This window comes from Budorcas taxicolor, chromosome 6 (assembly GCF_023091745.1).
Source record: "Budorcas taxicolor isolate Tak-1 chromosome 6, Takin1.1, whole genome shotgun sequence".
In the NCBI taxonomy this organism is placed as follows: domain Eukaryota; kingdom Metazoa; phylum Chordata; class Mammalia; order Artiodactyla; family Bovidae; genus Budorcas; species Budorcas taxicolor.
The window spans coordinates 88,509,510-88,627,974 of NC_068915.1; the positions used below are offsets into that span (position 1 = coordinate 88,509,510).

Here is a 118,465-nt window from a genome sequence, read left to right on the forward strand (position 1 = left end):
TAATGTCTCTGCTTTTTAATATGCTGTCTAGGTTGGTCATAACTTTTCTTCCAAGGAAGAGGCATCTTTTAAGTTCATGGCTGCTGCTAAGTCACATGACTGAAGTGACTTTGGAGCCCCCCACAATAAATTCCCCCACTGTTTCCCCATCTATTGGCCATGAAGTGATGGGCAGGATGCCATGATCTTAGTTTTCTGAATGTTGAGCTTTAAGCCAACTTTTTCACTCTCCTCTTTCACTTTCATCAAGAGGCTCTTTAGTTCCTTTTCACCTTCTGCCATAAGGGTGGTGCCATCTGCATATCTGAAGTTATTGATATTTCTCCCGGCAATCTTGATTCCAGCTTGTGCTTCATCCAGTCCAGTATTTCTCATGATGTACTTTTCATATAAGTTAAATAAGCAGAGTGATAACATACAGCCTTGAGGTACTCCTATTTGGAACCAGTCTGTTGTTCCATGTTCAGTTCTAACTGTTGCTTCTTGAGCTGCATACAGATTTCTCAGATGGCAGGTCAGGTGGTCTGGTATTCCCATCTCTTTCAGAATTTTCCACAGTTTGTTGTGATTTACACAGTCGAAGGCTTTGGTATAGTCAATAAACCAGAAGTAGATGTTTTTTCTGGAACTCTCTTGTTTTTTTGATGATCCGACAGATAGATGTTGGGAATTTGATCTCTGGTTCCTCTGCGTTTTCTAAATCCAGCTTGCACATTTGGCAGTTCATGTACTATTGAAGCCTTTCTTGGAGAATTTTGAGCATTACACTTTGCTAGTGTGTGAGATGAGTGCAACTGTGTGGTAGTTTGAACATTCTTTGGCATTGCCTTTCTTTGGGATTGGAATGAAAACTGACTTTTTCCAGTCCTGTGGCCACTGCTGAATCTTCCAAATTTGCTGGCATATTGAGTGCAGCACTTTCACAGCATCATCTTTCAGGATTTGAAATAGCTCAAATGAAATTCCATCACCTCCACTAGCTTTGTTCATGGTGATGCTTCCTAAGGCCCACTTGACTTTGCATTCTAGGATGTCTGGCTCTACATGAGTGATCACACTATCGTGATTATCTGGGTCGTGAAGATCTTTTTTGTATAGTTTTTCTTTGTATTCTTGCCACCTCTTCTTAATATCTTCTGCTTCTGTTAGGTCCATACTATTTCTGTCCTTTATTGTGTCCATCTTTGCATGAAAAGTTCCCTTGGGGTCTGTAATTTTCTTGAAGAGATCTCTAGTCTTTCCCATTCTGTTGTTTTCCTCTTTTTTTTTTTTTTTTTACACTGATCACTGAGGAAGGCTTTCTTATCTCTCCTTGCTGTTCTTTGGAACTCTGCATTCAAATGGGTTTATCTTTCATTTTCTCCTTTGCCTTTTACTAGAAAAGTACTAAAATCCTTCATGGTAATGACTGTTCCTTGTGGCTAGCATAAAACTTCATCAGAGTAGCAGAAACTTTCTGGAAAAATATGTGTTGATTCCATAGATTCCCCTTTCACCTTAATCACATGTATATGACCTCCCCTCCTTCCTCTTTGGAGCAGTTTCTCAGAGGTATCTGAAATGCTTTCTCCTGGGCTGCAATCCTGAGTTTATGCCCCCCAAAACTTAACTCACAACTCTCACATTGTGCATTTTTTTAAGTCAACAGTATAAATCAGATATCTTGTTTTTAATTGAAGAGATCTTTCGTGCATTGCAACAATGACTGCTCTTTCAATGAGACCATATAAACCAGAATTGGTTGAGATTGAATTTCATGGAAACTCATTTAATAGATGCTTAATGTGCAAGCACATTAACTCAGTAAGTACCTCCTAAAGCTCATTTAGGTTCTTCTTTCCTAGTTTTATTGTGATTGGTTCTCAGTTTTCTTTTAAAGTTCCTAAAAAGACAAGCTTGCCTTTCTACCTTACAATGCATAACCAAACCACAATTGTTATTGTTATTTCCCAGTTTCAGTCTTTCACCTGCTCCAAAATACGGAATAAATTATGTGGTTTTTTTTGTTGTTGTTGTAGTTTTGTTTTCTTTGGTTAAATGTTCCTTAAAAATATTTTATTTGACATATGTATCTTTTGGATATTTTGATAGTAATTGATAAATCTTTCTGTTCTTTAACTGATTATCTACTTAAGGTATTTTAAATGAGGACTAGGATAATGAAAAACTGCTGACCCCAACTAAGAAGAATTAGGTTTTATGTCCTGCTACTTACTACTTACCCAAATTTTAACCTTGGATGTGTTTGTCCTTTTCTCTGGACTATTTTCATTGTCTCCCAGAGCCATTGAACTAATTATGTTTAACATTACATAAGAAATTATGTTGCATTGATATACAGCATTATTACAACTATAACAAAGTCCTGGAATAAAAGACCAGGGCCTGCTCAATTAAATTATGTGGATCATATTTCAAACAAAAATACATGCTTAGTCTAAGAAGTTTTTTTTTTTAATTTGTGAGTAAATGGCAAGACTTAAAGTGTAGTATATAAAATTAAATCATATTCAGTTATGTTTCCAACTAAAGGTAATATTGAATGCAATTAATAGCAAATATCACTGTAATGTTGGGTGGAACTTCAGGGTTATCATAATTTTTTTTTCCCAAGGATAGGCTACTTTTGACCACTGTTAAATTTGCAGCATCAGCAGTTTCAAGTCACATATCCTTCCAAAGCTCCTACAACACACATCTAGTCAGTCCTGTCCCTTGACCTTAGTTAATGTGTAGGGAACCTGGAAAAGTTCTGCAAGTCTGAAATAACCAGTGTAAAGAGCACTGATTCTGAAGCCAAACAGCATGGGTTTGCATCCTGATTCCACTATTTACTAGCTATGTAAGCTGAACTGCTTAACCTGATGCTTCACGCTCCTTATCTGTTAACTGGACGTAATAATGATACCTGTCTTGCTTGTGAGGATTAAAAGTGTGCTTATGGGTAAAGTGATTAGAGCAAGGTTCATCATAAATGCTATTTAATGTTTGAGGGAGTAAACATTTATTTCCTCTGGCTGATGCTATATCCCCTTACTCTTAGGGATTTAGTTTGTAGACATGGAGCAAAAAATCTGCACTTTATAGTGGCTTCAGAGGAATCCAAATTGGAGAAAAAACTTTATGAATCATCCGGCCCTGTCCTTTCATTTTATAGAAGAGAAACTTGAGAGACTCAACGAAGTTGAATTGCTGTTCCAGTTCAGTTCAGTTCAGTCATTCAGTCGTGTCCGACTCTTTACAGCCCCATGGACTGCAGCTTGCCAGGCCTCCCTGTCTGTTAACAACTCCCAGAGTTTACTCACACTCATCTCCACTGAGCCGATGATGCCATCCAACTATCTCATCCTCTGTCGTCCCCTTCTCCTCCCGCCTTCAATCTTTCCCAGCATCAAGGTCTTTTCTAGTGAGTCAGTTCTTCACATCAGGTGGCCAAAGTATTGCCATTTCAGCTTCAACTTCAGTCCTTCCCATGAATATTCAGGACTGATTTCCTTTAGGATGGACTGGTTGGATCTCCTTGCAGTCCAAGGGACTCTCAAGAGTCTTCTCCAACACCACAGTTCAAAAACATATATTCTTCAGCGCTCAGTTTTCTTTATAGTCCAACTCTCACATCCATTCATGACTACTGGAAAAACCATAGCCTTGACTGAGTGGACCTTTGTTGAAAAGTAATGTCTCTGCTTTTTTATATGCTGTCTAGATTGGTCATAACTTCTCTTCCAAGGAGGAGACATCTTTTAATTTCATGGCTGCAGTCACCATCTGCAGTGACTTTGGAGAACCCCAAAATAAAGTTTCTCACTGTTTCCACTGTTTCCCCATCTATTTCCCATGAAGTGATGGGACAGGATGCCATGATCTTAGTTTTCTGAATGTTGAGCTTTAAGCCAGCTTTTTCACTCTCCTCTTTCACTTTCATCAAGAGGCTTTTAAGCTCCTCTTCACTTTCTGCCATAAGGGTGGTGTCATCTGCATATCTGAGGTCATTGATATTTCTCCCGCTAATCTGGATTCCAGCTTGTGCTTCATCCAGCCCAGCTTTTCTCATGATGTACTCTGCATATAAGTTAAATAAGCAGGGTGACAATATACAGCCTTGACATACTCCTTTCCCTATTTGGAACCAGTCTGTTGTTCCATGTTCCGTTCTAACTGTTGCTTCCTGACCTGCATACAGATTTCTCAAGAGGCAGGTCAGGTGGTCTGATATTCCTGTCTCTTTAAGAATTTTCCACAGCTTGTCCAACATCACTTAAAAAAACTTCTATTAGGCAGGTAAGCCCATTACAGCTTTTTACTGATGGATATGCCCTAATTCAGTAATGCTGAAGAAACTGAAGTTGAATGGTTCTATGAAGGCCTATAAGACCTTTTAGAACTAACACCACAAAAAGATGACCTTTTCATTATAGGAGGACTGGAATGCAAAAGTAGGAAATCAAGAAACACCTGGAGTAACAGGCAAATTTGGCCTTCGAATACGGAATGAAGCAGGGCAAAGGCTAATAGAGTTTTGCCAAGAGAACACACTGGTCATAGCAAACACCCTCTTCCAACAACACAAGAGAAGACTCTACACATGGACATCACCAGATGGTCAACATCAAAATCAGATTGATTATATTCTTTGCAGCCAAAGATGGAGAAGCTCTATACAGTCAGCAAAAACAAGACCAGGAGCTGACTGTGGCTCAGATCATGAACTCCTTATTGCCAAATTCAGACTTAAATTGAAGAAAGTAGGGAAAACCACTAGAGCATTCAGTATGACCTAAATCAAATCCCTTATGATTATACAGTGGAAGTGAGAAATAGATTTAAGGGACTAGATCTGATAGATAGAGTGCCTGATGAACTATGGAGGGAGGTTCATGACATTGTACATAAGACAGGGATCAAGATCATCCCCATGGAAAAGATATGAAAAAAAAAAAGCAAAATGGCTGTCTGGGGAGGCCTTACAAATAGCTGTGAAAAGAAGAAAAGCGAATAGCAAAGGAGAAAAGGAAGGATATAAGCATCTGACTGCAGAGTTCCAAAGAATAGCAAGAAGAAATAAGAAAGCCTTTCTCAGCGATCAATGAAAAGAAATAGAGGAAAACAACAGAATGGGAAAGACTAGAGACCTCTTCAAGAAAATTACAGATACCAAGGGAATATTTTCATGCAAAGATGGGCTCGATAAAGGACAGAAATGGTACGGACTTAACAGAAACAGAAGATATTAAGAAGAGGTGGCAAGAATACACAGAAGAAATGTAAAAAAAAGATCTTCAAACCAAGATAATCACAATGGTGTGATCACTCACCTAGAGCCAGACATCCTGGAATGCAAAGTCAAGTGGGCCTTAGAAAGCATCACTACAAACAAAGCTAGTGGAGGTGATGGAATTCCAGTTGAGCTACTTCAAATCCTGAAAGATGATGCTGTGAAAGTGCTGCACTCAATATGCCAGCAAATTTGGAAAACTCAGCAGTGGCCACAGGACTGGAAAAGGTCAGTTTTCATTCCAATCCCAAAGAAAGGCAATGCCAAAGAATGTTCAAACTACTGCACAATTGCACTCATCTCACACGCTAGTAAAGTAATACTCAAAATTCTCCAGGCCAGGCTTCAGCAGTACGTGAACTGTGAACTTCCAGTTGTTCAAGCTGATTTTAGAAAAGTGAGAGGAACCAGAGATCAAATTGCCAACATCCACTGGATCATCGAAAAAGCAAGAGAGTTCCAGAAAAACATCTATTTCTGCTTTATTGACAATGCCAAAGCCTTTGACTGTGTGGATCACAATAAACTGTGGAAAATTCTGAAAGAGATGGGAATACCAGACCACCTGACCTGCCTCTTGAGAAACCTATGTGCAGGTCAGGAAGCAACAGTTAGAACTGGACATGGAAAAACAGACTGGCTCCAAATAGGAAAAGGAGTACATCAAGGCTGTATATTGTCACCCTGCTTATTTAACTTCTATGCAGAGTACATCATGAGAAACGCTGGGCTGGAGGAACCACAGCTGGAATCAAGATTGCCGGGAGAAATATCAATAACCTCAGATATGCAGATGACACCACCTTTATGGGAGAAAGTGAAGAGGAACTAAAAAGCCTCTGATGAAAGTGAAAGAGGAGAGTGAAACAGTTGGCTTAAAGCTCAACATTCAGAAAGCGAAGATCATGGCATCTGGTTCCATCACTTCATGGCAAATAGATGGGGAGACAGTGGAAACAGTGTCAGATTTGATTTTTTTGGCTCCAAAATCACTGCAGATGATGAATGCAGCCATGAAATTAAAAGACACTTACTCCTTGGAAGGAAAGTTATGACCAACCTAGATAGCATATTAAAAAGTAGACATTACTTTGTCAACAACGGTCTGTCTAGTCAAGGCTATGGTTTTTCCAGTGGTCATGTATGGATGTGAGAGTTGGACTGTGAAGAAAGTTGAATGCCAAAGAATTGATGCTTTTGAACTGTGGTGTTGGAGAAGACTCTTGAGAGTCCCTTGGACAGCAAGGAGATCCAACCAGTCAATTCTAAAGGATATCAGTCCTGGGTGTTCTTTGGAAAGACTGATGCTAAAGCTGAAACTCCAATACTTTTGCCACCTCATGTGAAGATTTGACTCATTGGAAAAGACTCTGATGCTGGGAGGGGTTGGGGGCAGGAGGAGAAGGGGACGACAGAGGATGAGATGGCTGGATGGCATCCCTGACTCGATGGACATGAGTTTGAATAAACTCCGGGAATTGGTGATTGACAGGGCGGCCTGACGTGCCGCGATTCATGGGGTCGTAAAGAGTCTGACATGACTGAGCAACTGAACTGAACTTAACTGAACTGAATTACAAAGACCCACCAAGTAGAAGTGAGATTTAAGAACTTGAATTTATCCAAGGCTACAAATGGAATAAGAAAACTTAAGTAGAGCTTGAGTACCCTGACTTGCATTTATTGTCTTTCTCTGATTCAAGATGCTCTAATTTTGTGTATTTAGATTTTTATGTATGTGGAAAACTTTATTAATGTGCATGATCAAAATTTCAGATTTCAAAGCCTCTAGCTTTTTGAGGTTCCCAGGCCTACTCTGACTTTTGCTTTCCTATCCTTCATGTGGATTTTCTGAGCCCCCAAATGAGAATTCTTGTTAACAGGGAGAACAGCATGAAGCTACAGATGCTTAAGATAGGTTCAACTAAATGAAATATTTCTACTCTCTTTGACAAGAAAGGAAGATTGGTGGATTATGGAAAACAGCAAATAATGAGGATAAAGCAGTAGCAGTCCATGGTATTCTATAACAAAAATATATGCTATCATTGCCTTAATTTGTATAAAAAAGAGTATTCTCACTCTACTGGATAAAACACTAGAAAAATTAATTTTATTGCAATGTTATTCTAACTGTGTAAATTAACTAAATTCTATTTAATTCAATTTACCATGCAAAATCTTGTTTGCCACACTGGAGGAAGCACACAGAGAGAGACAGGCAGTAACAGATGTATTGCATTTAGGGAAAGCTATTACTCGTAAGGAGTGTTTCTATACACGGATTTTTTTCCCTGACATTTTTAAAAAATTTATTTTCTGACATGTACACACTGATATATTTATGTATTTATTTGTTTTTGGATGTGCTGGGTCTTCGTTGCTCCATGTGAGCTATCTCTAGTTGCAGAGAGTGGGGGCTACTTTCTAGTTGTGATGCACAGGCTTCTAATTGCGGTGGCTTCTCCTGTGGAGCACAGGCTCTAGGCGCGTGAGCTTCAGTAGTTGCAACATGCAGGCTTAGTAGTTGCGACTTGCTGTCTCTAGGGCATGCTTTCTTCAGTAGTTGCAGCACAGGGCCTCATGAGTTGTGGCTCGTGGGCCCAAGAGCGTGCAGGCTCAGTAGATGTGGTACATGGAATTTGTTGCTCCACAGCATGTGGAATCCTCCCAGACTAGGAATCGAACCCATGTCCCCTGCATTGACAAGGGGATTCTTATCTTCTGTGTCACCAGGGAAGTCCTTTTCTCCCTGAGATTTTCATTTATGTTAGTTCTTTGTTGGAGCCGATTGAGTCACTCGTTGACCTTCAGATAATGAGTTTACTGTTATGTTGACTTAAAAAATAGTGCACAACTTAAAAGTTGAGAGTTATGTTTTATTCAGGGGACAAATCTGATAACTCAAGTCTGAGACACAGCATTTCAGGTAACTCTGAGAGACTGCTCCAAAGCAGCAAGGGAGGAGCGAGGATATATAGGAGTTTGTGCAACAAAGACCAGGTAGATGGAACATCAAAAAATTACAGTTTATAAAAGAAACCCTGACATACCAAGTTGAAAAATCTAGTGCTTTTCTATGTATAAGAAGATGCATGAGTCTGGGCTTACCATGATCATTCCTTTGATAATGTGCCTCAGCTGTCTGGGCCAGCATCCTGAGCCTCCTCAGGCACACTGTTGCTGGTGGCTACAGCAGTTGACTGCTAGATGGGCTTGGTAGTGAACAGCCCTTTTGTCTCTTCCCTGAGTTCCCTCAGGGCTCACCATCTGGAGGCTGTAATATTAAAGACCTGATGGCTGCAACATCTTTTGCTTACTGATACAGCAGGCGCTATTTTAGTTCTTAGTTTTGTTATGTTCCTAAATGCAATCAGTTCAGTTCAGTCACTCAGTCGTGTCCAACTTTTTGTGACCCATGAATTGCAGCATGCCAGGCCTCCCTGTCCATCACCAACTCCTGGAGTTCACTCAAACTCATGTCCATTGAGTCGGTGATGCCATCCAACCATCTCATCCTCTATCATCCCCTTCTCCTCCTGCCCTCAATCCCTCCCAGCATCAGAGTCTTTTCCAGTGAGTCAACTCTTTGCATGAGGTGGCCAAAGTATTGGAGTTTCACCTTTAGCATCAGTCCTTCCAAAGAACACCCAGGACTGATATCCTTTAGAATGGACTGGTTGGATTTCCTTGAAGTCCAAGGGACTCTCAAGAGTCTTCTCCAACACCACAGTTCAAAGGCATCAATTCTTTGGCACTCAGCTTTCTTCACAGTCCAACTCTCACATCCATACATGACCACAGGAAAAACCATAGCCTTGACTAGACGGACCTTTGTTGGCAATGTAATGTCTCTGCTTTTGAATATGCTATCTAGTTTGGTCATAACTTTTCTTCCAAGGAGCAGGTGTCTTTTAATTTCATGGCTGCAGTCACCATCTGCAGTGATTTTGGAGCCCCCCAAAATAAAGTCTGACACTCTTTCCACTGTTTCCCCATCTATTTGCCATGAAGTGATGGGACCAGATGCCATGATCTTCACTTTCTGAATGTTGAGCTTTAAGCCAACTTTTTCTTTTTCATTCTCCTCTTTCACTTTCGTCAAGAGGCTCTTTAGTTCCTCTTCACTTTCTGCCTTAAGGGTTGTGTCATCTGCATATCTGAGGTTATTGATATTTCTCCTGGCAATCTTGATTCCAGCTGTGGTTCCTCCAGCCCAGCGTTTCTCATGATGTACTCTGCATATAAGTTAAATAAGCAGGGTGACAATATAACAGCCTTGACATACTCCTTTTCCTCTTTGGAACCAGTCTGTTGTTCCATGTCCAGTTCTAACTGTTGCTTCCTGACCTGCATATAGGTTTCTCGGGAGGCAGGTCAGGTGGTCTGGTATTCCCATCTCTTTCAGATTTTCCACAGTTTATTGTGATCCACACAGCCAAAGGCTTTGGCATAGTCAATAAAGCAGAAATAGATGTTTTTTCTGGAACTCTCTTGCTTTTTCGATGATCCAGCAGATCATCTGGTTTGATCATCTTTGATCTCTGGTTCCTCTGACTTTTCTAAAACCAGATTGAACATCTGGAAGTTCATGGTTCATGTACAGCTGAAGCCTGGCTTGCAGAATTTTGAGCATTACTTTACTAGTGTGTGAGATGAGTGCAATTGTGTGGTAATTTGAGCATTCTTTGGCATTGCCTTTCTTTGGGATTGGAATGAAAGCTGACCTTTCCAGTCCTGTGGCCACTGCTGAGTTTTCCAGATTTGCTGGCATATTGAGTGCAGCACTTTCACAGCATCATCTTTCAGGATTTGAAATAGCTCAACTGGAATTCCATCACCTCCACTAGCTTTGTTTGTAGTGATGCTTTCTAAGGCCCACTGACTTCACATGGCAAGTTGTCTGGCTCTAGGTGAGTGATCACACCGTTGTGATTATCTTGGTCTTGAAGATCTTTTTTGTACATTTCTTCTGTGTACTCTTGCCACCTCTTCTTAATATCTTCTGCTTCTGTTAGGTCCATACCATTTCTGTCCTTTGTCGAGCCCATCTTTGTGTGAAATATTCCCTTGGTGTCTCTAATTTTCTTGAAGAGATCGCTAGTCTTTCCCATTCTGTTGTTTTCCTCTATTTCTTTGCATTGATCGCTGAGGCAGGCTTTCTTATCTCTCCTTGCTATTCTTTGTTTTTGTTTTTACTTTACAATACTGTATTGATTTTGCCATACATTAACATTCAGATGCTGATATCTTTCCTTTTCTCCTTGGCTTTTCACCTCTGTTCTTTTCACAGCTATTTGTAAGGCCTCCCCAGACAGCCATTTTGCTTTTTTTTTCATTTCTTTTCCATGGTGATGGTCTTGATCCCTGTCTCCTGTACAGTGTCATGAACCTCATTCCATAGGTCATCAGGCACTCTATCTATCAGATCTAGTTCCTTAAATCTATTTCTCACTTCCACTGTATAATCATAAGGGATTTGATTTAGGTCATACCTGAATGCTCTAGTGGTTTTCCCTACTTTCTTCAGTTTAATTCTGACTTTGGCAATAAGGAGTTCATGATCTGAGCCACAGTCAGCTCCTGGTCTTGTTTTTGCTGACTGTATAGAGCTTCTCCATCCTTGGCTGCAAAGAATATAATCAATCTGATTTTGATGTTGACCATCTGGTGATGTCCATGTATAGAGTCTTCTCTTGTGTTGTTGGAAGAGGGTGTTTGCTATGACCAGTGTGTTCTCTTGGCAAAACTCTATTAGCCTTTGCCCTGCTTCATTCCGTATTCGAAGGCCAAATTTGCCTGTTACTCCAGGTGTTTCTTGATTTCCTACTTTTGCATTCCAGTCCTCCTATAATGAAAAGGACATCTCTTTTGGGTGTTAGTTCTAAAAAGTCTTGTAGGTCTTCACAGAACCATTCAACTTCAGCTTCTTCAGCATTACTGGTTGGGGCATAGACTTGGATAACTGTGATATTGAATGGTTTGCCTTGGAAACAAACAGATCATTCTGTCGTTTTTGAGATTGCATCCAAGTACTGCATTTCAGGCTCTTCTGTTGACCATGATGGCTACTCCATTTCTTCTAAGGGATACCTGCCCGCAGTAGTAGATATAATGGTCATCTGAGTTAAATTCATCAGTTCCAGTCCATTTTAGTTTGCTGATTCCTAGAATGTTGATGTTCACTCTTGCCATCTCTTGTTTGACCACTTCCAATTTGCCTTGATTCATGGACCCAACATTCCAGGTTCCTATGCAATATTGCTCTTTACAGTATCAGACCTTGCTTCTATCACCAGTCACATCCACAACTGGGTACTGTTTTTGCTTTGCCTCCATCCCTTCATTCTTTCTAGAGTTGTTTCTCCACTGATCTCTGGTAGCATATTGGGCACCTACTGACCTGGGGAGTTCCTCTTTCAGTATCCTATCATTTTGCCTTTTCATACTGTTCATGGGGTTCTCAAGGCAAGAATACTGAAGTGTTTGCCATTCCCTTCTCCAGTGGACCACATTCTGTCAGACCTCTCCACCATTCAATGTGCAAGGTCAGGAGGGGTGGTGGCGAGGAGATACCCCTTGTCCAAGGTAAGGAGCAGCCAATGCACTTTGCTGGAGCAGCCGTGAAGAGATACCCCATGTCCAAGGTAAGAGAAACCCAAGTAAGATGGTAGGTGTTGCAAGAGGGCATCAAAGGGCAGATACACTGAAACCATAATCACAGAAAATAGTCAATCTAATCACACTAGGACCACAGCCTTGTCTAACTCAATGAAACGAAGCCATTCTCTACAGTAGGGCTTTTAAAATTTTGTATATAGTAGTTTGTATCTGCTAATCCCAAACTCCTAATTTATCCCCTTTCCCCTTCCCCTTTGGTAACCATAAGTTTATTTTCTATGTCTGTGAGTCTGTTTCTATTTTGTTTGTATAGTCGCTTGTATCACAGTTTATTTATTATTTATAAGATTTATGTATTTGACTGCATCAGCTCTCGGCTATGGTGCTCTAGCTTCTTTCTAGCTGTGGCAGGAGGGCTTAGTTGCTCCTTGGCATGTGGGATCTTAGTTCTCTCACCAGGGATCAAACCCATGTCCCTTGCATTGGAAGGTGGATTCTTAGCCACTGGATGACAGGGAAGTCCCTGTATCATATTTTAGATTCCACGTGTAAGTCCTTTCATATGTTATTTGCTGGGGACTGTATTTTTAATATTTGTCTCCCTGTCTGTCTCCTCTCCCCAGCCTAATAAATTATTTCTTGTCTCATCTCTTGTCCTTTGCTCTTCCTCAAGCACTTCTCCCAAACATTTTGTTTACTTCAGGAATAGTGTCAACTCCCTTAAGAGCTTAAGTTTTAGAAGCCACACAAATATTAAAGAGAACTCTTTGTCCATCATTTTATAGCCCTCCTTCAAAGCATTTAGCACAGAATACCTTAACTACTTTTGACAAAAATCAACATTTTATGTAGAAAGGAGAAGTTACTAGATCAAATGTTTTCCCATCACGTAGGTACAGATATTTTATTTTATGGAGTCAGACCATCTTCAGTTAGTGAGTATTTGGTAAATAACCAGTGACAGTAGTGTCAACAACTGCCCCCCCCCTCCCGCCCTGCAAATTTTGGGAATTTTCCTATATAATAAGGGCATCCTGAGGAATTTATTTTTGGTCAGATTAAAACAAAAGGTAAGAATCCTTAGAGAAATGATCTCTCCTGTGATGTTTTGGAGAATGATAAAGTAAGACTATTCAATAATGAGACAATTCATTAAAAAAATTTTAATGAATCTTAAATTCATTAAAATTTTCCTCTGCTGAACACCAGAGGACAGTTAAGAATAAGAGGTAGTATTTATCTTGCATTTGTAGCTGTAAAACTGAGACAGAAATGTAATTCACTTCAAGGTCATAGCCTGTTAGTGGCAGAGTTTGAAACTGACTCTTAACTCCTATTTTAACACTCGTATCAGGGTCCTGCTCAGTGCCTGGCACTATTCTAGGCATGTAACATGTATATCTAAGATGAAATAAAATTAAACATTTCTAGTAGTTTTTAAAACTTTTTCCCCTTAGGGATCCCAGATTAATCTTGGCTTCTTTTAACTATATTAAGACTTTGAAACAGGGAGAATGTAAAAGTTATTTACAAAGATTGGTAGGTTAACCTAGCAAACGTTTCCTGGAGTCATCTGGGCACATATCAGTAATAAAAAATAAGCTATATGTGAGTTGCTGTGTGCATTTTTTTATCTCTCTACACCTAAAGCATATCCTGTTTGCTAAACATCTTGGACTCTTCATTCCCATTTGTTTGCTCTTTTCTTTTTTTCTTTGGACACCACAATTTCCACATATACATGTACTTGTGTGTTTATAACATACAATAGCAATAATAAAAGATATAGTAATAATAGTCACCATTTATTGAATTCTTATGGCTTCTCAGGTGGTGCTAGTGGTAAAGAACCCGCCTGCCAATGCAGTTAGACATAAGAGATGTGGGTTTGATCCTTGGGTGGGGAAGATCCCCTGGAGGAGGGCACAGCAACCCACTCCAGTACTCTTGCCTGGAGAATACGATGGACAGAAGAGTCTAGAGGGCTAAGGTCCATAGGATCACAAAGAGTCAGACATGACCGAAGCAACTTAGCATGAGTTCTTGCTGTGTGCCTGGTACTTTCTAGGCACATTTCATGTATTAAATCACTGAATCCTTTAAAACAAACTCATGTCCCCAATTTATAGTTGAGGAAATGGAAGCATAAAGAAGTAACCTGTCCGATGGCAAAAACTAGTAAATGGTGGAGGGAAGATCACAACGAGACAGTCTGTGCACTGAGCTGCTTCTCTATGAACATGAGAGTGTTGTTATAAGAGCTGTGGGTTCTTCTTATGTTGTACATTATGAGGTTTTCTGGTGGGCTGCCGTCTTTGGGGTCGCACAGAGTCGGACATGACTGAAGCGACTCAGCAGCAGCAGCAGCAGCAGCAGAGGGAAAAAGAACTTCTACAAACAGAGTCTAATGTCCCCAGAATCATTTCGCTAATTTGTGTGTAGGATGGTACCCATTTCCCTGGCATAGGAAATGCCACCCCTCTCCAGTATTCTTGTCTGGAACGGAGGAACCTGAAGGGCCACTGTCCATGGACTTGCAAAAGAGTCCGACATGACTGAGCACGCTCACATGCATGACACCCACAGCCATACTTTTAAGACTTTTCATACTGGAAGAGGTAAAGTGATGTCAGGTATAGAAAACTGATACTAGAATCTCTAGTTTTACTTCACCAGGTTGTCCCTTACAAATGCCTCTTCATTGATGTGTTAAGGGGACTCAGCAGAACATGTGAGACATAACAAATAGTTTAAAATATCTCCCCAAATTAGGTCACTGTCATATTTTAAGTTAGTGCTTGTTTGATTGTACTTACCATTGGAGCTCTTCACAATTGTTCATTGTCGCCACATTATAGAATGATGGGACATTTATTAAATATCTACCAGGTAAGGTCTCCCTGATTGATAACACAAATGCTGGACTCAGCATTTCTCCTTCTCCCCATAGCTAGGCTACTTCCTGGAGGTCACTTCTTTGTGTGGACTTTCTGTAATTCATTTGCCCAGAGTATACTTTTCAATGGACATAGTTCACTCTTTGATCAGAGTTTTAAAGTATTTGCTGTCTGCCTGGGTTTTGCAAATTATCTGTGGTAAAGGATTAAAGTGTAAACATCAGGTTACTGGCCTTCAACGTTATGTGGCCTGATGTTATAGTTTAAAAAAAAAATCTTTAAATGATTTCATTCTTTAGTATATTGAAAGATTTCTACAGAATGCTTTGTGGTATGCAAAAGAAATTAACTATGATCAGAGGTGATTCTAAAGTTTAAAGGATGAGAAATTTCTACATATTAAAATGTGAAACCAAACTTTGAATGAACAGAAGTGCTTTTTGCCTGTATCTTTATTTAGCCCTCATTGCTAAATGTCTTGTGTCATAGATTTTTTGGCTTTTCTCTGCTTTTTAACTTATAAAATCCTTGGGAGAAATTTCTGTGCATAGTCATATTTTTGAGCATATCATAAAGGACCCAAATTGATTATAATACAACATATATTCTCAAGAAAGATTTTGAATTAACTATTCGTCCAAATTAAATGCAATTATAAATCTATCTCATTATTTGCACAAGAATATTTAAAGTGTAGGGTCAAGATATATAGGTATGGTTGCCAAGATAGGTATTGTATCATTAAATCAGAGAGTGTATGTGACTAACCAATGAGTTATTCATAAAGATAACCAAGCAATATTACACAAAAATACCATTTGCAACTTAGTGGGACTGCAAATAAGTAAAAGTAGAAATTTATTATCTTTTTTATCAAGGTAAATCTGGTTTTGATTGTCACATATATGTGTATGTGCGTGCTCAGTCATGTCCTACTCTTTGCAACCCAATGGACTTATAGCTCGCCAGGCTCTTCTGTCCATAGGATTCTCCAGGCAAGAATGCTGGAGTGGGTTGCCATGCCTTCCATCGGGGGATCTTTCAACCCAGGGATCAAACCCAAGTCTCTTATGTCTCCTGCATTGGCAGGCAGGTTCTTTACCGCTAGTACCACTTGGGAAGCAGGATGAGCTGGTTACCTGGCCTTTATACTCTTTTTTGTAAAACAAAAGACATGGAACCAATTATCTATAAAGACTTTTCTAGTCCTAAGATTTTGCTTTTGTCCCTCAAAACTGTATGATCAGAATAATGAGGATAGGAAAATGTCCAGATGGAACCCATATTCTAAGACCTAGATTAAGTCATACCTCTGATCACCCTGCTCTGAGGAGCTCCCTGTGGCCTTTTCTGTCTGGATAACTTCAGAGTCTCTAAAGGCCTGTTTGCAGTTAGCCCTATGCTGTTTTGCCTTCTTAGTTAAAGTGCTCTTGCATGTGTGTCTATAGGTTCAATTTCATTTGAACACACTCAAAAGTAAGAGCCTGTGCTAGTTCCAGCCTGCTTTTCCTAAAACTCATTAAGTGTCAATATGTGCCAGGCACTGTTTACTCTTGACATGCATTAACTAATTTAATGCTCATAATGATCCCATGAATTAACATTATCCCCAGTTTGGAGGAGAGAAAATCGAAGTAGAGAAAGCAGAAGTAACTTGCCTAATTCCATATAACCAACTGTGGGACTGACATTTAAACCAAGTCTGTGCTCAACACATAATACTGACCCATATAGTACCTAACAGAGACTCTAGAAATATGTGGGAAATATAAGAGACATCAGATATTCATTTGCATGAGCTGAATGAATAAATAACAAAGGGGAAAATGTACAGTAGTAGTTCTATGTTGTGGTTATATGATCTCACCCAGAAATTTCCCAAATAATTATTACTGAGAGGATGCACATTACCATGAATACCTTGTTTTTTCTCTGGTTGCCATCTTGGATTTCCCTGGTGGCTCAGACGGTAGAGCGTCTGCCTATAGTGGAGGAGACCCAGGTTCTATCCCTGGGTCAGGAAGATCCCCTGGAGAAGGAAGTGGCAACCCAGTCCAGCACTCTTGCCTGGAAAATCCCATGTATGGAGGAGCATGGTAGGCTACAGCCCATGTGGTTGCAAGGAGTTGGACATGACTGAGAAACTTCACTTTCAAGAGTTGAAGTGCAAATATCAATTATATCACCTTCACATGGCTTGTATTTGTATTTATCATTCCAGTCCACTCTGCTTCTGCTTAACCCAGAAGCTTTATATCTGAGCATCCATTTGTCTTAAAACAAATTCCACAGATGTCTTATCTAACCCACTGAGCTTGAAAGGCAATTGTTAGTAAAACAAAATTGAAAATAACCTCAAACCTAATCTTCCTAGGATGAGCAGGACTTTGCGTGGCTTAGAAGGACTTTTGGCTTTTAGAATTATGGAAGAGTATCCTTTCTATAGGTCTTCGAGAAGTGGAAGAGCAGTGATTGAAAAGAATATGAGTTAAAATAATTTAAGATAAAGATTTGTGTGCTTGCTTTTGAAATAGCAAAATAAAATAAAATAGTAGATTCCAGCTTTAATTTATTGCTGGATCATCTGCAATTTGAAATATTTATGGATACTTTAGTGTTTGATTCCCAACGTGGTTGCCAGTTCCGTTTTCCTCCTTATCTCGCACTGTTACCTCTACCAGTTCTCCATCTTGCTGCTGCAGCTCAAACCGAAGGAAAAATATTTCTGCTCCCAATGCCAGTGTATGTGGCTTTGCAAGTATAGTGAAAGTATTGAAAGACTATCAGTGGAGGACAACTGCCCTATTTTTTTGAATGACCTTACCAATTGACTCTACATATCTTTGTTCATAATCTTTGCTCTGTTGCTCAGTAACTGTTGACCTTGGGCTAGTTACGTAACCTCAGTTACTTTACCTCAGTTTCTTCAGTTGTAAAATAAAGATAATAACAGTGTTGCCCTTGTAAGGTTCTCCTGAGGAGCAAATGAGCTAATCTGAGCACTGCTAAGAACAGAGGTTAGCACACTGTAGGCACTTTATAAATGTTTGTTAAATAAACTGCTGCATTTTTCTCCTGACACACCCAGCAGTGCTTCAGTATAGTTGAACTAGCTCTAACCTAATGTAAAGGCACTTGATATCTTAATATTTGAAGTTTCATCATGAGTGAATGCAAAATTTCTATTATTATTATTTGCAGTATTGACAATAAGTGAAGTGAAGTTGCTCAGTTGTGTCTGACCCTTTGCGACCCCATGGACTCTAGCCCACCAGGCTCCACCATCCATGAAATTTTCCAGGCAGGAGTACTGGAGTGGGTTGCCATTTCCTTCTCCAGGGGTTCTTTCTGACCCAGGAATTGAACCCGGGTTTCCCGCATTGCAGGCAGACGCATTTACCATCCGAGCCACCAGGGAAGCACAATAAATCTCTGGACTTTCATGATGCTTTTATGGATATCAAATGGTTTATAAACTCTAGACTAGAAACTTTGTCTGTTTACTTATTTGTTCACCCACAAGCATTGCGAATGAATATTCATAAATACTACATGGAAGAATGTATGCAATTATTTGTATGTCTCTTAATTTGCTAGAGATGGATATTTAATAACATTTCCTATTTCCCACAATACAATCATTTCATACATTTTAAAAATTAAATTTAATTAATAGGTTTAACAGTTCTCTACTAGGTGTCCTTTGATGGGCGGGGCTGTGTTCTCTCCCTGTTGTTCTGGTGAATTGACTTATTAGAAAAGACCCTGATGCTGGGAAAGATTGAAGTTGGGAGGAGAAGGGGACGACAGAGGATGAGGCAGTTGGATGGCATCACTGACTTGGTGGACATGAGTGTGGGCAAGCTCTGGTAGTTGGGTGATGGACAGGGAGGCCTGCTGTACTGCAGTCCATGGGGCTGCAAAGAGTCGGACACAACTGAGCAACTGAACTGAACTGAACTGGGTGTCTAGTACTAGACCGAGATTTTGTGGAGAATGCAGTGTGCTTAGTCACTCAGTCGTGTCCGACTCTTTGCACCCCAATGGTCTGTAGCTCACCAGGCTGCTCTGTCCATGGGGATTCTCCAGGCAAGGATACTAGAGTGAGTTGCCATGCCCTCCTCCAGGGGATCTTCCCAACCCAGGGATCGAACCCAGGTCTCCTGCATTGCAGGCAGATTCTTTACCAACTAAGCCACCAGAGAACAAATCTTTACTCTTACAAAAAGTGAAAATTTAATCAAACCATAAAATTCAAGAGGTAGATTAAGAACTAATAAAAGTAGCAGAAATGATTAGAAGACAGTGATAAGACTATAAGACTGGGGGAGAGAAAGTTCTGAGGTATGCTCTGAAGAGGAAATAGAAATAGAAAGCAGAAGAAAGTCATCATGGTGGGAGACTGCCTAATAAACAGAGACCTTGGTCTGGACATGAACTTGGTAGGCTGGATAAGACGAAGATGACCTTGCAGCCCCTTGCACAGTCTTCTCACACATTACAGTGTTAAATACTTTATAGGATTGTGAAAAATGTTACACCGAATATTCCTGACTCAGTAAGGGAACTCATATGTGAAAGAAAAGTAAAAGATTATGCTACAGAGACCATTCTTTCATTTATTTGTCTGTTCATTTACTCACCCATTCAACAAATATTATTGCATATCTGTTACATGCCAATCATGTGTTATTCCCTGAGGATATTGAAGGAATGGAGAAAGATAAAGCCTCTGCTTTCATGGATGTTATAAACTAGTGAATCAAGTTTCTGAACATTTTGCATACCAAGGTAAGGAGCCTGGAATTTATTAAAATGTATCAGGGAAACATTAAAAAATTTCAAGGAAAAAATGTCTTAGGATTAATTAGAAGATATAAATATGAGATATGAACATTAATTAAGAGTTTATTGTGATAACTCAGGCATTATTTGGTAAGAGCCTGAACCAGAGTTATGTCAGTATTTTGGAGTTAAGGATAAATGTGAGATTTAAAGAATGAATCAAAATTATTTAGAAACAGATTAGATACTTGAGGTTAAGGAGAAAGAGATATTAAAATTACTATGAGCTTATAAAAATGAGTGACATGGAGAATTAAGGAATAATATGTCAAATGGATAAATTTGGAAAAAAATTAAATGAGGGTTGTGGTGGGAAGATGACAAATCGATTTTGAACATACATACTGAGCTTATGTAAGGGGCGGAATAGATCTTCAAATGTTTTAACAGTGACCATAGTAAGAAATACATTTTACACAATGAACTAATATATACATATATAGCAAACATTCCACAAAATGATATTTTCCTTACAATATGTAATGCACTCTGATCAGTTCTACTCATTTCATTTTTCTAAAAATTACTGGTCACTACATGAAGTTTATTTTGTGACCCTTTATGAAAAACTGTTTTAAAGATGGTTGAAAATCAGGATCTTGTTGTAGTTGGTGCATTATAGAGATTTTTGGCAATAAGGAGCAAGCTAATACTGATTTTGGATTGTGCCATCAGGTGTTAGGAAATAAAATTCAAGTTCACAGGGTACAGAAATTCTTCCTAGATGACCATGTTTACAGACAGACTCCAACAAGTTAGTTAGACATACCCCAGGATCTGGATAGCAAAGAATGTTAAAAATAGCATGCAATCTAATCATGTTTTTTTGATATAAAATTGTATTTTAGTTTAAAAAGAAGTAAAGTCACTCAGTTGTGTCTGACTCTTTGTGACCCCATGGACTGTAGTCTACCAGGCTCCATCCATGGGATTCTCCAGGCAAGAATACTGGAGTGGGTTAGCCATTCCCTTCTCCAGGGGATCTTCCCGACCCAGGGATCAAACCTGGGTCTCCTGCATTGCAGGCAGACGCTTTACCATCCGAGCCACAGGGAAGCCCTTAAAGAAAAAGAAAGATATCTGTATTAATGTCTGACTACACCAGATTTTTCCTAGAGAGTAAAGGAATGTTACTCATACCTTCTCTCCTCATGCTTGCAGACACATCACATATTTGATATTTCCCAGGAATATGCTCACAATTTTAAGGTAAAGTCAAAATGAACCAAAGAAGCAACCTCTGAATAGACCAATTTAGGTTATTATAACCATCAGTTTAATTTGGTTAATGAAGAAGCAATAGTACCAGAGTCGTAAGTGGCCTTGAACAAATCTCTCTACAGATGGCCTTGTGTCACAGGGTGGTTGAGTCACTGGAAAGATTTTCATATTTGAACTTTTCTAGCACCCTGTTTGTTTACTCCCCTAAACTGCATGCGAAAGTTTATGAATGGGAATGAGTGGTGACTTGGGGCTTGGATTTGGATAGGGAGTGCAAAGAAGTGTCAGTCATACAGCAACAGGCTAAGAATTGAGCAACACTCCAGGCAATGAATGTGGCTACGGGGTCAATGAGATATATCATTGGACTATTTATTGATAACTATATCTCCACATGCCTAATGGCAAGAGTGTCAGCTTTTTCAGTTGGCCAGAATTGAAGTCTACTGCTAATATGTTCACTTTCATTTTATCCCTCCAACTAAACTGACTCCCAGATTACATTCCAATGAGAAACAAAAAAATGTGAGGACATACAGTATCAATATCATGTTGCTCATGACCTCTTACCACCTGAGGGCACTTGATTCTCCGTCAGTCAAATTAAACTGACAGGGAGTGAAAGTTTTGAATTGCTTCCATACCCTAGGCATGCACTGAATCTGGTGTTAGGTATAGTGAACATAATACATGGGGTATGCCTTGAAGGACCTTATTATACTGGACATGTAGGATACAAATTGCAGCATTTTAATTGTAAGGAAACATTGATCTAACAGGAGATCAGCCTGGGGTTTCTTTGGAAGGAATGATGCTAAAGCTGAAACTCCAGTACTTTGGCCACCTCATGCAAAGAGTTGACTCATTGGAAAAGACTCTGATGCTGGGAGGGATTGGGGGCAGGAGGAGAAGGGGACGACAGAGGATAAGATGGCTGGATGGCATCACTGACTCGATGGACGAGAGTCTGAGTGAACTCCGGAAGTTGGTGATGGACAGGGAGGCCTGGCGTGCTGCGATTCATGGGGTCGCAAAGAGTCGGACATGACGGAGCGACTGAACTAAATTGAACTGAATGACCAAAAAAGAAAAAAAAAGGAGAGAGAGAGCAAAATAAATTTCTGAACAACAAAATAGAGATTTCAAAGTTCATGCACCAAAGTTCAGGTCTTACAGGCTATTTACAAGAGTCAGTTAGCCTCTGTCCTAGTGGGATAGCACCTGCAGGGTGAGAGTTGAGAACTATGGAACCACTGCCTCAGGTTCTCCATTTGGTTACCTGTCTGAGATTCCACTCAGAAATTCACAGACAGAACAACAGTCATCTAAAATGCCTCTGTTTCTCAGAAGGTTATGTAGAGTTTTGTGGAGAAAATAAAGTGCTGAGGGTTTTAGGACCATGTGTGTGTTAGTCACTCAGTTCTGTCTGACACCTTGCAACCCCATGGATCACATCCTCCCAGGCTCCTCAGTCCATGGAATTTCCCAGGCAAGAATACTGGAATGGGTTGCCATTTCCTTCTCCAAGGGATCTTCCCAACCTAGGGATCAAACCTGGGTCTCCTACATTGCAGGCAGATTCTTTACCATCTGAGCCACCAGGGAAGCCATGGGGTTGAGGTAAAGAGAGACTGAGATTTTACAGAGTTAAGTTTAACACTCACCTGAACTTTCCCACAAGTTCACAAATGACAGTTTCAGAGTGGGGTGCCCATTAGAGAGGAGGCACACAAAGAGAAGGTGAGATGCCACTGGGGGTTGATGAGCCTAACAGAATCGTAACATGGAAGTGCCTCTAAGACACTCATTTGAGGTATGCAGAAGACAGTGCAAAGAAATAGAGAAAAACAATAGAAAGGGAAAGACTAGAGATCTCTTCAAGAAAATCAGAGATACCAAGGGAATATTTCATGCAAAGATGGGCACAATAAAGACAGAAATGGTATAGACCTAACAGAAGCAGAAGATATTAAGAAGAAGTGGCGAATACACAGAAAAACTATGTGAACAAGATCTTCATGACCCAAATAACCATGATGGAGTGATCACGCACCTAGAGCCAGACATCCTGGAATGTGAAGTCAAGTGGGCCTTAGGAAGAATCACTACGAACAAAGGTAGTGGAAGTGATGGGATTCCAGTTGAGCTATTTCAAATCCTAAAAGATGATGCTGTGAAAGTGCTGCAGTCAATATGCCAGCAAATCTGGAAAACTCAGCAGTGGCCACAGGACTGGAAAAGGTCAGTTTTCATTCCAATCCCAAAGAAAGGCAATGCCAAAGAATGCTCAAACGACTGCACAATTGCACTCATTTCACATGCTAGTAAAGTAATGCTCAAAACTCTCCAAGACAGGCTTCAAAAGTATGTGAACCGTGAACTTTCAGATATTCAAGCTGGTTTTAGAAAAGGCAGAGGAACCAGAGATCAAATTGGCAATATCCACTATATCATCGAAAAAGCAAAAAAGAGTTCCAGAAAAACATCTACTTCTGCTTATTGACTATCCCAAAGCCTTTGACTGTGTGGATCACAACAAACTGTGGAAAATTCTGAAAGAGATGGGAATACCAGACCACCAGACCTGTCTCTTGAGAAATCTGTATGCAGGTCAGGAAGCAACAGTTAGAACTGGACATGGAACAACAGACTGGTTCCAAATAGAGAAAGGAGTATGTCAAGGCAGTATATTGTCACTGTGCTTATTTAACTTCTATGCAGAGTACGTCATAAGAAATGCGGGACTGGATGAAGAACAAGCTGGAATCAAGATTGCCAGGAGAAATATCAGTAACCTCAGATATGCAGATGACACCACCCTTATGGCAGAAAGTGAAGAATAACTAAAGAGCCTCTTGATGAAAGTGAAAGAGAAGAGTGAAAAAGTTTGCTTAAAGCTCAACATTCAGAAAACGAAGATCATGGCATCTGGTCCCATCACTTCATGGCAAATAGATGGGGAAACAGTGGAAACAGTGAGAGACTATTTTGGGGGGCTTCAAAGTCACTGCTGATGGTGACTGCAGCCATAAAATTAAAAGATGCTTGCTCCTTGGAAGAGAAGTTATGACCAACCTAGACAGCATACTAAAAAGTAGAGACATTACTTTGTCAACAAATGTCCATCTAGTCAAGGCTATGGTTTTTCCAGTGGTCATATATGGATGTGAGAGTTGGACTATAAAGAAAGCTGAGCACTGAAGAATTGATGCTTTTGAACTGTGGTGTTGGAGAAGACTCTTGAGAGTCCCTTGGACTGCAAGGAGATCCAACCAGTCCACTCTGAAGGAGATCAGTCCTGGATATTCATTGGAAGGACTGATACTGATGCTGAAACTCCAATCCTTTGGCCACCTGATGTGAAGAACTGACTCATTTGAAAAGACTCTCATGCCGGGAAAGACTGAAATGGGAGGAGAAGGGGAGGACAGAGGATGAGATGGTGGGATGTCATCACCAATTTAATGGAGATGAGTTTGAGTAAACTCCGGAAGTTGGTGATGGACAAGGAGGCCTGGCATGCTGCAGTCCATGGAGTCTCAAAGAGTCGGACATGACTGAGCAACTGAACTGAACTGAACTGAGGACAGTGTAATGGGAGAGAGGATTTATCATGAGCTTTCATGAGAGAATGAAGAGGGAGTGAATGCCAGCAATAGGCTTTTCTTCCTTTTCAATTTAGCCCCAGGTAATAAGTCTCTGTTCAGTGCATGCCCTCATTTTTCACGAGTACTTCAATGTTCTCAATTTACCTCAAATATTCAATTACAAGCCTTTAGTTTTCACTAATCCTTTCCTTATAGAGAAAAGCCACAGTCAGTGGAACCCTGGTCACTGGTTCTAAATGCTCATCAGTGAAACTTTTCTTTGACCCTTAACCCTCTTCCATTGCTCCCCTTCACATCCAACTTTCTTGGAAGAGTTATGTATACTATATTATTTATTCCTCTCCTTCTATGTACTTTTCCAGCCACTACAGTCTGATTTTTGGTCTCCTCATTCCAACAGACAGCTGTATTAAGAACATTAGTAAAGCCCTTGCAATAGGTATAATTTCAATTTTTGTCTACCATCCCTATCAGTAACATTTGGGACTCTACCTTTTCCAACATAAACATTCTCTTCCCTTACATTCCCTGGTATAACAGTGCCGTGACTTGTTTCCTCTTCTCTGGCCACCTGTTATTTGAGCGCTGCTCTTTCCAGTCCATAATGTGCCCCTCCTTGTCTTATGTTACTCTCTTAACAGACTATCTCAATCTTGCACTGCTTTGTGACTCAGAAACAGTATTCCAAGCTCAGGCCCTGCCTCTGACCTCTAAACTCTGTCTCACTTGACATCTCCTTTTTATAGTGTTCCTTTAATTTTTAAAATCTATTTAGGTATAGTTGATTTAAAATATTATACAAATTTCAGATGTACAGCATATTGATTTGCAATTAAAAAATTGTTCTCAATTTATAGTTACTAAAGAAACTGGATTATTATCATCACGCTGTACAATACACTCTTATAGCTTATTTACTTGATACATAGTAGTTTCTACCTTAATCCCCTGTACCTATTTTGTCCCTCCTCTCTTTCTTCCTCCCACTGGTAACCACTAGTTTGTTCTCTATATCTGTCAGTCTGTTTCTTTTTTTGTTATATTCACTGTTTTAATTTTTTTAGATTCCACATATAAGTGGTAGCATACAGTGTTTGTTTTTCTCTTCTGCCTTATTTCACTAAGCATATAGCCCTCCAGGTCCAGCGATGTTCTTGAAAATGGCAAAATCTCACTCTTCTTTATGAATGAGTAGTATTTCATTGTGTATTATATACCATATCTTCATCCATTCATCTGTTGATGGAAACTTAGGTTACTACCATATCTTGGCAATTGTAAATAATGTTACTATAAGCATTGGGATGCATGTATCTTTTCACATTATTGTTTTTTGGATACACCCCCAAGGGTGGAATTGCTGGATTATGTAATACTTCTACAGTTTTTTGAAGACTTTCACACTGTTACTCACAGTGGTTGCATTAACACTGCGGCCAACAATGTACAAGTATTCCCTTTTCTCATTGTCAGCATTTGTTTTCTTTGTGATATTCTTATGAACAGTCTTTTCTCCACTGTATATTCTCGACTCCTTTGTCATAGATTAATTGACCATGAGTATGTGGGTTTATTACTGGGCTCTGTACTCAATTTCACTGACCTGTGTGTCTGTTTTTTGTGCCAGTACCATGCTGTTTTGATTACTCTAGCTTTGTAGTATAGTCTGAAGTCATGGAGTGTGATTCCTCCAGCTTTTCTCATCTTTCTCAAGATTGTTTTGGCTATTTAGGGTCTTTTGTGGTCCCATACAAATTATAAAATTATTTGTTTTAGTTTTTTGAAAAATGCCATGGGTATTTTGATAATAATTGCATTTATACTGTAGATTTCCTGGAGTAGTGTGATAATTTCAATAATAACTGATTCTTCTAATCCATGAACACAGTATATCTTTCCATCTGTTTATGTCATCATCAATGTCTTGTAGTTTTCTGGGCACAGGTCCCTTCTTAGGTTTATTCATAGGTATTTTATTCTTTCTGATGCAATTGTAAATGTGATTGTTTCTTTAATTTCTCTTTCTGATAGTTCATTGTTATATAGAAATGCAACAAATTTATGTATATTAGTCTTGTATCCTGCAACTTTATCAAATTCATTCTTGAGCTCTGGTAGTTTTTTGGTAGTATTCTAGGGATTTTCTAAGTTTAGTATCATATTGTTTGCAAACTGTAACAGTGTTACATCTTCTTTTCCAATTTGGATTCCTTATATTTATTTTTTTGTCTTTGACATCTCTGCTTAGATATCTCAAAGATATCTGAAACCAAACATGTCCAAATCATATTAATGATATTCCCACATAGCTCTGGTCTTTGTCCAATGCTCCTTAGACCTGTGAGTCATGCCACAATCATTGAATTATATAAGACAGAAATCTATAAGTTATCATGACACCTCTACTTTTCTCACTACCCATTTTCAATCCATCCAGTCCTGCTAATTTTATCTCTTTGGAGTTTTGTGCTGGAGAGAACTAGCCCCTATCCTGTTCTGTGAAGGGGCCTTACTTATCGACATGCGGACATGGCATTCATTATATCCCAGCTTTGTCCATACCACTTCAAAAAATTGCCTCTTGGCCACTTCTCAGGCCTTGGATTAAATACATCAGTGATATGGTCTGTCTGTGGGAAGATGTACTCATGTAAGAGGCTCTCTGGTTCTCAAAGAGGTTCAGAACTGTTTGGACAAGGAGTTTTAGGGTCGGGTGCCTGAATCATGGTCTAGAAAAAGAGGAAGACATAGCTGAGGCAGACTATAGCTGGAGGAAGCAAGAGGAGGCCTTCTAAAGCATGGATTTTAGAGAAGAGGATCACTTGCTTGGGCCAAGACCAGTACTGCTGCTAAATATCTCTTCAATCTGCCCGTCTCTCTCCATTTCTATACCATTGATATAGGTCAAGATCTCACCATCTGGTGCTGGGACTATTGCATTAGTTCCAAGACTAGTCTTTCTAAAAATACTCTTGCCTTCTCTAATCTCTTCCCTAGACTTCAACCAGGGTAATTTCCTGAAGCATAAATCAGATTTTATCATTGGGCTAATAAAATCATTCAACGTCTCATTGCTTTTAGAATGAAAACCAAAAATACTACTGTAGATAAGATGACATAGAAACCATCTACTTATATATCTTTCTCACATTGTGTTCTTCCTTAACTCTTTATCTATCATTTCTCAGTTTCTTTCATGCCCTTTCTTTCCTCAAGCATTTGCACATTCTGTACCCTGTGCCTAGATGGTTATTTTCTTTCATCTTTCTTTATGCTCATTTAAAAAATTCTCAGTTTAAAAGTCACATCCCTGGAGCTCCCTCTCAGACTTCCAGACTCACAATATTATTAAATAACTATGACTTGGATCAAGAACTCTGTTTTACCATTAAATATTTAGAAGGTCTTCTAATTTTGTCAATCATCTTAGATGAACTATTTCCCCATAGAAGTTTTGTAGCTTTCTACAAGGATAGTACATTTCTCTGGGGCTTACAGTACGTTTCTCTTGGGTCACTATTAAAGTGACCAATCTCATACTTAGCTTTGCCTGTAATCCAAATAATTGCAAGTTCTGCTTTTCTTTTCTGACTGCCAGCCTGCTTTTCCACTTTTACAGGGAATTTCATTATCTTCTCAACTGAATCCTCTTTGCTTTCTGTGTTTTGTATTTTATGAAGCATTTAGAAATTACACATATTTATGCCTTCTTTCCTTCCTTCAATCCTATGCCTACTCAATCCATTTCTTCAGGCAAATTTCCTTCATAAGCAAACATGAACAGAGAGAATGCAAACTTGAAGCTTTACAGTCTGTTCAGTTGCATAGTTACCTGAAAAGTCTAGAGTCCACACATCTTATTTACGGACAAGATTGCCCTGGGATTTAGAGCTTCTCTGATACTTCTTTATCAGCTCAAGAGTACTTTCTGTTCTACATGCACAGTACTTTACAATGTTGAATTGTAATTATCATTCATGTATCTATTTTTCCCTATTAAACGGTGGCTTTTAAGATCTAGGGAGGTCTTCAAGAACTTAAAAAGTCAGGCACTATATCTTTATTAATCTTTTGTATCCTAGTAACCTAGGAAATGCTTGACATTTAGTAAGCACTCAGTACATTCTGAGCATAAATGAAAGACTAGGTGGTGCTGCTTAAAATAATAAGTAATAAAATAAGTCCAAAACATTGTTATCAGAATTGTGCCCTGTCAGCAAGAACGTTGGTGTTCCTAAGTAAATAATGGGTTTGTTGATGCTAGGACAATGTTTGCTGTTAGATACCATGATTTTCAATGTGTATTTTTTTTTCCCAATCTTCTATGTAATAACAAAGAGAAATTTGAACTCATCAATAACAGTATTTGCCTTTAAGACAGTAAATGCTGAGACACCAATTTATGTAATTTTAATCAATGAATGAATATCTAATATATAATTACAATCAAAATAGTAATTTTATATATTTCATATAATAAACTATTGGTGTTAAATATACCAAATATCTCACAACTGTAAATGAAGAGCATTTTGCAAAGGAAGTGCCATTGTCAACATCATATGTTACTGAAATTACTTCTTTATGCCATTTGAATGAATATTTTTATTGAAATATATTATTATCAAATAACTATTTTTACAAACAAAAACTCCAAACCTATAAATATTATTCTAACAAAAGAGTTTTATTCAATTCAGTATCTACATAATGAAAACCCAATTTTGAACAATTCAGTGCTTGTATGTGCAATAATTGTATTTAAAAGCATTTAAAATATTTACATTAGTTTATTAAAATTAAGCTAGAGAAGAATTTCTATTTAAAAAGAGAAAATTAGGCCAATTATTTATGTGATATATTTCTTAATAGTTATAATTTTTTAAGTCAAATTATTTATTTCTTGATGTTAACCCATACACAGATGGTTAAAAAGCTGACAACAATTTCAAGATTGAAATTTCATGGCTCAGTTGGGTGGCGTACCAGAGAAGTTTCAGCTAAAGTCCACCCCTGCAATATTTCAAAACATCTGCTAAATTTTAAGCTTTGGAAGACATCAAGGCGAAAAGAAATTTTATCCTCTAATGAAAACTTCCTATATTAATCCATTGACATTTTAATTTAGGAATATTTTAGCTACACAACCTTTGTGGTTTTATAGGAAGTTTAAAATAGTTCCATTTTATAACTTTAATCTCCTTTTTAAATATTGTCTCTTGAATAACTTTAGAAAAAATTATAAAATATGAAGAGAGTAAGCACTATTAAACCCTCAGCAGTGTATTAATTTCTGTTTGATTTCAATCTGTAGCTACTTATGGTGACAGAGGAGTTATTAGCATTAACCTCAATTTCTATGTCTATAGACTATTTGTTGCTATATGAAGAATGGATAAACATGGATTTCAGGCATTAGCTATATTTTTCTTGGTTTGGAAAAATGATGAAAAGATATGGGAACATGTCATTTTATAATTTAGACAAGCTAAATGATCTTTTCATTTCTTAAAAATGTTAACCTGAACTGATCTCACGTGGCCTCAGCTTGCAGTGGCTTGAAGCAGGATTTTGGTTCCTCAGCCAGAGACTGAAGTCAGGCTGTGGCAGCGAGAGTGCTGAATCCTAGCCACTCGACCACCAGGGCCAGTGGCCAGTGACAAGACCTGACCTGTCGGCTTTGTAGAATTGAATTCCTACAAAGAGATGGAATGTAGTGAAACAAGTGAAGTGTTTATTCAGAGGGAACTGTACATATGAATAGACTCATATGAGTGGACTTGGAGAGTGTCGTGCCCTTGGGAGTTTGAATCACTTATCTGGGGCGTTTCTTCTGGCTTCCTTTGGGCCAATCGTCTTGCTTTGCTTGGTTCTGAGTCTGTATCTGGTGTATCTTCGGGTCCTTTCATGTGTGTACTGCATCTCTTCGCCAAGATGGATTCTAGCAAAGCGGCCTATGGGTAGGTTGACATCACTTACTATGAAGTGATGGCCGCTCCATTTTGACCTCTGAGGAGCCTTTCTGTGCATCTGTAGTTGGGAAGATTTCCTTGACCTTGAGAAGGAGAAATATGTGGTCTCATCTGGACAGGGTTCAGCTCCTCTCTTGCTCCTGCTATTATCTTCATTTCAGAGTATCTGTTCACAGGCAGCAAACTTCAGACGCTCAGCCTGGAGCCATCTAGAGAACTAGAAAGAAAGGAATGTCTGAGGAGCCATTGGGCAGCTTAGCAATGGACCAGTTCTCAGCTTTGTCTCTCAGTTCCCTAACTTGTTATAGTCATTCTGTCAGGCCCTTTTCTCAGGCTATGACTGTTTCTTTCTTTTTTTTAATGTTTATTTATTCATTTATTTTTTGGCTGTGCTTGGTCTTCATTGCTGCGCAGGCTTTTCTCTATTGGTGGTGAGTGGGGGCTCCTCTCTAGTTGTGGTGTGCAGGCTTCTCATTGTGGTGGCTTCTCTTGTTGGGCAGCCTGGGCTGTAGAGTGCACAGGCTTCAGTAGTTGTTGGCTCATGGGCCATAGAGCTCAGTCTCATTAGCTGTGGTGCACAGGCTTAGTTGCTCTGTGGTGTGTGGGATCTCCCCGGGTCAGGAATCCTACCCATGTCTCCTGCGTTGGCAGGCAGATTCTTTACCACTGAGCCACCAGGGAAGCCCCACTATGACTCTTTCACTGACTATATGGAATAACAGAATGTTCAAGGTAGAAGGGTCCTTAACAATGAGTTAATCCAACTTGACCCATATGGCATTAAGATATAAACAGATTTGTGTGTTCAAGCTTGGAGCTAGAAATTGACACTAACATGAATTAAGCTGCATCGATAGTAAAGAGTTGAGGAATTTGAAGTAAATGATTAGGCAATCTGAAAGAAGGTATAGTGAATTCTAGAGGCCCAAAGTAACATGAGGATAGGGAGACAAGGGACCCTCCTGCCATGGGAGATTTGGAGAGGGAGAGTCTTGGGAGCTGGGACAAGCCAGCAATGGTGATCTAGTGTGGGTTCTATAATGTTAACTTTTTTTTCTCTGTGCCCTACAAAATTTTCAGCAAAGAATTTTCTTACTAATCAAGTGTTTATGGAGGGACATGAGGGGACAATTGATATTTGGATTATATTACCATTTTTTGTTTGTATTCGAAATGCCTATATAAGTTCATGCAATCTGGACAATTTGTTTTCTTACTTTTTAATGGGAAATGTATCTTCACAAGTGAATAAGTTAAATTGCTTACCATGTTTCAGTTAGTTAGTTTGATGCTTAATGGTCTTTCACTCTTCTACCCTTCTGTATTCTTTGGAAAGCAGTCCAGGGACTTCACGATGTAGGTAGGATCTACCCCACCTATCCATACATACAGACATCCAAGTCCACAGTATAGTAGGAAGCATACTAAGAAAAGATTTTCCTATTCTTAAATTTCTCTTCAAATAGATCCAAATTTCCCTTGCTTTGGAACGACTTTGAGTTAAGTGTTTCTAGAAAGTCTCTATTTAAAAACCGAGGCTATTATCAGATATTATTGTTGCGTTTTTATACACGTGTTTCACTTTTTTCCTAAGAGAAGGCAACCAAGAGGTAGTAATCTATCACAAAAGGAGACGGCATGAGCTGGACCCAGAAAATGAACAGATGGAAGGAAACCTGATTTGGATGACTTTGGTGAGAAGCTTCAGGAATCCCGAGGTAAGTAGGAGGGTGTAAGCTTAAGGTTATGGTTAGCATGTCAAATAAGTGGGGGACTGGTCTCAAGAGAGATTTCATTTGTTTCAAAGCTGCTTTTTCTGTCGTGTTGAAGTGAATGCAAAAACAAATGACAAAAGGGGAAAAGGCTTAGGTTTAATTTCCAGTTACATTTCAAATGAAGTATTTTTTCTCTTCTAAATGATCAGTACATTATTAGTATTTCCATATGAAGTAATCTTTCTTTTTAAAATAATTTAATTAATTTATTTTTGGCTGTGCTGGGTCTTCCTTGCTGCACAGGCTTTTCTCTAGGTGTGGAGAGTCGGGGCTCCTCTCTAGTTGCAGTAGCTTCTCATTGCAGTGGCTTCTCTTGTTGTGGAGCATAGACTCTAAAGGGCTCGGGCTTCAGTGGTTGCGGCATGTGGCTCCAGGGCCTTGTTGCTTTTGTGCAGGCTTTGTCTAGTTGCGGTGAGCAGGGGCTATTCTTCATTGCTGTGTGTGGGTTTCTTATTGTGGTGGCTTCTCTTGTTGGAGAGCCTGTGGGCTCAGTAGTTGCCGTGCATGGGCTTAGTTGCTCGGCTGTATATGGGATCTTCCTGGACCAGGCGTCAAACCTGTATTGGCAGGTGGATTCTTATCCTTTGTACTAGCAGGGAACTCTAGAAGTAATCTTGACCACTCTCTCTTTAAACTTCTTCCATAAAAATGGGAAAGCATTGAAAAATTATTGAAGCTAGTTTCCTATTCACTTAGAAACTAGATTCTTTAAGCCATATTTATAACTCTTGGTTTAAATATTTGCATTTACTCCCATGCCAGATTCCTTTGATGATTAACTAAATATGAGTTTATAAGCTTCAAAGAAGAGAATTTTTAGAAATAACTAGCAAATATGTAGTTTTATTCTTCTCAGTTTAGAATGTACCTCAGAATTAATCAAAGAAAACTATAGGTATCCTTATTTTGGGAACTGTTGCTTATTAATTAAGATTGATTAAGATAAATTTGAAGCAGATAATGTTGTAAATTAAATACTTAAATTTCTCATTAATCTGCTAATTGTTCAAAAGGATACACACATGGAAAATGCATTATTATACTATAAGGAAAGATCTGGGTGTTTTCAGTTTTTATTTGAAAACTATGAGATTTTCATTAAATATAAGAATATCAATTTTAACTTTCGAGAATCGTAATGAATTTAATTTTTTTGTTTTTTATGTTACCATTATATTTCAATATAGCATTACAGTGCAAAGTAGGTAGAGAAACTAATATTCTTTTCATTTTTTAAACAAAAAATATGCACAAAGTATATGTGTGAATGACAAGGGCCTGATTTGGGGAATTAGTAACACAATTATGTCCAATGATAAGGACTGTGTATTTGATCAAGTCTTCCCAGAAGATGCATTTTAAGGAAAAGGCCAGGGTTTAATACTGACTTCAAATAAAAGATGCCATAATTTGCCCCAAAAGGCATTATAATTTTATTTAGAAAATTATCATAGTTTCCTTTTTTCTTTTACAATATACATTTTCAGACTTTAAAGAAATGTTTTTCTCCAGTGGAAATAATTCCACAGGCAGATATTAATTTATTTCTGTTCAGCTATGGCCAGAAAGGCATGTTTGGCTCCATTCTTCAGAACTCCCTTTAGCTATTAAAACAAACTTTTATCAGCTCTAGCTAGCCAGCTATCACCTATATGTGTATTATACATCTCTGTCATGTATCTAAATATCTATCACTTGTTTTTCTATTATCTCTTCTTCTGTGCTTGATTACTTAATCAGTATCCTGAAACTAAAATAAGATCATAGAAAGTGTATTTCTTGTATCATATGACTGAATAGGAAAAATAACCCTTCTCTTAAGTACCTACTAGTCTCCGTGCTTGTATGTGCAATAGGGCAACATGACTGACAGTTTTGATTGACTCAGTTACTTAATTAAGTGAAATATCTGGATTGATAATAATTGGAGCTACAGAAAGTAGTATCAGAGAAAGTAAAGTTTCCTACTGATTGAAATCCATAGTTCTTCATCTTTAGAGCAAAAGGGCAGAGAAAATAATTTTTCAGAGGTAGAGATCAAATCTTGGGTGGGAAGAATAAGCAAGGAACTTTGAAAAAACATTTTTGAAAAATTATCTTTGCTTTGCTTTGTTTTTAGACCCCAAATTTAATTTATTCTGAAATCTAAAATAACATTAAAGAAAAGCATGTGACTTTTTATTAAGAGAGAGGGAGGAAAAAAAGTGTGAAATAAGGATGGAAAGGATACGATGCCTGGTGAAGGAGATCTAGGATTCTTATAACCACTAAAGATGTAATCAGGCTCAGCTTGTCTTGTGTATATTGTGATGGCTCCAGCCGTTGTGTCCATTTTCTTCCCCATGCCTGTTTAATAGAAAACTTCATGGGCAAGACCCACATTTCCTCTAAATACTTTGCTCCAGGGACTGAATCACATGTGGGCCAGAGCTGAGATGAAAATGTGTATCCATTTTAGTTGTTATTGTTGCTATGACTTTTCCTTAATTTGCAACCAAAACATCAGCTTTTTCAGACAGAACAGTTTCAGAAAAATGAAAAGACATTGAATCACTCAAGTGTGTGTATGTGTACGTCTTTCATTATTTATCAGTTAAAGCATACTTTGAATTAGTAATAATACAATTAAGAGCTTAACTTTTTAAAATTTATTTTTTAATTGAGGCATAATAATTGCTTTACAGAATTTTGTTGTTTTCTGTTAAACATCAACATGAACCAGCCATAGGTGGCTCAGAGATTAACTCTTTTAATATATCTTATTTCCAAGCTAAGTTATTAGTTTGGTCAAATTTTTGAAAATATTGGAAACTAAAATGTTCAAATAGTAAATCACAGATAGAGAACACAGTAATGGTACAAATCGTTTAAACTCTTATGTAAAATTTGATAAGGTGTTTTACACAACTATTGAATTGGCAAGGTCTTGTGGAAAAACCAGTTCCAGATGGCAAACATACACAAGGGATTCAGTCAAACAATTTTTTGGCAAGAATGCTATGAATTTTGTAATCACTTATGAACCAATGAAATACAGAGATGAGTCTAGTTAATAATCTACAATTATTGGCTAAAGAAGTATATTAGCGCTGATTTCCCTCTATTCATACTATCTTTTCTATCAACCCCACAAAACTTTGGCACAATGAAGTGGGTGACTTTTATTTCCCTTCTCCTTCTCTTCAGCTCTGCTTATTCCAGGGGTGTGTTTCGTCGAGATACACGTAAGAATTCTAGTTTTCAATTGTTCAACTTTTCTTTCCTAGACAAGAATGTTTCAGTAAACCTTGAATCATTAATGAAGAAAGTTTTCTTTTAGCATTTATTTTTAGACTGTGACTATATTTTGTATTTGTGAACCCTTAGGAAGATACCTTATTAATATATTTCTAACATCCTAGGTGAAAAAAAATAGTGAGAATTGTTTAGTAACTGTAATTTCCTATTGGACATGAAGGAGTTTCTGCAGAGTGACTTAAACTTCACAAAATATAGTTGAAGGTAGAATATAAAAATCCAAGTTTCTAAAGGCCTGTTCGCTGTACTTTAATTTATATAAAAAATACAAAATTTGTGATTTTAATTTTATAAATAGAACTTGTATTTATATTTTCCATTTCAGACTATCCTCTCAGTTAATAGACACTGCAAGAGCATTAGATATTACCCAAGTTTGACTATAAAGCTATAAATATGTAGTGACTTCAATGATTTTTCAAGTAGTATCATTGTGATTAAATAACTTCTGCTTAAATGCAGAAGAAACATTTCATCATCATCTTAAGATTTTCTATAGGGAATCAGAGCTCAATATCTTGGAGCAAATGAAAACCCAAGTCAAATGGAGAGAAACATAAAAAATAATATCGTAACCAGTTGTTTCTTCAGAATTTAAAGCAAATCTTTTTTTTCCCCCCATTTTCCCCTCCAGACAAGAGTGAGATTGCTCATCGGTTTAATGATTTGGGAGAAGAAAATTTTCAAGGCCTGTAAGTTGAAATATTGAAGAATCAAATTTAATGTTTCTAATAGTGTTGGTTGTAATTTTGAAGTCCTTGTAGTCCTGTCATCAAAGATTGTAGAACAGTACTCTCCAATAGGATTTTCTGCATCAATGGCAATATTCTGTATCAGTGTTGACCAATATAGTTGCCATTGGCCACTGTGGCTATTGAGGACTTTAAATATGGCAATTGCAACTGAGGATCGAAAAATTTAAACAGTATTTAACTTTTTAGAATATATATTGACATTTGTGGCTAATGAAAACTGTTTGGACAGTGTAGATCTGGAACTCATATAAGCTACATGGTAGAAAACATTTTACTATATGACTCCTTTCACAACTCATTTATTAAATTCTTTACCCAGCAAATATTTCTTAGGTTTTTTGAGACAATTTGAATATTTTCTAATCTAGTAAAAGGTGAGGAAATAGCTTGTTTTTCAAAGTCTGTCTCATCCTATTGCTTGATTAAATAAGATATTTGTGTATGTATGTATGATTTTTGTTTTAAATAGTTGAAGGACCTGTGTAAAGCCCTGGTTAACAATAGGTCTATTTAGAATACATTTTGCTTGCTTGCTCACATAGATGATGCGATAGTATGCATATATTGACTGCACACACATATATTTAAACATGGTGGAAATATACATCCTGTTTGCTTAGAAAGCCACATACACGTGGTTAGGCCTCAGAACACAGCTGACGTCAATAGGATCTCTGAATAATCGTGAGAAAGGTGTGTAAAATATAGAACCTATACAGACACTATTTGTTTCCTAACATAGCAACCTAGAGCATATTAAAATTTTATTATACTACATTTTTCTGTGTTCTTTATTTCAGGGTACTGATTGCGTTTTCTCAGTATCTCCAGCAGTGTCCATTTGATGAACATGTAAAATTAGTGAAGGAACTAACTGAGTTTGCAAAAACATGTGTTGCTGATGAGTCACATGCTGGTTGTGATAAGTCACTTGTAAGTATATTCTGATTTTGAATAATATTTCTGTAACATAATCTTGAATGATTAAAAATATCTCCTTTTAGTTTTCTCAATTATTATCAAAGACTATATTTGTAAGCAACACTCAAAAGTGGATATAGCATTTCTTTGATGATAGAGATGTTCTAGTGTACTCACAGTTTTAAAAAACATTGCTTTACTGAAACCACACACAAAGGTCATAGTGTTTTTGGAAATTTTTTATTTTTAGAAGTTTCTTTTTTTTTAATTTAAAGTTAAATTTCTTTTCATAGACACTAATAATGATAGGATAGTTTTTACCTTGTTATCTAGGTAAAAACAGCAGTATGGCTATGTATTCCTTGTTTTAGGGATATTCATATTTTTACATACAATAAAAAATCAGCACTTTTAACTTGTGATATTTTCAGATAGATTTTTAATACAAAGATAGGTCTATATTTCTCTTACCACTTTATATATACATTTCTTGGGACAAGGCAATTTTTCTTTTATCACAGAAGGCTTCCTCTTGTTTTTCTCTATATGTACTTCTGCCTCAAGGCAGAATCAGTTCTTTAACTACCCACAATAATGTTACTCTAAATATGAATTTTAAAAAATATATTTTAAAATAAATTAATAAATTTTGTCTTGAGCCTATTTCCCCTGAAGTTATAATTACTTTCATAATCAAAATTAATTGATACAGAAAGGCTTCATTTAATGGACTGTGCATTGAGGCAAATATTTCTAGAACAAAAAAATTATATTCTAATGCAGTAACAATTAATATATAGTAGATTGTGTTACTCCTCAGTTTTGAATGGTTTCTACTAAAAATTTGGATCTCTCGACAAGGAGCAGATCAAATGAGAAACTATCTGAACTCTGTCCTCCCTAATGTGAATTCATTGCTACTAAGAGGATAATTTCCCTTGAGTTTTTACTTTAATGATTTCTCTCCTGGCTTTTAACCTCAGGTGGAAACAGGAGTTCTGTTCATTCCTTAAATGAACATTCCTTAAAGACATTCTTTAAAGGCATCCCTTAAAGTCATTCTTTTTGCCCTTCTATTTTATCCACTATAGCATGACACTTAATTCTTATGGTAATCACCCATAGATGGTCAAATCAAGGGAAACTCTCTAAATCTGAGAAAAAAGTGGATTTTTATATGACATGCTAACCAAGGTTTACCAAGATATTAATTTCTTGTACCATTCTTTGGGTATAAGGAAAATAAAATGCTGCTCAGCAATTTGAAGCCTGCTCTCTTCCATGTAGCACACTCTCTTTGGAGATGAATTGTGTAAAGTTGCAACCCTTCGCGAAACCTATGGTGACATGGCCGACTGCTGTGAGAAACAAGAGCCTGAAAGAAATGAATGCTTCCTGAAACACAAAGATGATAGCCCAGACCTCCCTAAACTGAAACCAGAGCCCGATACTTTGTGTGCCGAGTTTAAGGCAGATGAAAAGAAGTTTTGGGGAAAGTAAGTAATCAGATTTTTAAGCTTCAAAATTAAACATTATGAAATAAGTCAAGATTCACTATAACAATTACTATTATGAAAATTATTATCAACATTAAGACTTGAAGTTTTTGTTCTAATGACAACTTTCAAAGAAATAGAGTATTTATTATGTTATTTACATAGTAAATAAGTAATTTATGTAGTAAATAACATACTACAACATTCTACATGATGAAAAGGTTGATCAGAGATCTTTTGCAGAACAGGATATGATCTATATGAAAATAATTGAAGTTGACATATATTAGAGGTTAAAGTGTCTGCCTGCAATGCGGGAGACCTGGGTTCGATCCCTGGGTCGGGAAGATCCCCTGGAGAAGGAAATGGCAACCCACTCCAGTATTCTTGCCTAGAGAATCCCATGGGCGGAGGAGCCTGGTGGGTTTTCTACAGTCCACAGGGTCGCAAAGAGTCAGACACGACTGAGCGACTTCACTCACTCACTCACTCTAAGATATACGTATATATTTAGCATTCTCGGAATTTATTTCAAATTAGTCAATAACATATCACTGAAATTAAACTATTTTATGCGTGTGTGTATATTTATATGTATATATATATGTATGAGTTTAACCTTTTCACTGACTTAAAGAATGACAAAGGCAAGTTCATCATTTGCAAATTGAGCTTAATTGGTTAATTAGAAGTCTGAATTTTGAAGGCTCTGGGGAGAAGGTAGATTACAAATGTTCTTGCCATGCATTTGTTCCTGCTATAGAAAAGTGACTGTTTTTTTGTTTAAAAATTTAGATACCTATACGAAGTTGCCAGAAGACATCCCTACTTTTATGCACCAGAACTCCTTTACTATGCTAATAAATATAATGGAGTTTTTCAAGAATGCTGCCAAGCTGAAGATAAAGGTGCCTGCCTACTACCAAAGGTATTCTTCAGAAAGAATAGAAGAACCAATTCATAATCGAACCTCAGTTTCGGGACATCTTATGGCTAAATTTAGGAAACTGAAGCCTCCAGCAGAAACTTCTTTACATGGTTTAAACTCCTCCCTCTTTCCCCCAGTCAAGGAATTTTTCACCTTTTTTGAAAGGCTATATCTTTTTCACTAAGGGCTATGTCTTTTCACCTTTTTTGAAGAGCTATGTCTTCCACTTTCCTTCTTCTAATAAGAATTGCAAAGTGGATCTGGTAGAGGAAACTGTTGTGTATGTGTCTGAATATCCTGTCTCTCTCTATAGTGCTAGTTGCTATAGTGAAATGCAGAAACTCATTTTTCAAATTGCACAGTAAGAGGACACCATTTTTGTTTCTCTTTTCATGAGGTTTTTTGTTTTAATTTTTACTGGGGAGGGGAGAATTCAAAGTGGGGGAGAATTTAACTGCATCTAGAAGCCTACGTTTATTGATTTATCCCGTAAATGTTTACACTGCATTCTCTTTTCTAGGGAGTTTATTGATGTTATGGGAGTTGTGGAGGAAGGATTAAAATGCATTACGTGCAAAATTAAGAAGTCAGCAAAGTTCTATTCCTTTGGACATCAGTGTACACTGTTCTACTTCTCCTTTTCATTCCCTTTTCCCTGGCAATACCTCCACACTGGTTCTTAACCACCTGGAGGTTCCACTATGACCAGACTGACTTTTCTTCTTTCTATAGAACAAAATAATTATTTGCCAATAATAAATACTTGGGAATTGAGGTTTAAATTTTCTCTTTAAGGTTTAATTTGGCATAGTCTCATATTTATCATTATGTATTAGATTAATCCTGGAGGAGGAAATAACAACCTATTCCAGTATTCTTGCCTGGAGAATCCCATGAACAGGAGAACCTGGCAGGCTACAGTCCATGGGGTCGCAAAGAGTCAGACATGACTTAGCAACTACGTAGTAGGTTAATCAATTCAATTGTAATCCTGGTCTATTGGGGTTTGCTCAAAAGGTTAAATCTTGCTACTGTCAGAGATAATTTTGACTTACGTAAACCCTATTTCCGGAGAAGGCAATGGCACCCCACTCCAGTACTCTTGTCTGGAAAATCCCATGGACAGAGGAGCCTGGTGGGCTGCAGTCCATGGGGTCGCTGAGTGGGACATGACTGAGCGACTTCACTTACACTTTTCACTTTCATGCATTGAAGGAGGAAATGGCAACCCACTCCATTGTTCTTGCCTGGAGAATCCCAGGGACGGGGGAAGCCTGATGGGCTGCTGTCTATGGGGTCACACAGAGCTGGACACGACTGAAGCGACTTAGCAGGAGCAGCAGCAGCAGTCTCATCTGAGCTCAAGAAGGGGTGGTCTGTACATTAATTTTCTTTTCTAATGTTCCTCAAATTATTTCTTTTTGCAGATTGAAACTATGAGAGAAAAAGTACTGGCTTCATCTGCCAGACAGAGACTCAGGTGTGCCAGTATTCAAAAATTCGGAGAAAGAGCTTTAAAAGCATGGTATGTTAAATTTAGTTTGCATCTTTTTCATGATGTCAATGATGGTTCAGTTGACAAAATTGTACATCATATGTCATTTTACACAGTGCTTTCACATACATCTTTTTGGTTGTCTAAAAGGTAGAAATTTGATAGACATGAAAACCAGAGCATCAAAGACAATTTGTCATTATTTTTAACCTTTTTATCCCTAAGTAGTCAGAGAATTTAGAAGACAGCTTTTTTGTTCTTCCAGGACAGGTGTTTAAACTCCCATGTATTTTTAATGATTGTGATCTTAGTATAATAATCCACTGTTTTTATAGATCTAAAGTCAGGGTCTTTTATCTAATTTTGTCTCTCCTCCATCCCTCCAACCAATTATCTGAAGGTGTCTGCTTGTCTTTTTATGTTCTGATAACTAATTTCAGTCATCAAAGTTTCTTCTTATTTTCTGGTAGCACCAGTTCTGCTCTTAATCTCTTGTTTTTGCCTGGGCTTCGGTTTTGATATTAACAGCTAGCTCTAGAAGCATCCTTCAGTATTTGGACCAAGGAATCCATTTTGCAACCCCCTGCCATCCTCACCACCAATCCCTTACTTCGTAGTCAATAATAAATCAACATTGGGCAGAAAATAAATTGAAAACAGACATTTTGGAAGTTGTCAAGAAACTGTCGCTTGAACTATCTTCCCTGTCATCCCTACCATCAACAAAATCACTAAACAAAACAACCCTAACATGAAATGATACATAGTTAAACAGGGTATGATTAGTTTTGGGGAAGTGTCTTTTATCTGATTTCAATGACTGTGAAATGATTTGAGAAAGCTTGTGGATGTTAGGTTTTACATCTCATCAGTGAGTATAGAGATTATGCTGAATCAATTTCTTGGTAAAAGTATGCTGAATCAAAACTCTCTAATTTTTGTATAAGTTAACAAAATTTGTTTTCTCAGAGGCTTTTAGAAGTCAGGAAGAATGTACTTTGGTTAATAATTTTAAAAAGGGGTAACTGGAATTTGTATGGCATTTCCCAGTTCATAAAATGCTTTCATATAGATTATCTCATTTAATCCTCACAACAATGCTTTGACTTAGCGTGTTGTTGTGACTCAGTGGGGCCTGAAGCTCATAGAGGCTAAGTAACTGGCCTAGGGTCACGTGATTATTAAGCTATAAAGCCAGCTCTGGAAGTCATTCCTGGGCTCTAAACCTGGGGCCTCTCAGCATGTTACCTTTTTTAGAATCCCTCTTTAATTTCTGTTTCTATGAATTGCTGGACTTCTAACCTCCATATGTGCTGCCCTAAGGAAACATTTTGCTCTAACATTTGGTTCAGAATTAGCATTAAAATAAGAGCTAATATATCTTACAAATTATTTCTGTACATTATGTGAGCCTAAATTTTGTAGTTATGTGTAGTATTTTCGTAATGCTTTCACATAAAACATTGTCTGTTAATAATATTTTGATGGGAGAATTTTCTTTTTAGGTCAGTAGCTCGCCTGAGCCAGAAATTTCCCAAGGCTGACTTTACAGAGGTTACCAAGATAGTGACAGATCTCACTAAGGTCCACAAGGAGTGCTGCCATGGTGACCTACTTGAATGTGCAGACGACAGGGTAAAGAAACCTCAGTATGCTTTATGGTAACATACTGGCTTAAGTTGGTAGAATCAGCTTGTGTAGCATCAGAACCACTGAGAGTGGTTTGCGATTGTTTTCTCTGCTGGGTCTACTCAATCCGTTCCCTGTTTCCCTTCCTTCTGCCCTCCCTCCCTCTCTCCCTCTTTCTTTCTTTCTCTCTGATATCCTATTCACTAAATGATCTAATAAACTCATTTATACTTTGTAATCCCTTTCTTTCAAATTTGGAGATCAAATTCTTAAAGCGGAAGTAGGACAGTCACAAAGGTAGATTTCTAAGATTTCTTGAGGAGGTGGGGGGAGTTGGAGAAAGGCTGGAACCTGAAGAGAGCTTTGGAAATTATGTAATTTTCCCTTCTATGTTCTCTCTAAATTAACACCCTATGTTAAAAATACAAATATTTGGAATGATATCTTTTTTTTTTTTTTTCTCAAACTGACAAAATACAAGAATCCTAACCTCTCAGGACACTTTCTGAAAACTTTAAGGCAGATATTTTACATCTGTAAGTGGGGTCTGTGACCATGATCTTGACTAACGTTTCAAAAATCTTTAGCACTTTATTTGGTTATTTGGTTTCAAGATGCCTGCACTTAATTTGGGGGGGATATATAGAAAAAACACTAATGAGTTTTAATTTAAAAACGTAAGTGTTGTTTTAAAAGTAGGTATAAAGTTGATAAATAACTAACATGAGCCTAGTTTCTTTCCAATCATGTTTTAGTAGTTCCATCTGTGCCTCTAGGCTTAGCAGCACGGGTTGAAAATGTTCATAGCAGGCATATTGGTACAAGTATGGTCTTAGAACACAATGAATGTGTTCTGTCGACATAGTAAACGTCTGGGGAGGAAGCACAGGAATGTCAGTTTACAGTGAACACTTTTCACCTACTTGCTTGTAGGCAGATCTTGCCAAGTACATATGTGATCATCAAGATGCACTCTCCAGTAAACTGAAGGAATGCTGTGATAAGCCTGTGTTGGAAAAATCCCACTGCATTGCTGAGGTAGATGAAGATGCCGTGCCTGAAAACCTGCCCCCATTAACTGCTGACTTTGCTGAAGATAAGGAGGTTTGCAAAAACTATCAGGAAGCAAAAGATGTCTTCCTGGGCTCGTAAGTGGATAAAAAATGATCCTTTCATACTTTTATATGATCTCAGAATTTAGGAAATTATTCTAGGCTTTCCTTTGGAATTGCTACAATTTTTCACGTTGCCTGCAATGTTTCTTTATTCTTTCCTCTTCCGGCCGTTAAACATTTTTGGAAAAATTGCTTTTAAAAAATTGTCGTAAAATAATACATGCTTACGTCAGATGCTCTAGAGTATAATGTAATAATAAAAATTTATTTTTACTCCCATTCCTGACTCCTTAGGAATATTTCTGGAAATATATGTAGAAATATTTTGTTTACATGTAAATTATATATATTATTCATTGATGCATTCATTCAAAGTGTACTTCTAGAACTTATATTTGTGTGAATATATGTAATACATCTTTATGCCTCTCTATCTGTCTATCTGTCTATCTATCTGATGCCAGCAAAGAACTATGAAGTATGGAATCTGTTACCAGGTGCTTTAAAATGAAAATGAGTCAGATTTGGTTGAAAAGACTGGAGTCCAGTAGCATGCAAGGCAGCATACAATTAAATAACAAAATCAATGATTATATAAAATCAGTAAGCGTGGTGATAAACTTTAATTTTTTATTGCTCAATTATAGTATCCTGTGCACTAATTTTTTTATAAAATTACATACCCATAAAGAATTTATTCAGAGAAGAAAAAAATTAAGAATATGTCTCTAGTTATCTATCAGAACATTTTTGAAGTGTAATCCAAATTAGACAAGATGTACCTAATAGTAACAAGTGCCATTCATTAAACAATATGTGCCCGTGTGTTTTGCATAGATTACATCATGCATTTCTCACAGTTCACCTTCTGAGACATACTATTATCATCCCCATTCCACAGAGGAGGAAACCAAGGCTCAGTAATTATAATAAGTCACCTAAGGAGATATAATAAAACACGTGGTAGAGTCAGGGTTTGATAGCTTTAACTCTGAACCTTCAAGCCCTTAGTCCTTGACTGCACAGGGTTTAGTCCGATTCAAACCTTTAGGATATGATTTACATTTATGGTTAATTATGTGGTTTTTCTTGCTCATTTGTCTAACAAGATCTATTTTATTATCATCTTAATTAGGTTTTTGTATGAATATTCAAGAAGGCATCCTGAGTATGCTGTCTCAGTGCTATTGAGACTTGCCAAGGAATATGAAGCCACACTGGAGGACTGCTGTGCCAAAGACGATCCACATGCATGCTATGCCACAGTGGTGAGTTTCTGGAAGGAAAATATGGAGCTCTTTGATTGATGATTCCAATAACAGGAAAGAAAAGTGATGCCAGATTATTATATCGTGCAATATAGATTTCTTCTTAAGATGATTTCAGTTCTGTGCCTGTGAACATTATAGGAATAATAACCTTCGATAAAAAGAAAGGTCAAAGAAAGCACTCTCTTAATTTTACATAATCTTGACCATGCATTTTTTTCCTTTTTAGACTCCTGAGAACAAAATAAGGTAAATGTAAATGTTAATTAAAAGAAATTTAACTTAGATATAAAGAAGGTTAATCTGTTTTCAAGTTTTATTAAGTGATCAAGAATTAGTATTTTAGAGAAGATGGTAAAATCTATTGATGTAGAATATTTTCAAATCTCTTTTGAAACAGTTCAGGAATGGTTTTGAAAGAAATGAAATAAGGAGAAGAAATCTGCTTCAAGAATTTTTAGCATATTTAGCTATGCTAAAATTTTAGCATATTGGAAAAGACCATGATGCTGGGAAAGATTGAGGGCAGAGGGGGAAGGGGGCGACAGAAGATGAGATGGTTGGATGGCATCACTGACTCAGTAGACTGAGTAGTAGTCTGAACAAACTCTAGGAGATAGTGAAGGACAGGGAAGCCTGGTGTGCTGCAGTCCATGGGATCACAAAGAGTCAGACATGACTGAGCGAGTAAACAACAGCAACAGCAAATATTTAGCAAATACCTCATGTTTGAGATATTTAGCACACTTAGTACATAGAGTGGTTTTCAAACTTAAGAATCAGAGGAAAGTCATTTTTTCCTCTATCAAGAAACTAGTTATATATATGCCAAGTGCCACACAAGAACTGATGACCAAGACAAAATCTGTTATCTTAGAGAGCTCGGGATCCAGCTGCAGAGATGGCTTAATAATGATGACTATTTATAATTATAATATAATATTATAATTATAACATATTTAAAATTACATGGTGGTTTGATGCTTTAGTCACTAAGTCATGTCCGACTCTTGCAACCCCACGGACTGTAGCTTACCAGGTTCCCCTGTCCATGTGATTTCCCAGGCAAGAATACTGGAGCGAGTTGACCCAGGGATCAAACCCAGGTCTCCTGCACTGCAGGCAAATTCTTTATTGACTGAGCCACCAGGGAAGCCCATAGCCACCGTTTATTAGGTTTTTACTGTATCCCAGGCTCTGGTTTAAGTTCATGAGCTCAGGAGGTTTACAGAGTAATTCTCTGAGGTGAGTATCATTTTCATCTCCATTTTAGAAGTGAGGGTTCTAGAGCTTTGAGATGGGAAGTAAAGTTGCACAACTAGAAAATGAGTCAAATGACCTGGCTTAAACACCAGGAGTTGCATTCCAGAGTCTGAATGTTCTTAATCACTTATACAGTCTTACCAAATAAACAGTTTGGACATATAATAGGTTTGGCATCAAAAAGCTATTTATATGACTTTGGGCAGAGAAGACGAAGGATCTCATTCTACCTAGAAGGGTGAAAAGCAACCTGCGTCTGGTCCTCATACAGAATGTTGTAAGCACAATTCTTTTCTTTTTCAGTTTGACAAACTTAAGCATCTTGTGGATGAGCCTCAGAATTTAATCAAAAAAAACTGTGAGCTATTTGAAAAACATGGAGAGTATGGATTCCAAAATGCGTAAGTATATTTGCTTATTGGCTAATTTTTCTTGTTCATTTAGCAAATATTTAAGATGATATTCATAGACCACCTATCATAGAACTTTAAATTTTGAAAGTAAAGTCTTATTTCTGATCACTGTCCATCAAGAAAGACAAGAGAAAATGAGATAAAATAGTTGATGGGGTGAAGAGCTTATATTTGAGGGCAGTTTAAAAATTTGGGCTCAAATCTGGGAGGAAAAATATCAAATATTGGGTTATAGGAACTGAGGATGCTGTTTGACAGTTAAGAAATAGTTTATGAGTGAACGAAATAAAAGCAATGCTTTACAGAGCAGAAAATCAGTCTTCAGTGTCTGTAGCTCAATAAGGTGATAGACTAATGTTCTGATTAAATAGAGCCTTATTTGTGGAAGTTAAGACAGGAAGGGGCACTAAATATCATTTAGTTGATGTTTATTTTTCAGCTTACACCTGTTACCACTTTTTAAACTATAGGTGCTTGGAATAACAACATTGAACAAGACATAGTCTCTTCCCTTGAGTAGATTATTGTTATACATTGATTTTCAATAGTGATTAGCATTCTTAGTAAATGATTATTACATGCTAGATACCATGTCAGGCTGATAGCAACTTTGTTTCTTTTTGTTTAGTCCTTGCACCATCCCTTTCGAGTTAGGTGTATTTCCTTCTGGTTTATAGGTGAGACAATTCATCCATATCTTTCAAATTTAGGATAGTGCTGATGTGTATTAAGCTCTCAGTAGGTTTTATTGAAAGAAAGATGCAATTAGAAGTATTTTAATGTCACTGAATTATAATAAAGTAAGCCACTTTCCTAAGATTATATAGCACAGGTGGGATCCAAAGCTAGGTTACTTAGTTGCTCAGGACAAGGTCTTCACCCACATTATTCTGCCCATGTGAAGATGAAGACAATTTATGAATGGAATAGGTCTTCCCTGGAAACCATCTTGGTGGATTTTGGCTAAGTGGTCTCTGTTCGACCTGATGTGTTAGAAAAAGAGTTTCTTGTCTGACTGAAAACACATGGATTATGTTGTTACAGGCTCATAGTTCGTTACACCAGGAAAGCACCCCAAGTGTCAACTCCAACTCTGGTGGAGATTTCAAGAAGCCTAGGAAAAGTGGGCACTAAGTGTTGTACAAAGCCTGAATCAGAAAGAATGCCCTGTACCGAAGACTATGTGAGTCTTTTAGAACAGAGCTGTCAATAAGGACGAATTTTTGCCTTTGGATGTTGATGAAACTTTCAGAAGCAAGTGAAAGTGCTTGCTTTCACTTGTGTGTGTGTGTGTGTGTATTGTCTATATGGTAGTGGCAACCAGGATATGCTTCCTATATTATCTTGACCATCAGAGGATTTAGATAAGATTCCAAAAGTGATAAATTGTTTTGAAAAAATTTCATGAATTTTTACTGTTCCATCCTTGAATTTTCTAAATTTTTACTTTTTGGGGGTTTTTCTCTTTAATGTATCAGTATAAGACTATTTCTTCCCTACTCCAACATATATCTCAGGACTCCTCTCAAATTATGTAATCAATTATTTTCTCAAATATATTATTCCTAAAATGTAGACATATTTAATCGAGAAGATTTTTCAAAGTCTCTTTTTACCTGTAGTTCTAAAGTAAATTGTTGCCTCAAATCAACCTTGGATTCAATGCTGTGAGTTAAAAGATAGAGTTTGTTTTGGTCCAGTGGAAGGTGGGAGTTCCTGGAAAACTTTTCATTATGCTTTCTTTGAGCTTCTGTGTTCCCGCCTGTTTTTAGCTGAGCTTGATCCTGAACCGGTTGTGCGTGTTGCATGAGAAGACACCAGTGAGTGAAAAAGTCACCAAGTGCTGCACGGAGTCATTGGTGAACAGACGGCCATGTTTCTCTGATCTGACACTTGACGAAACATATGTACCCAAACCCTTTGATGAGAAATTTTTCACCTTCCATGCAGATATATGCACACTTCCTGATACTGAGAAACAAATCAAGAAACAAACGTGAGGAATATTTCACTACTTTGTGTTGGTAGTCTTGATAGTGAGAACTGTAAATGAGCAGCTTTCTCTGAAATAGTGATTATATACCTGAAGTACAGAAGTATTGGCCATGTTAAGCAGATAAAAATGTCAAGCATAAAATGGATAGCCTTTTGTTTTCTTAGCAAAAGAAAAAAAAACCTCATCATCTTGCCTATAAACCATTCAGAATAATCTTCTGGATAAAAGCTGCAGCAGAATTATATCTTAGGCTAGCTCAGTAGAATAGGCTGAACAATTAACTGATGCATTTTTGTAGATAGCAAATTAGTAGAAATCATACGAGAATTTAATTCTGAGCATGAATAGTTACTTTCAGTTTGTTCTGTGTCGACCTACCGATAAGGCAGCCCCTTAAGATCTAACTTTTGAGAATGGAACTTGGATTAAAAACATCTGGCATTTCAAGTTCAGAGGCTTGGTTCCCTTGATTCCTTATTGCTGTCACAAGGGGTTATAATTGCAAGAAATTTAGCAACATGAAGTTGTTATTACCTCTGGTGGCTTCTGATCATGGAGCTAGATTTTAAAGTGATATTGTAAAACCTACTGTGCCCATATGACTCTTTCTCTAGCCCTATTGTCTGCAGATGTCAAAGAAAGAGAACCACCAGCTCCCTTGAGTTGGATAGTTTTATTTCCTATGGCCTCTATATTGTTAGTGCTTCCCTGGTGGTTCAGAAGTTAAAAACTCTGCCTGCAATACAGGAGACCTGGGTTCAATCCCTGGGTCAGGATAGTTATTAACTTTGAATGGGGCGGATTACAAAATACCAAGAGAAAGATTCTCAGATTATAAACTTTTTAAATGGAGTCCAGGATAAGTAGATTTTTAAGAATTATTTTTAGCTCTTAAATTTATACAATTCAATATGCCATAACTCTCCAAATCAGATAATGTATGAATGCAATGACATCATCCCTTCCAGTGATTTACTGAAGAACCATTGGTTGAGATATACTGACACTACAAATGTTAAGCAATTTACATTGATTACTTAATTTGATCCTTCTACCAACCCTGTGAAGGTGGATTTTATTCTCATTATGCAAGTGAGAATATTGAAGCTTATAATGGCAAGCCTGGACCTCAAATCCAGAGCTGTCTGGCTCTAAAACTTAGAATATTAAGCAGCACTGCTACCATTCTTACCATGTCCATTTTTCTTTAGTGAGTGCATTTCTTTCTGTTTTTTGTTGTTTTTATTCAAATGCAGTGCACTTGTTGAGCTGTTGAAACACAAGCCCAAGGCAACAGATGAACAACTGAAAACCGTTATGGAGAATTTTGTGGCTTTTGTAGACAAGTGCTGCGCAGCTGATGACAAAGAAGGCTGCTTTGTTCTGGAGGTACTGGAGTTGTTTGTCTTCATTTTAATATGTCTAATTTCCTTTGCTGTTGCATTTGGTCAAGCTAGGGGTTAGTGGTTTAAGTACCTGAAAGAAATTATGTATGTGTGGAACAGAAATCTTATTCTTCATACAATTGTCTTACCAAATGACTGAAATACTCTTTTTTAAAAAAATCTCTTGCTGCACTGCAGTTGTGTTTTAATATTTGTTCTGTTTCCAAAGTTGTATGTTTATAAATTTAGACAGAAATATTTCTAAAGCCTGAAATCTTTTGGCAGAGACATCCTCAAACCAAAACTTAATTTAGTTTAACATTTTCTTGAAAATGGTAATTTGTGATTTGGTTGAATATTAATAGTGATTTTATAGGTTACAGGGGAAATTTCTGTTTAAATGTGTGAATCATTTAATATTTCCCCCTAGGATTTGACAGTATTTTATTCCTTTGGGGGCATATTAAGGGGCCTCCTTCTAGAGAGTATAGTTCAGTTCAGTTCAGTTCAGTTCAGTTCAGTCGCTCAGTCATGTCTGACTCTCTGAGAGAGAGTCTAGTACTGAACTGTTATTAAAGGATGTGATATATGAAAAATTACTTTGTAATCACCAATGGCTGTATAAATGTTACTTTTTAAAAATCCTAACAGTGGTGCTAATATTTCCCCCATATCTGTCATTTCTTTGTATTTAGGGTCCAAAACTTGTTGCTTCAACTCAAGCAGCCTTAGCCTAAACACGACACAACCACAAGCATCTCAGGTAACTCTACTTTTCTGTGCTTCATCACTCAGTTGTGTCCGACTCTTTGCGACCCCATGGACTGCAGCCCACAGGGCTTCTCTGTCCATGGGGATTCTCCAGGCCAGAATACTGCAGTGGGTTGCCATGCCCTCCTCCAGGAACTATACTTTAGATTTTTTTTTTTAAGTAATTATATAGGACTTCCCTGGTGGCTCAGGGGCAAAGAATTTGCCTGCCAATGCAGAAAACGTGGATTCAATCTCTGATCCAGGAAAATCCCATATGCTGCGGAAACTAAGCCCGTGCACCACAACTATTGAGCCTGTGCTCCAAAGCCTGGAAGCCACAACTACTGAGCCCACGTGCCACAACTACGGAAGCCTGGGCACCCCAGAGCCTGTGCTCTGCAGCAAGAGAAGCGCTGCAACGAGAAGCCTGCACACTGCAACTAGACAGCAGCCCCTACTCCCTGCTAGAGTAAAGCCTGAGCAGCAAAGACCTAGCACAGCCAAAAATAAATACTAGAATTGTTTTAAAAAGTAATTATAATGCATGCATGCATGCTAAGTCACTTTAGTTGTGTCCGACTCTTTGCGACCCTATGGACTGTAGCCCACCAGACTCCTCTGCCCAAGGGATTCTCCAGCCAAGAATACTGGAGTGGGTTGCCGTTTCCTCCTCCAGGGGACTCTTCCCAACCCAGGGATTGCGTCTGCGTCTCTTTATGTCTTCTGTATTGGCAGGCGGGTTCTTTACCACTAGCACTACGTGGGAAGCCCCTAGTTATTAAAATAGCAAAGATCAACTGCTTAATGCCAGTCACTACTCTAAACTCATTTTATATATATATATATATATATATATATATATATATATATATATATATATATATACTTCTTTAATTCTCAAAACAGTTGCCTGAGTCAAAAACCATTGTTATTCCTATTTTGCAGATGAGAAAAGGGAAGTATAGATCAAGGGATAGGTTAAGTAATTTACCCCAAAACCATCCAGTCAGTGATAAGTGGAGCCAAAATTAAAAATTCTCAGCAGAGCTTGAGAATTAACTCCTATCTTGTTCTGCCCTAATGTGACATGGAAGACAGACTCAGTGTACTAAGTACTGGCTCAGCAATGGGATCCTGTAGGTAATAGCCTGAATTGTATGAAAGTGCATTTTCATACGTACAAAAACAGTTGAATATCAATGATTTCACATGGTTCAACCAAATAGCTCAAAAACAAATTCATTTCATTGGTGAGTATGAGGTCTACCTTGTGTGAACTTCTACTACAAGTAAATAATTCGCTACTAAGTTTCCAATGTGTGGAGATGCTAAGTCTTAAGAGGATTTCTCTTATGACAAAAAGGCTCACTTTAAAATTGAGATGTTTGAACATAAATAAATGTGTTTAACCCATTTTAGTATCGTATTGTGGGGGAAGTTAAAAAATAAAATGAACTTCATTTTTGAAACAAGTTGCCCACCTGTTCTTTAGCATGAATTATTTTTATATTTTTCAAACTGACTGTGATGTTTATTCCACTATTAGATTTTTACTTGCTCTTTGCCTATATGGTAATACCTATATTTTGTGCATTCAGGGCAGGAAACAGCTTCATATCTTTGCAAATGGGGGCATTTCAAAATGTGATTTGTTTCAGTCTGAAATGGCAAGATTTTCTTCCTAGAGGTCTAACTTTGAGAAGACAGCTTTTTGTTTGTAATTAACTTAGGTAAGAAGTAGGTGTCAGGTGTTCCCTGGTGATGCAATAGTTATGATTCCACACTTCCACGGCAGGAGACACAGGTTCAATCCCTGGTTAGGGAACTAAGATCACTCAAGCTGTGCTGCATGGTGTGGACAAAAAAGAGTAGTTGTTAAGTGAATGACTCTGAGAATTAATGATGAAAAGCTGGTGTTATAGTGTTCAACCCTGATTGACATCATGACGAAGAGAGGACTTTACGAACCTTATTGCCCTGTCCTTTCCCCTTGCCCGGCAGAAGAATTCAACTGCCATGAGTCTAGGACAGGCTTGAATTGTTTTCATTGATGGAAATAGAAAGACAATCTAAGCAATCTGGCATTTATTTGACTATATTTGAAAAAGCACATGCCATTTTATAAACAGTAATTATATTTATCTTTTGTTTTTCAGCCTACCCTGAGAGTAAGACGAAAAAAGAGAAATGAAAACTCAGAGCTTATTCATCTGTTCTTCTTTTCTGTTGGTGTTAAACCTACACCCTCTCTAAAGAACATAAATTTCTTTAAATATTTTGCTTCTTTTGTTTGTGCTACAATTAATAAAAAATGAAAAGACTTTAATATAACCGTCCATGAGTGTTGTTTTTCAAAGATGTGTTGCCATCCTGAAAATTGCGTTAGGTGCTGTAAAAGTCCCACTGTTCTCTTTCCCCATTTCAATGGAGGACTTCTAGTTCCTTATGGGTTAATTATATAAAAGAAGCATTAATACTGTTCTGAGTTGTGAATTCTAAGCATTCAAAGTAATATTTTAACATTATGATAATTCTGGATAAAAGAATAGGAACTGTGGTATAGGTAAGGCATATACTGCTACTGCTGCTGCTAAGTCACTTCAGTCATGTCCGACTCTGTGCGACCGCATAGACGGCAGCCCACCAGGCTTCCCCATCCCTGGGATTCTCCGGGCAAGAACACTGGAGTGGGTTGCCATTTCCTTCTCCAGTGCATGACAGTGAAATGTGAAAGTGAAGTCGCTCAGTCGTGTCCGACTCTTAGAGACCCCATGGACTGCAGCCCACCAGGCTCCTCCATCCGTGCGATTTTCCAGGCAAGAGTACTGGAGTGGGGTGCCATTGCCTTCTCTGAAGGCATATAAAGCATGGCTTTTGCCCATATACTACTGCTACTGCTGCTGCTAAGTCGCTTCCGTCGTGTCCAACTCTGTGTGACCCCATAGACGGCAGCCAACCAGACTCACCAATCCCTGGGATTCTCTAAGCAAGAATACTGGAGTGGGTTGCCATTTCCTTCTCCAATGCATCAGTTCAGTTCAGTTCGGTTGCTCAGTCATGTCCAACTCTTTGCGACCCCATGAATCACAGCACGCCAGGCCTCCCTGTCCATCACCATCTCCCTGAGTTCACTCAGACTCACGTCCATCGAGTCCGTGATGCCATCCAGCCATCTCATCCTCGGTCGTCCCCTTCTCCTCCTGCCCCCAATCCCTCCCAGCATCAGAGTCTTTTCTGATGAGTCAACTCTTCACATGAGGTGGCCAAAATATTGGAGCTTCAGCTTTAGCATCATTCCTTCCAAAGAAATCCCAGGGTTGATCTCCTTCAGAATGGACTGGTTGGATCTCCTTGCAATCCAAAGGACTCTCAAGAGTCTTCTCCAACATCACACTTCAAAAGCATCAATTCTTCGGCGCTCAGCCTTCTTCACGGTCCAACTCTTACATCCATACATGACCACAGGAAAAACCATAGCCTTGACTAGATGGACATTAGTCGGCAAAGTAACGTGTCTGCTTTTGAATATGCTATCTAGGTAAATGTGGAGACCAAGATGATAGAGATGATTGCAAGGATACAATAAGTCCTCTTGTATCTGCAGGGTATAGATCCCATGACTCCCAGTGGATGACTGAACTGCAGATACATCTTATATATACTAACATATCTTATATATACTAGTTTTTTTCTCATACTTACATACCTATAATACCTATAATAAAGCTTAATTTATAAAGTAGGCACAGTAGGGAATTAACAATAATAAGAAAAATTATTGCAATATACTGTAATGTGGTCTCACCCCCTCAAAATACTTTGTTGTACTACTTTTATGCCTTTTCCATCTGTGGCCAGAACTTTTGCAATTTGAGATGTGACAGCAAAACCAGCATGAATTTCTTTTTCCTTCACAATTTCACAGATGAAAGATATATCCTTAACGAATATCTCAACACTCTCAGCATATGATTGTTTTTCTTACCATCTTGAGAACTTTTACCTTTTCACTTTCAGGAATCATTTTATGGCTTTTCTTTGACAGATCCCAGTTGTCAGCATCACTACTCTTGCACTGTGGGGTGATAGTTAAGTAAAATAAGAGTGACTTGAAAACAAGTACTGTGATCCCAGGAAAGTTGACCTGATAACTGAGAGGGTTACTAAGTGGGATATGACCAGTGGGATACGCTGGACAAGGAGATGATTCATGTCTGGGGCAGGATGGCATGAGATCTCATCAGGGTACTGGGAACAGTATACAATTTAAAACATATTCATTATTTATTTCTGGAATTTTCCATTTAATATTTTTGGACCATAGTTGATCTGAAACCTCGGAAAGTGAAGCCATGGATGAGGCACTAGGGTAATTAACTGAATTAGAAAAGAAAAAACCTGATCCTGAAGAAATTTAATGACAGTTTAGGAAGACAATACAAGAAGTGTGTAAGAAGTTTAACAAGTGTGGAGAAGCATTTTCGGAAGAGAAGGTAGGCAGTCTTGACAAAAGTCAAGTCATAAATGATTGAGATATATTGGATTGAGGAAGTGCAAGAGTTAGAAGGTGAAATTTTCTGGTAAAAAAAAAAAGATGTTATACACAATACTGAACCTTCATTCACTGACTTAGTCAATTGATATCTGGACCCTAGGAACTAGTTCGTTAAAAAAATCTGGCCTTAAGAATCTCAAGAGAAGTGAATTTAGAAGCAGCATTATTAAAGAATAAGTGGGACCCCAGGGGGTGTTGTAAGTGACCAGAGAGAAGTCCATCCTGTTTGGATGGGCTGAACCTTCACCAACTTCAGGTGGAATAATGTGGCATTTTTTTCCCCAGATGTGCAGAAAACCACTTGTTGAAATACACACTTTCCGTACAACACACACTTTGTTAAATTACAAACACTGATGCTGTTATAAAAATAATGGCAAGGCACGTTTTATTTTCTTTAATCAGTAAGGTAAGCCCCATGTTGCTGAGAGGGAGACTAGGTGCCTGCAGGCCCTGCTCTGGGTGTCAGGACTCATGAAGGGCCAGGATCCTCTCTTCCTCAAGCAGAGAGGAAGCCTTGGGCCTGGACACCGGGGGCAGCTCTGTGGCCTTCATGAGTCGGGTTGGTATCAGAGATGAGTGTCACAGCTGAGTGAGATGGTGCACAAAGCACTGAGTAGGAGCCTGGCCCGGGGACCCCTGGTGACCGACACTGCTTTCCCACCTTGGGCCTCCAGGAGCACCAGTGTGGGACCCCCCTGAGCCAGAGGTCAGGGACAAGAGGTTGGTGGCAAGGTGGGGCCAGGCTGGGGTATGGCAGAGAAAACCCTGTAGGGTCAAGTCTGTCCTGGTGGGGGACATCGTAGGGGGCCAGCAGCTGAAAAGCTGTAGGGGAGGGGACATTCTGGAAATGGTCTCGGGCCTTGCTGACTTCCTTGGTCCAAAGCTGGCGGGAGGGGGACCGGAGACTCTGCCCTCAGCTTCAGTGCCCACCCACTGGGGTGGAAGCAGAGTACTGAGGGGGACCGTCCTTGTCACCTGCAGGTCCTACTCAACCACAGACGGCCCTGAGCATCTCTCATGTCCCCTCTCCGCAGTCACAGGACCCTGGACAAATCTCACCCTTTGCCAGAGGGAAGGCAAAGCAGGACCTTGGATGGAATAAGAATCTGAGAAGCCACACATTCGAGTATTAGGAGTCACAAACATCTTCCGGGGATGAAGGGGACACCAACAAGGCAGATGAACACCCCGAAGTTTCAAACAGGGTTAGCCCATGGCGCTGGGCTCAGCACCAGGCACTAGAGCAGAAATTAAAGGGAAGCAGAGTGCCGAGTTAGCTCGAGAGGCTGGCAAGAAGAATATGTGCTCAAACTAAGAATGCCTCTGAAAAAATAAAAAATAAAAAAAATAAGAATGCCTCTGTCCTATGGGAAAGATGCTCCCTTGGTTTCTTTTTTAAAGTGCAACAAAGAAAAACATGTAGAACACCCCGACCATATTCAGTGATTCACTCCAGGGCTTCTTCCCAGTGCTGAGGGATTGGCTCTTCTACCATCAGAACAGTCCTGGAAAAGAGAGCTGGGTTCCCTCACTGTGTGATGGGGTGGACAACAGACGCATGGCTTGAGGCAAAACTGATTCAGTGTAAGAACCATCAGGAGGTATTGAGGATGGGAATGCAGAGGTGCTCTGACCCATTTTATTACCTTTCTCATGAGAGAAATTGTTGAGTCCACAGCACAATCCACTCACACATGTCTTAGCTCCCACAGCATACTGGAGGGCACATATGTTTTTATTCTTTTTCAGGAACATCAAAAGCAAGGCACAGTTCTCTAGAGAATCTGTTTAAGAGAGAGGTAGTCTATGTTCTGGGGTGCAATGTGATTGGCTTAAGAACAATAGACAATAATTCTACTTTTATCCTATACATGTCTTATGAGAAGAATGCGTATTTACAAGTGTGTGTGTCTCTGTGTGTGTATATATCTTAGTTTGGACCACCATAACAAAATACCATAAACTAGGTGGCTTAAACCACAGAAATTTATTCTCTCGTAATTCTGACTGCTGGAAATTCCAAGATAGATACTTAGTAGGCTTCAGTTTCAGGTGAGCGCTCACTAGCTGCCTTGAAAATGATCACCTTCTCACTGCATGCTCACAACATAGAACGAGATAGGGAGGGAGGGAGAGACGATAAACGCAAGGGCGCCCTCTGGTGTCTATTCTTATAAGGACACTAAGCCCTCTCGTGACCTCTGCTGCTGCTAAGTCGCTTCAGGCCTGTCCGACTCTGTGCGACCCCATAGACAGCAGCCCACCAGGCTCCCCCGTCCCTGGGATTCTCCAGGCAAGAACACTGGAGTGGGTTGCCATTTCCTTCTCCAATACATGAAAGTGAAAGTGAAGTCGCTCAGTCATGTCCGACTCCTAGCGACGCCATGGACTGCAGCCCACCAGGCTCCTCCGTCCATAGGATTTTCCAGGCAAGAGTACTGGAGTGGGGTGCCATTGCCTTCTCCTCTCGTGACCTCTTCTAAACCTAATTACTTGCCAAAGGCTGGGTCTCCAAATACGATCAGAGTGGTGAGTTACGGCTTCAACATAGGAGTTTTGAGAGGATAAAAAAATTCAGTCTGTAAGAGTGTGTGAAACCTGTGGACCATGCAGGGGATTTTTCTGAAGCTCCTAAGACATTGAGCCATCACTCCACTTTGCTAAGGACAGGGAGTGTCTAGCAGTTATGCGGATGATGGCATAAGGTCAGAGAACCCCTTTGTTATTTCCCAGACTCTGCCTTGGCTACAGCATCTGGGAAGAGATGGGTCATAAGCATTTCATCATCAGAGAAAGCATGCTCCTGCTGCTGCTGCTAAGTCGCTGCAGTCGTGTTTGACTCTGTGCGACCCCATAGACGGCAGCCCACCAGGCTCCCCCATCCCTGGGATTCTCCAGGCAAGAACACTGGAGTGGGTTGCCATTTCCTACTCCAAGGCATGAAAGTGAAAAGTGAAAGTGAAGTTGCTCAGTCGTGTCCGACTCTTAGCGACCCCATGGACTGCAGCCTTGCAGGCTCCTCCGTCCATGGGATTTTCCAGGCAAGAGTACTGGAGTGGGGTGCCATTGCCTTCTCCGAGAGAAAGTATATTATAGTCATCACAAAAGAGCTCCAGACTTATCAGCTTCCTCACCAGGATTTTTGGTACTGTCCTCTTCCCAAATCTGACCCAGGGCCTCTGCACCCTGACCATCAGAGAAAATATGAATGTAAACGTTTCAGTAATGCTGTCTGGTTGAAAGGGTATGAGAGATGTGTCGTGTCAAACAAGTGAGTGACTACAGTTAGTGCATAAACCTTGACTACAGAAATCTGGGTCCGGGCCACTCAGTTTCTACATGTGAAGATCTGCTTTGTGCCAGACATTGTGCCAGGCATTGCGTGAGTTGTGAAGATGAGTCTTTGAATCCAAGAAGCCCACTCTTCAGGAAGAAGACTTTGTAGACTTACAAATGCCTGTGTTGTAAGGTCAAATGAGAAGTACCAAGAGAAAACAATCTAAAAGGTGTTACAGGTTGCAACCTTCTCTCCTTAGGGGGTTATCAGATATACATTCATGGACGATTATTTGATATAGACCTTGTAAATGTGTGTGTGCTAAATTGCTTCAGTCGTGTTCAACTCTTTGCGACTCCATGGACTGTAGCCCACCAGGCTCCTCTCTCAATGAGGATTCCCCAGGCAAGAATACTGAATGGGTTGCCATGCCCTCCTCCAGGGGATCTTCCCAACCCTGGAATCGAACCTAGGTCTCTTTCATCTTCTGTATTGGCAAAGGGGTTCTTTATAATTAGCGCCACCTGGGAAGCCCAACACAGACCTTGAAGAATGAATAGTTGTTTTTACAAGCATCAGTGAGGAAGAGGAAGAGAGGTTAAGCACCCCCCTCAACTTTCAAATAACTAACCAGTCAAATCAACAAAGAGCAAAATAGAGCCCAGAAGGAGTAAGTAGCCAGTGTCATCTGAATAGAAGGCATTTTCTAGCAACTTCATGTACAGCTTAACTGCTTTGAAGAAAAGTGCTTCTAATATTTAACACTAATCATAATGCAAATACGATGATGATAATTATTTTTAAAAATATCTGTTAGGTATAAGACACTTTAAATACATGATTCCTTCTATACACAAAATTGTTTGAGGGAAAAATTATCATTTTCATTATATATGTGTAAAAATTGAGAATCAGAGAGATTAAATTATTTGCCCAAAGTCATATGGCTAATAAATGTTACAGCCAAGGTCATAATCTGCCTGATACAAAAGTCCAGTTTACCATGCTATGCTGTTTCTGGGCAGTATTATAGATTTATTACAAAGCAAATAGAGTCAAAATTAGAGCAATGGAAATATTTGACATGACCTGTGTACCTTGGGTGACACTTTGAGCAATGACGCATATACATCAAAGGTTGTTTGCAGTTAGTAGACAAACTGTGGTCCAGAGCTCCTCTTTATGGCTTGTCTTTTAAAATTTGGTGTTCTTCAGGGTACCTCTTTTCACTACAATGTCTTTCTCATCCCATCACATGGCTATGATAACCATCTATAAGCCAATGATTACTATTCAACTGCCTATCAGCTCCTCTAGCATAAATCTTACTTTAAGCTTGCAAACCAGGGGGTTCTGCTTAATAATTTCTCCAAGTTAAGGTGGCACTAGTGGTAAAAACCTGTCTGCTAATGCAGGAGACATAAGAGATGTGGGTTTGATCCCTGGGTTGGGAAGATCCCCTGGAGGAGGGCATGGCAGCCCACTCCAGTATTCTTGCCTGGAGAATCCCATGCACAGAGGAGCCTGGTGGGCTACAGTCCATGGAGTCGCGAAGAGTCGGACACGACTGAGTGATGAAGCACAGCACCTCGTGCCATGTTGTGACTGCTGAAAATAACTCTCTGTCTCTCCCGTTAGATGATGAAGTCAGGGAGAACAGGGGTGGTGCATGTTTCTTGTTGCTAATTATTCCCGCCAAAGAACAGTGCCTGGTATGCTGACTTCATCTTTTTGTTGAATGAATAAATAAAACTCCCATCTATTAAATGCCACTCTGCGCAAGGCCCTATTCTTAGCTATTTATGTTCAGTAGTTTATTTAATCGTGAAAGAATTCTATCAGTCTCCTTATATTGTAGATGATGAAAATAAAGCCCAGAAAAGTTAAACAACTTGTCCAAAGTTTTGTAGCTAAGTAGCAGGGCAAAAATTTAAACCTGGCCCCAAGCTCTCATGTCGAACCATGACATTGTACTGTCCTTCTGATTATAAGGCAGTAATGAATTTGTGCATTTAGTTGAATTTCATACAAAGTCTTGCCATCTTATCTATGGCCCTGTTAACTTGTGTTGTGCAACTTAGGGAAAAATCACATTCTTGAATGCCTGTAGTTTGAGAAGAGTATTTGTTATATTTGCAAAACGGGATGAGTTTGCAAGTTTCATCCTCCTCCCTTTTTTCCACCCAAAGAAGGTCTGTGTCCTTGAACATAAAACGCAAATAATCCCTGTGCTGTTAATGATTAGCAAGTCATCCTATTTGGAATGTAAGGAAATAAAGTAACCGATGTACTGGCAACAGATTACTAGTTAACAGGCCTTGCTAGAAAAGACTATAAAAGAATTTCAGTTCAGTTTTCAATATTCTGCCCCAATCATCACCACTGAGGACCAAATAACTAGCAGGCATGAAGTGGGTGGTATCATTCTTTTTACTTTTTCTACTAAATTTTAGTGATTCCAGAACAATGCATAAAAATGCATATGGAATAGGTAAGATATTTTGTGTTTTTCTTTTGTCTTTTTTCTACATGAAAATTCTTAAATCTGTATTTATTCATTTGCTTTGAATTAGTTATCATATTACTCCACATAGAGGATACATATTTCATTGGTGAATAGCTTAAAATGAATGATAAATTTATATCTTTATAAGAGTACAAGAGTTTTACAAAATCATGGCAGTGTGTAACATTATCTGTGACTAGTTCAATAGTGTTAAAACACTAGAAGAAGATATAAAATCTGAATTTTAGTGTTGTCTACTATAGATTATTCTGCTTAACTTTATTTCTAAGCTTCTTTGTTTTCCCAAGTACAAAATTAAGGTATTTGGATAGATGATTCCTAATGTCTTCTCAGTTCTAAAACTGTATAGTTCTAGCTGAGAAACAAACATTATACCTAGTAATGATGCCTTTCCTGACTGCAGTTGAAAACGCCATTATTCATGAAATTTATCTTGCTTTCCAGATTCCATATTGGATTCTTCCCCATGTTCTTCAGGGACCAATTTAGTTGGCCTGTAAGTTTTGCTTGTATAAATGCACTTTAAGTATGTAAAGCAATGAAAATTTAATTTAGATAATTGAATAAAATTGGATAGCTCTATGAGTTTTTAAACATGTAAAAGCAAATGAGACAATGTTAAGAAAAATTATTTATGTTGAATATCAAATTGATATTGAAGAGGTTGAACAGTTGACCCATGCCTGAGATGTTAACGTCAGCCTCTAGATTCCTTGTAAATCTGTGGGACAAACAGAATCAGATTTTAGAACTTGAAGAATAATGTCTGATTGATGGTAACTCTATACGAATTCAAGAATTTTTCTCATCAATACCAATAGGATGATAGTACCATATTTTCTAATCTGAATACTGCTTAATCCTAGTAACAAATAGTAGAAGGTGAAATGTTCTACTTTTGGTTACTTGTAGAGGGTATGTTTTTCTCTTGAATGCTGTCTTTCTGTTCCATACTTCTGAAGTTTCTAATAATGATTTTAAAGGCATATGTTACAGATATCGATTGCACACAGAAACCTGTGATAGTAATGCTTTGGGTTAATCCATGATCAGACCTTGATCACCCTGGGAGTAGACTCAGACAAAGGTCTACTGACTAATTCTCTGCTTAAAAACACGCACAAAAACAACAAACTACAAAGAATATAGATACTTTCAAGTATGGATACATTGCAGTGGGTGGATGACCACAGAAGGAGGAACCATTCGTAGGGGAAATCCACTTATTTTCTTTGTTAACAGATATATATGTATTCATGGGGGAAAGGGACAAGAAGAAGATGGACATTTCTTCTGGATGGCTAAAATTTACATACATTTTTAGCAAAAGTCATCCCCTAAGCAGATTACAATATAGCAGACAACAAAAAAACCAAAAACTAACCTTGAGAAAAAGAAGTCTCTTTCTTAAGCATTCACATATATTTTTGTTTCAGAGCTACCATATTTTTTGCCCAGTCTGTTCAAGGAGCCACTTACGAGGAAATAAGTCAAATGGTGAAAGATGTATTGACTGTAATAGAGAAACCCACTGGCAGTGAGCAACCTGCTGGTTGTTTAGAGAACCAGGTGAGTGGATAGCAATAATTAAAAAAAAATTGTTGTGATATTTGACTAAAACTCAGCATGCAGAAGAGAAGATGCAGGGACTGCTTAAGAAATAAATACAGTGAATTATTTGAAAAGCTGTTTTATGAGAGGAGGTTTAATTCTGATTCACTGGAGAGAGCAGAGGAGAAAAAAATGGATGTCTATTGTAAAGAGACGTTATAAGCATGGGGACTAAGAGCTAAGGTTCTGAAATCAGAGTATCTGGGTGACTGTGGGCATATTACTAAACTTCTTTGAGTTTAGTTTCTTTATCTATAAAATGAGTGATAATAATAGCTTCCATTTCTGGATTGTCGTGGAGATTGATATGATGAGTAGTAGGAGTTAATTTTTATTAAGCAAACCATGTGACAGCCATTCTTCTTGGAATGTTATGTACCTAGTGATAGTCAAAATATTTTGTGACGTGGAGCATAGCTTTGATGAATCAGAATGAATGTTCAGTGAGCCAAGAGATTTGGGGTAGGCCTTGTTGGCAGAGTATCAGCTTTGCTTGCAAATGCTAATTTATTAAATATTTGCCATAATCCTAGGGGGCAGATGGAAGTCTTTCAGTTGGGGAAGCCGAAGCACAGAGAGGTTAGATACTTTTCCTAAAGGCAACTCACAACCAGGATTTAACATCCTCAATGGCTTCATTATATTAGACTCTACACTATAGCAAATGTGAGGAGGATAGCACAGATTAGGGTTGCCAGATTCAACAAATAAACAACAACAAAAAAATAAGAAGCCCTCTTAAAATTGAATTTCAGATTAACAATGACTACTTTTTTAGAATAGGATACCCTAATGTAGAAGATCAATAAATGACAGTTATTATTGGTTATTATTATCTCAATATAGAAAATAACTAAGAACTTTAAAATAATTAGAGCTACCAATTATGAAACAAAATGCCCAGAGAATCCTCTGTCATGATGGAGCTAATGAAGTGGCCAAAAGAAGATGCATCTACATTACTATAAAGGAAGTGCCCTTTTAAAGATATAAAGTATTTATAACTCTGAAATTGATGACTTAGTAAAAGTCCCTGATTGACAGCTCTATTTTTGACTTGACCTGATAGTCTAAAAATATATGTAAAATAAGCAAAATGCATTTTATATCACAACTTTACATCCAATGAGATATCCAAGGTGATGTTACAGAATAGTGACTTATCATTGTAAACCTAAAGACATAATTTTTATGTAAATTTGGAATTGGAAGTCTTAGTTAAGATTTCTAGGATTCTCTAAATATTAGTAGTTTTAAAACCTAAATAAAAAATTTCCCTAAGTGAATGAAACACACATAATTCTCAGAGGCATTCATCAGGTTATTGGTGTCATCACCTGATTTTGATAAAATTAAGGCAGCAAAGAAGGATTTTAAGCATTTAAAATGTATATTAAAAAAAAATTTTTTTTTAATTACACTGTGGGACTTGTGGGACCTTAATTATCCAACCAGAGGTCAAACCCTGGCCACAGCAGTGAAAGCGCCAAGTCCTAAAGCGCTGGACTACCAGGAAATTCCCTAAAACATTTTAGATAAATGTATAATTAGACCCATTAAAAGTATTTGAGGCTATTCTTATTCCATTTCAAATTATTTTCATTTTTGTCTGAAAATAATCTCCAACTTTTAGATCAGTATCTTATCACAAGAATATCAGATGGAGTATCTATGTCCTCCTTTTAAGATAAAATAATTTTGTCATGTGTATAACTGAAGGTTGGCAACTAAATTCCATTTTCCAAACATATCAAAGAAAACTACCCCATCAGGATGAAACTAAATATATTAGAATTTGTAGGGGGAAATTATTTTCCTAATCCACAGTTCTGATTCTAGATATTAGAAAACTTTTCATGTATTTTGCAGCATTTTTAGGTAAAGTTGTCTTTCATTACAAATAAATCTTCTAGGTATCTGCCTTTCTGGAAGAAATTTGCCGTGAAAAGGAGATTCCTGAAAAGTATGGGCTTTCAGACTGCTGCAGCCGAACTGGAGAGGAAAGACAGGACTGTTTCTTGGCACACAAAAAGGCTGCTCCAGCTTCCATTCTACCCTTTCCACTTCCAGAACCTGTCACAAGTTGTAAATTGTACAAGGAAAATAGAGAGCTGTTCATAAACAGGTAAGACCCCATTAAGAGTGCAGTGCCAAGCAGAATCTAGAAATTATACAATTTGCGAATGTAGTCTAATGCATGGAGAAAAAAATGTTTTGTGTGGCATCTTCTGAACTCTTGCCCGGTGAAATTAAGTGAGCAGTGTTAAATGTAACTTTGTCTCCACAACAGGTAAATAGATAGGTGTAGACCACACAGGAGACCCACAAGCTGTCAGTCTCTTAGACACACCTTGTTTTTCCTAATTTTAGCTTGCTCAAGAATAATATTTAGCTTGTCCAATTTTTCTGTGGCACAAATGACTCCTTCTAGAGCCAAACATTTGGTATTTTGTGTTCATCAAATTGCTTGGAAAAAAAAATAGCCATCCAGGAATGTTTAAGATACATAAGCATGTCTAGCATTTATTGAGCACTTAGTATGTTTTAGGGATGTGTGTAATTAAAAGACGCTTACTCCTTGGAAGGAAAGTTATGACCAATCTAGATAGCATATTAAAAGCAGAGACATTACTTTACCAACAAAGGTCCATCTAGTCAAGGCTATGGTTTTCCCAGTGGTCATGTATAGATGTGAAAGTTGGACTGTAAAGAAAGCTGAGCGCTGAAGAATTGATGCTTTTGAAGTGTGGTGTTGGAGAAGACTCTTGAGAGTCCCTTGGACTGCAAAGAGATCCAACCAGTCCATTCTGAAGGAGATCAGCCCTGGGTGTTCTTTGGAAGGACTGATGCTAAAGCTGAAACTTCAATACTTTGGCCACCTAATGCGAAGAGTTGACTCTTTGGAAAAGACTGATGCTGGGAGGGATTGGGGGCAGAAGGAGAAGGGGACAACAGAGGATGAGATGGCTGGATGGCATCACCAACTCGATGGACAGGAGTTTGGGTGAACTTCGGGAGTTGGTGATGGACAGGGAGGCCTGGCGTGCTGTAATTCATGGGGTCACAAAGAGTCGGACATGCATGACTGAGCGACTGAACTGAACTGAACTGAACTGAGGGACGTGTGTGCTTGGCACATATGATCATATTGATGCTCACAAACAGCCTATCAATTCTCCTTGTCCTCTTCCTCTTGATTTCTTTCCTTCTTCTTGTTTGCAGATGAGGGAAGCTTAGACAATTAAAGCAATTGTATGAGGGTTAGGGTTAGTTCCCAAGAGGGTATCTGAGTCCAGGTTCTCTGTTGGGGAAGCCTGTGTCTAATTCTTAATCACTTCTATCTTCCCTGGTAGTGCCTAATCCAGAGAAATATAGAACCTGCCCTTAGAACGTCTCTGCTACAGTGGTTGCCAGGGTGGATAATAATTCCATTTTGCACTGATAAGAAAAACTTACTTTACCTTTCTTCTTTATTTAGTGAAAGTCTGGCCTTTCTGATTCTGGAAACATGTCTGAGTAGACTTCTTGAAAAGGATACTTTAATACGAATCACAGTCAGTGGTTCTGCCTAGTTTGTCCTCATAATAGAATATAGGATTGGCTGTCAGATTTTTCTTTTTCCTGGAGCATCTTTATTTATTTTCATTGGAGGATAATTGCTTTACAATATTATGGTGGTCTCTGCTGTACATCAATGTATAGCAGTCATAATTATATATATATATAATCCTTAATTATATATATATAATCCATAATTATATATATATATAATTATATATATATATCCTCCCCCTGGAGGATCTCTAGTGAGGAAAATTTTGACAGCAAGTGGAAAAAATGACGATTTTCCTAATCTTTAAACAATTCCAGAGTCCAGTTCCAAGCAATAGCAGTCCTATTTTAATGTGTTTGTAAATTTTACTACTCCTTTTCATTTCAGATACATCTATGAGATAGCAAGAAGGCATCCTGTCCTGTATGCACCTACAATTCTTTCTGTGGCTACTCAATACAATAAAATTATTCCACATTGCTGCAAAGCTGAAAATGCCACCGAATGCTTTGAAACAAAGGTATTATATTTGCAGGGATATCTGAACCAATAACTTCAATCTAATTATGACTGACTAAAGCCAAAAAAAGTTTAAAAATAGAAATATGCTCTGTGTATAGAGTAGCATTTTCAGAATAGGATGTATTTCAGTAGTCTGCTATTCTTTGGGCTAAAAATCTGGGTTTGCTGTTTTTTTTTTTACATTCATTCCTTTATCCATCCATTCATGCAGACAATGATTATTTTATTAAGGAAGTAAGTTTGGTGGGATAAAGACAGAGGTAGAAGTGATACCATAAATGAAACAGAGGAGTAGAAGGTGAAAGAAGATGGGGCAGGAGGAAGAGGAGAAAAAGAGCAGGAAAAGAGGGAAGAAAATGAAAGAGAAGTAGGATAAATGCTTTATATTTGTTATTTCTTTTAAACCTTAGAATAAATTTGAAGTAGAAGTGTTACTGCCATTTAACAAACAAGGAAATTTAAATTTAGAGATGTGAATAGATTTCTTAGGTTTGGAGAGCTAGAATAACATCAGCAGTTCATTACTTGTTGCTTAAAGTCACCACCTTGATGGACATGAGTTTGAGCAATCTCTGGGAGCTGGTGATGGACAGGGAAGCCTGTTGTGCTGCAGTCCATGGAGTCACTAAGAGTCAGACATGACTGAGCGACTGAACTGAACTGAAGTGAAAGTCCTATAATAAAAAGTTCCTAAGGACAGTGACTATTCCTAGAACGTCAGGCTGTGATGCAATCTCACTTTTTGTGACTGAGCAGCCACTTAAGAAATGAGCAGGCTTCAATTTGTTCAAAATTACAGTTGTTTATTCATTCTCAAGTATGAAAATTGCAGTGGTTTTGTTTCAAGTTACTTTTAATAAATCTGTCTGACATAGATGTATATAAACCCATCTAAAAGAAAAAAGCATGAATAAAGTTTTGTAAAAATATATGAGATTTATAATTTTTAGCAAAAAGTTTTTGTAGAGTTTCATGTTTTATCTGTGAGCTTTCCTGGTGGCTGACTCAGTGATAAAGAATCCGTCTGCTAATGCAGGAGACCTGGGTTTGATCCTTGGGCTGCGAAGATCCCCTGGAGAAGGAAATGGTAACCCACTCAAGTATTCTTGCCTGGGAAATCCCATGGACAGAGGAGCCTGACAGGCTACAGTCCTTGTGGTCACAAAGAGTCAGACATGACTTCGTGACTAAACAACAACAACAATAAATACTTTAGCTGTATCTGTTGTTTCTCTAATTATTAGAGTCTAACAGGACAAATGCATCCTTTCTTGACAGCTTTTTTTTTGGTTTGTTTTTCTGTCTAGGTAACATCAATTACAAAAGAATTAAGAGAAAGCAGTTTGTTAAATCAGCATATATGTGCAGTAATGGGAAAATTTGGACCCCGGACCTTCCGAGCCATGTAAGTTTGAGCTCTACCTGGAAGATATCTACAAAACTTCCATTTTGTAATTTGAGTCCACTTTTCTTGTTATTACTGTTGTAGAGAATGAAGTTTCCATTGATGAGAGCTACCGTGGGCTTCCCTTGTAGCTCAGCTGGCAAAGAATCCATCCGCAATGTGGGAGACGTGGGTTCAATCCCTGGGTTGAGTAGATCCCCTGGAAAAGGGAAAGGCTACCCACTCCAGTATTCTGGCCTGGAGAATTCCATGGACTGTATCCATGTGGTTGCAGAGTCGGATACGACTGAGCGACTTTCACTTTCACTTTTCACTGTGATTAGAATCATGAAATCTTAGGAATGGGGAGGACAGATCAGTTTGCTATTTAAAACTTTCTAAAGTCTAGACAAGATAATGCTTAGAGAAGGCTTCAGAGATTTATGCTACTTACCTGTTCTTCTAGATACTCAGGTTCTGGACTTCAACTTATTTATGCCTCATAATTATAATTATTTTCCTGCATTCTCTACAAAGTAGATTAGCCTTTCCTAAGTATCATTTAAAATTTCTGGCTTAACAAAACATTTTTGATGTTAATTCTGCTTCCTAATCTTCTATAAAAGTCCATTATGCCAATTGTTGCTTTTCATAAATATTCACTTGAAGCAATAATATTAGAATCTACTGTCCGGAGGAAAACAAAATTGTCATTTCTGAAGAACTGGCATGCATTTTCCTAACTGATGAAAGCATATGTTAATAACTCACTGAAGTCTGTTTTCTTGTCCCAGCTGCTAAAAAAGCTCAGAGGCAAATTGGGAGTTTTTCAATTGCCTGTTATACTTAGCATATTTGCCCTCTCTTTCTTCCTTTGATTGTATGTATGTATGTACCTGTGTATCTATCTATCTATCTAATCTATCATCTATGTATCTAATTTTGGAGAAGGCGATGGCACCCCACTCCAGTACTCTTGCCTGGAAAATCCCATGGACGGAGGAGCCTAGTAGGCTGCAGTCCATGGGGTCACTAAGAGTTGGACACGACTGAGCAACTTCACTTTCACTTTTCACTGTCATGCATTGGAGAAGGAAATGGCACCCCACTCCAGTGTTCTTGCCTGGAGAATCCCAGGGACGGGGGAGCCTGGTGGGCTGCCATCTCTGGGGTCGCACAGAGTCGGACACGACTGAAGCGACTTCACAGCAGCAGCAGCAGCAGCAGCATGTACCTAATTTATCGCATTTATCTATTTTGTTGTTGTTTAGAATGAGAGGAATATTAAAAAAACAAAACCCAAACAACTGAATCATGTAGTTCAACCTCTTCATTTTCAGACATGAGTAACCGAAGTCCAGTCAGATTAAAGCAGTTTACCCAAGACCAGATTACTGGTCATCAGAACCAAGTTTTTCTAGGTCCTTGTCATTACTTATTTCCATCACATCTGCTTGTCTGCTATGTCAGTAATCTCTAATTGTCTGAATCCTCACAACTGAGACTTTGAGGTCAAATATGGAAATCAGAATTATCAGTGATTTAGCACTGCACTAGCCAGTAAGGCAACCACTAGCCACAGGAAGCTCCTAAGCACTTTAAATGCGGCTAGTGTAAATGAGGAATTGTGCTCTAAGTGTTAAGCCAGATTTCAAAGACTCACTATAAAAAAGAAAATGTGCAATATCTTATTAATAGGCTTACTGTTATACAACAAGGACCCACTGTATAACACAGGAAACTATATTCAATATCTTGTAATAACCTATAATGGAAAAGAATCTGAAAAAGAATATGTATATATATAAAACATATAAAAATGAGTCACTCTGCAGTTAGCACACCTGAAACTAACACACTGAAAATTAACTATATTTCAGTAAAAAGTAGTTAAAAATAACTTTTAACATTGATTGAAATATTATTTTTTATATATTGTGCTAAAAAACATATTATTACAGCAAATTTAACCTGTTCCTTTTTACTTTTTAGTATGGTTGCTAGGAAACTTTGAACTATATAACTGGTTCAAAGTACTCTTCAGTTTTAAACTGAAGCATTTCTAGTATAGAAAAACATCTGGCCTGCTAATTGAAGAGTACCAAGTACATGCATATAAAGTATATTGATTTGCTTGTTTGTTAAATGACACATTTAAAAATATTATACTTAGTAAAAGCAAAGTTTTAAGTCATGGATTTAGTTCCAAGACTGATTGATTCTTCTTGGAGGAGGTCAGATTATGCTTTAACTACCCTCCAACTCTATTAGAAACTTAAAGATTAATTCATGACCTACTTTATTTAAGTTTACCTTAGCAAAACAATGTAAGTTAACATATTATTCCTTAAATTCCAAAACCAAAAAATGGAATAAAAACCAAAGAAAAAAATATATAATTATAATGACATTATTTATCATTTGATATCCATAAATGATTAAAGTTAAATATTCTCAATTAAAAAAGAAAGTCTGTCAACTAGTAGCAGCAACAATACCAGTTACTCTAGCGTGCAGTGGTCTCAACTAGATAGCTCTTAAAGTTTACATAAAATATGCGGAAGGAATAAGAACTTATATTTCTGACTTCCTTTGTGGGTCATACTATGTGTCTTGGCATAATGACACATCTGAGATCTGAGTGTTTAGTTGGCTTTGCTTTCTTGTTCCTGTTGATTCACACATATGCACCCTCCCCAAATCTCAGGAGTGGGTTTTTTTTTCCTCTCAAGTGAAAAAATGATTACTGTTCTCAAAGAATTTTCCACTTCTTAATTATTTTTCCTTTTCAGTTTTTTTCCACCTTTTCACAACAAGGATCCCAAATACTCAGCATCAGGATCCAGCAACAAAGAGATAAATATTGTTGCAAATCACAAAAAAGGTTTTAGGAAAAGATAAATTAATTCCATACCATTTGTAGGGCCAGATCACAGTTTATAGAGTCACTGCTTTGAAAGACTGGGGTAGAATTGATAAGATGTGTAACACTTTCCTTTTTCTTTATAAACAGGAACATTTTGGCCTTTTCTCCTTGGAATGCAACTATGCATGTTATTTCATCTTGATAGATAGCCATGATTGATTTCTAATTCTTTTTTCCCTTAGAACTGTTACTAAAGTGAGTCAAAAGTTTCCCAAAGCTAATTTTACTGAAATTCAGAAACTGGTCATGGATGTGGCCCACATACATGAGGAATGCTGCAAAGGAAACGTGCTGGAGTGTCTGCAGGATGGGGTGAATAGTTTTGCTTCCTACAAAAAAGATATTTCCACTCTCTTTTCTTTCTTTTGCTCTCATTCTAAATGGGAGAAGGCTGTGGCGAGTTGGTCATAGGTGTGGTAACTAGCTGACAGTGAACAACCATCTTTGCTGACTTTGTTTTTTACTTCAAGCATAGGCTCCTCTTGCTAGACCATTCATTTTTACTTTGAAAGGAGATGGGAACCCTCCACATAGAATTGAGGGCAGGCAAACTCTTTACTGTTAATATATTTGTTTTTCCATCCATTTGTACTTTCAATTGACAGTATGCATTGAATACTTTCTATGCGCTAGCCACTGTTGGGATCACCTATTAGGAAGACACAAGCTGACTTCAAGGAATTTACTATCTGATAAGACAGATAAGACATGTGACCTCATTGGGATTAGGGACTGTCTTTGGTTGGCTGTTATTTCTGTAGGCCACCAGCACAATGCCTGGCACGTGGAAGGCACTCTATATTATACTCATAGAGCTGTTACATGAACACAACAAAATAATATAAGGAACATAAAAACAACACAAAATACTGTTTTACAAAGTAAAAAGCTAGCCATCAAGGAGAGGTGTGAATAAGGGGCTCTAAGGTAATTAGAAACTAGAAACAAATACACCCAAAACAGAACCCTCAAGCATGCCATAGTCAGTTGAGCTTTAAGCAGTGTGGCATTGATCTCTTTTGGGCCACGCTTGGCTTCTTAGATGTTGTGCAATAGGCCTGTCTGTCTCCAAATTTCTCCCTCTCTGGTCCCCCTGTGATACACCTTCTTCTTTAAGGAGGCTTAAAATAATTGTTTCTAGATACTTAGATGGCTTGAAACCAGGGCTGGAACATGGTTTCCAGAAGGTTGAAAGTGAGGGTAAAATGCTCATTTCAACCAGTCCAATGGCAATTTGTCTGAGATAGACTGTGAAGTCAGCAAGAAGCCAAGGCTTCTAGGGAGACCGGAGGGTTAACTCTGAGCCCAGGCAGAGAATCTTGATGTCAGGAGTTGGGGAAAGTGAATTGGGGATGCTGCCTCCAAGGCAGATTTTCCTATCTCATTTAGTTTTCCTTTTAGAAGCACTTACCTTCATATTAAGAATGGTAATAAGAACAATTTTCTCTTTGTATCAGTTTTAGTTGACAATTTTACTAAGTGGTATGGTCATTTCTTAAAGTTTAGTTTTTTCAGTTTTTGGAGTGCATAACCACCCTTTTCCTTTAAGGCGAAAAAAATAATTTAAGTATGGTATATTAGTTGGATTTTAACAGATGAATAATGGGTTCTAATTGTTCCCGATAAGAATGCACAGAATTTTCAGGACTTTGAGAGGGACATGTAAGCTCAGCTTCTTTCTTGGTCGCTTACACGCCCTGAACATTTCATTGTCTATAGACTGCCCTCTGGAGGTCATAATGGGTTACTGCAGATTGTTTTGTTAAAAATGAATCTTGCTCTCCATGGTATGCCATCAATAACAAATGTTTAGTAGCACATTTCAACACTAATAGAAAGATATGCATCCACATGCATGTCATTCACGTTGAGGCATACATTTGTCTTTTGTTTTTAAAAACTTGCTATGAGGGTAAAATAAATTTTAGCTGACACATATGAAAAGAAGAATTGAACAAACAAGGTTAGGTGAAAAGACGTGAAGAGAGACAGAAGGGGGAAAGCACTACCATAAAAGGGGAGACAAGGCAAATGTCTTTTTCCTTCCTTCTTTCCTTCCTAGGATTGGCCTTAAGATCCTGAATTAAAGAATAAATTTTTAGAACTTAGACTTTGTTTTTCTATTGCAGGAAAGAGTTATGTCCTACGTATGTTCTCAACAAGATATTCTGTCAAGACAAATCGCAGAGTGCTGCAAGTTGCCCACCACACTTGAACTTGGTCATTGCATAATTCATGCAGAAAATGATGACAAACCTGAAGGCTTATCTCCAAATGTAAATAGGTTTTTAGGAGAGAGAGATTTCAACCAACTTTCTTCAAGGGATAAAGATCTCTCCATGGCAAGGTAACACACTCTGTAAATGTTATGTTCACACAGGTAAGAACTATGATGTGACCGACAGCTTTGTGTTGTTGAAATGCTTTCTGAACTCAGTATGTGAGGATGATGTTAGAGTGTTCTAAGCCAAAATATAGTTAGGCAGATAACAAGGGAATAAAGAATGGGATCTCTTATACTGATGAGACTTTCACCCTTGCTGTTACTCACTGGCTTGCTTATGAGGAGGCATTTTGTTTTGTATCAATTTCTCTGGAATCAGAAGCATTATGATCCTTATACGGATTGCTCATATAAAGATCACCGCTGGTTTTCTGAATAGGTTATAGATATTTTTATAATAAGAAGGGCACATAATTAAGAATGAGCTTTTTCACTGTGCATGTTTTAAAAACTTTTCCCTCAAGTATAACTTAATAGATAGTGCTAGATAGAAGGGCCTTTATTGTAGCAGTTTATTTGCTATTTATTGAATATATGTTTTATTTTTTAAGGAAATAAAAATGCATTTAAAGATATTTGCAGTATGGCACTAATAACTGTAATTTACAGGATATGTTCTCATTCTATTTGCCTTTAAGGGGAATGAGCAGCTAAGTTAGTACATTTTCCTTTATTGTACAGTGTGTATCAATAGACACTATTAGAGGAGGGATTGTGCAGCTCTTAGGACATTATACTTGATCTCCAAAGGTCTTTCTAAATTTAAGAGTCTGCTTTTAATATGGTAATGAAAATAATGGTGCAATTTTCTTTTTAATAATCCCAGAGGATATTACTCTATTGTTGCCTTAAAATTAGACAGGCACACATTGTTTGCACCGCTAAATTAAATTATGTAAACAAGAACAAAGTCTAGATTTCAGAAACTCAGGGACAATATTATTGGAGGCAGAACTAATATGACCTATTTCTACAATCTGGGAATACAATCAGTAAATTCACGAATTCTCTTTAAATTTACCCATTCATACATTCTGAAGCTGTTCATTTAATAGAAGTAGTTCTTCAATTGGAAAGGTTCTTCACAGTAGAAATTTTCTCAGCCAAGAATGATCTTTCCTCAAACATTCTGTGTGGCTTCCTTCAACTAGGTTTTTCTTTTGAAAGAGCTGCTCAAAGAGACTTTTCTTGACCACATACTCTAAACTGTCACCCTTTTCCCTCTTCTTTTATTTCTCTTCATTGATTTAGCAATATTTAAATTAGATGACTTATTTCTTGTTTGTTTCTGTCTCTCTATAATGCATGCTTTTGAGAGGCCAGGCATTTTATCTTATACATTATTGAAACCTTCCTGCTTAAAGAAAATGCTTACTCAGAAATGGCAGCGGAAAAGTATTTGTTGGATGGATGCATTTAAAGTCCATAAGTGAAAAGCCAAAGCGAATGATGCAAGAGAAAGCAAAATACCATTTTAGAACAATTTGAGGGGTCATAATTTTCATTAATAATTTTGCCATGCATATAGTTTAAATCATATTTGACTTCTAGGTTTATTTACTTCAATGTCAACTCCTGCATGTCATATAGCAGAGGAATAATTTGTCTCTTAATTCCAATAACTTGTTTTTTTCACACATATTTCAGATTTACATATGAATATTCAAGAAGACACACTAAGCTTGCTGTTCCAATAATTCTAAGAGTTGCTAAAGGATATCAGGAATTACTGGAGAAATGTTCCCAGTCTGAAAACCCTTCTGAATGCCAGGATAAAGGGGTAAATTGCTCTAGTTTTTTAAGGAAAATCTGAAAAACTAGATTGATATCATGTATTGAAAAGTGCTGTTTGTTTGAAAATACCTAGTCACTAATAAGTTGTTAGGTGGTTGTATCTATTAAATAGCTATCTAGCTAGTGATTAACTGGTAGTCAACAACTTTTGGCTTATTTTAGAAATACAAATGTTTTAACCAAAAGTTCTTTTATACATAGAATAAAAATAATATTCCTTTTGAATAGCTCCAGAAAGGCAAGAATTTGTATAGAAAGAATTGCAATTTTTTTACCCAAGGATTGAGTTCTGTCATACAATAACTTGTGGTTCACACAGTTATAAACTTAAATCCCTAAAGTTCATTTGCTTTAATTCTCATCATTTATCTTTAATATTAAAAAAACCCTCTAAAAGAGATTTCTCTAAGACTGGTATAATAGAATAAGATATTATTTGGCCAAATTTTACATATGAAGTTGCTTGTAAAACGTGTATAATAATGCTTGTATTTTCAGGAAGAAGAATTGGAGAAATATATCCAGGAGAGCCAAGCCCTGGCAAAACGAAGCTGCGGTCTCTTTCAGAAATTAGGAGAATATTACTTACAAAATGCGTATGCTTTGTTTAAACAACATTTTAAGTGATGTATGGGAAGATTCTCTGGAGAAGGAAATGGCAGCCCACTATAGTATTCTTGCCTGGAGAATCTCATGGACAGAGGAGTTGGGTGGGCTGCAGTCCATAGGGTCACATAGTCGGACAAGACTGAGTGACTAACACTTAAGTGACTTAAAATCATTAACTGATGAGGGAAAGATTTATCTAAATTAACCACCCATGGCTATGCTAATTTCATCACCTAGTTGGACTGGTGTGCTCAGTCGCTCAGTCATGTCTGAGTCTTTGCAACCCCAGGGACAGTAGCCACCAGGCTCCACTGTCCAAAACCCAGTTTCCTGTTCCAGCAGGTGGCCTTCCCCAGGCCCCTCTCTTAAGGAACAACAGATGGCCTATAAAGATGGCTTCCAAAGTCTGGCTTTGGGTTGCCCAAACCATGCGGATTTTTGCGCTAAGGATACCCCTTCTACCATAAAGTTAAAACACCAAAAGATCAAAGTTCATTTCAAGGAAACTTTTGAAGGTGGGAATAGAGTCAGCCTGCTGCCCAGTGTTAATTTTCCCATTGGGATCTGTTGATGTAACAAGAGTGCTGGGAGTGAGTGTTAGAGTGAATGCGTCCCCAGTACTGGTCCTGGCACCATGTGGATGAAATAAATGAGCTGAATTCATGCCTTCTGATGCCAGAAGAGGGTCTTTGAGAAGGCATGGGGGTCCAGAAACAAGTGAAGAACTCAGCAAGATTTGGTGGGAAATGCTTCTTTCAGGTTTCTTGTTGCGTACACAAAGAAGGCTCCTCAGCTGACCTCACCTGAGCTGATGGCCTTGACCAGGAAAATGGCGAACGCAGGAGCCGTTTGTTGCCATCTCAGTGAGGACAAACAGCTGGCCTGTGGCGAGGGACTGGTGAGTGTTCTGTTTGGTCCTATCCTGTTTCTGCTCTGTTGGACTCGAAATAGCCTTACAGTTCCCATTCGGGGGAAATGGTTAAAAACCAACATGGAGATAGTTTTCTTGGACTTGTTTGATTAGTTGCAGCTGAAGGGGTGTAAGAACTCAGCTCTGAATGGTTGGCATGTGGTCAGGCTTCCTGTCCTTCTAGAATGGCAGTGAGTCTATTCAACAATTTCTGAGCAAGCTTTATGTACAGGGATGACAGAAAGACTGACGCATCACTAGATTCATGATTTCACCAAATACCTAATGTTGAAAAAGCTTCAGGTTTGAGAGATTCAGAATCTCCATTTTATTTTTAGCCATATAAATGTTTTTGTCTTTTGTAGTTTAATTTTTATAATGATGATATTAGGGACAATTTATCCCCCTTAACAGGGTACAGGGGATAGAACAGGGTAGTCCCATGTTCTGAATAATAAAATGACTTTCCAGTCAGTAAGGACAATAACCTTTACTTTTTAACGTCACTGGTGTCATACATATGATTACAGGTTTAATTTTTTCCATTATTTTTTCCCTTAAAGTCACAATTATGAATAAAATTGTGTATTTTTTCCTCATTTTTCCATTTCTGTATGATGAGGAGTCAATTGCTAGTAAGTCTTCATGTCCTGGAATTTTTTGTCAAAAGTTAGAAGTAAAAAGATTTCCTGTAACTAAGCCTTGTCATCTTTGTCATTTATGGAATCCCACATGTTAGGAGGATGCAGGGACAAGGGTGGTAGAATGCTTCAGGGGTATAGTTTCTGGGGGGCCTTCTGCCTACATTCCTGTCCCATTTCAAGACTTGGTAGGCTTGTCACTCTGGGAAAGCTGGTCATCTCACTAAGCTTGAGAATTTTCATCTGACGTCTGAGAGCAGAAGTTGTCAAGGGCTGTCTTAAATGAGATAATCAGTATGACTTGCTCAGCACTAGCGTGATACATAGAATGCATACAAAATATGTTGGCCCTTATTACAAGTTATTATAAGGTGCTTAAGAAATATCTCTGGGGACTTCCCTCGTGGTCCAGTGGTTAAGTCCTCACCTTCCAATGCAGGGGGTATGGATTTGATCCCTGATTGAGGAGCTAAGATCCCACATGCTTCGCAGTCAAAAAAATCAAAACATAAAACAAAAAGAATATTATCGCAAATTCAATAAAGATTTTAAAATTGGTCCATATAAAAACTTTTTTGAAATAATAAAAAAAGGTATCTCTGAAGTGTGGAAGGCAGGTGAATTCTACATGAAGAAAACCTTAAGGAAACGCGCGCGCGCACACACACACACACACACACACACACACACACACACACACACAGGCTTTATTTCTTTTCAGTTAGGACTATGAGCTTCCCTTGTGACTCAGCTAGTAAAGGATCTGCCTGCAATGCGGGAGACCTGAGTTCAATCCCTGAGTTGGGAAGATCCCCTGGAGAAGGGGAAGGCTACCCACTCCAGTATTCTGGCCTGGAGAATTCCACAGACTGTATAGTCGATGGGGTCGCAAAGAGTCGCATACGACTGAGCGACTGACACTTATGTATTAACTATGTGGAGAAGTTAGGTTTTGCTGTTCTTACCTTCAGAAAGTGATTCTCTGAATTCCAAAAGGAAAATGGAAAGTTCAACTAAATATACATGGAAAAAGTAATGTAATAATTTCTTGGGTCAGAGCAGAAACTTTTCCCCTGTGGAAGTGTGTAACTGAAAATGTGTTTTCAATAGCTGACACAAATAGCAGAAGGGGCTGTCTTCCATATCACCGGCGGAACATAGGTAACTAAGAGCTGAAGTTTATCCCAAACAAGCGGGTAAAGGTAAATGTGGCAGCACATACGCTGATGCAGACAACACGTTTTCCTGTAATGTTAATATTACTGGGCATTAAACGTCACGGCAACAATTTTTCTGAGTCAGTTCTCTGGTTAATGCTCCATCTCTTTGCTTTCTCCTCTCTCACTCTCCTAATCAGGCTGACCTTATTATAGGACACTTATGCATCAGACATGAAGAGAATCCCATAAACCCTGGTGTTGACCAGTGCTGCACCTCTTCATACTCCAACAGGAGGCCATGCTTCAGCAGCTTGGTGGTGGATGAGACATACGTGCCTCCGCCATTCTCCGATGACAAGTTCATCTTCCATAAGGATCTGTGCCAAGTTCAGGGGGTACCACTGCAGACAATGAAGCAACAGTAAGAAATGGTTATTTGCTACTATGGAGAAGATTGACATCACTAAATAGTGGTGGGGATTTCTACCTCACGCACCCAACACTCTTGGGCTCACCAGAAGAATGCTATTACTCCAAAGCACTTAAAGTGACTTTTCAAAATTGTCTTGTCTCAGCGTTTTCATAGCCTTTAGTCTGGAAAAATTCACTGGGGGCAGATGTTCCTCTTTGTAAAAAGAGTCTCCATTTTAACTACTGTTGTGATGCGTTTTGGGCTTGAGAAAAAGGAAGTAATCTGTTTAGGGTTAATTAGGATATATCTTTATAGGAAGTCTTGGGTACTTGCAACACTAGCACTGAAAAAGCGCCTTTGCATTTTTTCCACACTAGTTACTCTTTGAAGAAAATAATCATAATATTCGATTCAACCATGAAGTATGGGTGTTAGGAAATGGAATGCACATTTCAGTTCATCGTGGGACGCATTCTGTAATGATGATAGTAATGCAGAGTGGAATTCATTTCTGCAAATTTCCATGCATTTTAATATTCCCGTGCTTTGTAAAAGGGCTCCTTTCATTTTGAAAAACCTGTTTTTCCCTTTTTTCTGTCAAAGTCTGAGGCATGTAAGAATGCTGCCTCCTCTGGCAAGCTTCTCCCACTTCTTAGTTAATGTTAATTTCAACATGAATATATTACTAAATGTGTTGTTGTTGTTCAGCCCCTCAGTTGTGTCTGACTCTGTGTGACCCCCTGGATTTCAGCACTAAATGTGTAGTACAGGCAATTAGGATGGACAGTGTTCAGGTAGGGGTGTGATAACTGTGAATGGCAGGGATTTGGAAGTTGGAGACTTTGAGTATAGATAAGACATATTTTAGAAGAGAGAACCAATCAGAAAGGATATTTTAGGCAAGTAAGAAGACTGTATTTCACTACATACAAGTATGGTGAGACTATGAAGTAGTGTTTCATCTTTAATTTGCATAAATCCAGACCAGTGGAACATTTAGCATGGTTCTAGCCTCAGTCTTTCTAATAAATATTAGACAAAATATGTGTGGTAAGTCTGGAGATAATTGATGGAATGAGGATGTAGAGCAAGGATTGCTGGGGCTCTGAAAGTTCTCTGCTAAGACGTTTTTAGAAAAATACCATCGCAAAGCAGACTTCTCTTATATATTGTTTTGTTTTGAAACAGGTTTCTCATTAACCTCGTGAAGCAGAAGCCACAAATAACAGAGGAACAACTTGAGACTGTCGTTGCAGATTTCTCTGGCCTCCTGGAAAAGTGCTGCCAAAGCCAAGAGCAGGAAGTCTGCTTTACAGAAGAGGTAGGTGCAGCTCATGTTTATACTCAAACACTCAGTATGGAATTTTCTGTAATGAAAAGTGAAAAGAATATCTCACTAATTTATAATTTTAAAATAATGCCAGAAATATTTATATTTAATTTAGAAACAGATTGAAAGACTATCATGTTTAAAAATAGTCATAGTTTTCCTAAATGTTAGGAAGAAGTATAATTTGGAATGTATAATGAGAGTTACTAATTTTGATTTATTTTCTAGTGGAGAAAACCATAGTGAATATAAAGAGCTGATGATAATTTAGAAGGCTTCTGGCCTAAAATTTATCAATTTAGTAAATGGATGAGAAGGATTTAGTTGCAAATTAATTGTGCAAATGGGATATTGGGGGAATATTTATAGAAAGTATGTTGAAATCAATGAGGAGCAAACCTTTGAATATTAACAGAGTAGTAATTAAGGATTATCTTAATATAATTATTTAGCAATTTTGGTTGGATTTACAAATTGGTTACACTTTGTAAGCCTCAAGTTTGTATTACTAAATACATTTGAATATAGCATCACTATATTTTAAAAAGATATTCTATATTTCAGCCTTTTGCTCTTTTATTTGACTGTCTCAGAATATAGAAGTTTAGATGTTTTGTCATTTGATAATATTTAGAAATGTTGAGTTTTTCAATAGATAATATGATTGTGTGTGTTTTAATGCATATACTTATTAGTATATGTTTGTGTTTTTGGTAGAACTGGGTGGGACAGATAGCAAAATCAGATAAAACTAGGTAAAATAGATTTTATGTAAACTATTTATGATAAATATGATACAAAAAGATTAATGTCCCCTGTTCTGAGAAGACATTAATTTACAGGTAGACAACATTAACAAATAGTAGCACAGTGGTATTTTCCCTGCAAATCTTTTGATTTCTATGACTGATTTTTAGGGAAAGGAGAGAGGATGAGGCTTGGTAAGAATTTGGAGTTTGGTATAGGAAATACAATATCTACTGTTGATCAGAGTAGAAGATTTTTTCCACCTCTGGCTTCTGTTGTCCAAGTTTGTTGACATCAGAGTTGCATATCTTTATTTTAACCCGTTTAATTTATAAACCTGTGACTTTACCCCTAGGTAGTAGAGAGTTAACTGTGTTGTGACTAGCATAGTCATCTCCTTTTTAATCTGATGAGTCTTATTGATTGAGTTCACTTTTATTTTTTTCATTTTTTATTAGTAGTTGAAGTACTGTAGTATATAAGTTACAGGTATACAGTATGGTGATTCACAATTTTTTAAAGGTTCTACTCCATTTATAGTATTGGCTATATTCCCCAGGTTGTACTTTGTATCATTGTAGCTTATTTTATACCTAATACATCTTACTCCTCTCCCTCCTTATCTCCCCTTCTTCCTTATCTCCCCTCCCCCTTTCCCCTCCCCACTCACTGGTAACCACTAGTTTGTTCTCTGTATCTGTGAATCTGCTTCTTTTTTGTTATAGTCACTAGTTTGTTGATGACTCTTTTTTATTTTTTATTTGCAGGGTCCAGCACTGATTTCAAAAACTCGTGCTGCTTTGGGAGTCTAAATTACTTCAGGTAACAAAAAGTTCAGAAAAGGCTAACTATAATGTTGATTCTCCCCAAATATTGATCCATAGTGAAATGCATCCCAAGAGCTAGCATTAAATACTTTCTTAAGTCAGTCAGTCAGTTCAGTCCCTCAGTCGTGTCCGACTCTTTGCACCCCATGGACTGCAGCACGCCAGGCCTTCCTGTCCATCACCAACTCCCGAAATTTACTCAAACTCATCTCCATTGAGTTGGTGATGCCATCCAACCATCTCATCATCTGTCGTCCCCTGCTCCTCCAGCCTTCAATCTTTCCCAGCCTCAGGGAAATTCAGTTAAAAAAAAATTTATTTAAAACCCTGGAACACGATAATGTTCACAATTTTACACTGGTGATTTGAATAACTCAAAATTCTTTTAGGCTTTTTCATAGGCTTCAGAGAATGCCATCAGGAGGCCTTCCTATCAGTATATCTGATACATATCTGATATATGTATATGTACATATATATATATATATATATATACACACACACACATACACACACACACCCCTAATGCAAAATAATAAAACTAGTTACTGTGCCTATTAATTTAATTAATATTTATATAATATTTTTATTCTTGTTACAGGAGGAAGAGAAGAAAACAAGTCTTTATTTTTGTTTGGTGTGAATTTTTCCCTTTAATTCTAACTGATTTGTGCTTTTTGTGAATTAAAGAAATGATGAAAACTTTTATGTGAGATTTCCCTATCACAGAAATAAAATACCTTCAAATGTTTCCTTTTTCCTAGCCTGCTTATTTATGAAAACATGTAGATAATTTCTTTAAATCATTTTGTATACCATTGTCGGAAGCAGATTCTGGTCACAAAGCACTGAGTATTGGTCCCTGCAGGAGATTAAAGCTACTCAAGGATGGATTTATAACACTGAAGACTAAATTATATGATGAACCAAAAAGATGTTCCCAAGTAAATCACTATTTGGTGCTTCCAGGGCATACTGTTCATTAAATATCACTTAAGCATTCTAATTTAACATCTACTTTTCTCTTAATCTTGCTCAGTTCTCTATTCATAGATCTTTTAAAACATAGTGTTTACTGTAGTTATTTTGATTGACAGTAACTGACACTGTCACCAATTATTATTATTTCTTTTTATTCTTCAAGTATTTGTTGAACTCTCACTGTGTCTCAGGTCCTGTTCTGGGTGCAGTCACTGTCCTGCAGTTGCTCAAGAAAAGAAGGAAGCAACTAATAGCAATGCAATGAGATTATGGCTATTATAGAGGCAGCAACATATTGTTGAGAGAATGAAAGAGTGGATGAGACCAGTTGTGACTATGGAAAGTCACACTGGCAGAGACAAACATTTAAGTGTCTCAGAAGATGAACAGGTAAATAAGAAGGCAAATACATGAAAAAGGAAAACGTGAACTATGACAAACCATGACAATGAATGTCTAGACATGGAAGATCAAACAAGAGATGCATACTATATGGGATTGAGTGGATTCTGATGGGTTTTACTACAAAGGGTTTGAACAAAGTCTTATGGGCACCAGAGGATGAACATAATATTTAAGTAGAGTAATTAGTTTTTAAGGAGATATCGCATGAGATATGGGATATGGGGAGTTCAGTTCAGTTCAGTTCGGTCACTCAGTCATGTCCGACTCTTTGGTACCCCATGGACTGCAGCATGCCAGGCCTCCCTGTCCATCACCAACTTCTGGAGTTTACTCAAACTCATGTCCATTGAGTTGGTGATGCCATCCAACCATCTCATCCTCTGTCATCCCCTTCTCCTCTTGTCTTCAATCTTTCCCAGCATCAGGGTCTTTTCAAAGGAGTCAGTTCTTCGCATCAAGTGGCCAAAGTATTGAGGTTTCAGCTTCAGCATCAGTCCTTCCGATGAACACTCAGGACTGATCTCCTTTAGGATGGACTGGTTGGATCTCCTTGCAGTCCAAGGGACTTTCAAGAGACTTCTTTAACAACACAATTCAAAAGCATGAATTCTTCTGCGCTCAGCTTTCTTCACAGTCCAACTCTCACATCCATACATGACCACTGGAAAAACCATAGACTTGACTAGATGGACCTTTATTGGCAAAGTTATGTCTCTGTTTTTTAATATGCTGTCTAGGTTAGTCATAACTTTCCTTCCAAGGAGTAAACGTCTTTTTATTTCATGGCTGCAGTCACCACCTGCAGTGATTTTGGAGCCCCCTAAAATAAAGTATGCCACTGTTTCCACTGTTTCTCCATCTGTTTGCCATGAAGTGATGGGACCAGATGCCATGATCTTTGTTTTCTGAATGTTGAGCTTTAAGACAATTTTTTCACTCTCCTCTTTCACTTTCATTGAGAGGCTCTTTAGTTCTTCACTTTCTGCCATAAGGGTGGTATCATCTGCATATCTGAGGTTATTGATATTTCTCCCAGCAATCTTGATTCCAGCTTGTGCTTCATCCAGCCCAGTATATGGGGAGTAGGGGCAGGGAAAAGCATAGTGGGGAACAAGGTCAGTAAGTGGTGACAAAAAGATCAGCCCGTGAGTAGGGAGGTTGTTAATTGTATTAGATTTTGAATAGAAATCTAAAAAGTGTATTTATGTTTTGGCCTCTGCTGCTGAAGAAAACATTTGCTCAGAGCAATAAAATGAGCTTTTGGTTCTAACTCAATTGCTTTGTCATTCACATTTTCCTTTCAGTTCTGTTGCAGTATCTGGGGACTTTGCCTGATTTTGGTGTAATTCTAAAACGTATTTAACTTAAAGATCACAGTAAGATAAAGTAGAATTCAACATAAAAGCATTTAACAAGAAAATAGTTTTTTATTGTTAAGGGGAAAGTTCGAGTAAGATTAAACTGTTTGGAAAACATATGAGCCAAATTATATTTCATGGACATATATAAAGGCAAAAAATTGTTTGAAGCATTAGGACTAATTGACACAAATACAACAAAAAATGGGAGATTTTAGAACAGTTCTACCTCTTAGAAAAAAGCAAGTTAAGCAAACAATAAATAAAGACACTAGGTAGGAACTTTTCTAGTCAAGGCTACCAGTGGCTTCCATGGTGTAAAATCAGTTACAGGCTTTCTCTGGCGAGAATTTGACACAATAGATCACTGCCATCTCCTTGAAACATTTTTCTTGTTGGCTTCTGGATTTTACTCCAACTTTATTGACTGAATCTCCTCAATATTTTTCACTACATTTTCTGCAATTCTTTGACCTCTCAATGTTGCAGCGTCCCAGAGCTGCTCTTCCCAAACATAAAATTTCTCTCTGAGTGCTAAGTCATTTCATTGCCTGACTCTTTGCAACCCTATGGACTGTAGCCAGCCAGGCTCCTCTGTCCATGGGATTCTCCAGGCAAGAATACTGGAGCAGTAATCTCATATAGACTTGGTACATTCATACCATCTAAATATGGACAACACATATTTATATCTCCAACCTGGCTTTCTTTCCCCTTAATTTCCAGGCTCTTGTGTCAGCTTCCTCTCTAACATCTCCATGTTGGTAATGGGAAGACAATTCAAACTTCGCACAGTTTAAACTGAACCGCCAAATCTATGTCTCCCTCTGTCTTGTCCATCTTTCTGGTTACTCAAGCCAGAAACCTTAGAGTCAGGTATGGTTCCTCTCTTCTGCATCAGCCCTACAGTCAATCTAGGAACTGATCAATCTGCAACCTGATGACTCTACCATCAGTGTACACCCCAAATTTGACTTTTTCCCAATACCACTAGTGCAAGCCACAGTCCTGCCACAGAGGGATTATTGCCACAGCTTAATTGCTCTCCTTACAAGGTACCCTTGCCTCATTGCCAGCTCAATGTAGTAATTGTAGTGATCTTTAGTTGAAGTGCAGTATACCACTTTTTCACTTATAATTCCTAGTAGCAGGACTTCCCTGGGGTCCAGTGGTTAAGACTTTGCCTTTGAATGCAGGAGGTGAAGTTTCGGTCCCAGGTCAGGGAGCTAAAATTCCACATGCTTCAGGGCCAAAAATCAAAGATATAAAATGAAGCAATGTTGCAACAAATTCCATAAAGACTTTAAAAAATGGCTCACATCAAAAAATCTTTAAAAAAAAGTCTCTAAGTAGCTTCCCATCTCACTCAGATTAAAGTCTCTATAATGATTCTGCATGATCATAGATTTCTGCCCTTTTCTCTTTCTTCTTTTCCACTGAGCCTCTTTGTTCAGGTACAGTGGCCTCCTGGATATTCTTCAAGTTACCAATTAATTTCCAATTAACTTGCCGCTCTGATTCTTTTTGCTTGGAAACTGTGCCCTCAGATATGTGGGAGACAAACTCCATCACCTCCTCAGGCTTCTACATTGTCATCTGCTGGAAAAGTCTTCCTTGACTGTCCTATTTTAAATCAGATACCTATCCTTATTCTCCACACCAATTATCACCCTCTCACATATAGTAGATTTTATTTATTTTCTGACTACCCCCACTCGTGCAAACTCCACGAGGACAGGGCTTTTTCTCTGCTTTGTTTACTTCTATTATTCTCAATGTAAGAATAGTGCCTGGAACATAATAGGCATTAGGTCACATTTGATGGGTATATAGATGAATACACATGCATGGGCTGTTTTCTCTTACATGGTTACCTAGAGCAGTCACTAGCTCCATTTTCTAAAAGTCACACTGGGGAGAAGGAGAAGCATGGGTCTGAGAAATTGACATTAAAAGCATAAGAAACCATTGAGGAGGTTAAAGATTCTTATGGTTTGGTTAGGGTGTAGAATGAGGGTGTGTTGGTGTCTTGTGGCTACTGTTACAAACTACTGCAAGCTGGGTGTCTTGGAACAACAGTTTTCTCTGTCTCACAGTTGTGGAGGCCTGCGGTCACTATCAGGGCAGTGCTTCCCTGAGCTTCTGGTGGGTGCTTCAGCATTCCTGGGCTTGCATTCTAGTCTCTGCTTCCATTCTCCCATCATCTTCTCTCTGTGTGTCTGTCTTCTCCTTCCTCTTTTCTGTCTCAAATCTCCCCCTGCTCTTCTCTTAAAACCATTTCTCACTAGATTAGACCCCGACTGGGATAACCCTCATCTCAAGATCCTTAATTTAATCAGATCTGCAAAATCCAAACGTTTGATGTCTACAGGATAACATTAGGATAGGACTAATTTCCTGTTGGGCTACACACTGTTGAAAGCACTATAGACTGTGTGTGCATGCTGAATCACTTCACTGTTGTCTGACTCTTTGTGACACTTTGGTCTGTAGCCTGCCAGGCTCCTCTGTCCATGGGAATTCTCTAGGCAAGAATATTGGAGTGGATTGCTATGACCTCCTCATGAAGATCTCTCTGACCCAGGGATTGAATCCGTGTGTCTGATTCTTTGCGATCCTGTGGACTGTAGCCTGCCAGGCCACTCTGTCCATGGAATTCTCCATGGACATGCCCTCCTCTAGGGGATCTTCCCAACCCAGGGATCGAACCCAGGTCTCCTGCATTGCAGGCAGATTCTTTACCATCTGAGCTACCAGGGAAACCCAGAGTATAGATCAGTCACTCTTAAAAAAATGACTCTTCCAACCTCTCCCTACTGCCTCAGGACTGGTGGATTATTGTACAAAGAATTTGTCTCTTCCCAATGATGCCACTTTCAAAGAGTTAAGGGAGATTTCAGAAAATTGCTTGATGGTATAAAATTAAATTGATAGTATATAATTGCAAGATATCTGGAAATTCAGTGTTCATGAACTAAATAACATACTTCTAAGGAACTCATGAATCAAAGGAGAAATAAAAAGGGCATTAAAATATTTTAAATTTAATTAAAATGAAAATGCAACATATCAAAATTTGTGGGATATTATTAAAATATCACTTATAGAAAATGAATAGCATCAAAGTCACTCTGTTTTATAATTTATAGCACTCCACTGTCTTCAGTTAACATTTGTTGGAGAAGAAAGAAGATCTCAAACCAATGAATGCAGCTTCCACCTTAAGGCAAAAAGAGCAAATTAAAACAAGGCAAGCCAAATAAAGGAAGTAACGGAGATCAAAGGAGAAATCAATAAAATAGAAAACACACAAAAACATAGATAAAAATCAATAAAGCCAAATACTCGTTCTTTGAGAAGACCACTACTATTGATAAATCTCTAGCTGGATTTGTCAAGGAATAATAATAATAATAAAACCCCTAAATTACTAGGACCAGGAATGAGAGAGGTGACATCTCTTCAGATATCAAAATAATAAGAGAATATTTTGAAAAATATTTTGCCAATAAATTCAACAACTAGATGAAATGAACAAATGCCTTGAAAGATACAAACTACCAAAGCTCCCTTAAAAAAAAAAATCTGATTATTTCTATGTCCATTAAAGAAATGCAAAATTTAGTTAAGATCATTCCCATAAAACTCCAGAAAACTAGTGAATTCTACTAAACACTGAAGGAAGATAGCATACTAATTCTATACAAACTCTTCCAAAAAACTGAAGAGAAGGGACCTTGACTCTGTGAGGCCAGTATTACCCTGATACCCTTTTCCTGCCATGTGAGGTCAGCACCAGATTTTAGCAGCCTGCAACCCTGAGGAGAGCTTTCACCGGAGCCTGATCAGGCTGGCATCCTGATCTCAGATTTCCGGCCTCCAGAGCTGAGAGGAATGAACTTCTGTTGTTGATAAGCCCCCCAATTTATGGTGTTTTGTTATAGCAGCTTGAAGTAACTTAGACACTATATTGCTTCTGCCCTGTTCTCCCTTTCTCCTATAGATAACAGCTTTTCCCAGTGCTTGGTTATCCATTCTTTTCTTTATTTTTAACAGTTAAGCAAATATGTATGTAAATAATTTTCCTATTATACCATTCTACCTATGTTATATAAGGGGTTACATACTTGCATATATTATTCTGCACCTTTTTACACTTGAAAATATAATCTTGGTGACCACTTCATATTATGCATATGTTTTTCCTTCAATTTTTAAGCAGTTGCCCAGAATTTCTTTGTGTGATTAGGGCTATAGTTTTTAATTTGACCTTGTATTGAGACTTGGATAATTTCTAATCCTTTGCTAATGCAAATGATGCCACAGTGAAGAACCTAGTGCTTTAGTTATTTAATCATATTGGTGGCATATTTTTAGCATGGGTGTACTTAGCTGCTCTGTTGTGTTCAACTTTGCGACCCCATGGACTGGGGCCCACCAGGCTCCTCTGTCCCTGGGGATTCTCCAGGCAAGAATCTGGGAGTGGGTTGCCATGTACTCCTCTAGGAGATCTTCCCAACCCAGGGATTGAATCCAGGTCTCCTGCATTGCAGGTGGATTCTTTATTGTCTGAGCGACCAGGGAAGCCCATTTTATTTTTATTTTTTTAGTCTAGGTACCTGTCAGAAATTTGTTTCTAACAAATTTCTAAATTTCAAAGGATAAATACATTTATTTTTGTTGTTGTTTAGTCGGTAAGTTGTGTCTGGGTCTTTTGTGACACCATGAACTGTAACCTGCCATGCTCCTCTGTCCAGGGGTTTTCCCAGGCAAGAATACTGGAATGGGTTGCCATTTTCTCCCCCAGGGGATCTTCTCAACCTGGGGATTGAACCTGTGTGTCCTGTATTAGCAAGTGGATTCTTTAACCATCAGCCACATGGGAAGCTCATAATTTTTTAGATATTGCCAAATTCTCTACAGGTATTGCACCACCATTTTGCATTTGTAGAAGCTCTGGATAAGAGGACCTATTTCCCCACTGTTTTATCCTCAAAGTATGTTGTCAAACTTTTAGATTTTTGCCAATCATATAGGTGAGGAATGGTGCTATGGTATTGCTAGATGTTCATTTTTCCTATTATGAGCATCTTTTTTAGAATAAATATCCTTTTAAATGTTTTTTTTCTTTTTGCATACCATCTGTTTATATCATCTTGCTATTTTTCTATTAGATTGTTGGTATTTTTTTCTTTCATATTTCAGGGTCTCTATATATTGATAGATTGCAGCTGTCTTTACTCAGTTTCTTCTCTGCATTTGTGACTTTGCCTATACTATTTTTCCATATACAGTCTTAAGAACTTTTCTGGGGTAGTTGAATTTAGTACTGCCTCTGAATTCTGTATCACAGGACAATTGTCCTCATTTCACCTGTGTTTTTTCTAGTACATTTACTCTCCCCACCCCCTTTTAACATTTAGATCTGTGATCTATTTGGAATTTTCCTAGTGCATGGCTAGGCATTTGAACCTAATTTTAAAATTTTAATTGTATGGATCTTTCTCTTGATTGCCAATAATACACTGTTTTAATTATTATGCTAGTTTAGAATGTTTCATTATCTATTAGCGCTGCTTTGCTCAGCCATTAAAAAGAATGAAATGATGCCATTTGCAGCAACATGGATGCAACTAGCGATTATCATACTAAGTGAAGTAATTCAGAAAGAGAAAGACGACTACCATATGATCTCACTTTATATGGAATCTAAAAACAAAACCAACCAACCAACAGCAAAGCTTAAGCTCATAGACACAGAGAACAGATTGGTGATTGCTGGGTGGCAAGGGGAGATGCACAGAACAGATGAACAGGAGGGTCAAAAGCATAGTGACTATAGTTAATAGTATTTTACTGCTTATTTGAAAGTTTCTAAGAGTAGTTTCTACAAGTCCTCAATATAAAAAAGAAAAAATTCTAACTATGTATGCTTATGAGTGTTAACTTGACTTATTGTGGTCAGCATTTTGTAATGTAGACAAATATTGAATCGTGTTGTATACCTGAAACTAATACAACGCTGTATGTCAATTATACTTCAATAAAAAAATAAATTCTAAAATTGTAGAAAAAAAAAACCACCGAGTGTTTTTTTCTCCTTAGGGTTTTTATAATTATACTACCTGGTTATTCTTCAGTCCGCTTATAAATGCCCCAGCTTCCCAGTCTCTGGCTGAGACAATTCTAGGAAATCATCTTCCACTTCTCAAACAGGGTTACACCCAGCTGCCTACATGGTTACTCTTCTCATTAACACCTCCTTTATTAGCTTTTTTCACTTCTTGGTCTCACTTCCTCAGTGACATTTACTGGTTGCCACTAAAGAGGCTGACCAAGCCAGTTTCAGAAACTTCAGTCTCTCTCTCTCTCCTTCTCCCTTTTACTTTATCTACCTTTCTCTGTCTTTCTCTCCCCACTTCTTATTCTCTGTACCACTGTTTACTTATCCATCTGTAAAAATGTCTTTTTTCTTGGTAATTAATAAGAAGTCTATGGAGTTACAGTTTAAAACTGTAAATGTGCCTTTGTCTGATAATTTCTCTCCAGTAACTTTGGCATCCGTTCATGAAACTGATTTAGATCAGTTGCTACTGTGAGAGTTACAAATCATTTTTTACATTTATTAGTTGATCTTCTTAAAGAGATAAGAGCTTTTGCTTCCTCTCCTTTTATTTTAATTTTGTATTGGTATAGATTCATGGAATTTAAAAACAAAATTTAATGTGTTATAATGCATTCTTTTCATTATTTACTTTATTGTCAAATTGTCCCACTGATTTCTATTTTCTTTTGACATGTCCCCATTCGTTTTTGAAAATTTCCTTAGTTTTAGAAGTCCAGGATTCTTACAGTAGAGAAGAGTGTTTAAAACGTGATGGAGGCACAAAATGGACTCCACGGGCACCAAATAGCTACCTGGTAGCTATTGTTTTTGTGTCCTTATAGTGGCCATAACTAAGAGATAGATTTCTTCTTTTATATCATGTACTAGAAATATTTCCTTATTTAGGATCATGATCTTAGTATAGATTCCCAGAATTTGAGTGGCTGGTTGAAATAACACAAACATTAAAAATTTATGTATTTTTAAATGGAAGGATAATTGCTTTATAGAATTTTGTTGGCTTCTGTCAAACATCAACATGAAAAAGACAAACATCTTTAAGGCTATTAATTCTTATAATAAACTTGTTTATTAATTCTTATAATAAACTTGTTCAGAAACTTTTATTTTGTGGGTACTTGCTTTGCTATATGTTTACCAGAATAACATCTTATTTTTCCCCTAATTTTATCAAGTATATAAAATTATTTATTGTAAATTCAACTCCTTTTGATTACCAGAGAAATTTAGCATCTTTTTAGTTATGCTTCCTCTTTGGTGAATTATTTATTCTTGTCCTTTCTCTTTTAGCATGTGCAATAGTTTAAGATTTTTTTTTTTTTTTTTTGGTTGTCTGTTTGACTAGGTATTGTGCATACTTAACCTGTGGACTTCTTTTTCTAACTCAATAGATTTTTCCAGTAAAACACTGAGAGAATTTTTTTTCCTGGTTAATAATTAGCAAAAAATTCTGCAGAGTGATCAAATAAAAATCAAATATGAGGTATATGAGAAATAGGTTAAGCAAGTTACTTTTTTACTAATAGTGTCAAAGAATAATATAAAAACTTGATTTTCCTCATTCATGTTACTTTTCTTTTGTGAATGTGATTTCTTAAAAAATGAAACAGTTAAAACTTACAGGTTTTGTTATTTTCTTTTTCTTTTTGACTGAATCCCTAACCTTGCCCACACAGCCTCAAGATGTAGGTAAGAAATTTCCTTGTCTATCCCCTAAGGGACTAAGTTGGGTTAATTTCTAATTTTTAACTTTGGTTTCTTTCAGTTTAAATTTTCACTTGCTTTTTTCCTCCCTCTCCCTAGTTTACATATACTGATCAGATACCCTGATCTAACCTTTCCAGATATTGTATTTTGGATCATATTACCCTATCTACTGACAGAGACAATTATCATACCCAGCAATCGGTCACCAGCATAACGGTAATATAAGAAGTGTTGCTGGGAGATACAATTTGGATTTGAAAATATTAATGTTTCTTGCAAATATGTGTAGTGTATGGAAACAGTGGAACATTAGACATGAGTTGAGATTTTACTGGAACTTTGGTCATTTGTTGTATTTCCTAATTATGTGGTAAACACCTTAAGAGTATGCAGACCCTGCTTCTTCCAACTGTACACACTTGGCAAATTTTTAAATCCCTGCAAGCCTGTATGTTTCCTCGAGCCTAGCTGAAGCAGCGTCAGCCTGGAGGAAAGTATGACTTTTATATTTCTTCTACTCAAAGAGGGAACATTTTGAACTTCATCTGTTTGGAGGTGTTTTTTGGTAATCCCTCTGGCCTGAAAGGACCATCTTTTTGCAGTTCACCAAGGTGCTATAAGTGTTACCATGCCCTGAAGTTGTGGATGATGTCTTAATTTGGTACCCCCTACAGTGCCTACGGGGGCTTCCCTTGGAGCTCAGTTGGTAAAGAATCTGCCTGCAATGCAGGAGACCTGGGTTCGATTCCTGGGTAGGGAAGATCCCCTGGAGAAGGAAATGGCAATCCCCTCCAGTATTCTTGCCTGGAGAATCCCCATGGACAGAGGAGCCTGACAGGTTACAGTTCTTGGTGTCACAAGAGTTGGACACGACTTAGCAACTAAACCACCACCACCACAACAGTGCCTGCTAGTGAGCCCAGTCATAGGGCTTAAGAAGGATAGTCATTTTTGAGTTTTCCTTCTCCTTTGCCCCTTGTAAAAACATGTTTTTAAAAAAGTTCTGTTGATTTTTGACTCCAATATTTTTGCATCCACATTTTCCTTTGCACTTCTGTTACTCCTACCAAAATTCACGTCCTGCTGATTTCTCAACCGGACAGTTGCAAAAGTCTCCTAATGAGCTTCTTGATTTCCCCCTCTCCATCCATTCATTCTTACGTCGATTTGACAAATAGTTCTTGTTACTTTCTATTTGTTGGGTACTGTGGGAGATCCAAGAACATCAGACATACCATTACCTGGCTGGTATTTCTTAGTTTAGAGAAATGATGATATTACTATTCTATATAAACATTTTCAGTGGCTCTTCTTGGTTTCTAGTTGAGGCCCAAACTCCTCAGCTTTATATGAAAGGCACACATAATCTGGATCCAGCTTCTTTCTATCTCTGGTTCCATTACTTTTCTTTATGATTCACTTTCTCATCAAAGTGGAAAATTAATTGATTAATTGATGTTCCCCAAACATCCCAGGATTCCTTACCTTTGTACTTTTACTCACATCACACAGAAAGATGAGCTTCCTTACTTCTCTGCTAGCTGAAACCTTGGACATTTTTTAGGCTCAACTTATATACCCTTCCTCCTATAATCCTTTCTGGTTCCTCACCCAGAGACCATAAGCATTCTTGTTATATGTTGTTGTTGCTCAGTTGTTCAGTCATGTCCAACTCTTTGTGACCCCATGGACTGCAGCAGGCAAGGCTTTCCTGTCCTTCATCACCTGCTGAAGTTTGCTCAAACTCATGTCCACTGAGTCAATGATGCCATTGAACCATCTGGTCCTCTGTCATCCCCTTCACCTCCTGCCTTCAATCTTTCCCAGAATCAGGGTCTTTTCTAATGAGTTGGCTCTTTGTATCAAGTGGCCAAAGTCTTGGAGCTTCAGCTTCAGCATCAGTCCTTCCAAAGAATATTCAGGATTGATTTCCTTTAGGATTGACTGGTTTAACCTCCTTGCAATCCAAGGGACTCACAAAAGTCTTCTTCAATACCATGGTTCAAAAGCATCAATTCTTCAATGCTCAACCTTCTTTATGGTCCAACTCTCACATTCATCCATGACTACTGGAAAACCCACAGCTTTGACTATACAGACCTTTGTCAGCAAAGTAATGTCTCTGTTTTTTAATATGCTGCCTAGTACCCACTTTACTGTAGAATATCATATGCATTCTACATTGGATTACAGTCATGTTCATGAGTCACCTGCACTATAAGAGTATTTAGGAATCCAAGGTCCAGGGGAGATGTTTCAGTTATCATTGATTGCCTTATAGTAACCAGTTCAATACTTTGATAAAGTAAAGACTCCATGAAAATAGCCTGTATGAACAAATACAAATGTATATGCTTATTGGAAAGGAACCAGTGGTGTTAGACTAGTTTATAGATCACCTAAATATCTGTGTCTGGCTAGCATCATAGTTTCGGAAAAGGTGATGGCACCCCACTCCAGTACTCTTGCCTGGAAAATCCCATGGATAGAGGAGCCTGGTAGGCTGCAGTCCATGGGGTCGCGAAGAGTTGGACACGACTGAGCGACTTCACTTTCACTTTTCACTTTCATGCATTGGAGAAAGAAATGGCAATCCACTCCAGTGTTCTTGTCTGGAGAATCCCAGGGATGGGGGAGCCTGGTGGGTTGCCATCTATGAGGTCGCACAGAGTCAGACACGACTGAAGAGACTTAGCAGCAGCAGCAGCAGCATCATAATTTACACTACCATCAGCATGCCTGGCATCTCTTGCTGGGCACAACTGTAGCATTATATCACTTAACAATGAAACTTCATACTACTTTTCTAGTTATACCTGTTATCTAGCATGGAAACGGTGCTTGTATTTGATGGTTGTGGCTGGGAAGCCATCAATAGTAAATCTAAAGTCTGGTGAGTTTGAGATTGAAAGTGTTTAAGTGTAGTTGCTCAGTCGTGTCCGACTCTTTGCGACCCCACAGACTGTAGCCTACCAGGCTTCTTTGTCTATGGGATTTTCCAGGCAATAGTACTGGAGTGGATTGCCATTTCCCTCTCCAGAGGATCTTCCCAACCCAGGGCTCGAACCTGGGTCTCCCGCATTGGAGGCAGACGCTTTACCGTCTGAGCCACCAGGGAAGTCTTGAGTTTGAGATTGTGTGTGTGTGTGTGTGTGTGAAGTTGCCCAGTCATGTCCGACTCTTTGCGACCCTGTGGACTGTAGCCTACCAAGCTTCTCCATCCATGGGATTCTCCAGGCAAGAATACTGGAGTGGGTTACCATTCATTTCCTTCTCCAGGGGATCTTCCCAACCCAGGGATCGAACCTGGGTCTCCCGCATTGGAGGCAGATGTTTAACCTCTGAGCCACCAGGGAAGCCCCAAGTTTGAGATTATTTCAAGCCAATTCAACTTAATGAATATTTTTAAGCACATAATCAACTATGATTGAGATGTAATATTTGGCTCATATGATGTCTCTTCTTCATACTAAATATGCTATTTTTTCTATATCATTGTTTATTTTATACTTTTAAAATGTGTTACATATAGTAATTTATTGGTAAAATATTAAAACACCAGGATATATAATAACTTAAGTATCTTTGCTTTCAGATGATGTCAGAATCACCCAGAATTTTATAGAGGATAACATTGGATATATGTGAGTTCCTCTAAACTTGTTTTGATGATGATGATGTTTATTAAAAGCTTATCTGACATCTTCCAGAATTATTAATGCTAATATATTAATTAAATATAGGCCATTAAAAAGTGAATACATTATTAAAGAAAAATTCAGATGAGGCAATTGAATTGTCAAGAAATTATAAAACTTAGAGACTTCACATTTTGATAATTTTCTAAGGTTAGTCAGCAAGTGGGTGTTCCTATGAGATTTTGGTTGGACATAACTGGAAATTCTGCAGGTCATCATTGTGTACTCTGTGTGGACTGTTGCAGCACCATCATTGCATTTGCTCAATATATTCAGGAGGCATCCTTTGAAGAAGTAGAAATGTTGGTAAAAACCATGGCAGAATACAGAGATGAATGCTTGGCTGACAGGACACTCCCAGAGTGTTCAAAATTAGCTGTAAGTAAATTGTTTGCATTTCTTAAACAAACAAGCTTATTTGTCAACCCTAAGAGAATTTTTGGCTTGAAAATATAGAGAGATGCTGTATGCTCTTGTTGTTACTTTGCCTGACTTCAGTATTTAGGATAAGGCACTTTCTTAGGAGAGATGCAATTCTGTGTACTGATGCACAGGAGGACTTGGCTGTGAGCTTGCAGCCCATGCCATAAGTATAGAGGCAGGGAGACTAAACCAATAGCCTGGCAAAGAGCATGGAAGTAAAGTTACTTTCTTTACCTGCCTCTCAATGTGTACTCTACTGTCACACCCCCTTTTCTTGGCATCCTCCCAATAGAGTAACCACCTGCATCTCTAGAAAGCTATTACTAAACATTACCACTAAATACTTAACCAACCCATTACACTCTGACCCTGTTACCTTGAGACAGAGAAAAAAAAAGCCACTATGTAAGGGAGATGTAGGCAGAAGAGAGATAGGAAGAGATTAAGGGGACTCAGGAGAGGATAGAGTTTCCCAAAGTGTAGGATGGTCGTCAAGGCTGTGGGTAGAGATGCTCTGCTGGTAATACTGGGAACATCCTGGAATCTCTTTCTCAAAGAGTGACACTCATGGCTCATTGTTTCCATTGTGTCATCTCAGAAGCCTGAAAAATGTTGCAATGAATAAAATGTGTCTTTTCCTTTTCTGTTGTCCAGAATGAGGTTTTACTGGAAAATATATGTGCCATGGAGGGACTGGCACAAAAGTATAACTTTTCACACTGCTGCCGTAAGGTTGACTTTGAAAGAAGACTCTGTTTCTTCCATAATAAGAAAGCTGATATAGGATTTTTGCCTCCTCTCCCTACTCTGGATCCTGAAGAGAAATGCCAGACTTACAAAAATAACAGGGAATCTTTTTTGAATAAGTAAGTTTAATTTTAGTAGAAAAATCATCTAATTGAAGAATTATTCTTAGGCTAAATTCAGTATCTATTCCAAAGGAACATAGCTGGGTGTACGGATCAATTAGTTTATTCAACATGCATTTGTGTGTCAGATTCTGTGGTCATTATTGAGAAGATGGACAAGATATGAAATCTGCTTTCAAGATCCTTTCAATAATGATGTGTGTTTTCTAATGGGATAAGCCCCAGAACCCAAGTGTGTGCATGGTACGAAAGCAGTACTGGAGGAAATAAAAGGTCTTTCAAAAGGGAAGGTGCAGCTTTTACCAAACATAAATATTAAGTCAATGGATGTTTAGCAGTGCAATAGTTGCAGAAGCAGAGACTTTTTCTGGAAAGCTTAAATCACAAAGTTTTCTTTTTACATTAAGTGATTATGATCTCTGAATCTCAGATGGAGTCTGTATAGGTAGCTGTTCTTTGAGCATGACAAGGAGAGCTGTGGACCATCTGGGGTCATGGGGAAGAAAAGAGAATAGCCAGGGCCTTGCATTCATGATTAGAACTGCAATCGTCATTCTTATTTGGGAGTTGGCAACTTCGGTGGTATGACACTTTTGGAGACTCAGTAATGTTGCCTTCCTTTGAAGTGAAGTGAAGTGAAGTGAAGCCGCTCAGTTGTGTTCGACTCTTTGCGACCCCATGGACTGTAGCCTACCAGGCTCCTCTGTCCATGGGATTTTCCAGGCAATAGTCCTGGAGTGGATTGCCATTTCCTTCTCCAGGGGATCTTCCTGACCCAGGGATCAAACCCGGGTCTCCCGCATTGTAGACAGACGCTTTACTGTCTGAGCCACCAGGGAAGTCCTTCAGTAATGGGAAATCATCCTTCTTCCTTTCACCTTTACTTTCGCAACTTGATATCTTCTCTTTCCCTTCCCTTGTCTATCATTCCTTCACTTCTTTCCTGTTCCCCACCCCCCTTCCTTCCTTTTGAAGTTATGTTTATGAAGTTTCCAGAAGGAACCCCTTCGTTTTTGCTCCTACACTTCTAACTGTTGCTGCTCGTTTTGAGGAGATGACTAAAACATGCTGTGAGGAACAAGAAAAAGCTAACTGCTTTCGAACAAAGGTGGGCGTTCCATTTATTCCATTTACTACTATACATATTCATTCCATTTAACAAAGCTAGGTATTACGCTTATTAAAAGGACAGGGAGTCACCCAAAACTGTAGATCTTTACTTAAAATTAAATTATAGCAAAAGGGCTTTTTACCACATATTAGCAGTTCTCTCGTCACTTTCACTGTTTTTTCAACCCATTCACCACCTGCTAACTGATCTAAATTTCTTATTACTTGAGACCTTTGAAAAATTGCCCATTTCTAGAGTCTCTCTGGTTTTGTCTTCCTTGCAAATTGGAAGGAAACACTAGTGAGTAACTAACGAGGGTAAAAATTGCATTTTATCTTCTATCTTGGACAAGTCCTAAACCATATAGGTGAATCATCCTGGTAGAGAGGGACAAGCTTACTGCACACGGCACTTCCCAGCACGTGTAACTTAGTCATCAGGAAGACTGGCTCTGCATTTATAATGTGCCACGCATTTATATTTGTTTTGATATACACATTTCCTGAGATAAAAAGCCCCATAGGTTTTCTATTTCTGAGGAAACATTGGGATTGTTTGGTTGACATGTGGTTAGGAAATAAGAGAATAGTGGGATTTTTCCACTTACTTCAACAGAATTTTCTCTTTATCCCTCAGGCAGAATCTTTCATATACTATTTAAAAGCATTGTCTTCTTATCAAAAAAATGTTTGTGGGGCACTTATGAAATTTGGACCACAAATCTTACAATATATGTGAGTTTTATAATCTATCTTTTGTTTCTATTTGTATTTTTTTGTTTGTGTTCCATTTTTGTTAAATTATTGATGACTTTTTATTTATTCTCTTCTTAGACCCTCAGGGGTTTTGAGGTGGGGGTTAATCTGCTTGGATTACTCAGAACCAGGACATTAGATAAGGATGAGAGAAGCCCTGAAAGGTGGGGAGACCCCAGTGAGAAAGAAGGCTACTTCTGAGTTAGTTTTTGGTTAGTTGGGAATCTGAATGGGTCTGGGAGCTCCCAATCAGAGTTTTAAAACCTCTAAGTACTTTAAACATGACTTGTCTACCCATCTTTGACTTTAATAACTAGGAAACTATCTTCTAGGGATACAGTTTATTTCACATCTTACCTAGCCAAAGAGCAATGGTACTAGTGCAATGTTTTGTGAGAAATTCTGAGATTTCAAATAGATCAGTTAAAAGGGGTGCTGTGATGAATTATCTATGCCTGCCATGGACTCACAAGAAGAAATGGTGGTCCTTACAAAATGTGTTTTGCTATAACAATTGTGGAAGAGGGCATATCTTTCAGACCTTTTTCTCCCCCTAGTCCTAGAACTAAAACTCAAAATATCAACCTAGGATTTTCAAATGATCATGTGGGCCAAGTAATGTATAAACAGTTATTTGGAAAAGCCATTGGTGAAAAAACAAGGATACCAATGCTTACTGCAGCTACTTATACTGTATTAGCAAAGAACTTCCTTTTATCTATTTGCTGTTCAAGTTGTTTTAGTGGTTTATCAATTCTGTTTCCAGAAACATTGCTATACTCAGTCAAAAATTCCCCAAGATTGGATTTAAGCAACTTACCTCCCTTCTAGAAGATGTTTCTTCCAAATATGATGGATGCTGTGAAGGGGATGTTGTGCAGTGCATTCGCGGCAGGGTAAATATTCTATAAAACCAAGCAAAAATAGTGATTTCAGGGTGGCTATTTTTAATTCTGAAGTTGCCTTAATGTGTGTCTACTCACTACAATAAAATCATAATGTTAATAGATTGGGAATAACAGATAGTACTACTATATATACAACAGATAAACAACGAGGACCTCCTGTTTGGTACAGGGGGCTACATTTAATATCTTGTAATAGCTTCTAATGGAAATGGAAAAGAATCTGAAAAAATAATACGTGGTCTCTTACATATATGTTCAGTTTTATATATATATATATATATATATATATATATATATGACTGAAACTAACACACATTGTAAAACACTTATGCTTCAATAAAAATTATTTGTTAAATAATAATATGAACCAAATAAAATAAAAAATAAAGTATTAACAAATGAGACCAAATAAAGCATTGGAGTTTTTAATGGATGAGATTGCTTTTAGATTACTTAGTTGATTCTATTTTATGTGACTAAATGCACAAGACATAATCCCCAGGAATTTAGAATTTGTGAACATTCATTCAGCCGGACTAAAGTTTTCTTTAATATTGCAAATACTCTTTTAGAGATATTAGAAATTAACAGTAAAGCTCAGAAAACAACTGGTGATCTTTATGTTTTTAAGAGTTGCTTTCTCTGAGTTTCTTCAGGATACTTAGGAATGATCTTTTCAAATAAGTGAATATGTTCATTTAAAATAACTCTTATTGTAGTCTTTAAAGTGATTCTCTAAGGACATATACTGATAAATATAATAGTGACCTAGTTGAAGTTGTTCATGCATATGAAGGTAACATAATTTCATTAAAAATAATCCTGATTTCTTAGTTGAAATCAGGTTTTTTTAGTGATTTTTTAAACTAGTCTTACTGTTTTAAATTCAAAACAAAATATCATGCTCATCAGATAACTTGAATTTTGGAGTATGAAGATATATACATTTTATTTCAAGAAATGGACAATAGATGTCCCCAAGAATTATTTTGTCCTTAAATTTACTGCAATGAAAAGCAGTCTCACTCACTGTTTATTTGTGTATTATTTGGTCACTTATAGAGATGTTGGTTTTATAATATTGAATACAATGTACTAAATTAGGATATAATTGAAGAGTTTTCTGTGAAGTTTGGAGCTGAGACTAAGGGATCATATTATATTTTTAATATCCTTTTTTGATGGCTTTATGTAGAAATAAGAGCAATTGAATAGTATACTTCATTCAAAACAGAAATGAAATTTCAGACAATAAGTGATGTGTTGCCCCGAATAATGATGGCCTTAGGTGAGATGTATATTTGTCTGTAAAGATGGACTCCTTGGTTCTATGTGGTTTGCTGGAAACATGGTACAAACTTCCATTCCATTTCTCATCTCAACCTAGAGCTCCATCTCATTCCTCACCTTCAGTATTCCCCAGAATAAGATTCTATGTAGGGGAACAGCTTGAGCAAAGTCAGGGTGTCTGGAATAGCCCAGTGTTTTGAAGAAACTCATTGTAGTTCACGTGGAGCTGGAACAGAGAGCAGGAGAAATGTGCAGACTCATTCTGCAGAGTCTGGAGGAAGAAGCAGGGGTTAGACCACCTTTAAGAAAATTCCAGCTAATATGTAATAAATGTATGAGTCTATTTTTCATAATTATATCATCTAAAATCCTAAGAAATCAAGCTTGCATTAAAATGAAAGGGCACTGTATTAAATCAGTGCAAAATTTAATTAGCTATCAAATTAGCTGATGAAACAATTCTAGATGTTATAGCTATGGTTGGTTCTGCATTCCATTTATGAAGAAGAATCTAGCCCTGAAGAACTTATGAAAATAAAGTCATTTCTCATTCTTATTTGATACAGAGCAAGGTTATGAGCCATATTTGTTCAAAACAAGATTCCATCTCCAGCAAAATCAAAGACTGCTGTGAAAAGAATATACCAGAGCGTGGAGAGTGTATCATTTACTCCAATAAAGATGACAGACCAAACGACTTATCTTTAAGAGAAGCAAAATTTATTGAAAGTGACAATGTGTGTGAGAAACGAGATGCTGACCAAGCGAACTTCATGGCTGAGTAACATACCTCTATATTGACATTTCTAAGGCAAACAGAAACTTATGACTTGATCTATTTTGGTTAACTTGGGTGGAAGATATAGGAACCATTTAAATCATTGGGTATACCACATAATTTTTAAAATCATGATTTTAGATTGTAATCTTTTTACATTATTTTAGAAATTGCAACTGTGCTATGACAGTGATGGCTAACATTTATTGAGTACTTGATATGTGCCAGACAGTGGGCTAAGTACAGATTATCTATTTTAATTTTCACAGCAGTCCTGTAAAATAAGCATGATTTCTCCCAATTTTCAGAAGTTAAGGAAAGTTTCAGGGAAGTTACATAATTTGTTTAAGGTTCACAGTTAAAATATGGCAGACTAGATATGATCCAAGAGGTCTGACCTAAGAATTTGCAGGCTTATCTGCCATGCTCTCCCCTGCCTTCTCCCCCAACTGCCACCACTGTTTAGCTGACTTGGAAGCAAAAGGACTAGATTTGAATCCTGGTAGAATCATCGGGACACGTTAACTTGTCTATATTTTAGGAATTGTATATAAAATTCATATGAGAATATTTAGTCATTCAAAGTTTGTCAGTAATAACTCTGGGTTGACCAAAAAGTTCGTTCGGATTTTTTTCTTGTAAGATGTTATGGAATATCTCAGATGAACTTTTTGGCCAACTCAGTATAATCCAGGGGCTTTACCAAGTTAGACAGGGGTTTTGCCTCCAATAAGCTTTCATCAATAGAAGTGTGATGTGGAAAGACAGCCTCATAAATATATGAGTGCAAGAAACACTCTTTGATTTCTGAAAGCACTAGGGCACAGGCAATAAGAGGATAGAAGAGGAAGTGCTTGGGAACTCTGAAAGTCTTGACGGGGAGGAGGTACTTGAAGAAATGCTGGTAGTCTAGATAGAAGGGGTAGAACACTGATAGGGGTGTGAGACTGCATGGTGTGTATGTGGTTGTGCTAGGGTTTCTGCAGTGAGAGAAGAGGGTAGGCAGAGGCACATGGGGTCAGATCATCCCGATATGCTAAGTAACAAGATGCCACCGAAGGGTTTTCATTGAAGAATAAGGAAGGACAAAATCACTTTTGTCTTTTAGAAACTTCATCTGGAATGAATCCCAGTTTGGGGCTTAGGTGGTTGGTAAGTAGTTTTCAGACTCAATGAGACGGGAAGTATGGGGGAAGGTTTGTGGGAAAGAGAAACTATTTGTATTTGACCACATTGATTTCCCAGGTGGCGCTAGTGGTAAAGAACTTGCCTGCCAGTGCAGGAGGCATAAGAGATGAGGGTTCGATCCCTGGATTGGGTAGATCCCCTGGAGGAGGGCATGGCAACCCACTCCAGTATTCTTGCTTGGAGGATCCCATGGACAGAGGAGGCTGGTGGTCTACAGTCCATTGGGTTGCAAAGAATTGAACATGACTGAAGCAACTTAGCCCACATGCATTGACTTTGAGGTGCCTGTGAGATAATGCAGTGGAAATATCATAAGAGCATTTTATGTATGAACCTGGAATTCTGGAAGGATGTCTGGATTGAAGATAAAGGTTATTGAATACTTCACCAAATTTTCAGTGCTTCGCATCTGTTAATCAATTTAATTTTCAAAACAAACTTCTGTGGTTAGAATACTTTCCTCAATCATCATTTTGCAGGCAAGGAAACTGAAGCACAGAGGTTAAGTAACTTGCTCCAAAGTCACACAACTAATATCTGGTAAAGCAAGGGTTCAAATGCAACCAGTGTGGCTCCAGATTCCTGTTCTTATAACCACTGAGCTCTATTGTTTCTCATGAATCATGGATGTTCAGTCAAATTAAACTAAATCACTGATGCAGTGCATTTCACTTGTACCTGACATAGGCTTGCTAAATGGAAGCAGTTTTCATCCTTATCCTCATTTCTCATCATCTCCATCATCATCACCATGACAACTAAGATCGGGTGGGAAGCATGGGGAGAAATGAGGGCAGCGATGAACATGCTGAACCAGAAACAGTTTACGGTGCATTTTTTCTGGATGCCAGTATTTGATGCAAGACCTCAGTGGATCTGCCGCGCTAGGGGTTTTCTTCCAAGGGTTTTTGTTCACAATATTTTGGTGGTGAGATTTTAGGTGCAATTTTATTTCTGAGGAAAAGTTCATGGCTTTTATGAAATATTAAGGGGAGCCCTTGATTCTCTGAAGTTAAACACCACTGCTTTAGAATATGAGACTATATCTTACAACTGGGACTGAGAAGGTAAATGGAGAAGAGGAGAGATGTCAGAAAAGCCAAGATTAATCAAGAGAAAAAGGCCACAAGAGAAAAAGAGATGACAAAAGTCCCTTGAAAAACTTTTGTGACATATGATTCTCACAAAACATAGATCATTTTTACTTAATTCGAAAGAATAAAGATGATATTTCTGTGAAGAAAACTGTAAATAGCACAGGGTAGTTAAAGAAAACAGCTCTCTTGAGAAAAGAGTTGGCTTGGTTTAAAAAGAATGAGGTAGGTGTCCTCTGGGACCTAGGTTCAAATTTTACAAAGTGAAAGTGTTAGTTGTTCAGTCGTGTCTGGCTCTTCCTGACCTATGGACTGTAGCCTGACAGGCTTCTCTGTCCAAGGCTCCAGGCAAGAATACTGGAGTGGGTAGCCATTCCCTTCTCCAGGGGAATCTTCCTGACCCAGGGATCGAACCCAGGTCTACCTGCATTGCAGGCGGACTCTACTGTCTGAGCCACCAGGGAAGCCAAGAGCCAAGTGCTTTACTGGGCTGAGACAGTTTCCTCAGCTGAGAAATACTACTTATCTTGAGGGCTAAGTGAAGTTAAATGAGACAGTGTTTTATAAAGGCTAAGAAGCCAATCTTTGTCTCCTATGCCCAAAGCTTGAACCAATGCCTCGCACCTACTAAGGGCTTAATAAGTGTTAGCCTCTTCCTTTCCCTTTCCCACTTTGTCCTCTAATCACACCCACCTGTACCCTTATAACACCTCACTGAGGCCATGGAAATGACTGCCAATGATTTGGACCTGCAGGGGTGATTACTCCCATAACTGACAAGTGACAGGATGAAGTAATGGGCAAAGTCTGCTCCACAATCTCTCCCCAGGTGCATCAGGAGTGAGGAGAAGCCATATTCCCCAAATCTCAAGATGGAGGTCGAATGCAGTTTCCAACAGAATTATATTTGATATGTATTTCCTAAAGTATTGGTAGCATGATCTACTATTTCTGATGCTTTATGGATAACATTATTTTAACAATGAATGATAAACACCTCTAACCATTCTATCCCTCCAAGTAAAAGACATTGCTATTTTAAAACATAATATGGAAGAAAATCTTTGTAACATGGTCTCTTTTGTCAAAATGTCCTCTTAAGCCACTCCTTCGCCAGAGAAAGATGAAACAGGATTTGAAGGCAGACTCAGTAATAAAAGGTCTCCCCAGAGTAAAAGATAGCAGGATTTGGTGTTTTGCTCTTTCTTGAAGTTCTAATGTACAAAATATTTTACACATCACAGGTTTCTTTATGAGTACTCAAGGAGACATCCAGAACTGTCCACACCAGAGCTGTTAAGAATTGCTAAAGTGTATGAGGATCTCCTTAAAGAGTGTTGTAACATGGAAAACCCTCCTGAGTGTTACCGTCGTGCGGTAGGTTCCATCCTAGTAGGCTCAGAGAATTAAACAAACAAAACAGCAAACACTTAAAAACTATCAAATTTTATTATGGTTCAGAGGGTAGAAAATATAATTGACCAATCTGAGTCTATCTAAAATTCAGTGTAAACTGATCACCGCAAAGACCAACATCATCTCTTTGGGTTACACATAATGTTTAGAACTATGAATCCTGTGTGTTGAGGTTGAGGTAAAAAACTTTTCTGATTAAATATTTATTTTTTTATTTATGTGCTCTTGTGTTTTCTTGAGCCATCTTGGATTTTTTATGATCATAAAAATAATAAATGATTATTAAAGGTGATTAAGAAATTACTAAAAGTTATAAAGGAAAAAGTAAAAACTTTCTGATTCTGTCCTCAATAAATACCTTTAATTAACATTTTTTTATTTTTTCTATGCATATACGAATCTATTTATACATATGTTTAAAAATAAGATTGGGATAATATTTTCTGAAGAAATTTTTGAATTTGTTTTTATTTATTGTAATAAAAAACATTTTACATTATTAAACAGACTTCAAAAATTTTCGCTTTATTTTACATGATGGTATTCCATCGTAATAATATATCTAAATGCTCTCCTACTATATCTTTGACATTTTGGACACTTATTTAGCTTTTTAAAAATTTTATAAGTGACCCTAAGTATCTCATTTCATTCATCTCTATTAATAGTTATGACTATTTTCTTAAGATAGATTATCAGAAGGAAAATCACTACATCAAAATATATAGACTTTAAAATAAAAAAATAATTGATACAAATGACTAAATTGCTACCTAGAAAGTTATTATCAGCATATAGTCCAATATAGTGTTGAAAATCTTCATTTCGTCCCCACCTTCACCAACACTGCACATGAAATTAACTTTGCTAAATAGTGACTGTGTTTTAAGAATTTAGTTGACTTTTGTAACTTTTTACTTTATATTGGAATATAGTTAATTAAAAATGTGATAGTTTCAGGTGCATAGCATAGTGATCCAATTAAACATTTAAGAATATATTTTATAATGGAGCTAAGAATGCTCAAACTACCGCATAATTGCACTCATCTCACATGCTAGTAAAGTAATGCTCAAAATTCTCCAAGCTGGGCTTCAGCAATACGTGAACCATGAACTTCCTGATGTTCAAGCTGGCTTTAGAAAAGGCAGAGGAACCAGAGATCAAATTGCCAACATCCACTGGATCATGGAAAAAGCAAGAGAGTTCCAGAAAAACATCTATTTCTGCTTTATTGACTATGCCAAAGCCTTTGACTGTGTGGATCACAATAAACTGTGGAAAATTCTGAAAGAGATGGGAATACCAGACCACCTAACCTGCCTTCTGAGAAATCTGTATGCAGGCCAGGAAGCAACAGTTAGAACTGGACATGGAACAACAGACTGGTTCCAAATAGGAAAAGCAGTATGTCAGGGCTGTATATTGTCACCCTGCTTATTTAACTTCTATGCAGAGTACATCATGAGAAACGCTGGACTGGAAGAAACACAAGCTGGAATCAAGCTTGCCAGGAGAAATATCAATAACCTCAGATATGCAGATGACACCACCCTTATGGCAGAAAGTGAAGAAGAACTAAAAAGCCTCTTGGTGAAAGTGAAAGAGGAGAGTGAAAAAATTGGCTTAAAGCTCAACATTCAGAAAATGAAGATAATGAATGGCATCCGGTCCCATCACTTCATGGGAAATAGATGGGGAAACAGTGGAAACAGTGTCAGACTTTATTTTCTGTGGCTCCAAAATCACTGCAGATGGTGACTGCAGCCATGAAATTAAAAGATGCTTACTCCTTGGAAGAAAAGTTATGACCAACCTAGATAGCATATTCAAAACAGAGACATTACTTTGCTGACTAAGGTCCATCTAGTCAAGGCTATATTTTTTCCTGTGGTCATGTATAAATGTGAGAGTTGGACTGTGAAGAAGGCTGAGCACTGAAGAATTGATACTTTAGAACTGTGGTGTTGGAGAAGACTCTTCAGAGTCCCTTGGACTGCAAGGAGATCCAACCAGTCCATTCTGAAGGAGATCAACCCTGGGATTTCTTTGGAAGGAATGATACTAAAGCTGAAACTCCAGTACTTTGGCCACCTCTTGCAAAGAGTTGACTCATTGGAAAAGACTTTGATGCTGGGAGGGATTGGGGGCAGGAGAAGAAGGGGACGACCGAGGATGAGATGGCTGGATGGCATCACTGACTCAATGGCTGTGAGTCTGAGTGAACTTTGGGAGTTGGTGATGGACAGGGAGGCCTGGCATGCTGCGACTCATGGGATCGCAAAGAGTCGGACGCAACTGAGCGACTGAACTGAACTGAAGATTTTCCTATATGATTTTAGCTACTGTATTTATAATTTCCTGTGAACAGTTTGTTCACATCTTTTACTGATTTTCTTGTTGAAATTAGTGTGTTTTTAATATCAGTTCATATGCATATTTGTGTATTACAGAGATTAATTATTTGACATTTTTGATTTGCTTCTCATTCAATTGATATGTGTTGCTTTGCTTTGCTTAAAAAATTAACCCCACTTGCCAAAAATGCCAGTTTATACTCATTCAAAATTGAGCAAGAAGTAAGAAGACTTGGGTTTCGTCCAGCTTTGCCAGTGTCCCTAACGAGGAGGTCTGTTGCTGATCCTTAAATGGAGCATAGTGAGATCCAACCAGTCCATTCTGAAGGAGATCAACCCTGAGATTTCTTTGGAAGGAATGATGCTAAAGCTGAAACTCCAGTACTTTGGCCACCTCATGCGAAAAGTTGACTCATTGGAAAAGACTTTGATGCTGGGAGGGATTGAGGGCAGGAGAAGAAGGGGACGACAGAGGATGAGATGGCTGGATGGCATCACTGACTCAATGGACGCAAGTCTGAGTGAACTTCGGGAGTTGGTGATGGACAGGGAGGCCTGGCGTGCTGTGATTCATGGGGTCACAAAGAGTCGGACACGACTGAGCCACTGAACTGAACTGAACTGAAGTGCTAGAAAATTCTTTTTATTATATGAAGATACAATTCATCCTTCAGCATCCATCCACTGGTGTGTAGTTTTCTCCCCGGTGGCCACTTAGTTGGTGTCCAACTTTATGTTATGTGAGAGTTTGTCAAGTATTTGAAGATAATTATTGGAGGTTTAAAATTCTAATTCTAAATGATCAAAAAGATGGTATAAAAAAGATATATGCGATTGAAAGTGTTCTGTAGCAACACTTGCCTATTGGGTAATCCTAGGCAAGTCACTTGACTTCACAGGACCAGATGACTTCTCTGGCCACTTTAAAGGGAAAATCTATATGATCATTGTCAGCATCAGATTTGAATTCCACTTCGTAGACTTAAAGCTCTATAAAATATACAAGGTAACGATGATGAAAATTTAAATTTCCACATTTTGGCAAACACCATATCTATATATCTAACATAATTTAAAAGATTCAAATTCTAACATACATATACAGAAAACTACCCTCAACTTAGTGACTAATTTATGATAATGATAGTTTGAAAATACTACGTTAAGTATAAAAAAAAGAAATTAGACAAGTCAACATCAATCTTATGATTATATTTATGATTAGATAAAATTTTCAAAAGCATGATTGTTCTTATTTTCAGGAAAATAGATTCAATGAGACAACAGAGAAAAGCCTCAAGATAGTACAACGAGAATGTGAACATTTTCAGAATTTGGGGAAGGATGACTTGAAATACCAGTAAGTTGTTCAAACAAGCAGGTTAACCCTTGTGACCAGGATGAAATAAAGATGGAGACAAAGTGTCAAAAATTTAGCTCAGCCCTTTTGTGATGAATTCATAAATTCTGGTAAAGAATAATATCACAAGAGTTAAGAATTCACATCGAGCTGTCATTTTAAAACTTTATCAGAAACCAGGCTAGAAATGGAAGAAATATAGGATTTTGGACAAATTGATTACCTAATGCTTTAGTTTTTGTTTACACTTATCTTTTTTTACTCTCAACCCAGAATTGGTGGATTTTGCCCCATTTCATGCATGGGGAGCGGAATGCAGCAAACTTCAGGTTGTTATATTTTCCCAAGGAAAAGATGCTCTTCCCAAGATTTAAGCCCATTTTATGGAGTTTAAAGAAATAATTTTGGATTTGCTTAACACTTTAATATTTGTTTTTTAAGAACTTTGTGAATATTCATGAATAATATGAAGTTTTTTCTGAATTTTTAAAATTAATTACCATTCTAATGTATTGTACATGGAAACCAAACATCTTCAAAACAAAACACAGTTTAAAAAATATGTTTTCACTATTTCTAGTTGGATTGTTATCTGGGAACTCAACCCATGAAAGATCTTTGTTTCTTTCTCCCTTCATCTCAGATTATCTTTTTCCAACATGTATTTATTAAATTTTCCCTTTGAAATGTTTATTTACAATGCAAGGGATTTCAGTAGGATTTTACATACTAGCTAGCCAAGATACTTGCTGCCAAGGCGCTCCTATCATCACAGATGACACACGATGGGCAAATCTGATAGTTTCTGAATTGTCATGAAGTTAGAAGGAAGCCCATATTCAGAGATCTATAGGAGGCAGGATGCAGGAAAATGGGGGGATGAAGAGACTGATCTCTACCATTTTATGAGAGAGCTGAGGTTCACATTGCCCTTCCATTGGTTGTCCCTGGCCTTGCAGGGTTGGGATTTCAGGTGACTTATCAAGGGGAGATGAGCTTCTGCTTTTGTTCAGAACAGACATATGCTCTTTCAGCTACCTCATCAATCTCACGAAGCTAGCCCCTCAGCTCTCCACTGAAGAATTGACCTTTCTTGGCAAGGAAATGGTGATAGCTTTGACCACCTGCTGTACCCTGAGTGAAGAGTTTGCCTGTGTTGATAATTTGGTGAGCCTGGCCCGCATACCTGACTGTTCCTAAAAAGAAAAAAAAAAAAAGGATACCTGCACTCATTGATTTAAAAGTGATTGTCTGTCTTCCTCTCTCCATTATTTTTAACATTGTTAAGCAAGGAATGTCAAGTTTTATTTCTAGCTCTCTGTGTCAAAATCCTGAGGAACTAAAGAGAATGTCTTGAATAGTTGCTTGGGGGTCTCCAGATCATCTTTCTTGTTTCTTCTTCTTCTTCTTTTTTTTTTTTGACTGCACTGAGGCTTTGTTGCTGCATGTGAGCTTTCTTTACTTGCAGCAAGTGGGGGCCACTCTCCAATTGTGGTGTTTGGACTTCTTATTGTGGTGGCTTATGTTGTTGCACAGCAGGGGTTGTAAAGCATGGGCTTCAGTTGGGGTGCACGGGCTTAGCTGCCCTGCAGCATGTGGGATCTTCATTCCCGGACCAGGGATCAAACCCGTGTCCTGTGCATTGACAAGCTGACTCTTAACTACTGGACCAACACCCAAGTCCCATTTCTTCTTATTTATACTAGAAGTAATTTGTTAGAGCAAATGACTTGGAATCATAGTATTGTTTCAGGATGACAGAGAAAACTTCATAATTTTAAGCAACACTATAAATTCTCCTTGTCCCACCATGTCAGTAAGAGAATTGCTGCTTCCAGTCCAGTTTGGGTTGAGCATATCTCTTTAGGTCTGGGGTGGCCCATATGTGGGGGACATCCCAGGAGGGGACTAAATCTAAGGGTCACTGTGTCCTGGGGATGCTTTCAATTAGCTGTTTGCAGCTCTCAGCTCGAAGTCACCAATCTGTATATACATTAAGCTTAATCTACAGGAATTTAAATTACTATGGCTTGAATTTTTGTTATAATGCCATTTAGTACTTCAGCCTCTATTTTTTTTTCTTTTGTGCATAGTGGCATGTTACGATTGCAGAGGCTTTCCTAAGTTGGCAGTGATATTAGAACAAACTAACAATTCATCTACCATATTTCAAAACTCCATTGCAACTTTCATTGGTACAGGTGGATTTAGTTCTTGGAGAGTTATGTGGAATAAATGAAAATCGAAATATCAACCCTGCTGTGGACCACTGTTGTAAAACAAATTTTGCCTTCAGAAGGTCCTGCTTTGAGAGCTTGGAAGCTGATAAAACCTATGTACCTCCGTCTACCTCTCAAGGGTTATTTACCTTTCACGCAGACTTGTGTCAGGCTCATAATGAGGAACTCCAGAGGAAAAAAGACAGGTACCAACCTTCTCTTCTCTTCATTATTTTCTTCAGGCTGAAGACACATCACGTTTTAATAAGAAGGTTTATTGCAATGGATGTGTGATCTTGATGTTATAATCCTGTTCCTTCTGTCACACTGTCCAGTCTATCCAGTTATGAAACTTAGTCTTTTTCTTTGCTGGAGATTTGGGGTGTCCAGACTGTGATTTGCAAACGTGAGTGAGGGTGGCCATAAAAAGGCTCATAGGAGGTTCATAGTGAATCAGATTTTCTTGAGAGAATGTCATAGATGCTTGCTCCAATAATCTCTCTTAATGTTTGAAGATATGAGAGGCCCAAAAGGGATAGGAATTTTGCTTTTGTTTTCTCAGGCAATGCTATAAATGCCAAAGAATCAGATTTTTTTTTTTTTTTTGTGGATGTGGCAGTGTCTGTATCAAGTGAAATGGAAACAGAATTCAGTTACTGAGGAAGAGAGAATGCTTTGAAATGAATTCTCTAGAAACATCAAAAGTCACATCTTCTGCAATATTGTGCACAGCAAAGACTTACTATATGTTCCCACATTTGATACACTTTTGCCCATAATTACATAAGCCTCCAAAGAATGTTATCATGGAATCCATTCCATGTGTTTAGCAGAAAGGTTTCAGGACCTCTTTTCAAAAGTAGAATATTTTAACTTTTTACATTCACCTAAATGGAGATTTCAAAGATACGATTCTATAACAAGCCTTTTGGAGAAGAGCAGTTCCAGAAAGAAACTGTTAATTGATTCTGTTTGACATCCTCGGGTCACAGGTTTCTTGTGAACTTAGTGAAACTGAAGCCTGAACTTGAAGGGGAGGAACTGTGGTCATTGCTGGCGGATTTCACGAATGTGGTGGAGAAGTGCTGCAAAGCCCAGGAGCCTGAGGCCTGCTTCAAGGAGGAGGTATTTCCAGCTCTTTTCTCTGGAATTCAACTGATATTCCTGGTCAAACAAAGAAAATGGAACTCCCCATAGGACCCTGTTTCCTCCTTGCGATGTCTCCCTCCAAGTCCATCCATGTTGTGGCAAATGGCAAAATTTCATCCCTTTTTATGTTCTGACTCATATTCCATTGCACATGCATACCACATCTTCTTTATCCGCTCATCTGTTGATGGACATTTAAGGTTGCTTCCATATTTTGACAATTATAAATAATGCTACTATGGACATTGGTCTACATGAATTTTTTCATTAAAAATTTTATTTATTTATTTATTTGGTTGTACTGGGTCTTAGTTGTGGCATGTGGGGCCTACTTCCCTGACCAGGGATTGAATCCAGGCCCCCTGAGTTGGAAGTGCAGAATTTTAGTCACTGGGCCACCTGGGAAGTCCCTGGACTGCATGAATCTTTTCAAATTAGTGGGGAGTTTTTTTGATTTATATCTCTGGGTCATAAGACCGTTCTGTTTTTAGTGTTTGGAAACCCCTGTACACTGTTGGTGGGAATGTAATTGGTGCAGCCACTGTGGGAAAACAGTATGGAGGTTTCTCAAAAGTATTCTTGTATGTTTTTATTTCTATTTTTTCTCTCTCAGAGTCCAAAATTGGCAGCCAAAAGTCAGGCTGCTTGAAAAACATCAAGTAAAACCCACCTAAGGTAATGCCTTCTATCTCAGTCAAAGGCTAGATGTATTGGTAGCTTCTTTGGTCGTTTATGCTTTTCCCCTCTTATGCTTCACTGTTGATTTCCAGTTCATCCCCTAGGCCTTGCACTAACATTTCTGGTTTATCCCCCTGGCCTTGCACTAACAAGCCCCGTACTGGTCCTGTAATGTGTCTCTGGGTGTCAGTCACTCTTGACGGCTGGGAGGGCACTACTATGTTTGTGTTAGCATTGTCTTACTGTCCCAGCAGTTTTCTGAATATAAAGACATCCACTCTTCTGCCTTCCTGCTACTGCACTCAGATGTCTGGACCAGAAAAGAAAGGCAAAGGATCTATTAATATGAAAGTTCATAGCGGGAGGAGGGGGCTGAGATGGGCAGACAGGCCTCCGTAACTTGTTCTAAGAGCTTTACTGCAGGATTTACATAAAAGAAAAGTGATATGTTTGTAATTTTAAAAAGGTATATAAAGGATCCCTTTCCCCCTGTAGTTTCTGTAGCTCAAGTAGATATAGCAATGATGTTCAATGTCGGGAAAGAGAGACCTCAACACCGCCCCCTGCCTTCCCACCACCTAGCCAGAGGGCAGGTTTGCATCTACAAAAGGCAAAACATAGTTACCACTAAGAGTTTTTTTATGGCTTTCTAGCCCATGTATATGGGATATCTCGCCGCGTATATGGCATTCTATCATTTCATATTCCTTTGCTGCACAAGATACTGTTTTTTCTTTCCAGGTTTCTGAGAAAAGAGAGGAAGATCAACTTACCTACTTCCTAGCTGTCCTGTGGTGAATTTCATTTTCTGAAAAGAACACAGTAAACAGATTCTTCTGTTCCTGTTGTCTGAGATAATGTTACTGCAGCAAGCAATAAACAACAACATTATAAAGTTATTTCTCAAAGACTAATGTCATGTGTCAACTTGTTAACAAAATGAAACAACCGAGTCATTCATTCCATCAGCATCATTGGTTCACTGGTTAAATGTACTTCTTTTTTTATAAAAAAATTTTTTTTAATTTTTTCTTTTTAAATTAATTTTTATTGGCATATAGTTGCTTTACAATGTTGTGTTAATTTCTACTGTACAGCAAAATGAATAAATCTATGACTTTATGGGAGAAAGGGCTCTGAAATAGCAATTCTGTGGGCAGAGTACTCACAGATTCTGTTCTTGCTGCTGCTCGGAAGAAAATGGGGTGTTGTGTGCTTGTAGCATGCCTCCACCTCCACCTCCTCCTACTATTACTAGCTGGGATTGAATGTTTTCAATGTAAAAACATTATGTGGGTACTTCTAATGTATTATCTCATTTAATCCTAACAACTCTATGAAGTAAACATTTTTTATTCCTGTTTTACAAACAGGGAAACTGAGGCTTGGGGAAATCAATGAATTTGTTCAATGTCATATAATTAGTAATTAGTAGAACCAAAAGCTTAAATTTGAACCCTCTAATTCCAGAACAATATTCTTAGCCAAAGTATACATTACCTCCTAGGTAAGGCTGTGTCGTGGGTGCCCTATAAAATCTGTTCTTCAGAAAGAGGGGAATGGGCCAAGGCATCAGCAACAGTGGCTCTTTTCTCCCTCCATTCCACATCAAAAGTGCTGTTATTTTGGAACTGTAAGTGATTGACAGTGACATCTAAAGACAGGGAATGGTGGGAACTGGGAAGCCAGGAAGTGAGGGTTGGTTGTGGGCCCATGGCTTGATGATCCTGGCTGTTCTCTAAACTTTTAAGGCTTTTTAGTGTTTCAGTGTCTGAAAAGAAAGATGATGACCATCTAAGATATAATACATGAAAATATTGAGTTATTTTGGTTTATCATTTAGAGCACAGTATTTGGAATCCTTACTCATTTATTCAACAAATATTTATTATTAGATCCTACTGTGTGTTAGACATTGCACAATATAATCCAATATAATGCAAATATAACCAAATATAAGCCAATTAGGCAGTGTTCTTATGTCTACTTGGCAGGGGAGAAGACAGTAAGCAATCACATATGATGTCATAGGTGCAGGATGGAAAAAGGGCCTTGCTGTGGAAAGATGTGGCAACGGGATTCCATCCAAGCTGAAATTGCGGGTGCGAGGGGAGTAGAAGGGAGTTATATTCCTCCTACTATGAACTTGCTGTACGGCCTCAGACACAAGTTGCCTACAATCGAAGACCTCCATTTCTTGGTGTAGGGTGGAAGGATAATCACTCCATCACAAAAGGCTTTAGAAAGATGTAATAAATTACTATATAAAGTATCCAAATACAATGGCCAGCAGACAGTAGGTGTTTAAGTCATGAAGCTAATTTTTCTTTCTACCATTTTCCCAAACACTCTTGATTATTGTCAAGGATGACAAGGAAGAAAATGTTACTGAAATAATGAATAATAAGTTTAGCATACAGAAGTGAAACAGAGTGCAGTTTGCAAATTCAATTTTGCACCTGATAGTGGCCTCCTATGTGTCCAGTGCTGTGCTGAGAGCCACAGATATGAAACCAAAGACCCAGGGACCTCTGCCTTTACAAGACTCTATAATCATAGAGGAAACTGCCATACAACTCCCTCTACTGATGTGTCAAAGAACACAGTGATAAAAGACAGGTAACCAGTGTGATGGAAAGAAAGGAGGGAGAGAACTGAATTTTTCAAAAGTCTTGTTTTGCCTGGAAAGAGAGGATTTGGAACAAAAGCAAGTCATACTGACTCTGTATGGCTCAGACAGAGCTCTTACCAATGACTAGAACATAACTGGACTCAGTCGATGCAGGAAGACTTCTAGTACTAGAGATGTTTGTAAATGTCATCAGCCTCAGGGTGCTATAATAAGGGCCAAGACTGCACATGCATGAGCAGTCACTACCCAGGTTTTCGGCAGGATCTAGGGATCCAGCCTTGGTTTTTCTAAGGTTCCTTCAAACTCTATTTCCATGATTTGGACAAGAATTAGATTTGTGGTAAAAATATTTATTAAAAATCATCATTGTGTCTTACACTTGCACACCTTCCATTTTTTTATCTTAAATGTCAGTGTGGAGATCTTCCTCTCTTAAAGAACAAATTCTGTGCCATCTTTTGAATTCTATCACAAAATCCATTCCTTAGCCTTTGCTTAAATAATCCCCACAACCTGTCTTTCCTCTGATCTAAAATTCCACTATCAGTCACTAATAAAGAATTTAACTCCTTCTATGTTTTAAAGAATCTCTTACTGTGAGAAAGGGATGCTCATGAGAAGTTAATTTTGTCCAAAAATATATTCTTTAAAGAGAAACTAGTTTAGCACACATAGAACAGTTTTTTTTTAAGTGCCAGCTCCAGTCAGCTAATGGTGGCTGTCCTGTGGCATGGTGCTGTGAATGATTCTAAGGCTTAGTCATAGAGAAAGAGTAATGTCTACAACGGGTGACCGTCTGAAAGCAGTCATCCAAAGCATTGTCATCACTAGAGTAATAGGTCCATTTCTGGTCCATTTCCACCCAGGAAACCTAGAGTATGGTCTCAAGGGAGCCACTCTAAGGATGCAAGACAGAAAGAGATGCTGAACATTAGGACTGTTTAGAGAACCCTGGAAAGCCTATGGAAACCTGGCTAGGCAGTCTTCCCTTGTGTGGTTTTCTACCACACAAGTCATCCATATTCTTTACCATAAGCTAACATGTCCAAAAACCAAATAATGACAGACTTGTTGTTGTTTTTCAGGCAAATGTGTCTCTCTCACTGATGATAACTTTTTTTGCCTCAGTTCAGTTCAGTTCAGTCACTCAGTCGTGTCCGACTCTTTGTGACCCCATGAGTTGCAGCATGCCAGGCCTCCCTGTCCATCGCCAACTCCTGAAGTTCACTCAGACTCACGGCCATCGAGTCAGTAATACCATCCAGCCATCTCATCCTCAGTCGTCCCCTTCTTCTCCTGCCCCCAATCCCTCCCAGCATCAAAGTCTTTTCCAATGAGTCAACTCTTCGCATGAGGTGGCCAAAGTACTGGAGTTTCAGCTTCAGCATCATTCCTTCCAAAGAAATCCCAGGGTTGATCTCCTTCAGAATGGACTGGTTGGATCTCCTTGCAGTCCAAAGGACTCTCAAGAGTCTTCTCCAACACCACAGTTCAAAAGCATCAATTCTTCAGCGCTCAGCTTTCTTCACAGTCCAACTCTAACATCCATACATGACTACTGGAAAAACCATAGCCTTGACTAGACGGACCTTAGTCTGCAAAGTAATGTCTCTGTTTTGAATATGCTATCTAGGTTGGTCATAACTTTTCTTCCAAGGAGTAAGCGTCTTTTAATTTTATGGCTGCAATCACCATCTGCAGTGATTTTGGAGCCACAAAAAATAAAGTCTGACACTGTTTCCACTGTTTCCCCATGTATTTCCCATGAAGTGATGGGACCGGATGCCATGATCTTCATTTTCTGAATGTTGAGCTTTAAGCCAACTTGTTCGCTCTCCTCTTTCACTTTCACCAAGAGGCTTTTTAGTTCCTTTTCACTTTCTGCCATAAGGGTGGTGTCATCTGCATATCTGAGGTTATTGACATTTCTCCCGGCAATCTTGATTCCAGCTTGTGTTTCTT

General features: G+C 38.1%; 3 protein-coding genes and 1 non-coding gene across 4 annotated transcripts; 3 read left to right on the forward strand and 1 right to left on the reverse strand.

The window, feature by feature from the left end:
• The first annotated feature begins 35,359 nt into the window (after positions 1–35,359).
• Positions 35,360–50,912, forward strand: ALB (albumin). The gene is made up of 14 exons (XM_052642196.1): positions 35,360–35,438; positions 36,146–36,203; positions 37,067–37,199; positions 38,475–38,683; positions 39,479–39,611; positions 41,039–41,136; positions 42,612–42,741; positions 43,669–43,883; positions 44,986–45,118; positions 46,685–46,782; positions 47,839–47,977; positions 48,567–48,790; positions 50,047–50,179; positions 50,871–50,912. Exons 1-14 carry the CDS (start codon positions 35,360–35,362, stop codon positions 50,910–50,912), a joined length of 1,824 nt encoding a protein of 607 aa, XP_052498156.1.
• Positions 50,913–61,169: 10,257 nt separating this feature from the next.
• Positions 61,170–81,985, forward strand: AFP (alpha fetoprotein). Its single transcript, XM_052642280.1, has 14 exons — positions 61,170–61,254; positions 61,735–61,786; positions 62,727–62,859; positions 64,815–65,026; positions 66,842–66,974; positions 68,284–68,381; positions 71,469–71,598; positions 73,416–73,633; positions 75,218–75,350; positions 75,863–75,960; positions 76,733–76,871; positions 78,882–79,105; positions 80,285–80,417; positions 81,941–81,985. Exons 1-14 carry the CDS (start codon positions 61,170–61,172, stop codon positions 81,983–81,985), a joined length of 1,833 nt encoding a protein of 610 aa, XP_052498240.1.
• Positions 81,986–92,472: 10,487 nt separating this feature from the next.
• AFM (afamin) lies at positions 92,473–113,842 on the forward strand. Its single transcript, XM_052642255.1, has 14 exons — positions 92,473–92,560; positions 96,174–96,222; positions 96,522–96,654; positions 97,354–97,565; positions 98,544–98,676; positions 99,316–99,413; positions 100,201–100,330; positions 102,199–102,413; positions 105,937–106,069; positions 109,728–109,825; positions 110,860–110,992; positions 112,027–112,250; positions 113,037–113,169; positions 113,807–113,842. The coding sequence occupies exons 1-14, from the start codon at positions 92,473–92,475 to the stop codon at positions 113,840–113,842; spliced, it is 1,815 nt and encodes a 604-aa protein (XP_052498215.1).
• On the reverse strand, positions 95,625–95,696 carry TRNAW-CCA (transfer RNA tryptophan (anticodon CCA)). Its single transcript has one exon. It is a non-coding gene; the product is annotated as a tRNA-Trp (tRNA).
• Positions 113,843–118,465: the final 4,623 nt, after the last annotated feature.

Bases quoted from the DNA above. Each gene is read 5' to 3' on its own strand.
- AFP (XM_052642280.1), top strand. From the start codon at position 61,170: ATGAAGTGGGTGGTATCATTCTTTTTACTTTTTCTACTAAATTTTAGT. The intron at 68,382-71,468 runs GTAAGTTTGAGC...TTTTTCCCTTAG, and splicing joins CCCCGGACCTTCCGAGCCAT to AACTGTTACTAAAGTGAGTC. The intron at 73,634-75,217 runs GTAACACACTCT...CACATATTTCAG, and splicing joins AAAGATCTCTCCATGGCAAG to ATTTACATATGAATATTCAA.
- ALB (XM_052642196.1), top strand. From the start codon at position 35,360: ATGAAGTGGGTGACTTTTATTTCCCTTCTCCTTCTCTTCAGCTCTGCT. The intron at 41,137-42,611 runs GTATGTTAAATT...TTTTCTTTTTAG, and splicing joins GAAAGAGCTTTAAAAGCATG to GTCAGTAGCTCGCCTGAGCC. The intron at 48,791-50,046 runs GTGAGGAATATT...ATTCAAATGCAG, and splicing joins AAACAAATCAAGAAACAAAC to TGCACTTGTTGAGCTGTTGA.
- AFM (XM_052642255.1), top strand. From the start codon at position 92,473: ATGAAACAGTTAAAACTTACAGGTTTTGTTATTTTCTTTTTCTTTTTG. The intron at 97,566-98,543 runs GTAAGTTTAATT...TTCCTTTTGAAG, and splicing joins AGGGAATCTTTTTTGAATAA to TTATGTTTATGAAGTTTCCA. The intron at 100,331-102,198 runs GTAAATATTCTA...TATTTGATACAG, and splicing joins TGCAGTGCATTCGCGGCAGG to AGCAAGGTTATGAGCCATAT.